At 47.4% G+C, this 140052-nt stretch overlaps 10 protein-coding genes across 12 annotated transcripts; 9 read left to right on the top strand and 1 right to left on the bottom strand.

Annotated features, from left to right (window-relative positions):
- Nucleotides 1-23015: 23015 nt before the first annotated feature.
- APOA2 (apolipoprotein A2) lies at nt 23016-27901 on the top strand. Its single transcript, XM_066605886.1, has 4 exons — nt 23016-23138; nt 24612-24687; nt 27448-27586; nt 27682-27901. The coding sequence occupies exons 1-4, from the start codon at nt 23031-23033 to the stop codon at nt 27782-27784; spliced, it is 426 nt and encodes a 141-aa protein (XP_066461983.1). The 5' UTR covers nt 23016-23030; the 3' UTR covers nt 27785-27901.
- A 3648-nt stretch (nt 27902-31549) lies between these two features.
- On the top strand, nt 31550-37911 carry UFC1 (ubiquitin-fold modifier conjugating enzyme 1). Its single transcript, XM_066608756.1, has 6 exons — nt 31550-31688; nt 32345-32412; nt 32497-32560; nt 32627-32703; nt 37454-37544; nt 37711-37911. Exons 1-6 carry the CDS (start codon nt 31566-31568, stop codon nt 37780-37782), a joined length of 495 nt encoding a protein of 164 aa, XP_066464853.1. The 5' UTR covers nt 31550-31565; the 3' UTR covers nt 37783-37911.
- A 414-nt stretch (nt 37912-38325) lies between these two features.
- Nucleotides 38326-50969, top strand: USP21 (ubiquitin specific peptidase 21). The gene is made up of 14 exons (XM_066608755.1): nt 38326-38442; nt 39193-39243; nt 39336-40011; nt 40586-40639; nt 41969-42092; nt 42191-42302; nt 42630-42767; nt 42844-42908; nt 43572-43675; nt 47928-48014; nt 48092-48170; nt 48343-48450; nt 49925-50039; nt 50116-50969. Exons 2-14 carry the CDS (start codon nt 39239-39241, stop codon nt 50201-50203), a joined length of 1755 nt encoding a protein of 584 aa, XP_066464852.1. The 5' UTR covers nt 38326-38442; nt 39193-39238; the 3' UTR covers nt 50204-50969.
- A 7940-nt stretch (nt 50970-58909) lies between these two features.
- On the top strand, nt 58910-76112 carry B4GALT3 (beta-1,4-galactosyltransferase 3). Its single transcript, XM_066608754.1, has 7 exons — nt 58910-59022; nt 68381-68645; nt 71596-71831; nt 72125-72315; nt 72684-72806; nt 72936-73040; nt 74845-76112. Exons 2-7 carry the CDS (start codon nt 68390-68392, stop codon nt 75374-75376), a joined length of 1443 nt encoding a protein of 480 aa, XP_066464851.1. The 5' UTR covers nt 58910-59022; nt 68381-68389; the 3' UTR covers nt 75377-76112.
- Nucleotides 76113-79916: 3804 nt separating this feature from the next.
- Nucleotides 79917-89858, bottom strand: PPOX (protoporphyrinogen oxidase). 3 transcript variants are annotated; one of them, XM_066608751.1, is made up of 13 exons: nt 89824-89858; nt 88943-89046; nt 88742-88876; nt 88541-88656; nt 88326-88458; nt 82414-82558; nt 82144-82334; nt 82007-82067; nt 81809-81927; nt 80990-81103; nt 80685-80834; nt 80478-80520; nt 79917-80257 (listed from the first exon to the last, which is right to left on the bottom strand). In XM_066608751.1, exons 2-13 carry the CDS (start codon nt 89027-89029, stop codon nt 80127-80129), a joined length of 1425 nt encoding a protein of 474 aa, XP_066464848.1. In that variant the 5' UTR covers nt 89030-89046; nt 89824-89858; the 3' UTR covers nt 79917-80126. The 3 variants fall into 3 exon arrangements, with proteins under 3 accessions (XP_066464848.1, XP_066464847.1, XP_066464849.1); XM_066608750.1 differs by having other exon boundaries at nt 89809-89845; XM_066608752.1 differs by lacking the exon at nt 89824-89858 and adding an exon at nt 89715-89734.
- Nucleotides 89859-100794: 10936 nt separating this feature from the next.
- Nucleotides 100795-102377, top strand: LOC136633204 (C-C chemokine receptor type 3-like). Its single transcript, XM_066608749.1, has one exon. It carries the CDS (start codon nt 100924-100926, stop codon nt 102097-102099), a length of 1176 nt encoding a protein of 391 aa, XP_066464846.1. The 5' UTR covers nt 100795-100923; the 3' UTR covers nt 102100-102377.
- A 16736-nt stretch (nt 102378-119113) lies between these two features.
- On the top strand, nt 119114-120540 carry LOC136631599 (C-C chemokine receptor type 3-like). The gene has a single exon (XM_066605884.1). The coding sequence runs from the start codon at nt 119201-119203 to the stop codon at nt 120260-120262; it is 1062 nt and encodes a 353-aa protein (XP_066461981.1). The 5' UTR covers nt 119114-119200; the 3' UTR covers nt 120263-120540.
- Nucleotides 120541-125309: 4769 nt separating this feature from the next.
- Nucleotides 125310-126777, top strand: LOC136631598 (C-C chemokine receptor type 3-like). The gene has a single exon (XM_066605883.1). It carries the CDS (start codon nt 125438-125440, stop codon nt 126497-126499), a length of 1062 nt encoding a protein of 353 aa, XP_066461980.1. The 5' UTR covers nt 125310-125437; the 3' UTR covers nt 126500-126777.
- Nucleotides 126778-131527: 4750 nt separating this feature from the next.
- LOC136631597 (C-C chemokine receptor type 3-like) lies at nt 131528-133015 on the top strand. Its single transcript, XM_066605882.1, has one exon. It carries the CDS (start codon nt 131676-131678, stop codon nt 132735-132737), a length of 1062 nt encoding a protein of 353 aa, XP_066461979.1. The 5' UTR covers nt 131528-131675; the 3' UTR covers nt 132738-133015.
- A 4811-nt stretch (nt 133016-137826) lies between these two features.
- On the top strand, nt 137827-139253 carry LOC136631596 (C-C chemokine receptor type 3-like). The gene has a single exon (XM_066605881.1). The coding sequence runs from the start codon at nt 137914-137916 to the stop codon at nt 138973-138975; it is 1062 nt and encodes a 353-aa protein (XP_066461978.1). The 5' UTR covers nt 137827-137913; the 3' UTR covers nt 138976-139253.
- The last annotated feature ends 799 nt before the right edge of the window (nt 139254-140052 follow it).

Here is a 140052-nt window from a genome sequence, read left to right as displayed (position 1 = left end):
TAAACTCCCTCCCACCTACAGCCGCTGCTATGGGCTCCCATAGGAGCCCATGCAGCAGCCAACGTATTCCGGCCCAAAAGATAGTTCCAGGACTGTCTTTTGGGCCTGACGTAAAAAAGCCTGGTGCTATATTGGCTGGCTGGGCACTTTTACGTCTCAGGAATACGGTCATGTGATCTGATGCATTGGAATCCAATGCATCAGATCACAGCGTATATCTGCCGGCCAATATATATGCTCATGTGAAAGAGTCCTAACTGAATAAGAGAGGAATTTGATCCCATCAGTACTTGGTGTGATGCCCTTCACCTGCAGGATAATAGTCAGGTGTATGATTAACCCCTTAAGGACCAATTTTGTGCCTTGACCCCTTAGTGACACAAAGCCTGTTTACGCTTCAGTGACGGAGCCAACTTTTGGAAATCTGACGTGTCACTTTAACATTGAATAACACCGTAAAGGTTTTGCATATCCAAGCGATTCTGACATTGTTTTTTTCGCCACATATTGTGCCTCATTTAGGTGGTAAAAATAGACAGATAGGATTTGTGTATATTTAGTAAAAATGACAATATTGGGAAAATTTTGAAAAAAAAATATTTTTCAACTGTAATATCTCAAATATGTGCAAACATTCTGTACAAATTTTTGATTATTTATATATATATATATATATAGCGCTGCGGAATATGTTGGCGCTATACAAATAAAGTTTATTATTATTTCCATCCGTTTATTCTAGTCGCAATCAAAAAACATAACCATTTAGAAGATGTACAAATTTAACATTGCTTAACATTTTGAATGATAGATACCCCCACAAATGACCCCATTTTAAAAACTAAACCCCCTAATATATTCACTGAGGGGTGTCATTAGTATTTTTATCCCACTGTTTTTTTTCAGGAATTAATGCAATTTAGAGGAGAAAAAATAAAATGTCAGATTTTTGCAAATGTCATTTTATAGCTAGGTTTTTTTTTTCTATAGTGCACATGAAAATGAGGATTTACACCCCAAAATGGATACCCCTGTTTGTCCCATGTTCAGAAACATACCCATTGTGGCCCTAATATTATGTTTTCATGCACAACGGGGCCCAAACCAAAAGTAGCAGCCGGTGGCTTTCAGAACAGACATTTTGCTTGAAGGTGATTTAGGCCCCATTGCCTACTTGTGAAGCCCTTGAGTGGCCAAAACAATGGAGAACCCCCATAAATGACCCCTGTTTGAAAACTAGACCCCTTAACGAATTCATCTAGGAATGTACTGCGTATTTTGACCACACAGTTTTTGAATAAATCTAAGCAAAGCAGAAGGAAAAAAATTACAATTTTATTTTTTTTGGCAATTATGTCATTTTTAGAGTTGAGCGAGCATACTCGCTAAGGACAACTAGTTGAGCGATTATTGTCCTTAGCGAGTACCTGCCCGCTCGGAAGAAAAGATTCGGGTGCCGGTGGGGGGCGGGGAGCAGCGGGGGAGAGCAGGGGGGAACGGAGGGGAGATCTCTCTCTCACCCCCGCTCCCCCTGCTACTCACTCCCGCCAACTCACCCGCGCCGGCACCCGAATCTTTTCTTCAGAGCGGGCAGGTACTCGCTAAGGACAATAATCGCTCAACTAATTGTCCTTAGCGAGTATGCTCGCTCATCTCTAGTCATTTTAAAAACCGCTTTTTTGTCCACACAGATATGAATGAAGACTTTCACTCCAAAATGAAGACTTTCACCCCTGTTTGTCCCATGTTCATAAATACACCCATTGTGGCCCTGATCTTATGTCTGTATGCACAACTGCGCACAAATAGAAAGGAGCATAAAACTGTTTTTAACTTTTACGTGATCGCCATTATACATTCGACAACGGAGATCACATGACCGGAGACCGCTCACTGCTGCCCTTGGTCACTGCTCTAGGCTCTCAGTTACCTTTAGTAGCCAGGAGCAAGGAGATTTTAAATTTTCCGGGCCCTCCCCTTCTGCGTTTGCGTCCGCCATTTTGCCAAGGGGCGCATACGCCAAAGTTGAGGAAAGGTTTGCGGATAAAGATTAGATTTGTGACGGGAGGTGAAATTTTAACTTTTATGTGATCGCTGTTATCCATTGGATAGTGATGATCACGTTACCAGGGACTGCATACCGCGGCACCCCGTGAAATCTCCAGGTTCTCGGCTACGTTTGGTAGCAAGGAGCAGGGAGATTTTCAATTACCCAGGCAATCTGCTGCTTTTGCGCATGCGTCGGCCATTATGGAGACGGGTGCGTACAAAGCCGGGGTAAGGTCCATGGATGAATCTGGGTGCCTTAGGTGAATAATTTCATCTTTTTTTTTTTAACTTTACATGATCGCTGTTTTCCATCGGTCCCCAGAGACATCTCTCTACTCCAGGCTGCACATGCTGGCCGGAAACAGAGGGATGTTAAATCTACTGGTGGGTTCCATTAGGTGCGCATGCGCAGAAGGCAACGTAAGGTCCCGAAAGGATCATTTCGCAACGGGACATCTTGGAGGACGGGGGTGAAACTTTAACTTTATTTTACATTTTAAAAAGTTCCGCGACGATCTGGTCTTCTGCACATGCGTCGCCATTTCTCCTTTGGCACGCATGCGCAGAACACGGACAAAAGTCCCCTTCAGACCAGATCATCAAGGAACATTGTGGAGGATGGGCATGAGTATTTTAAGCGCCCCTCACAAATGCAATCCATGAGGGGAGCTGAAACTCTAACTTTTTTCACTTTTTATTTACTTTCTTGTGATCGGCGCTTCCCATGCCCCCCCCCCCCCCCCCCATGACAGCTTTTGGTTGCCGGCTAACTCTGGGAACTGACAGCATTGAGCTGTCATGTCCTCAGCCCACAGGGCTTTAGGGTGGCTTCACTCGAGCTTGTTTTTGTGCGTACATAGGTGCGCACCTATGTACGCACAAAAAAACGTGTGTATGAAGGTCCGTGCATTGCTTCCAATGGAGCCGCAGCTGCTGCCAGCGGCTCCATTGAAGACAATGGTCTGCCAGCATCTCTAAATTGTTTTTCAGGGAAGGGCTTTACATATAAGCCATTCCCTGGGAAACAAAAATTTTAGTGTAAAAAAAAAAACGTACCTGTCCGCCGCTGTCATGTTCCTGCAGGGATGAAGAACACATATGCCACATGCTGCAGATGATTCCTTCATACCCGCGAGGAAAAATTATTCCCTGCTGCACCTGCCACATTTGTGACAGATGCAGCAAAGGAATTCTTCATCCCTGTTGGGAATAAAGAATTCCCTACCACAGCTGTCACAGATGACAGCTGCGGTAGGGGATCCAGCTACCGTCATCCTGTAACTGTTTTTCAGGGAAGGGATTTAAATATAAGCCCTTCCCTGACAAACAAGAAAAAATGGTGATAAAATAAAGAAAATAAAAATACTCACCTTTCTTCAGCTGCCGGGGCTCAGCCGCATCCAGACGGCTCTTCTCCTGCACTGCTCTGAGGAGTATTCAGCAGGTGGGGATTTAAAATCTCCGCCTGCTGAGTGGGCTGCCTCTGATTGGATGAGCACTGTGACCAATCAGAGGCATGTCTCTGCTATTGAATGACAGCTGAGAGCTGCCTCTGATTGGTCCCTGTGCTCAGCCAATCAGAGGCAGCACTCACCTATTCATGAATTCAAGAAATTGAGTTGCCACCCCCATGCTTCACAGTAGGTATAGTGTTCTTTGGATGCAACTCAGCATTCTTTCTCCTCCAAACACGACGAGTTGTGTTTCTGCCAAACAGTTCTACTTTGGTTTCATCTGACCATATGACATTCTCCCAATACTCTTGTGGATCATCCAAATGCTCTCTAGCAAACTTCAATCGGCCCCGGACATGTACTGGCTTAAGCAGGAGGACACGCCTGGCACTGCAGGATCTAAGTCCCTGGCGGCGTAGTGTGTTACTGATGGTAGCCTTTGTTACGTTGGTCCCAGCTCTCTGCAGGTCATTCACTAGGTTCCCCCATGTGGTTCTGGGATTTTTGCTCACCGTTCTTGTGATCATTTTGCGTGGAGCCCAAGATTGAGGCAGATCATCAGTGGTCTTGTATCTCTTCCATTTTCTAATTATTGCTCCCACAGTTGATTTCTTCCCACCAAGCTGCTTGCCTATTGCAGATTCAGTCTTCCCAGTCTGGTGCAAGGCTACAATTTTGTTTCTGGTGTCCTTCGACAGCTCTTTGGTCTTCACCATAGTGGAGTTTGGAGTGTGACTGCTTGAGGTTGTGGACAGGTGTCTTTTATACTGATAACAAGTTCCAACAGATGCCATTACTACAGGTAATGAGTGGAGGACAGAGGAGCCTCTTAAAGAAGAAGTTACAGGTCTGTGAGACCCAGAAATCCTGCTTGTTTGTAGATGACCAAATACTTATTTCCCACCATAATTTGCAAATAAATTCGTTAAAAGTCAGACAATGTGATTTTCTGGATGTGTTTTCTCATGTTGTCTCTGATAGTTGAGGTCTACCTATTATGTCAATTACAGGCCTCTGTCATCTTTTCTAAGTGGGAGAACTTGTACAATTGGTATCTGACTGAATACTTTCCCCCCCCACTGTATTTAAAGACCTTCCCTGAAAAACAATTACTGGGTGCCAACACCTTGATACTCGACTGCAGCTTTCATCTGTGACAGCTGTGGTAGGGAATTCTTTATTCCCTGCAGAGATGAAGAATTCCTTTGCTGTATCTGTCACAGGTGTGGCAGGTGCAGCAGCGAATTCTTTTTCCACACGGGGATGAAGGAAACATCTGCCGCATGCGGCAGATGTGTTCTTCATCCCCAAAGGGGACACAGCAGCGGCGGACAGGTAAGTGTTTTTTTTTAACACTAAAATTGTTGTTTTTCAGGGAAGGGCTTGTATTTAAAGCCCTTCCCTGAAAAACAATTATGGGGTGCTGGTAGACCATCGTCTTCAATGGAGCCGCTGGCAGGAGCCGCGGCTCCATTGAAGACAATGCGTGCATTGCCTATTGTGCACATATGTCCTATCTTTACAGGCACGCACCTGTAAAACACGGACATGTGAACACACCATAGGGAATGCATTGCTTGTAATAGACGCGTGTTTTTGTGCGTGCGTATGCCTGCACAAAAACACGCTCATCTAAATCCACCCTTAATCCTCGGAGGAAGCATGTTTTTGCGTCCTTGAGGATTAAAGCCCACTTAGTTCGGACCTAAAAAAGGCAAGAGGGCCATCACTAAGGGGTTAAGGACCGAACGATTTTCATCAGCACATTACAAGAGCCATAGCTTGTTGACATTTCTGTATGGGGGTTTGTGCTTTTTGGGCCGAGTTGTATATTTTAATGGCCGCACTCCGGGGTCCATATAATGTGTCGAACTTTTACTACATTTTTTGGAGGGGGGATGGAAAAAGATCAGAAATTCCACCATTGTTTTTGGGTTTTGCTTTTATGGCGTTCGCCATTCAGTAAAAATAATATGAAAACTTTCTTATCTGATCGACACCAAGTTTATAGAGATTTATTTTATTTTTTACTGCTTTTACACAATAAATACACTTCCTTAAAGAAAAAGAATTGACTGCATCGTTGGAATTCTAAGACCCAAAACATTGTTATTTTCTGGCAGCGGAGCTCTCTGGGGCTTGTTATTTGCAGGAAGACTTGTAGTTTTTATTGGTACCAGTTTGAGATACAGCTGATTTTTCGGTTGCTTTTTATTATGTTTTTTGGGAGGCAAACAAAAGGAAAAAATCAAATCTGTGGTTAATGACCCTTGCTTGGGTCATTACAAATGCGGTAACACCTACTAGGCGTTGCTTTTGTACAATTTTTTTTTTGTATTTTATCCATTTAACCCCTTCATGACATGGCCTATTTTGAGCTTAAGGACGCAACAATTTTTGGCGGATTTTCTTCTCCGTTTATCAAAAGTCATAACTTTTTTATTCTTCCATCGACGCGGCCGTATGAGGGCTTGTTTTTTGCGTGGCGAACTGTAGTTTTTATCAGTGCCACTTTTGGGTACATAGACTATATTGTAAAACTTTTTTTAATTTTTTTTATGATAGTAGGGAGAGAAAACGCATCAATTCTGCCATAGATTTTTTTAATTTTTTTTTTACAGCGTTAATCATGCAGCATAAATGAGACATTCCATTTTTTCTGCGGACCGGTACGGTTACAACGATACCAAAATTCTTACATTTTTTTTAGGTTTTCCCACTTTTCTGCAATAAAACCCCTTTTTTTTGGAAATCTTTTTTCTATTCTAAATTGCTGCATTCAAAGTCCTGTAACATTTTTATTTTTTGATGTACGGAGCTCTGTGAGGGCTTATTTTTTGCGAAACGAGCTGTAGTTTTTACTGGTACCATTTTGGGGTACATATGGCTTTTTTGATCACTTTTAGTTTCAAAACTTTTTATTCAAGAAGCCAACAGGTTAAGTACAGCATTACTGTTTGTTTCACCAATATTTACCCTCGCAGGGGTTGTTACAGATTGTTCAACATTTTTCTTAAACTGGTATACTTATCACTAAATTGTACTTATTTCTTCTTTAAGTGCACTTAACTTAACTAACTGGTCATTTGTGTCTTCATATGTTTTATCTTTTAAACCAATAAACCTTGACTACATTCAGTTTTGGTCGTCACTCGTTTCTGCTTCAAATCTCGGTTGGTGTTCTTAGGTCGACTGGAGGGTGTATCGGAATCCTGGTATATCTATCATGTTTATCCATGGTTCCCAAATCTCCCCGTATTTTTCTAATGTGTCCGTCCCTATTGCGTGTAGTCTTTCATATAATGCAATCCGGGAGACCCTTTCCATAACCTCTTGGATGGACAGAGTTCTCTGCTTCCATCTGGAGGCGATGTGAATTCTTGCAGCCATACAGATCACCTGGATCAATTTATGTGCCCGGTATCTGACACCTGGTTGTCGGTCGCCTAGGAGGAGTACTGCTGGGGACTTGTGCAGGGGGCCTATAAATAGTCTCTGTATGAGCCTGTGGACCTGAGTCCACAGCCTCTTCACTATTGGGCATGTCCACCACACATGGACTTGGGTGCCCGCCTCCGTGCATCCCCTGAAGCAAAGGGGTGAGACTGTTTGGTAGATTTGATGTAATCTACTCGGTACCAGGTGGGTTCGGTGAAGGATCTTTATGGATGTCTTCATCAGGGACACCTGTTGGCTCCCCCTTGAAATTGTCTCGCAGCACTGTCTCCACCTTTCTGGCGCCATGTCTATATTTAGATCCTTTTCCCATTTTTCCATGTATGGTAATTTTCCCTCCCCCTCTGGTGTGTTCAGTATATTATAGATCAAGGCCAGGGAGCCCTTTCTCATTGGGTCTCTCAGACACATTCTCTCAAATGTAGTCAAATCTGGGAGGGTCTGAGGGAGTTTAAGTGAGTTCAAGAAGTGGTAGACTTGATTAATTCTGAAGTTTTCCGCTGTGGGGGGATTGAATTTAGCTTTAAATTGGCTTATCGTCAGTAGCCTTGAATTTTCTACCAGGTGGTTTACATTCGTAACTTCATTTATTTTCCACCATTGAAAGTGCACTAGATCTTTGCTGGGGGGGAATTTTTCGTTTGTTATTATTGGCGTTAGTCTGGATGGGCTAGTTGACAGTTTATGCTTGTGTCTCGTCTCTCTCCAGATCCGTATAGAATGGTATGAGAGGGGGCTCAACTCCCAGAGATCAGCCCTCATATTGCCTTTGGTCCAGGTCAGCTCTCTAGGGGTGTATGGGTGTAGTTTGGCTTCCTCCATGTTGACCCAGAGAGGAGCTTTTGCTCCCCCGAGGGTTTCTATCCACTGTGCTAGTCTCGCCGCTATATAATATTTCTTTAAGTTGGGGACCGAGAGTCCTCCCCGACTCTTGTGGCGGTGCATGATTTTATTCTTTATTCTGTGTCGCTTGTTGGCCCATATGAATTTGAAGATGCGTTTTTGAAAATTGTTTAGTACCTCATTCGGGATGGGGATAGGGAGGGTTCGGAATAAGTATAGTATCCGTGGCAAAGTATTCATCTTTATCGCGTGTATCCTGCCCACCCATGAGAGCATAGGGTCATCCCATTTATCTAGCTCCGCGGTTAGTTTTTTAATTAGGGGGGGGTAGTTGCGTTTGTATAGTGTGGAAAGCGAAGGGGTCAGGTTTATTCCCAGATATGGGATGTATTGGAGTTGATGTTTAAAGCCAAAGTTTAAGTCTATTAATTTAATTAGTGGCGTCGGTGTGTTTATATGGGATATGTCGCTCTTATCCGCATTCACTTTTAAGCCCGTCAGACTTGCCCATTTATCCAGTAGGTGCATTAAGTTGGGTAGTGATGTTAGGGGTTGAGTGATTGTAAGCAGCATGTCATCTGCAAACATGCTCAGTTTGTATTCCTTGCTTCCGAGGGCCACTCCTCTTATGTTAGGGTTCTTTCTTATGGCGATTGCCAATGGCTCCATGGCGAGTGCAAAAAGAGCCGGGGACAGGGGGCATCCCTGGCGGGTGCCTCGCTTAATTGGGATTGGTGTTTCTTTAGTAGATGATAATTTAAGTAGGGTCGTTGGTAGAGAGTATAGAGATTTTATTGCTTGTAAGAATTCTCCCGTGAAGCCCATCCGTTCTAGCACTTTAAAGAGGTAGTCCCATGATATGGAGTCAAAAGCCTTCTCAATGTCTAGCGCCAGAAGAGAAAGCTGGCTATTGTTCCTCTGGGCTTGGTCTATGATATTTAGGACCTTTCGGATGTTGTCTGGGGCTTGTCTCTGCGGGATGAAACCTACCTGGTCCTTGTGTACTAATTTTGGGAGGAACTGATTTATTCGTTTAGCTAATATACTGGTGAAAATTTTATAATCCAAGTTTAGGAGGGATATTGGCCTATAATTTTTCGGGGACAGTGGGTCTTTATTAGCTTTAGGTATTACTGTGAGGTTTGAGTTCAGGAATTCTTTAGGTGGGGTTTGGCCTTCCATTATAGTTTGGAGCATTTCTCTTAGGGGCCCGCTTAATGCGTCTTTATATTTTTTATAGTATATGGCCGTGAGGCCGTCAGGGCCTGGAGCTTTCCCCGGTTTTAAGTTATCTATGGCTTCCTCTACTTCTTCGCTAGAGATGGCGATGTTTAGTATCTCCCTCTGCTCGTTAGAGATAGTGGGGATTGGGGTTGTCTCCAGGAATTCGCTCCTTTGGCTTTCGCTTCCTCCCTTATGCTCCTGGTAAAGGGAGGTGTAGAATTTGGCAAATATATCGTAAATTTTTTCCGGGTTTGTTGTTGTATTGTTATGTGGGGTGTAAAGTTTAAAAACGGAGTTAAGTCTCTGGGTATCTCGTAGTTTTGCCGCGAGTAATTTGTCTGGTTTATTGGCGAATTTGTAATATTTGTATTTAGTCCATTGTAGTGCTCTCTCTACTCTCTCTGATAGCAGGGTATTTAGTTGTAGTTTGATATCTCTTATTTCTTTTGTGGTAGCTCGCGATGGATTACGTTGGTTGAGGTCTTCCAAGAGGAATAACCTTCTCTCCAGCGCTTGGAAAGCCTTTGATTTTTCTTTCCTTTTCTGGGAGGAAAGTTGCATTAGTTGGCCTCGCATGTATGCCTTATGAGATAGCCATACCCACTGCGGTTTGGCCTCTGGGCCCTTGTTAAGGTCAAAGAATTCCGCGATTTGGCTTGTGATTTTATTTGAGCTTATTGGATCTTTCACTAGTGTCTCATTTAGCCTCCATCTGTAGGTGTTTTTTGTTATTTTCCCCAGATCTATCTCGCACATTACCAGGTCGTGATCCGACCATGGACATGGGAGATGTCTGATGGTCGTGAGTTGGGGTAGAAGCGCTGTTGAGGTTAAGACGTAGTCAAGTCTTGAATATGTCTGTTTGGGCGCAGAGTAATAGGTGTACCCCCTATCCTTGCCTCGTATCTCCCTCCAGGAGTCCGCCAGTCTGTGTTGTTCTAGTTTGTTTTCCCACTCTTTTCTCTGTTTAGTGGAAAATCTATCTGGCTTGTTGCTTGACCTGTCTAGTGTCTCATGAAAAGGGAAGTTAAAGTCCCCCGCCCACAATACCTTATGATGTGGAAATCGTGTTAATAGATTTGCTACTCTTTTCATCGTGGGCCAGGGGTTCTCAGATGGGGCATACATGTTGACTATTAGTAAAGGTTGCTCTTGTAGTAGTCCCCATGTGAGACAGTATCTGCCCTCCTGATCACTCTCCGATTGAATCTCCTGGAGGGGGAACGAGTTGTGTAAAAGTGTCAATACACCTCTGTGTTTTTTACTAGCTGCTGCTGAGAAGCTTCTGGTGTAATTTCGGTCAATATATCTAGGGGCCGAGTTGTGGGAGAAATGCGTCTCTTGTATGCATATTATTTCTGGTCTATGTTTGGCGTATGTAATGAGGGCCTTTCTCCTTTTGGCTGGGGAGTTAAATCCCCTCACATTGTGTGTGATTATGCATACCATTTGTTGGCCTGGTCTAGGCTCGCTATGGTGTTGTCATCGGGGGTTTTCCCTTTGTGTCTCTGTAGTCCTCCAGTCCGAGCTATTTCCTGAGTGACGACCTGTAGTCTGAAATCAATATCGTTAACATTCAAACTCTTAAACAAAGCAACTTTTTCCCCACGACTTTGGTAAGTCAGTGGTGTATAACTCAACTTATGGTTACTTAGGGTCCTCGGACCCTTTCGGTCAGAGAATGGATTTATTTCGCCCTTTGGCGATTCGTCCATCTCTGCGGAACTCAACAACTAATAACCCACCGTTGGGCCTATGCATCATATTACATATCTGGCAATATAACTCAAAACATTACTTTTCGATTTTGTTTCCCCATCCTGTGTGGGCGGTCTCTCTTGTTTACTCTCCCCGAAGCCATCCCCGGTCCCCCCCCCGAGAATCTCTCGGTCCTGGGGTCTTTTATCTTTAAAGTTTGTCTTTAAGCTTTTTCGGGGTTGTGTCCCGCGTTCCCCCCATCGGGAGTCAGGAATGGCAATGGGGAGAGACCCAGATAACTTTTATACTTCGCCCTCCCCCGAGTCAGGGCTGGTGTGGGCCGTTGCTTCTTGGAGCGCGGTCTCGAGGCCCCGGCCTATCCTGTCTCGGGTGTAGAGTCCGCCAAGAGCGTCTGGGATATGGGCGCCCTCTTCCATCCTCCTGCGCTCTCTCGGCTGGAATCTGCGCTCTCTCCAGGGCCTCGTATGCTTCGTCCAAAGTTCTCGCCGTATACGATCTTCCCTGGTTTTGGAAAATGATTGCAAAAGGGAAGGCCCATTTATATCTTATTTTAGCCGAAATTAGGGCTTGGGTAATTGGCCGGAAGGCTCTCCTTTTTGCCAATGTTGAGGGGGCGATGTCTGCATAAAGTTGGACAGAGGATGACATCCCTGGAAGCGGGGTTAGGTCTCTTGCTGCCGTCAGGAGCTGGTCTCTCACCTCGCTATAATGTAGCTTGAGCACCACATCTCTAGGTAGTTCTGGGTTCGGGGGCTTGGCCAGCGCCCTATGAATTCGATCGATTCTAAGAGACGTCTGATCGATCTGGGGCAGAAGCGCCGAGAAGAGGTTTATCGCGGTCTCTTTCAGGGCTGTAATTGACTCTGGCAGGCCTCTTATTCTGATGTTTGATCGTCGGGATCTGTTTTCGAGATCCTCGAATTTGGCCTCCAACTGGTCGTATTTGGACTCCAGGTCGGTTATGTAACTGCGGTCCGTTTCTAGAGCGTCGATAATGTCGTCTGTTTTCTTTTCTAGCTCGTCGGTCCTCTGCCCCAGATCTCGGATCTGCTCGGTGAAGTCTTTCACTGCTGCAGAAAGTTCTGTTCTGAAGATGTTTGTCATTTTTTCTGTCATTTTTTCTAGCAGCTTGGGGAGGTCTGAGATATCTTGCCTGGTCTCCATCGCGTCTTCCTCTACGTCGGCTTCTGAGGGGGGTCTGGATGTGGTAGGGGTAGGTGAGTCCATATGCGGCTGAGATGTGAACATGTTCATTATATTGCCTTTGGATGGGGTTTTCGCCGATTTACCTTTGGGTTTGGTCATGCTTTTTGGCTGGTTGGAAGGTTACACCAAAGGATGCTGCTGTGTCTTGAGCTGAGGATCTTACCGCATGATGCGTGTGGCCCGGTGGAGCAGGGGCTAAGGATTCATCATCCTGTACGACTAGCTCTGCTTAAGCGTTGAGTGGGGGGTTGTAGCTGTGCAAGGGGTTGGCGCCCACACTTTTGCGGCTGTAAATCGGCAGGGGTCCGGTGGTGTATGGGCGCCGACAGTCTGCTGTGGGTTGTTTGCCGTCTCCCTTGGAACTTTGTTTGCCAGGGGGGATAGGGAGTCCCCTGTGTAGGCAGGCACGCGCTGGAGGCCCCCCAGGGTATGTGGGTTGTTGAGGTTGTTGCTGCCTTTCCCTTGGTGGTAGCGGGATCTTTGGGTTTCACCTGCCGGGTTTCACTATGTCCCTTGCAAGCCTCTCTGTGGGTCCTGCTGCAACTTACTCCTGTGGAGTTGCTGTGGTGGTGGGGGAGGGGGGGGTCACCCTCTTACCCCTGGGCGTTGGCAGGGCCCTTGCCGATGTTGTAGCCTCTGCTCTGACCGGGTGGGGGGTGAGGGGGGGGTCCCCTTTAGCCCCCTGTTTATCCCCCCTTACAGTCTCTTGTTTCCCCTACAGGGCCCCACTCGTACCTTCTGTCAGCCAGGCTCTGTTTCCCCCCTCTTCCTGCTGTTCCTCTTTCTCTCCTCAGCAGCAATGTCAGGGCCCCTTGCTCTTCTCCGCTTTCTCTTCACCCCGCAGGCCCCTCTAACCTCCTTCCCAGGTGCCGCTGGACCTCCTCCTGATGTGCTGGGACGGTGGTGTTGTCCGCGGTTCTTCTCCCCCTCACTTCCGGTCGCGCGTCTCCCGCAACTTTAGGCCGCGGCTTCAGGCCCGCCCGTAGGCCGCGATTCGCTCCGGCGCCGATCCGGTCGCGAGTGGGCTCTATGTGTGCCCCTCGATCTGGGGACACGAACCGCTGGGTTCCCGGTCTCCCTACTGCGGCGTAGCACTCGGGAAACCTCCCGTTTGTCGGCCTCTGTGGAGGAGCGCTGGGACCTGCGACCGCTCTCCTCTCCTGCTAGGCCACGCCCCCTTTTTTGATCACTTTTATTGCGTCTTTAGAGAGGCAAAATGCTAAAAATTAGCATTTTGCCTCAGTTTTTTAGCGTTTTTTTCCCGTGCACAGTCAAAAGCATGTGCAACTTATTGTATGCGTCGTTACAGACGCGACAATACCAAATATGTGGGGTTTTATTTATTTTTTTATGCTAATCTGAGAAAAAGCATAAAAAAATGTTTTTTTAAATCTTTTTTTAATTCATTTTTTTTAACCTTTGTTTTTTTTACACTGTTTGTGTCCCCCTGAGGGACTTTAACCACTGCCCTGATGATCGCTGTCATAAGGCATGGCAGAGCACCATGCCTTATCGCTTATACAGCGATCATAGGCATAGGCAATACAGGACGCCAGTGTCTGGCGTCCTGTTGCCATGGTGACAGGCCGGGCTCTCGCGATAACATCGCGAGTGCCGGCCGGAGACACAGAGGGAGTCCGCTCCCTCTGTGAACTCTTTCCCTGCCGCGATCTACTTAGATCGCGGCAGGAAAGGGGTTAACAGCGGGGGGCGTATCTCCGATGCCCCCCCCGCTGTTGCAGCGGGACGCCGGCTGTGACTGACTCCAGGACGTAAGTTTACATCCTGTTGCGGGAAGTACCAGGCTGCCAGGACGTAAACTTATGCTCTGCAGCGGGAACGGGTTAAGGCTCTTGCCCCCGAGCGCATATACGGCGATTTTAAGTTTGCTCCATATAAGCGCCTGATTGGTCGTTTTTCCGCGATCACGGCCAGCGTCTTCTCGTCCATTCGCACAACCGCGAGCGTCGTTTTTAGCAAAAAAATACGCCACACCCCGGAAAACTCTCGCTCTGCCAAAATCCTCAGGATGCCTTCCAGTGTCTATGTAGAAGCACCTGTAAGCTTTTCGGAGCGTTGGACGCTGCAAAAATGCCTCCCTCTCCGTTCTCTTTCCCTGCTCCCATAGGAGTTTATGGGACCCGCCGGCGTATATTGGCCCAAACATAGTTCCAGAAGTATGTTTTGGCTGAGCGTATATGCACTGGCCGCTTATATGTTCTTTTTTCGCGCTGCCAGCGTATTTACGCGCCGTATATTCGCCCGTGTGAACGGCTGCATTGGAAATCAATGCTTCACATAGGCACCGCATATGCGCCCGAGCATGAAAACGCGTCGTATATGCGCTGGTGGGAATAAAGCCTAAGGCCTGTGTCACGTGAACGTATTAACGCAGTATTTTTGCATATTTTGCAGTGATCTATCTTCCTGTGCATTTGAACTTGAGCACATATTGAACTAATTAACTTAATTGCCCTTTTCAATGAGTGAAGCATTTGCGCACGCAAAGTAAAATAAAATGCACAAATACACAATCGATTTTTATGGCGAAAAAATTAGTATTTTGTTAAACTGGACTTTTTTCTTTCAATCATACTTTATTGAACTTTATTTCTTAGCCTCTAAAGGCGATTTGAGGGGTCATTCATGTGATCAGTTGTGCGGTCATAGAGGATGTGATCAGTGACAAGCAATGTGGTCTGACGGATGGGCTGTTTACATGGGGCAATGCCTGGGAAGGAATGCTCCTATGACGGGTCTGCAAGTAAAACGCAGATATCTACGATATACCATACATATATACAGAGGTCACTTCCAGCATGGAACAAACTTATCAGCGTCCCGAATATTGCTGGTTTGCATCAGAGCGATTGTTGACCTGTAAATAGTGACGTGTCCCAGGAAATATGAGGCCCAATCACACTGGGAGATAACGAGCGCCACTGACCATATAGGAAGTCACCCAGCGGGCGCGACACATGTGGCATCATCATCTCATCCCTAAAGGAAACCACAGGCACAGGATAGGATTAGATACATGACTCAGCAGACAGTATCACACAGGATAGGATTAGATACAGCAGACGGTATCACACAGGGTAGGATTAGATACACAGCTCAGCAGACAGTATCACACAGGATAGGATTAGATACACGGCTCAGCAGACAGTATCACACAGGATAGGATTAGATACACAGCTCAGCAGACGGTATCACACAGGATAGGATTAGATACATGGCGCAGCAGACAGTATCACACAGGATAGGATTAGATACACGGCTCAGCAGACAGTATCACACAGGATAGGATTAGATACACAGGTCAGCAGACAGTATCACACAGGATAGGATTAGATACATGGCTCAGCAGACAGTATCACATAGGATAGGATTAGATACACAGCTCAGCAGACAGTATCACACAGGATAGGATTAGATACACGGCTTAGCAGACAGTATCACACAGCAGAGGATTAGATACACAGCTCAGCAGACAGTATCACACAGGATAGGATTAGATACACGGCTCAGCAGACAGTATCACACAGGATAGGATTAGATACACAGCTCAGCAGACGGTATCACACAGGATAGGATTAGATACATGGCGCAGCAGACAGTATCACACAGGATAGGATTAGATACACGGCTCAGCAGACAGTATCACACAGGATAGGATTAGATACACAGCTCAGCAGACAGTATCACACAGGATAGGATTAGATACACAGCTCAGCAGACAGTATCACACAGGGTAGGATTAGATACACGGCTCAGCAGACAGTATCAGACCAGATAGGATTAGATACACGGCTCAGCAGACGGTATCATACAGGATAGGATTAGATACACAGCTCAGCAGACAGTATCACATAGGATAGGATTAGATACACAGCTCAGCAGACAGTATCACACAGGATAGGATTAGATACACGGCTTAGCAGACAGTATCACACAGCAGAGGATTAGATACACAGCTCAGCAGACAGTATCACACAGGATAGGATTAGATACACGGCTCAGCAGACAGTATCACACAGGATAGGATTAGATACATGGCTCAGCAGACAGTATCACACAGGATAGGATTAGATACACAGCTCAGCATACAGTATCACACAGGATAGGATTAGATACACAGCTCAGCAGACAGTATCACACAGGGTCGGATTAGATACAGACGCTTAGCTGACAGTGATGAGGCTTTAGTCAATGTGGTTCCTATAAACAGCTGTCAATCATTTACCTGTGGGCAGCGATCAAGGAGAGGTCGTGGGGGGTGGGAGTAGGGAAGTCAATAACAATCATTACACAACGCGCCTCCTGTGTCACTTGTTTTCTGAGAAATAATATTTTCTTTTTACACAATGTTCTCCGGGGGTGTAGAACCAAGGACAGTTCTAATCCCTGTATCAGTGACTAAATGCTTATGTTATGCCAGCTGTACATATATAATAATATAAAGGGAGTATACCCAGGTTATACCAGCATGGTCCATATCACTATATACAGGAAGATGTATAACATATACTAGCTGTACATATATAATTATATACAGGAGCTACCCAGGTTATACCAGCATGCCCCATATCACTATATACAGGATGTATAATTTATACCAGCTGTACATATATAATTATATACAGGGGATACCCAGGTTATACCAGCATGGTCCATATCACTATATACAGGATGTATAATTTATACCAGCTGTACATATATAATTATATACAGGAGATACCCAGGTTATACCAGCATGCCCCATATCACTATAAACAGGATGTATAATTTATACCAGCTGTACATATATAATTATATACAGGGTATACCCAGGTTATACCAGCATGCACCATATCGCTATATACAGAGAGATGCATAACTTATACCAGCTATACATATATAATTATATACAGCGGATACCCTGCTCATACCAGCATGGCCTAAATCAATATATATAGGAAATGTCTAATATATATATATATGGAATACCCAGATTATACCAGCATGGTCCAAATTAGTATGCATAGGAGATGTATATCTTATACCAGCTTGTTCCATATTCCTATACACAGGAGATGTCTAACTTTATGGGCTCTTTCACACGGGCGTATTTTTCATCAGTATTTTGTGAGCCAAAACCAGGAGCAGAACTTACAGAGAGAAAGTAGAATGGAAAAATGTGCATTTCTTCCAGATTTTAGACCGAGTTCTGGTTTTGGCTCACAAAATACTGCTGAAAAATACTTACAGCAATAACATATAATATATCAGCTATATATTAATATACAGGAGATACCCTACCCAGGTTATACCAGCATGGTCTATGTCTCTGTTCCAAAGTCAAGCTTCAAAGTAATACAACATATCTTGCAGCGCTTTACAAATTGGGTTGAGGGCCCTGCTTGAAACAGCTTGCAGACTATAAACAAATATACACATAGGATGCATGTATATATATATATATATATAATATAGCTGTGCAAGTCAATCTCCAGCCAGGGGTTGTGGGGGAGGGGGGGGGGGGTGCAGTGAGAAGAAGAACTCAGGTTCCCAAGGGAAGGGAACAGTAGAAACAAGGTGGATGGAAAATAGTTTAGATTGGGGGATGTGATCGGCCTTCCTAAAAAGATGTCATTTTAGGGCACACTTAAAGCTACTGGCCCAAGACTAGAGATCCGGCCTTAGGGCTTATTCAGACGTGCGTATATCGGCTGGGTTTTCACTCTCAGTGGGAGTGGGCAGGGCAGAGGCGGAGCCAAGCTCCCTCCCCGCACCTTGTCTATAGCCAGCAATGGGAGTGGGTGGGGACAAAGTGGAGCTTAGCTCCGCCCCCTCCTTTTGCAAATGCAGGAGTGGAGGAGAGAAGCAGAGAGCCGATGAGTGGGAGGGAAGGTGGAACTGCTTAGATGGAAGTGTATATCAGCTGGCCGTGAAAACGCGGGCCGATATACGCTCGTGTTAATAAGCCCTCAAATTGGAAACACAATCATACTCACCTGCTATGGCCAATAGCAGCAGAGATTACTGCCAAAATTGTGAGGCAAGAGACCCCCGCAGGTGGGCATAGTTTGGTAGTATATAGCCAGCCACTGTTTCCACCTGTAACCTGTTTATCTATTTAACATAAATATAGTACCAGAATTAACCTCAATATAGACATTCACACCAAAACCAAGCTCATAACACAAATACAGCACCAGATCCAAGCTCATAACATAGATACGGTACTAGAACCAAGCATTTAACCCCTGACAATCTATCCTCGGGATAAGTAATAAGTAGTTGATCAGTGGGGATCCATCACTCGAGACCCCAGGCGATCAACTGATCTCAGTCCCCTGTACTCACTGCAATGGGACATCCACATTGCGGACAAAGCCGGAAGTGCTACAGAACATATAGCTCCCATTGATTTCACACTGACACGGGGTGAAGGCATCAGTGTAATGACTGGCACAGGGTAGAAGTGTTAGTGTGGTGACTGGCACAGGGTAGAAGTGTTAGTGTGGTGACTGGCATAAGGTGGAAGTGTTAGTGCAGTGCCTCGCGCAGAGTGGAAGCATCAGTGTGGGTGAGTAGCACAGAGTGGAAGTGTTAGTGTGGTGACTGGCACAGGGTGGAGGCATAAATGTGGTGACTTGCACAAGGTCGAGGCATCTTTGTGGTAACTGGCACAGGGTGGAGAAATCAGTGTGGTATCTGGCACAGGGTGGAGGCGTCAGTGTAGTGACTGGCACAGGGTGGAGGCATCGGTGCAGTAACTGGCACGGGGTGGAGGCATCGGGGCAGTAACTGGCACGGGGTGGAGGCATCGGTGCAGTGACTGGCGCAGGGTGGAGACATTAGTGTAGTGACTGGCACAGGGTGGTGGCATCAGTGTGGTGACTGGCACAGCGGAAATGTTAGTGTGGTGACTGGCACAGGGTGGAGGCAGCGGTGCAGTTACTGGCACAGGGCCGGGGGAGCAGTGCAGTGAGTGGCATAGGGTTGGGGCAGCGGTGCAGTGCGAGGCACAGGGTGGGGGCATCAGTGCAGTGACAGGCCCAGGGTCGAGGCACAAGGTTGAGGCAGCGGTGCAGTGACTGGCACTGGGTCAGGGCAGCGGTGCAGTGACTGGCACAGGGTCAGGGCAGCGGTGCAGTGTCTGGCACAAGGTCGGGGCAGTGACCGGCACATGGTGGAGGCATCAGTGAAGTAACCGGCCTAAGGTCCAGGCTGTGGTGCAGTGAATATTTGTATGTATTGTGTATGAATAGTGTATCACACACAGCCCATAGAAAGGCTGCGTATCATACACAGAGGAACAGAGCATGCTGGGACTTATTTCCCTTGTGTATGGATATGCAGCGCCGCACGCCGCTGTGCAGGAAGAATGACAGCCCATTGTCTTTCATCGCCTCCAATCACCGCGTATCACACGTCTCTACAACGCACACGTAATATTATGTGAAGACCCGCTCGTGGACATGAGCCCTAAGAGTTTTGATGTCTCCACCGGGGGGGAGATGTTTATGAGTTGACAAGGGTGAGCGAGGGCCTGAAAACGGGGAGTAAAGGGTCAGTCGGAGTCAAATGTGACCCTAAGACAGTGGTGCGCTGTATCACCGACTGAGATGGTGGTAGCAGGTTTAGGCGGCAGTGTTCCTAAGCAAAGAACACAAAGGGCCGCGAGCATCATGGCGTCCGGCAGCAGTCACCTGCTGACAGACTCCCTTTAAGGCTCGATAACTCCTCATGGCCGCCATCACTGCTTCGCACTGAACTTTGGAGCTGGAGAAGTGACCCGAGAGAAGCCTCCTCACACGTGTAGCTGAGCGGTCACAGAGGACACCAAGGATAAGGGTTCCCTAGATAAGATGAAGCAAAGAGCAGAGTGACGAGAGGGCAGAAGGGTCACATCAGCTGTTCCACTGCCCTTGTGCAAGAGACTCCTCACGGCGCCAGCAGCAGCGTGAGCAGGAGCGCCGGTGTCCACCCCGCGCGGCCTGTCCCCTCACATTACAAGATACTCTGCAGTCTAACAGGCCCTGTTTCCCCTAGCAACCAATCGGAGCTTAGCTTTCATTTCTGAACCTGCTGTGGAAATTGAAAGCTGTTCTGTGATTGGTTGCTAGGGGCAACAGTCCAGAGTCAGTATAATATATATATACTCTGCAGCTGTATGTAGTCTCCCAGGGCGACAGCAGATATCCAGCGCAAACTCCGTATTCACTGAGAATTTATGGGGCATAGAAAAACATGTTATAGATATCTTTTTATTTCCTTTTTTAGTACATTTTAGTTTTGTGTTCTTTGCATCTGAGCGCCATTGTAGATGCAGTTTTATACGTTGCAGCACAGAGAAATGACTCTACGTTAATTACAAACCACCATCCCGAAGTGCGTCGGACCTACTTTATCCTTCAGAACTGCAGTAATTCATTGTGGCGTCCATCTACAGGTATCAGAGGCTCAGGGTGCGCCGAGAAAACCTTCCGCGTACCACTACTGCACCTTCACCAGCTGACAGGAAGGGGTCAGCGATTCATGCTGCTTGCGCCAAATTCTGACCTCCCATCATCAACAGAAATCTGGTTCCATCTGACCAGGAGGTGTTTTTCCGCTGCTCAGTGATACAAGTTTTGCGCTCTTTTGCTTGCTTGAGTCTCGCCATCCTGTTTCCTTAGACACAACGGCGCTGGAACTGGTCGTCTGCTGTTATATCCCATCTGTGCTAAGGAATGGCGAGTTGTGCGTTCGGACACGTTAGTTGGAGCTGCAGCGTTGTATTCACTGACTGTGCAGCGCCTGTTGGTCAGAACGATTCCTGACATCCTCCCCTGACCCCTTTCAGTGATGAGTTGTTTCCATCCACAGGATCGCCTTTTGCAGGATGTTTTCCTTGGTCACGCCATTCTCAATATACTCTCCACACCATTACTCAAGACATTCTCGTGATTGGCAGGAAGGCCCTGGCTAGTCTAGCACCGAAGACCTGACCTTGTTGGAAGTCGCTCCGATCGCTGGATTTTCCCATCTAATGTGGATTCACACTGAAACTGATCCATGGAAAACTTGTAACGTGATTTTATGCTCCGGGGTCACAGGGAGAATTACCATACAGGGAAGCACCAATCGTGAGAGGGCCGGGGGCTCAATAAAAGGGCTAGGAGTGATAATATAGGGAAGTGATAGCGAACCTTTTAGAGACCGAGTGCCCAAACTGCAACCCAAAACCCACTTATTTATCGCAAAGTGCCAACATGTCAGGGGGCGGGGCTTATCACAGCGTATGATTTTACCCCCGCCGTTCTAAAAAAGGACAGGGTCGCTTCAAAATAGACCAGGGTGCGGATTTGGACTGCTTTTTGGATGTGGAAATACTGCAGAAAGTCCTCAGCGGAAATTTCTGTGGAAAATTCTGCAGCATTTCCGTAACCAAAAAGCAGTCAAAATCTTCACCCTGTCTATTTCAAAACAGCCCTGCCCATTTCCGCCATATCTAAACATCCCCCAGTGGTAATAGTGACACCCCACAGCGTCCCCAAGCATAATAGTGACACCCCACAGCGGCCCCCAGCGTAATAGTGACACCCCACAGTGGCTCCACAGTCTGTGCTGTAGCCGCTCCATGCCCTGCTCTCCAGCTGCTGCAGCTGGTCCCTCTAGCCTCCGCTGGCAGTGGCTGTGCACACGCTGCCGGCGCCGCTCCCTTTAGCATCCCTACTGCTGTTGCCAGCGCTCCGCGTCGTGCTGCCGCTGCCGCCAATCTCTTTGCTCCGTCCACCGCCACTGCCTGTCTTCCTGCCGCTCTGCTCCCTCTGCCGACGCTGGTTGTTATTGTGGCACCGCCCGAAGCCAACGTGATGCCGGCGATTCCTCCACCGCTGACGTTTCCCCTCCTAAAGCCACACACGCCCCCAGCCTATCAGAAGCTAGGTGAGTTACAACATGTCAAACTCCTGTATTATGTCACCACCCCTAACTTCCGGTGGTGACATAATAACGGGGAGGCGTGGCCCCTGCCGGTATTCACAAGTGGTGAGCAGCCGATGGCGACGCGTGCCAGCAGGAAGCGCTCTGCGTACCGCCTCTGGCACGCGTGCCATAGGTTCGCCACCACTGATATAGGGGCTGGTGGCTCTAATAAAGAGGTTATTCTGTATATAAAAGGAGAAGTACTGGAACCCCTTTCCCAGTAAAGTTCACTGATATAACTTTTTAATAACCTGTTATAATTAAAGGGCTTTTCTGAGAAATGTAAAAAAAATTATGAGTTAAAATTAAGAGTAATTAAATACCCCGCTCTCCCGGGGCTCCCGTGCAGCGCTGCGGTCACGTGCCGTATATTGCGGGCCGCTCACAGCCCTGAGCAGTGATTCTACTATGGCTCCTGAGGCCTGTGAGCAGCGCACAGTGTACAGCCATGACTGCCCGCCACTTCTTCCAGGTTCCGTGCGGCAGGCAACAGGGCTGAGGTGCTGGACGGGAATCAGCCAGGGTAGTTAAGTATTCAATGTCTTTTCATCTGAACCCTTTATTATTCTTTGGGGATATTCCAGAAAACCCCTTTTTAGGATACGTTTACACGTAGCAGAAATGCTGTAGAGTTTCCACATCGAAAACTGAGTCAAAATCCGCGCCATCGTTGAGCTTCCACTGCCCACTTTAGCAGACACTGCGCTCCCATTCACCTCTGAAGTCTTCGCGCTCTTCACCCGGCGCCCTCTAGTGAGCGCAGCGCCGCTGGTTTTCAATTCGAAATCCGCAATGATGGTGTAGGGTGTGGATTTTGCCACAGAATTTTCCGCTGTGTATAAATGTGCGCTTAATCATGTTTATAATTATGATAAAAAGCATTTAAAAAGTTCTAATGTGATAATATAACAAGAACTTCCTGAATGGCGCCATATTGACCAGGACTCGCCGCACACGACCACCTGATAAAATTCTTGTACTTAGTGTTTTTGATTTGAGCCCTTTGTTTTCCCAGTCCTGACATGAAGGTGAGACAACAAAACCTCAGCAGAATCCCACTGAAGTAAAGTGAGCCAACCCAGCGGGACAGAGACCTTTGGAAGGTGATGACATCGTCAGCCAATGAGAGAAGTGGAGGCGGGGCCAGATAGCGTCAGCTCTGTATATAAGCAAGCAGGTACTGATCGGGGCATCACCCCGACACGGAGGATTACCGACAGATCACTACAGGTACGTCCCCCTCCGCTCTGCAGCTCAAGCTTTCTTCACATCTGCGTTTGGGGTTTCCGCATTTGTGTTCTGTCATGGCGGCAGAAAAACGGAAACAAAGATTTGAGTTCAATTCCCAAATGATTTCAGTAGGTTTACGTGTTTTTACACGGAGCGATTATTGTTCGGATTCCCACTATCTGAGCGATTATCGTTCAATTTAAACGCATGTCTCGACTAAATGACGAACGGGAATTCGTTCACTTCTCATTCGTCGTTTAGTTTATGCATACAGAAAACTGAAGACTGATTGTTCCGTGGAAACAGGCAGACGGTCACTTGTGAACGATCGCCTGCTTACTGTGAATGAAGGCGGGCTGGAACGATCCTCGCCGACTCCGCCTCCACTCATTCAGCGACGCTCATTTCTGTGAAGGACTATCGCTGGGACGACCTGTTGGGCATCTGTTGCCTGACAGATCGTCTCATGTGAAAGCACCCTACGTCTCAGTTTGTCCCTTTTTAAATGTTTTTATTTTTCACGCAAGCAATAGCGTAGTCTGCTGCACTACACGGTGAGACAAAAGTCTGGACACACCCGTTTAGCTGGCGTAATACTGAGAAAATTGGCTTCCAATTTTGAAATCTACCATATTGAATACAGCTCTGGTGTTTGAAATGGGAAGCAGGTCACGTGATATGTCAATCTTGGCTACAATTTTCTCAGACACACACTTAAAGTGTCACTTTTGCCCCATCTTTACTCTTTTAGGAGTTAAGTGAGGGCAGAATTTCACAAAGTGCTTTACATGACGTGTTCTGCTGGATGCATGCGGTGAGATGTTTAATCCAGTCTTCGTGAAAGCGCTAAAGAACTGCCGGTGATACTTCTTCAAAGCGCTGAACCATATTGCATATTTATTCCACGTACACAGGGAACTTTAAATGGCCCAGAGATAAAAGTCCAAAGGTGTTAAATTCGGCAGCCTTGGACCTCTATGTGTATCTCCGTGGCCAGTTAAAGACTGGATGAAATATTTAACCATGTGCTTCTTGCGGAATGGTGGACACATTGATCATGTCATGCACTTGCTTAACCACCAAACAGGTAAAGATAGGGCAAAACTGACAGTTTCGATCAAATCTAGCCAAGACTGATACATCACATGACCCCTTGTCATTTGAAACGCGTGAGCTGAGTTCAAAATGGCCGCCAAAGACATTTCCTTCACCAAAAAAAATGCAGCCTCTTTCCCAATTAATCAATTTCAAATGGCTCTTCTTCTGGGAGATTTTTAGGTTTTGGGATTTTTATTATTTTTTCTTCAGTTTTGCAGTATCTTCTACCCTCAGCAGAGAGCAGGTGAAGCTTACTAATCATGGCTGTACTAGATTAGACTTGACAAGACAGGGGGCAAAATATAAAAAAATCCTGACCCTTAAATATGAATGTTATATCTGGTGGTGACACTAATATTGTATGTGGTGTTCCAGGAAATCCGATTCCTAAGCGCAGACATGAAGGTCCTGGCTCTGACCGTGCTCATCCTCGCCATCGGCAGCCTGGAAGGTAAGATAGTCCGGAACTGACGTAATATTTGAAGAAAAAGTATGGCCTCTACCCAGCATCCTCTGCCCCGCTGTACATACTCATTTTTGACCGATTGTAAACCTCCCAAGATTTGAACCATGAAAAGAGGAACAATTCATTCAATGTGCTACACAATTGTTTTTATGAAGGCTATGCTCGCTATTTGTGTCCCATCACAGTAATAGTGTTCCTAAGCAAAGCCCTTATAGTAATAGTGCCCCGTAGTGGCCCCCTCATAGTATTCAGGCTCCTTAGCACTCCATTTCCACAGTAATAGTACCCCTTAGTGACCCCCTCATAGTAATAGTGCCCCTTTGTGATACCCTCATAGTATTCAGGTTCCTTAGCACCCCAACAGTAATAGTGCCCCTAAGTGACCTCCTTACAGTAAAAGAGCCTCTCAGCAGGGGCATAGCTAGAGGCTCATGGGCCCGGGTGCAAAAGTTTAGCTTGGGGGCCCCCTTCCAGACCCCTCCAACCTCCACTCCTTTTTACGGCTACTCCTTGTACATCACTTTTAGCTACATTACTGTTTTTTTAAATGACCTATCAATGGATCATTAGTAGAGATGAGCGAGCACCCAAATGCTTGGGTCCTCGTCATTCGAGTCGAGCTTTTCGTAATATTCGAAAGCTCTACTCGAGTAACGAACCCCATGCCCTCTCCCTCCCAGCCAGCCAAAAAAATTCCCATTGACGTGCGCAGTGTTGCAGCAGGGAGGGGCCAAAACTGACACGTCACAGGGGAAAAAAACTGGGGCGGGGTCGAACACGGCGTGATGCTTGCTCGAGTAGCGAGCACCATCAAGTATGCTAATACTCGAACGTGCATCAAGCTCGGAAGAGTACGTTCGCTCAACTCTAATCATTAGTAATCTGGTTCTGCACTGAGATCATCAGAGGGGAGGAGTCTGAGCGGAGGTCCCGGCGGAAGCACCGGTGTGCAGAAGAAGCTGCCGGCCTGCGCAGAGACCTTAGTGAAAGTAATGCGGTCAGTGTGTGGAAAGGAAGCCCCCTGGGGCTCAGGGGCCGGGTCACAATCGCGACCCCAGCAACCCCTATATGTACGCCTATGCCTCTCAGTAACCCCTTCACAGTGATAGTGTCCCTTATGCTGCTTTCACACCCGCGTTAGGGCTTAGTTTTGTTTTTTCCTCATTGACTGCAATGGGGTTTAAAAAAAACCGAAAAGCCTTCCGTTTCCTTCTGTTCTGTTAGGTTCCTGGTTTTTTGGATAGAGAAATAATGCTGCAGACTGCGCTATTCTCCCATCCAAAGTAGCGAAAAACCTGACAGAATGGAAGCCAATGGAAGCTTTTTCGTTTCTTAGGCTGATTTTTATTTTCCTCTCTGCCCAGCCGTGCCTGTGAGACATGTCTCCTGCTTAATGGGACAGCACCCAAAACCGCAGGACTGCCCTACCGAATCACCTATGTGGGTGATAATGTCAGATCATATGCTGCCAGCCTGTCTGTCACCTATGTAATATCTGTCATCATGGCTGCCTCCAAACAGAAAAATCCCCCTGAATTCTGAGCAATAACCCCTTCACTCCCAGGAAGTCCGCACCATCCGCAGCGGAAGCCGACTGTGATTGACAGCCATCCTTCTGCTGCAATAGTGAGAATATGATTCCCACTGTTAACACCTTTCATGCCTCAATCAGTGTTGATCACAGCATGTGAGGGATTCACATAGCGAGAGCGCTGCCTCTGCGACATCATCAGCCCGCTGCTATGTAATTGTGGAGGGACAATGGAAAGCCATGGCAACTGGATGCCAGACAATGGCATCAGGGTCTGCCATGGCCTATGATTGCTATTACTAGCGATAAAACAAGGGACTTGAACCTGCGATCATAGGTTCAAGTCCCTATAATTTTTTTTATTGTAAACAAAATATGTAAAAAATAGTAATAAAAAAAACCTTTTTTGCACTTTCTCGTGTTGGTTCAAACAAAAAAAACGTTTGGTATTGTCGCATCCATACCGACCTGCACAATACATTGAACATACTTTAGCCCACACAGCAAACACTATACAAAGCTAAAAAACGGAGGCAAAACAGGTCGTAAAAGTGATCAAAATAGCCATATATACCACAAAATAGTACCGCTAAAAACTGCAACCCGTCACTCAATAAACAGGCCCTCACAGAGCTCCGTCCATGGGAGAATAAAAAATGTATAAGACTTTAAATGCAGCGATGCAAAAAAAAAAAATCTAAATAATAACAGTTTTTTATTGTGCAAAAGTGGAAAATCAAATTTTTGTAATCGTATCAACAGCAGAAAAAAAAAAATATAATATCATTTGTGCTGCATGATTAACGCTGTAAAAAAAAACAAAAAACACATTGGCAGACTTGATGTTTTCGCTCCCGACCCTCCAAGAAAAAATTAATAAACATTCTACAATACAATATAAGTACCAAAAAAAGGAGGCAATGATAACTACAGCTCGCCACGCAAGAATACAAGCCCTCAGCGGAAAAATACAAAAGTTATGGCTTTTGAAATGGGTAGATGAAACGCCCCCCCACCCACCCACCCACCCTATACGAATTGTTCGTATATAGGTTCAATATAGGCCATGTCACTAAGGGGTTAAATATGAAAATCTACTAATATTGGCGCTGTTATTTTGTCCTAGCATTTGTAGTATTAAATTACACGTCGCCATCTACTGGCACAAGTCAGAACTACAGATGCTGTAATGCTTTCGGCTCTGTTCTCCGCAGCTGGCGTAGTGAAGAGAGAAGTGGCAGCAGACATGAAGCAGGTGACAGAACTCTTCACCACCTTCTTTGAGAACCTGAAAACGGGCACACAGGACCTAATCACGAAGATCCAGAACGGAGAACTGCAGTCTCAGGCCGAGTATGGAGAAATACTTCTGTAGCCCCCACTTAGGAGGGGATTCATTGGGGACCATGCTGCGGTGATGATGATGATGTCATGTTCTCTTTCTCCAGGCAATTCTTTGAACAAACCAAAACGCAGACCGAGCCTTTAAAGACGGAAATGGAGAAGTTCTTCGCCAAGTTCGCTGAAGTTGGAAAAAATCTGGCTAAGTGATTGGCTGTGCCCTCGCTGCCCGCATCAGTAGTTGTGCCCTTTATCCCCACATCAGATCTTTTGATACCGTTTGACTGTGTCTATTATGATGTAATAAAGTTCTTGTTTGTTCCCATACTTGATGGAGGTTCTTATGTATAGGAGGAAGTACCACATTTGGGGCACACGCCCAAGCAGAATGGATGTATCTTAAATGGGTTGTCCAGTCGTAAACTATTGATGGCTTATCCTCATGATAGACTATCTCTAGTAGATTGGTCGGGGTTTGTCGTCCAGGATTTGCTTGGTCGTTGCATTCGTGTGCCGAGCTGATTTCTGCAGGAAGCACGGGGCTCTGTTCCCAATGTAGTGGTCGGGCTTGGTACTGCAGGCCAAGTTCTTATTCATTTCTATACCTCCCCCTTTCCTGCTCCAAACACCATTCGGCCAGTCTCTCGTTTTTTTTCTATTTTCAGGAACCATGATCAGGTGCTCTCTGAGGACATGACCGTTGGTACAAACACTGATGCGGCGGATATAGTATATCTTTACTTTAGTAAAGCAAATTACAAAGCATCTCATACCATCCTTATTGAAAAATGACCAAATATGGGATTAACAAGGCAACTCTTAGGGCTAATGCCCACAGACAGATATCTGCCGCGTTTCACACGGCAGAAATCCGCAGCGTTGTCCCACAGCTATTAGGTTCTACTGAATCTAATAGCTCAATGTTCACGCTGCGGAATTCCGCAGTGTGAAAGAAATTGCGGAGTGTTCTAATTGCCACGGAAAAACGGTTGGCCAGCTTCCATTGTAGTCAATGGAAGCCGTCCGTCACGCGATAGTTCAACTGTTAGAACAGAGGAAGTATTGTGTGATGTCATCGCCCACTGACGGCCGCGTCACTCGCTGTACTGCGCATACGCACTGGCTCGCCAGACGGGTCTCGCGCGTCGGATCCGGAAAGGTGAGTATAGGGTCTTTGGGAGGCGCTGTGTCAGACTCCGCTGCGATATTCCACTGGCAGAGTCCGCCACGGCCGTGGGCATGAGGCCTTAGGTGGATTCACAACTGGCTAAGTGATCGTACTCAAAGAGTGGTCATAAATGGCTGTATATCCAAGTGGAAGAAAGTATTAAGTGGGGTACCACAAGGCTCTGCCCTAGGCCCAGTGTTGGTCAACATTTTTATAAATGATCTGGAGGAGGGAGTTGATGGGAAACTGATCAAATTTGGTGATGACACAAAGCTAGGAGGGATAGCTAACACTAGGGAAGAGAGGGAGAGTATTCAAAAAGATCTAGAAAAGCTTGCACAGTGGGCAGCGACTAACAGAATGGTATTTAACAAGGAGAAATGCAAAGTCCTACATCTGGGCAAGAAAAATGAAAAAAGCACATACAGAATGGGAGGAATTGGGCTAAGCAGCAGCACATGTGAAAAAGACTTGGGGTATACTAATAGATCATAGACTGAACTTGAGTCAACAATGTGATGCAGCAGCCAAAAAGCAAACACAATTCTGGAATGTATTAACCCTTTCCAATCCACTGTCTGACCTGTGAAGACATTATGATTTAAGGCTGTACAGCTCCGATGTTGGAAGATGTCCGTCGGGGTTCTCTTACTGTATATTGCCAGCCTCTCTGCTGTCGGGGCCTATCCAACGTGTCACCTCATGCAGTACTGGCTTTAGCCAGCAGATAGCACCGTTGTATAATGGCAGTAAAAAAGCGTAAGCCCCCTAGGAAAACCAGGATACAAATTGGATTACAAAGGGTTAAGAGAAGCATAGAGTCTAGATCACGTGAGGTAATTATCCCCCTCTACTCTTCCTTAGGGCTCTTTCCCACGAGCGTATATCGGCTGGCCGGCTGATATACGCTGTGATCTGATGCATTGGATATCAATGTATCAGATCACATCGCCGTATTCCTGAGACGTAAAAGCGCCCGTCTGGCCAATATAGCGCCAGGTGTTTTTACGTCGGGCCCAAAAGATAGTCCTAGAACTATCTTTTGGGCCGGAATACATCGGCTTGTGCATGGGCTCCTCTGGGAGCCCATGGCAGCGCACGGAGGTGGGGGGGAGTTTAGCAGAGTGGCTGCTAATCTCCCTCCCTCTGGTCTCCTCCCCCCATGCAGGCTCACCTCTGCTCACTCCTCTCCGCTGGCTCTTTGCAATGGGAGGGGGTGGGATGGGGGTGGAACTAAGTGCAGTCCCATCTCGCCTCCTCCCATTGCTGGCTGCGGACAAGGGGCTAAGCTCCTGCCCTCGTCCCACTCCTTGTACATAGCCATCAATGTGAGGTGGTGGAATGGGCCAGCACTAAGCTCCTCCCCTGCCCCACCCCCTCCCATTGCAAAGAACAAGCAGGGAGGAGAGCAGAGGTGAGCCTGCAGTGGGGAGGGAGAGGAAAGGGGCAATGGCATGGTAGTCTCGGCGTATATGCGCCGGGACCCATGCCATCTGAACGGGTGCACAAACGTTTGATTTGTGCGCCCGTTCACCAGTTTTATCTCTCCCAACGTAGCGTATATTGCCTTAGTCAGGCCTTATCTGGAATACAGTGTCCAGTTCTGGGCACCCCAATTTTAAAAAGACCGACAAACTGGAGCAAGTTCAGAGAAGAGTTACCAAGATGGTGAGCGGTCTGCAAATCATGTCCTATGAGGAACGGTTAAAGGATCTGGGAATATTTAGCTTGCAAACAAGAAGGCTGAGAGGAGACTTAATAGCGGTCTACAAATATCTGAAGGGCTGTCACAGTGCAGAGGGATCAGCCATATTCTCATCTACACAAGGAAAGACTAGAAGCAATGAGATGAAACTGAAAGGGAGGAGACACAGATTAGATATTAGACAGTGAGGGTGATCAATGAGTGGAACAGGTTGCCACGGGAGGTGGGGAGTTCTCCTTCAATGGAAGTGTTCAGAGGCTGGACAAATATCTGTCTGGGATGACTTAGTGATCCTGCACTGAGCAGGGGATTAGACCCGATGACCCTGGAGGTCCCTTCCAACTCTACCATTCTAAAATATTCCCCATGTCTTCACATTTATGACATCCAAAGGAATCCCTAATAACATAATCACCCAAAGCTCCAGGCAGGGGCTGTTAAACCGTTTTCTGGATTAGCCCCTCCCCGTGTGTCTTCTCACCCATTCAACAGAGCAGAAAGAGGTCACATGACATAAAAAAGAAGCATCCTGTTTTCTCAGGGGAGGAGCTTACATCTTACAGCCCGACTGCTTCTTTGAAGGCCATATACGAGGTAACGCGCCCCCCCCCCCCCCCCCCTCCCCCTGGACATAGGGTCTCCGGGACATATTGCTCAATGAGCGGCTGTCAATCACATGGCTCCTCCCCTTCATAAACACAAATTAGCATATCTGACCCCTCCCCTGCGGTGCTCCAAGGTCTGTTGCAGCCATTTATACCGAGGCGTCCCGATTACATATGAGCAGGTTATGAAATTTCTAGACGTGATGACGCACTGGAATCCGCAGTAGGGGTCATCATGTATACAAGGAGTGGCCTTCTCTGGGCTGCGCCTGCAGCGGTGCACACATTCCTACAATCCATAAAGCCTTTATTTATGATTTCATGGCAGTTTTTATATAACTACTTTCCCGGTGTCAGTCCATTAATCCATCCACCAGGCTGTAGAGTCACTTACCACCCTCAGGGGGAGGTAAAGAAGCAGAAACTGTTCATGCCAGTAATCAATATGGCTGCCCCGGCTTAATACTGGCATGACAAACACTTCCGCTTCCGGGATTCCCTTCCCTTTTCAACATGGTGGATGAGGCGACTCGCCGGGTGGTGTCAGAGATTCCTCTGCTGAAAACCAATGCCAGTCCTAGGGATAAGGAACTGTGGGTGCAGCGGCTGAAGGAAGAATACCAGGCGCTCATTAAGGTGGGGGGTGTCACGTGGTAACGCGCCCCCGGGAACATGCAGAACGGGAGAAAGGTTCCGGCTGTCAAATCAGCTGATGACATGTACTGGAGTTTCCTCCTGATTCCTGCTCCCCCTACTGGTGATAAAGCTTATTGTACCCCCAGTATTAGCTTGTAAGTCCCCCTTCACTGTTTGCTGCCCCCTCTGTGTTGGCCTATGGATGCCCGCTTAGACTCCAGCTCCCTACTGCGCCGCCTGTCCTGTAAGGTTTTGCCATCAGAGGGTGACCTCCTTGTCCCCGGGGGCCACAGCAGTGTTCAGGGCCGTGTATAAGGGCTCCTTCGCACAGGTGTATCTGCACGCCGATTGTTTACACGCATGTTACGGACGGATATTTCCCACTGACTTTACACACAGCGGGTCTTATATTCATCTGTACCAAAATGTACCATTAAATTCACTGGCGTCCAGTAAATACGCAGCAAATGCGCAGGATATGTACGAATTTATGCAGGAGAAAGCTACGGGTCGTCTTTTGTGTGCAGTTTGTCGGGGGCGTCCCCTCACTTATAGCCCCAGACCTGCTGCCCCCTGGTGGATTGGGTATTCTTCCCGGTCGCAGGTCTCTAATGTCGCCATGACCTCCTTTCTAATCTCCCCCTTTGTTCCCCCAGTATGTAGAGAATAACAAGAAGGCCGACAACGACTGGTTCCGCCTGGAGTCCAACAAGGAGGGCACCCGGTAAGATCTGGGGTTGATCCCCCTGCAGCGCCCCCGGCTACCAGCACGTGTACTGCACTCGGTAATGGTTGCTGTCTGTTGCAGGTGGTTCGGGAAGTGCTGGTACATCCACGAGCTCCTCAAGTACGAGTTTGACGTCGAGTTTGATGTGAGTTTTTTTAGAAGTTTTTTATTACAAGATACGAGGCGTGTCCTAAATTATGTGTCATTACAGATTCCGGTCACTTATCCCTCCACGGCGCCTGAAATCGCCATTCCGGAATTGGACGGGAAGACGGCAAAAATGTACAGGTACGAGAGCTGTAAAGTACAAGTCAAGAACGTACAACTACCAACGGGGCGTTCTTAAAGGGGTCTGTCACTAGGGAGGGGTGAGCCCCGGACTCCCTGGGAACAGGACTCTTCGAGTTGGATGGAAATGTGGCTACAGGGGATGTCATGTGACCTCTCTCCGGTCTGTTCAATTTACATAAGCCTTAATGCCATCTAGTTAGTACTTAGCAGAAGCAACTGCGCCCCCTAGTTTAATAACACTGCACATGACTCTACAGGGGTTTTTCCAATGGGACGGAATAATCCGCTGTCAAAATCCGTATATCTTTGTCTCATTTCCATGGGCGTATATGCGGAGCGCTGAGTCCCTATTGATCTGCATTGGGGTAGTCAGACCTGCATTTTTAACCCCTTAACGACACAGGATGTACGGTTACGTCCTGCAGTTTTCGGGGTATGTATGAAGGGGATTGCAGAATGATCTTGCTCCATACACCATGGGTGCCGGCTGTTTCTTACAGGTAACACCAGCCTACAACAGCTCCCATAAGCCTCGCTGCTTATCGAGCTTTTAACCCTTTAACCCCTTTAGTGGCACGCCTGGAAATTTTCCAGGATGAGTTCTACTGCCCATAGTGATATAGCTCGGGAAATTTCCAGGCTATATTTCACTATGGAACCTGCAGAGCACAATGCCATAAGCTGTGGCATTGTGCTCTGCCTGCACAGTCTACACAGAACAGTGCAGGACTTTAACAAAAGAAGCAGCAAGATATAACCGATCTGCCGGCAACTTCCCGCTTCTTTTTTAAATTCCTGCACTGTTTACAGGTTGCCATGGAGACCATCGGCTTGTCAGAAGCCGGCCTATGGTCCCCGTGGCAGGGAGAGCTGGTGATCAGCTGCACCAGCTCATCAGCTGGTCATCGGGCACCAGCTCTTACAGCAAAGAACAGAGAACCTCTGATGCCCGCTATGTTAACCCTTTACATGCCACGGTCTGTGCGACCGCAGCATGTAAAGGACTGTCACCATCGGACCCCCTGCAATATAATCATTGTCTCTGTGGCACCCGGAGGCTTGATTATAGCCTCCGGGTCTGCCAGCTAACTTAGGCTGTGACGCTTAGTCTGTCTGAGAGTATTAGAAGAATAAAGAAAAAAGTATTATGCAAAAATTTTTAAAGAGTTGAAGTGAAAAAAAAAAATAGTAAGAATTTTCAAGAAATGAAAACTCCAAAACCCCACCTTTCTCCCTGTAGTTTGTAAAAAATTAAAAACAAAATTACACACATGGTAATGACTGCGTTCGTAATGACGGAGAGAAGGAAGTTACTACATTATTCAACCCCTTAATGACACTGCCCCCCTCACCCCCCCCCCCTTTTAAAAAATCATAGCTCCTTTATTTATCCATCCTTGTCGCTGTATGAGGGCTTGTTTTTTGCAGGACGAGTTGTATTTTTCAATGGTGCTATTTAAAGTACCAAATAATGTACTGAAAAACTTTTTTTTAACAGTGGAGTAAAATGAAAAAAAACCCACATTCCACCATCTTTCAGTGCGTCTTGTTTCTACGGCGCACAAACTGCAACAAAAATGACATAACTTTATTCTATGGGTCAGTACGATTACTACAATACCAAACTTGTGTGTGTATATATACATAATTTATTTTTTTTTTGTGCTGTAGTACCGTACTTGTATTATTTTTCAAAGACATTTAATTTTTTAATCATTTTCTGCGGGCAGTAACTTTTATTTTTCCGTTGATGTAGTTGTGCGAGGGCTCATTTTTTACGGGATGTCCTCTAGTTTACGTCATTACTAGAGATGAGCGAGTATACTCGGTAAAGGCAATTGCTTGAGCGAGCATTGCCTTTAGCGAGTACCTGCCCGCTCGAGACTGAAGGTTCGGGTGCCGGCGCAGGGGAGCGGTGAGTAGCGGCAGTCAGCAGGGGGGAGAGAGATCTCCCCGCTCTCCCCCGCAGCCCTCTGCCCGCCGCCGGCACCCGAACATTCTGTCTCGAGCGGGCAGGTACTTGATAAAGGCAATGCTCGCTCAAGCAATTGCCTTTAGCGAGTATACTCGCTCATCTCTAGTCATTACCAATTTGGAATACATAAGACTTTTTAATTGCTTTTTATTGCATTTTTTTTCTGGGAAACGGTGACTGAAAAAGTGCATTTCTGGCGTACTTTATTTTATTTTTTTCTGATGACGTTCACTGTGCGGGGTAAATAATGTTCTACCTTGATAGATCACACTTTTACGGACGCGGAGATACCAAATATGTATTGGGTTTTTTTTTGTCCCCCTCCCCCTGAGGGACCACAACTAGCAAAGCTTTAATTGCTTCTGCAGTATAACTTCATGCTGTACGATTGCAGCTATTGCCCACGGGTGTCAGTTGTAATAAATTGCTGATGCCCGCGCTGTATGAAGAGAGGTCGCACCGCAATCTCTCTTCATACATACCCCGACACTGCAGGACGTAGATGTATGTCCTGGAACGGGAAGGGGTTAATCTGCAGGGTGCACAGCATGGGGGGAAAAAAAATCAAATTGTGACACGGCAAAAATCGCAATTTACCACAATCGCGGTTTTTTGGGGTTTTTTTGCTGCGTTGCGATTTTAACATTAACAAGTCCCATAGACATCTGGAGAAAAAAAAACGCTGCAAACTTCGCAGTGAAAACGTAACGATGGTGGGTAGGCACCCTTAGCTGAATGCAGTTAATAGCCCCAGGGCTATTATCTGCACTAAGATCCTTTGCTCTCCACGGGGAAACAATGCTATCAGCTGATAAGGCTGAACGCCGATTTTTAGGTTGGACTGAATTTAACGATCAACTAGCAGTGCCCGAAAAGCGCACGATGTGTGTACATTTTGACGCAACGTTTATCGCTAAAACAATCGCCAATTAGCGGGGTTTTTTTTTTTTTTTTAAAGCAATCATCGGCTGGTGTAAATGGGCCTTTACACAGCTCCACAGCTCCATCGATGAAAAAATTTAAATGCTAGGGGTCTTTGAATGCAGCCATTAAAAAAACTCTTTTAAAGTGTGAATAAGTAGTGAAAAATAAAACACATGCCAGAATTACAGATTTTGATAATCTTGCACCTATGAAAAATGGAATAAAAAGCGATCAAAATTTTACAAGTTCCCAAAAATTTTTACAAACGTTATACAATACATTCTATATACCCAAAAATGATGGCATTAAAAAATAATCCCGCAAAAAAACAAGCCCTACTATGGCTGTCAATGGAAAAATGAAAAAGCTATGGCTCTTGGAATGCGACTAAGATTGCGGGTTTCCATGAGGGTGTCATGACAATTGGGGTCCTTTTGAAAGGCCCCAGGGTTGTCATTGTAGAGTGCCTATCATGCCTGTGGGGTGGCTTAATAGGCTGCCTGTCAGATCGCAGTATGATGTATGCTATGGCAGAAGCACTCGAGGCAGCGAAAGTCTTTGTTCCCTCTGGGGACTTAAATTACATTTTTTTTTTTTTTTTTTATCAATAATTTTACTAATTAATTAAAAAAAAAAAAAAGATTTTTCTTTGTTTTAATTCGCTTTTATTGGTCACTCTTTCTCCAAGAAAAAATGTAATGAAAAGCGATCAAAAAGCCGTACGCTCTCCAGAATGGAGAATCTTCAGAAGGTCCCGCAAAAAATGAGCCATCGCAAAACTATACAAGTTTGGTATTGCAGTAATCGTACCGACCCATAGAATGAAGTGATGAGGTTATTTCTGTTGCAGTTTGTGCGCCGTGGAAACAAGACGTACACATAAATGGTGGAATTTCGTTTTTTTTGTTTTCAGTTCACTCCACTTAGAATCTTTTAAAAGTTTCTCAGTACATTCTATGGAGAATGAAATGCTTTTCCGTTCCAGCCGACTCTCCCGTAGAGAGGAGCGAGGCCGCAATGGAAAAAGAAATGACGTGCTGCATCCCGGGAAACCGCACCGACTTTGCCGCGAGGGATTTGTCAAAAATCTCGTCCACAGGGCTGGTCAGTCCCAGGATTAGCGACTGTAGGCGGATGTGCCGCAGGGAAATTCTGCGCCAAATCTGCCCTGTGTGCACCTGGCCTTAATGTAGGTTTGGGTGTGGAGGCGCCAGCAGCATCCTGTTACTCTCAGTATCTGCGCATCAGACATGGCGATGTTTACGCATGGCTGACTATTCCGTCCCGTCAGTGCGTCCGAACGGGGTGGATTCGCTCCAGATTTTCTGCAGCGCAAAATCCACCTTAAAAACTGCACCATTTGGTTCCGAATTTTGACATCTTTCACCGCGGAAATCTCTCAGTTTTGCCGCAGCGAAAAACCACGTGATTAGCGTAGCTTTAAAACCCGCTGCACTTAGCCACATGCTTTTCCAATGCGGCCGGCTCTCCAATAGAGAGGAGCAAGGCCGCAATGGGAAAAAAAAAATGACATGCTGCGTATCGTTGTATGTGTCGGATCTTTATCAGATCACCGCGGATCCGATGCGTAGTCTGAGGCTGCGCGTCCGAGTCCTACGTGCGGAATTCCCGCTGCGGTCGGCTGGCGCGGTTTCCTTGTTAAGAAAATATGTCTGTTGTTTTTTCCATGGCACGGACTGCAAAATGTGTGCAGGAAAATTTCAATAGGACGCTACAATGGCGTGGATTTCATGGAGGCGCTATACGCACGTAGCGGGCTGCGTCTACGCTACACGGGCACACGGCAGTTTGTGTCGGGACCCTATTAATGATGGTTTCTTTCTTCAGAGGCGGTAAGATTTGTCTGACGGAGCATTTCAAGCCGCTGTGGGCACGGAACGTCCCTAAATTTGGATTGGCGCATCTCATCGCCCTGGGGGTGAGTACGATAATGGTGGTGGCTGAGCGCTCCTCAATCATTACATTGCTGGCGGTATGTATCGCTGCGGCCATTACGCCTACTGAGCTCAGAAAGGCCCAAGTAATGCATAGTTTCTTTTCTATCCGCTGTTTCGCGGTTCTCACGCTCTTCCGCTTTCTCGTAGCTCGGGCCGTGGATGGCGGTGGAGATTCCCGATCTCATCAGTAAAGGACAGATCAAACACAAAGACAACTGATTCCGAGCATGAAGAAGAGGGACGGTGGCAGAATCCTCCGCGGAGCGCCTGCCGCGCCATTATTTACATGAACTGTTCGTTTCCATCGGTTTACGCTATTGTTATTATAATAAACCTCGTTCGCCACAATTTTCCACCTCCAGGTTTATTTTATAGAGATTTTAGACCAGAGCAGACTGGCAGCAGGTTGTATGATGGGGTTTGAGGGACGGGGGTCATGGTGCTACTCTGCATGTACATAATGGGCGCAGCTCCCATGAAATATAATGTGTGGATGATGTAACATTTCTATAGCTGAGGAAAACTAAATGCCCCAGAAAATGTGATGTAAGCAGACAGGCCAGAGCGGCAGACTGCACTGTAGGGGGCGCTGCGTGCTATGTGGAAAGCACAGCATTCTCGTTGAGCTCAATCATTGCCAGTATTAAAGATGGCCATGATGTAACTTCCGGTTTCCATAGTTACCGGAAGTCTGTAGAAAGTGCCTACCTGTGGCAATCTCCCGCCGCCGGTCTCCATAACAACGTTTGTAAATAATGGGTGTGGCCACATGGAGAGCTGCGCATGCGGAGGAGGGGATACGGGGAAGATGGAGGAGGCTGCGGTTGCTATGAAGCCGTGGAACGGAAGGCCGTAAGACTTGCTGCACCGCGCCTGCAGGTAACGTATTCAGCGGCCGTGTAGGTATAGCGCCCCCTCCTGTCTATCACCTGCAGCCTCTGACGCCCCCTGTAGATAATGTGGTCTCTCCTCATATCTGACACCCCTGCAAATAACATGGACCCTCCCAGTATGTGTGACACTACTCCCCCCTCCTGTGTATAACTTGGACCTTCCAGTATATGACAACTGCTCCCCCCTACCCTGTATATAACGGGAACCTTCCAGTATATGACCCCCCCCTCCTGTATATAACGTGGATCCTCTCAGTACATGACCCCACCACCACCACCTCCAACTGTATATGATGTGGACCTTCCAGTATATGAATCCCCACCCCTTTCTGTATATAACATGGACCCTCCCAGTGTATACCCCCCCCTTTATATAAAGAAAGTGGACCCTCTCAGTATATGCCCCCCTTTCTGTATATAACGTGGAGCCTCTCAGTATATGCCCCCCCCCTTTTGTATATAACGTGGACCCTCTCAGTATATGACCCTCCTCGTATGTAATATGGACTCTCTCAGTATGTAACACCCCTTGTATATAGTGCGGACCCCCGGTATATACCACAGACCCTCCTATGTAGACTACATCTCTTGTATATTACACATCACCCTTCCTAGTAACTCAGGGGTTAAGCGCACAGCACTACTCTTAAAGGGCCAGCGTTCCCTGTAGAATTCTATTCTTACCCCATAAAATCCCCGGAGACCCCCGATATATAACCGGCTTCTTGTCTCGCAGGCCGCAGAGATGTGAGGCGAGAGCGAGGCCGGGACTGCTGCGGGAAATGAGGTAGGACCCCCCGCCGTATTGTCACATGTGACGCCCCCCCCTTCCCAGTCCTGTGAGTTCCTTGTTGTGCCTCAATATTCTCTTCCCCACAGGGCCCCCCTTTCCACCCGATGTGCAATGCCTCAAGTCTGTGAGCCCAGATTTGCGCGGAGTCGTGATACCCCCGCCATCACTTCGCAGTGCGCTGCGGCCGGCCGGGTGGTCACCTCACTGAGGACGGTCAGCCAAGAACGCTCCGCTTACTCCAGCACGCTTTTCAGCAATGGCAGCTTCAATCAGAAATTGCGCCCTTTGCCCCCTCCCCCTGTGGTGGTGGAGCGGTGTAAGCCGGAGCGCGGGCGCAGCACTCAGCGGGGGGACTCCGTCAGCAAGAAGGGGCCCATGAAAGCCAATCACATGATCAAAGTCAGCAGCCCGGCGGTGACCACCATTAAATCCATCACCCCGGCCCCTCGGACGGTGGTTGGGAGTCTGTCCCGCGCTAAATCTGTCAGTCACATGGACCTGAGCAGCGGAGGCCCGCCCCGGGTGGCAGTCAGAGAGCGGAGCGCATCCTCCAGCCGGAAACCGCCACTGGACACGGCGGGGCTGAAGCGGAGCAGCTCGCTACGGAGAGTTGGTGCGCTGCCCAGCCTGGACCTGTCCCAGAAGCTCTGCAGCGCCCCTCGAAGTGAAGCAAGGAAACCCCTTCCGGGGAGCCCGCCGCCCGCCAGTGAACCCTCCAATACGAAGGGAACCGAGACCCAGGGAAAGCTGCCGTTCTCTCCTGTGAGTATCACACATCCCATCATGCTCTGCTGGCGGCCATATTGGTTGTCACCCAGCTTTCCTACTATGTTTGCAGTCAGCGTTCCTTGGCATGCTGCGTCCTGCGGTTACCCAAGGTCGTCTAGTCGTCCCCGTGTGCCAGCAGCGTGCGCCGCCCTCCCCTCCCCCTCTGGCTAATTAATCCTCAGGAGATGAGCCGGCTGAGGCACCTTGAATAGTCGCAGTGACAATCCGCTGAGAGGATGAGGGCAGCGCCGCGTCCCTGTAATCCCCCTCATTCTCCTGAGAGCTAGCGGGCACAAGAGGCTGGCACCACTGCAGAGCCGCACCATGCCCGGGCTGGTGGAGCTCCCGCAGAAGCTGCAGCGCACCCTGACTGACAAGAAGGGCGTCCAGGGTCGGGGGGTGGACATCTCCGAGTCTGTGGTCCATACCGCCATGATGGGGCTCCTACTCATGTCTAGCGAGGTAAAGCCGGGGGAGGGGACGGCGCCCACCTACCTGTCCTGGCTGGGTGATCGAGGCACACACTACGGCTGCAGGTGCTGAACTCCTTGTCTCTTCCTCCTTGCAGCCCCCTCCTGTCCTCGGATCAGGCCACGTCGGACTGCGCAATTTAGGCAACACGGTGAGTGTACGGTCTGCTTTTTTTTTAACTGGTAGAACTACAGATGGCAGCATGTCTGATGACTGAGTGGTAGAGTCTGTATATCAGTGGTTATAGTACTAGGGAACTGCCCTTTTAAAATGTTAATTACCTGTCCCTGCGCCTTAGATGTGTAATATCTATCCCTGCCCCCGCCTCTTAGATGTGCAATATCTGTCCCCGCCTTGTATATATCCCCGCCCCTTACCTGTCCCCACCTTCTAGATGTGCAATATCTGTCCCTGCCTCACATATATCCCCACCCCTTACCTTTGCAATATCTGTCCCCGCCTTGTATATATCCCCGCCCCTTACCTGTCCCAGCCTCTTAGATGTGCAGTATCTGTCCCTGCCTCATATATATCCCTGCCCCTTACCTGTCCCCGCCTCTTAGATGTGCAGTATCTGTCCCTGCCTCATATATATCCCTGCCCCTTACCTGTCCCCGCCTCTTAGATGTGCAGTATCTGTCCCTGCCTCATATATATCCCTGCCCCTTACCTGTCCCCACCTCTTAGATGTGCAATATCTGTCCCTGCCTCACATATATCCCCACCCCTTACCTGTCCCCACCCCTTACCTTTGCAATATCTGTCCCCGCCTTGTATATATCCCCGCCCCTTACCTGTCCCCGCCTCTTAGATGTGCAGTATCTGTCCCTGCCTCATATATATCCCTGTCCCTTACTTGTCCCCACCACTTAAATGTGCACTATTTATTCACGCCCTTTACCTCTCCCCGTCCCTTAGATGTACAATATTTAACCCTGCCCCATATACGTACCCACCCCTTACCTGTCCCCGCCTCATATATGTCCCCGCCCCTTAAATGTGCAATATCTGTCCCCGCCCTTTAGATATGCAATATTAAGTGCAATATGCTACTTTTTGTGGGCGGGACTTATCATTAGGGGGCGCGGCAGTCCTGGACCCACAGATTTATGTATACTTCACACCAGGAATGTAGGCGGCATTTCTCTGAAGGCGCACAGAGCTGCCAGGAATGCGCCAAATACCTGGAGACCTGCAGCTCTTCTAATCAGCCCACCGTGCGCCTGCGGAGATCGTACGAAGCCCAGCGAGATTCCTATCAGAGCTGTTGATTGGCTGAGAGCTGACAGTGTGCGCAGTCGGGCAATGCCCCTTAGTACCCCCTGAGGACGTTCAGTGGCTGCAGCTGCCCACTCTAGTCTATAGTGACCACTGCCTGCACAAATCTCATTCAGCTTCACTTATGGATGTGGTGTTGTCAGACCTTTAGATACACCCCAGCAGTGTTAGTATCTAAGCAGCTGCTGTTGTCTGCCTGCAGTGCTTCCTGAATGCCGTCCTCCAGTGTCTCAGCAGCACACGACCGCTACGAGACTACGTCCTGCGCCAGGAGTACCGCCAAGAGCAGCCGGTGAGCTGCAGGACACCTCAGGAACTCACGGAGGGTAGGTCTCTGCATACAGCCCCTCATATGATCATTACCGTGTCACCTAGGGGGCGCTCTTATCACCATTTTAATATTATTCATTTTTGATTCTTTAAGCCTTCGCTGATGTTATTGCTTCATTATGGAGCCCTGAGGCTCCTGACGCCGCAAACCCAGCACGACTACGAGCCGTCTTCCAAAAATACGTCCCATCTTTTACAGGGTATAGGTAAGTGGATGTGGGAGTGATGGGAGGCGTTCTCAGTGATGCCGCCGCTGCTGTCTAGGGACTGATAGGCTGCATTGTCAGTGATGTCACCGCTGCTTTCTAGTGGATGGCTAGGCTGCGTTCTTAGTGATGTCACAGCTGCTCTCTAGTCAATGGATAGGCTGAATTGTCAGTGATGTCACCGCTGCTCTCTAGTGATGGATAGGCGGCATTCTCAGTGATGTCACCGTTGCTGTCTAGTGAATGGATAGATTGCTTTCTCAGTGATGTCACCGCTGCTCTCTAGTGACCTTCTCAGTGATATCATCAGTCTGCGTCTTCTCTCAGCCAGCAGGATGCTCAGGAATTTCTCAAGTTCTTCATGGACCGAATTCACGCAGAAATCAACAGGAAGTGCAGGAAAACTCCCAGCATCCTCTCTGATACCAAGCGCCCGGTGTGTGTAGAGCCCCCTGACTCTCTTAGGTAAGGGTCTCTATCTGTAGTGGTATATCCGGGGCAGGAGCGGGGCAATCACTGACTTGTGGCCACTTTTCCATAGTGATGATGAACGAGCCAATCAGATGTGGAAGAGGTACCTGGAGCGGGAGGACAGTAAGGTGGTCGGTAAGTAGTTGTGTCATCAGGCCGGACTGCGTACTCTTACATCCTGGATTTTATACTCCAGTCACATCCAGAGCTGCATTCACAATTCAATTCTTTGTGCTAATACTGAGGCTACAGTAGTTCTTCTCTACCTGCTGTTTCTCTCTCTGCTGTGATGCATTATGGGTTAGGGAAGGGAATCTGTGATGTAACTAAGAGTTTAAGAATTTTTAATGCAGCTCTGGAGGTCAGTGAAGTTTAAAAAGTATGAGTGCAGCTCTGGGGGTGAATAGAGTGCAGCGATTTTGAATGCAGTTCTGGAAGTGTATTGAGTATAAGAATGGTAATGGAATATAGTTGTTTTAAACGCAGCTCTGGAGTTCGAGTATAAAAATGGTGAATGCTGCTCTGGATTTGAATGGCGTATGCAGCGATTTTGAACGCAGCTCTGGAGGTGATTGGAGTATAAAAATAGAGGATGCAGCTCTGGAGATGACTGAGAATGAGCTGAACAGGAGAAGCCAAGTGTTTGGATTGAAGGAGCGGACGGCGTGTGTTGTATCTGATGTACGCAGCACTCCTCTGTAACGCTGCAGCAGTTCCTGGACTACAAGTACCAGCAGCTCTTGTGAGGTGATTGACTGTGGCAGACACTGACTCTAGATGCTTATTCTGCTCCCGTAGATCTCTTCGTGGGCCAGTTGAAGAGTTGCCTTAAGTGCCAGTCCTGCGGCCACCGATCGCCCACATTTGAGGTCTTCTGTGACCTGTCCCTCCCCATCCCGAAGGTGAGAAAGGAAGTAGAAGCTGATGGAATGTCTAAAGGGAAGCCCACACACAGATTTCAGCTCCTGAGGTCGTAACGGACAGCTGCCCTTCACCTAGAAGTGTGGGGACAGAGTTGTCAGGCCTTACTAATGTTCTGTGAGGTCTGGTTATCTCTGCCGGTGTCTGCGGAGGTATGCCTGGTTCATGTGGGCAGTGGTCTGACACCCTGCTCCTCTCATAGCTCATATGGGCAATAACAGGCGGCAGGCAGTGGTCTGACACCCTGCTCCTCTCATAGCTCATATGGGCAATAACAGGCGGCAGGCAGTGGTCTGACAACCTGCCCCTCTTATGACTCAAATGGACAATAACAGGCGACAGTCTATCACTATGTTATTGGTGGGGTTACATAGGACTGCAGGTCAGATATACTACATTATCTGTCCTCAGAGAGTTATCACTGTGTTATCTGGAGTGTTAGGGAAATGACAGTAATATCAATTTTGTCTTAAGCCACTTTATTATTATTCTAGAATGGTAGAGTTGGAAGAGACCTTCAGGGTCATCGGGTCCAACCCCCTGCTCAGTGCAGGATTCACTAAATCATCCCAGACAGATGTCTGTCCAGCCTTTGTTTGAATACTTCCATTGAAGGAGAACTCACCACCTCCCGTGGCAATCTGTTCCACTCATTGATCACCCTCACTGCCTAATATCTAATCTTTGTCTCCTCCCTTTCAGTTTCATCCCATTGCTTCTAGTCTTTCCTTGTGCAGATGAGAATAGGGCTGATCCCTCTGCACTGTGACAGCCCTTCAGATATTTGTACACATCTATTAGGTCTCCTCTCAGCTTTCTCTTCTGCAAGCTAAACATTCCCAGATCCTTTTCCCGTTCCTCATAGGACATGATTTGCAGACCGCTCACCATCTTGGTAACTCTTCTCTGAACTTGCTCCAGTTTGTTGATGTCTTTTTTTAAGTGGGGTGCCCTGGACACGTATTCCAGATGAGGTCTGACTAAGGAAGAGTAGAGGGAGATAATGACCTCACGTGATCTAGACTCTGTGCTTCTCTTAATACATCCCAAAATTGTGTTTGCCTTTTTGGCTGCTGCATCATAATGTTGACTCATGTTCAGTCTGTGATCTATTAGTATACCCAAGTCTTTTTCACATGTGCTGCTGCTTAGCCCAATTCCTCCTATTCTGTATGTGTTTTTTTTGTTTTTCATTTTTCTTGCCCTGATGTAGGACTTTGCATTTCTCCTTGTTAAGGCCTCGTTCACACGGGCGACATGGCATCGCTGTGAGAAAATCACATCGCTGGTTCGTGCCATATCGCTGCAGTTTCTCGTGTGGATTTTCAGGTGGAGGGGCTTGAAATATAAGCCCTACGCTGAAAATAAGCCATAGCTGAAGAAGAAAAAAAGTATACATCACCTAGAAGCGCTGTAAATGGCTCTGCTGCAGCTTCACCGGCACTGGTCATTGTCTTCTTTTCTGGCTGGGAATTGAAAAATTCCCGCCTCCTGGAAGCGCTGGCTGTGATTGGCTGACACTGTGATTGGCTGCCAATCGCAGCCAGCGCTTGATGAACCAATCACAGGTATTCATCGATCATGGCTAAGCATCAGCCAATCGCAGCCAGCGCTTCTAGGAGGCGGGGATTATTCCATTCCCGACCAGAAGATGTTGAAGAGAATCAGTGCCGGGAGCCGGAAAGAAGATGCGGCCGGGCTGACAGCGCTTCTAAGGTGATGTATACTATTTATTTTTTTTCCCTGCAGCAGGATTTCCTACTGTCAAAGTTGCATCGCATTGCATGCAAACTGCGTTTTCATGCGACGCAACAGAGGAAGGCTCCATAGTGAAACATGGGCTGAAAAACCTCATGAGTCACGTGCATATCGCCAAATCCGCGAGGTTTTTGTGTCTGGTTGTTGCAGGCTACAAAACATCGCATGTGTGAAGGAACCCATAGGAAAGCATGGGCTTCATATACATGCGATTTGTAGCAACGCAACAAAATCGTGCGACTTTGTTGCCCATGGGAACGAGGCCTAAATACCATTTAGTTAGTCGCCGCCCACTGTGCAAGCTTTTCTAGATCTTTTTGAATACTCTCTTCCCTAGTGTTAGCTATCCCTCCTAGCTTTGTGTCATCAGCAAATTTTGATCAGTTTCCCATCAATTCCCTCCTCCAGATCATTTATAAAAAGGTTGACCAACACTGGGCCTCGGACAGAGCCTTGTGGTACCCCACTTGATACATTCTTCCACTTGGATGTGCAGCTATTTATGACCACTCTTTGAGTACAATCACTCAGCCAGTTGTGAATCCACCTAACAGTTGCCTTGTCAATCCGCTGCTTCCTTTAGTATCCTAGGATGTAATTCATCTGGACCTTAAAGGGGTTGTCCCGCGGCAGCAAGTGGGGGTATACACTTCTGTATGGCCATATTAATGCACTTTGTAATGTACATTGTGCATTAATTATGAGCCATACAGAAGTTATTCACTTACCTTTCCTGCGCTGGCGTCCCCGTCTCCATGGCTCCGTCTAACTTCAGCGTTTAATCGCCCGATTAGACGCGCTTGCGCAGAAGGGTCTTCTGCCTTCGGGTCTTTCCGGCAGCAGCGGCGTTTTGGCTCCGCCCCTACTACGCGTCATCACGTAGCTCCGCCCCGTCACGTGTGCCGATTCCAGCCTCCTGATTGGCTGGAATCGGCACACGTGACGGGGTGGAGCTACGCGATGACGCGTAGAAGGGGGCGGAGGCAGAACACCGCTCGTGCCAGACCGAGCCGAAGGCAGAAGACCCTTCTGCGCAAGCGCGTCTAATTGGGCGATTAGACGCTGAAGTTAGACGGAGCCATGGAGACGGGAACGCCAGCGCAGGGAAGGTAAGTGAATAACTTCTGTATGGCTCATAATTAATGCACGATGTATATTACAAAGTGCATTAATATGGCCATACAGAAGTGTATACCCCCACTTGCTTTCGCGGGACAACCCCTTTAAGACTTGAATTCATTTAAGTTAGCTATGTGTTCCCTCACCATCTCTCTGCTTATAGATAGCCTGCGTTTCTTTATTTCCCCAATTTATACCTTAGGCCGCCTGCAGACGAGCGGGTCGGATCCGGCAGCGAGAATTCTCGCCGCGCGATCCGACCCAAGCGCCTGCAGGGACGAGCGCGTACTCACCCGCGCCTGGCGGCCCTGGCTCTTTCATGTGCCGGCTGCCGCGCAGCCGGCGCATGCGCAGACCGGAGCCGGCGGCCAGGTGAGTGCGTGCCCCGCAGAAAATTAGAACATGCCGCGGTTTGTTTGCCGCGCGAGATTTCACGTGGCCAAACCGCGGCCGTCTGCATAGGAGTGCGTATTGTAATGCACTCCTATGCAAACTTTCAGAGGCGGAAATCCCGCGGGAAATCCCGGGGCGGGATTTCCGCTCGTGTGCAGGCGGCCTTAAAGAAGTTTAGTTCAGATACATAGAAACTCATAAGAAGCAGTTGAAATGCTCTGCAGAAAACAACTAGATACAAGACCTCTTACTAAGAATGCAGATTTGTTCCTTATCTAATGAGCGCAGAAAGAAGTTTTTAACATAAAACAAGAAATGCCAGATCTTGGACAATAGGTTTTACCCTTAGAGAATGACTCTTCAGATGTAATCCTTCTACAGAAGAAGACTTTATTCCAACCAGCTTCCACAGTGATTATGTAGGACCTGCAACGCATGACAGATGCCAGAGACACAGGAGGGCTTGGAGATGAAGTATTTGCTGAGAACAACCAAGCAGGATGTGTAAAGGCCCATTTAGACACAACGATTCTCGCTCCAAAGACCTCTTGAGCGATAATCGTTATGTGCAATAACACGGCAAGATGATCGCTCAAACGGTAGTTTGAGTGATATTTTTGAGCGTTCACTTGGCATAAGTGTGTAAATGAAGGCTCATGCTGTATGCACAATAAAGCGCTCCAGCTGTCTTCTGCATACAGCTGTTGTCTACTCGGTGCGCTCAGCTCTCCGAGCAGAGTATGCAGAACACAGCTGCAGCGCTGTCTTCTGCATACTTCTGCTGTGTTCTCCGAGCGGGATACTAGCTGAAATAATAGTGATGATTTTTTCTTCTCACCGACTACACCTAATATGGCACCCAGTTGCGCTAACAGGTGTTCCATAGGATCGCAGGTCCCGTGTGTATAGTCAGCGACCAGCGGCAGTGCGTTGTGTAACCACCCTCTACTCTTCTCTCTGCAGAAAGGCTTCAGTGGTGGGAAAGTCTCCCTTCTCGACTGCTTCAGCCTATTCACAAAGGAGGAGGAGCTGAATTCAGAGAACGCGCCGGTAATCGCCCAGAAGTCATGTCCTCGTGACCAGAACGCAATGATGTCCTTATAATAACCCAATCCTCTCTCTAACAGATCTGTGACCGCTGCCGGCAGAAGACGAAAAGTACGAAAAAACTCACCATCCAGCGCTTTCCCCGCATTCTCGTCCTACGTATCCAACTCACATTCACTTCTGCAGCAGCGACAATAGGTGGCGCTGTTAGCGTGTGTATCTAAGAGCGCCACCTAGTGACCTGATTTATACCGGCATAGTAACTGGACATCATTCTGTCTGGTATAGATCTGTTGCCATGTTTTATCTTCCTTAACCCCTTGCCTCCCAGACCTGAACAGATTTTCCACCACTCGTTTCTCCATCAAGAAGTGTTCGGTGGTTGTAGATTTCCCTCTTCACAAACTCAACCTCAAGGAGTTCGCCAGTGAGAAAGCCGGTAGGTGGGAGGTGTAATATATAATATATATTATATCAGTGCCTGCAGAGGACTTTCACTTGTGGGATATCACAGTAATCCGCCTCACCTCACAAGGCTCCTCAGGTATTAGTGTCAAGGTCTCATATGACCAGATTAAGATTAACGAGTGAAGCCTTTGCAGGGCGGACAATCAAGATTACAGGACCCAGTCACCCGCATCCTGGGGAATTTCCAGAAAGCACTGAATTAAGGAAGAAATGGCTTTTTGGCATAATGCCAGCTTTCCTGATGGTCCAAGGCAGCGGGGAGGAGGGAGGGTTAAAGGTGTTTCTCAGACTCAGATATTGATGACTTGTCATCAGGATAGGTCATCCATATCAGACTGGTAGGGGTCTGCCTTTTGGGACCACCCACTAGTCAGCTCACATGAGCGCCACGGCCTCTTCTCAGGCATGTGACGTCACATTCCTGAGTCACATGGCCTGAGAGCAGCTCGGTTCCACTCGAATGATTGGGATTGAGCTTCTATATCAGGCTAAACCACTGTATAATGTATGGCGCTGTGCCTGCTACACACTGAAGCGGCTGTAGCACTCATCCAAGCATCGCGGCCACAGGGCTCACGAATGGCAGAGCCCACCGATATGATATTGATGACCTATCCTGAGAACAAGTGATCAAGATCTGAGTCTTTAAAAAAACCCTTTAATGTTTGCATGTCTGTTGGTGTAGGGCAATAAAGGGTTAATGTCTGCATAGCTGTTAATCTAGGGCGGTGGAGAGTTAATATCTTGCATGCCTGGTGGTTTGGGGTAATAAAGTGATTAAAATATACATATCTGACAGTCCAGGGTGGTGGGGAATGTCTTTTGTACGTGGTAATATGTAGTATTTGAGTATCAATGCTTGCTTCACTGGTGGACAATGGTAGTGGAGGGGTTTATGTCTGCATTTCTAGTGGTTGATTAATGCTTTGTGGTCTGTGGTAGTGAAGGACTTAATATCTGCATACCTGATGGTACTTGTTAGTGAAGGTGTCTGCTTCCCTGGCAGTTCATAGTGCAGGGTTAATATCTGCATACCTGGCATGCTAAGGTAGTGGAGGGGTTAATGTCTGCAGTCCTGGTGGTCTAGGGTAGTGGAAGGGTTAATGTTGGCAGTCCTGGTGGTCTAGGGTAGTGGAGGGGTTAATGTCGGCAGTCCTGGTGGTCTAGGGTAGTGGAGGGGTTAATGTCTGCAGCCCTGGTGGTCTAGGGTAGTGGAGGGGTTAATGTCTGCAGTCCTGGTGGTCTAGGGTAGTGGAGAGGTTAATGGCTACTATTTTGATTGTCTGTGGTAGAGCAGGGACTACACCCTATTCAGTGAGTCCTGTGTACTGGATGATACCGGCACAGATCACACTGGTCCTAGGAGCTCACAATTCACTGCCTGTGCCAAAGTTGCTTACACTCTAATGCTGTTGCTGCAGTGCTGACTCCTTGTTGTTTTGCAGGGAGTCCTGTGTACAACCTGTATGCTCTGTGCAATCACTCGGGCAGCGTGCATTATGGACACTACACGGCTTACTGTAAGGACCAATCCGGATGGTTCTCCTACAATGACTCGCGGTCAGTCCCGCCCCTTTTTCCTCTGTAGTTAGCTGCTCCTATGACCCCCATGATAACGTCTCCTTCTCTTCTGCAGGGTCAGCCCCATCAGTGAGAGTCAGCTGCAGTCCAGCGAGGCGTACGTCCTCTTCTACGAGCTGGAGGAATCCTCTCTGAAGAAGTGATTCTACTTGGGTGCTCCGCAGGGGCGGGGCTCCTGTGACTGCTACTGTAAGCCAATGGGATTGGCTGCTGCTTGACTGGAGGAGCGGGAGATAGAAGCAATAAAGACTAATGATCTCAGATTGAACTCAAGACTGTTACATAAAACGATTGCTCGGTCAGTGGTATCAGGACTGATTATCCAGCATACCTTCCTGTGGAACCACAAGTCCCAACCGCCTCGGTGATAGCTTTACTGTTTACTAGGACTGGACCCAATCTAGAGATTACTGCACCTTTAAATCCAATATGTCTGACATTTCTATCCTCTTAGGGCTTTCTTAAATGGCAAATCGATGTTTCATTACTGTCATCATCATGTCTCCGGGAAAGCTGGTTCACATAATGTGGCTGCTGTTACTGCTCCCATAGCAGTTGTCACCCAGCTTTCCCAGACCCCAGAATGTCACTTAGTCATCAGAAATCCGCACTGCTGTGATCTGGCCGCTATCATATATACTGCGATAGCTTTGCCTTGCAGGAGCCTGGAAAGGCTGGATGAGCACCAGAATGTCTGCGCTGACATCACCCAGCTTTTCCAGATACGGATATAACTATGAAATGGATTCAATGAATGAATCAAGGACTGATATTTACAGGGAGCCTCATACGTGTCCAGCAATAAGAAGTCGTGTGTGACTGCCACCCCATCATTGTGCCCCATCTACATGCAGTGGCCTTGTCTGTCACCTTCTCTACAGGCTATTCCCCCCCCCCCCCCCCTTACAGGCTGCCGCCCTGTGTCTATCTCCCCCCCCCCCCCCCCTTACAGGCTGCCGCCCTGTGTCTATCTCCCCCCCCCCCCCCTTACAGGCCGCCGCCCTGTGTCTATCCCCCCCCCTTACAGGCCGCCGCCCTGTGTCTATCCCCCTCCCCCTTACAGGCCGCCTCCCTGTGTCTGTCACCCCCACTCCTACCTACAGGCCCCCACCCTATGTCTGTCACCACCTTCACAAGTTTTTAATGAGTATTTTTGGTACAGAAATATTTCTATATGAGATGCCTGGCAGAGACTATTCCTCTCCTGCAACCGGGGACAAAGGCAACAAGAGTAAACTTCTTATAAAACCCAAAGAAACGCCTTCTGTGTATTTACTGCTGATGTGAGCACCATTCTGTCATGTATCCACCGGGGGCAGCATTCACCAGGAATAGTGTATAGTGCAGGTATATGGCTTGAGTGTCCTGTCCCCCAAGTATCAGTGTGTCATTATCCTGTCCCCCAAGTATCAGCGTGTCGTTATCCTGCCCCCCCCCAGTGCTGGCGTGTCGTCATCTCGCCCCCCCCCCCACACAAGTGCCAGCGTGTCGTCATCCCGCCCCCTCCTGAGTGCCAGCGTGTCGTTATCCCGCCCCCTCCTGAGTGCCGGCGTGTCGTTATCCCCCCCCCCCCCGACGTGTCGTTATCCCCCCCCCCGACGTGTCGTTATCCCCCCCCCGACGTGTCGTTATCCCCCCCCCCCCCCGACGTGTCGTTATCCCCCCCCCCGACGTGTCGTTATCCCCCCCCCGACGTGTCGTTATCCCCCCCCCCGACGTGTCGTTATCCCCCCCCCCCGACGTGTCGTTATCCCCCCCGACGTGTCGTTATCCCCCCCCGACGTGTCGTTATCCCCCCCCCCGACGTGTCGTTATCCCCCCCCCCGACGTGTCGTTATCCCCCCCCCGACGTGTCGTTATCCCCCCCCGACGTGTCGTTATCCCCCCCCGACGTGTCGTTATCCCCCCCCCTCCGACGGGTCGTTATCCCCCCCCTCCGACGTGTCGTTATCCCCCCCCGCCCCGACGGGTCGTTATCCCCCCCCGCCCCGACGGGTCGTTATCCCCCCCCGCCCCGACGGGTCGTTATCCCCCCCCCCGCCCCGACGGGTCGTTATCCCCCCCCCGCCCCGACGGGTCGTTATCCCCCCCCCGCCCCGACGGGTCGTTATCCCCCCCCCGCCCCGACGGGTCGTTATCCCCCCCCGCCCCGACGGGTCGTTATCCCCCCCCCCCCCCCGCCCCGACGTGTCGTTATCCCCCCCCCCCCCCGCCCCGACGTGTCGTTATCCTCCCCCCCCCCGCCCCGACGTGTCGTTATCCTCCCCCCCCCCCCCCGCCCCGACGTGTCGTTATCCTCCCCCCCCCCCGCCCCGACGTGTCGTTATCCTCCCCCCCCCCCCCGCCCCGACGTGTCGTTATCCTCCCCCCCCCCCGCCCCGACGTGTCGTTATCCTCCCCCCCCCCCCCGCCCCGACGTGTCGTTATCCTCCCCCCCCCCCGCCCCGACGTGTCGTTATCCTCCCCCCCCCCCCCGCCCCGACGTGTCGTTATCCTCCCCCCCCCCCCCCGCCCCGACGTGTCGTTATCCTCCCCCCCCCCCGCCCCGACGTGTCGTTATCCTCCCCCCCCCCGCCCCGACGTGTCGTTATCCTCCCCCCCCCGCCCCGACGTGTCGTTATCCTCCCCCCCCCCCGCCCCGACGTGTCGTTATCCTCCCCCCCCCCGCCCCGACGTGTCGTTATCCTCCCCCCCCCCCGACGGGTCGTTATCCCCCCCCCCCCCCCGCCCCGACGGGTCGTTATCCCCCCCCCGCCCCGACGGGTCGTTATCCCCCCCCGCCCCGACGGGTCGTTATCCCCCCCCGCCCCGACGGGTCGTTATCCCCCCCCGCCCCGACGGGTCGTTATCCCCCCCCCGCCCCGACGGGTCGTTATCCCCCCCCCGCCCCGACGGGTCGTTATCCCCCCCCCGCCCCGACGGGTCGTTATCCCCCCCCCCCCCCGCCCCGACGGGTCGTTATCCCCCCCCCCCGCCCCGACGGGTCGTTATCCTCCCCCCCCCCGCCCCGACGGGTCGTTATCCTCCCCCCCCCCGCCCCGACGGGTCGTTATCCTCCCCCCCCCCCGCCCCGACGGGTCGTTATCCTCCCCCCCCCCCCGCCCCGGCGTGTCGTTATCCTCCCCCCCCCCCCGCCCCGGCGTGTCGTTATCCTCCCTCCCCCCCCCCCCGCCCCGACGTGTCGTTATCCTCCCCCCCCCCCCCGCCCCGACGTGTCGTTATCCTCCCCCCCCCCCGCCCCGACGTGTCGTTATCCTCCCCCCCCCGCCCCGACGTGTCGTTATCCTCCATCCCCCCCCCGACGTGTCGTTATCCTCCATCCCCCCCCCCCGACGTGTCGTCATCCCCCCCGACTGCCGGCGTGTCGTTATTTCCCCCCCGACTGCTGGCGTGTCGTTATTCCCCCCCCCCCCCGACTGTCGGCGTGTCGTTATCCCCCCCCCCCCGACTGCCGGCGTGTCGTTATCTCCCCCCTCCCTCCTGCCGCCGGCGTGTCGTTATCTTCCCTCCCCCCTCCTGCGTGTCGTTATCTCCCCCCCCCCCTCCTGCCGCCGGCGTGTCGTTATCCCCCCCCCCCCCGACTGCTGGCGTGTCGTTATCTCCCCCCCCCCCCCCGACTGCTGGCGTGTCGTTATCTTTCCCCCCCCCCCCCCGACTGCCGGCGTGTCGTTATCTCCCCCCCCCCCCCGACTGCCGGCGTGTCGTTATCTCCCCCCCCCCCCCGACTGCCGGCGTGTCGTTATCCCCCCCCCCGACTGCCGGCGTGTCGTTATCCCGCCCCCACTGCCGGCGTGGCGTTATTCTGCCCCCCCCCTCCCGAGTGTCGGCGTGGCGTTATCCCCCCCCCCCGAGTGTCGGCGTGGCGTTATCCCCCCCCGACTGCCGGCGTGTCGTTATCTCCCCCCCCCCCCGACTGCCGGCGTGTCGTTATCTCCCCCCCCCCCCCGACTGCCGGCGTGTCGTTATCTCCCCCCCCCCGACTGCCGGCGTGTCGTTATCTCCCCCCCCCCCCCGACTGCCGGCGTGTCGTTATCTCCCCCCCCCCCCCGACTGCCGGCGTGTCGTTATCTCCCCCCCCCCCCGACTGCCGGCGTGTCGTTATCTCCCCCCCCCCCGACTGCCGGCGTGTCGTTATCTCCCCCCCCCCCCCGACTGCCGGCGTGTCGTTATCTCCCCCCCCCTCCCGAGTGTCGGCGTGGCGTTATCCCCCCCCCCTCCCGAGTGTCGGCGTGTCGTCCCTACCCCCCCCCCGAGTGTGGGCGTGTCATTATACCTCCCCCCCCCCCGTGTCGGCGTGTCGTTATCCCCTCCCCCCCACCCCTTCCGAGTGTCGGCATTTCCCCCCGCCCCCAACCCGAGTGTTGGCGTGTCATTGTCCTGTATCCCAACAGAAGATATTGATGTAGATGTAAATGGTGAGAGATGTGGGGTGACTCCTAGTTTTGGGTTCCTCTATCGTCTTTATTCCTGACGCATCTGGATGCTGCCATTGTCCTTCACATGGATGATTTGCACCTGTTGAGGCTTTGCCCCGCACACAGGTAAGTCTCCTGTAGTCGTAGCTGTGTGCAGCAGAGGGCGCTCCTGTCACACTATAGAGTCCAGTTAGTTTACATGCATGCCCTGCCTGGCACGGTGGTTAGCACTTTCCTGGGTGCTGAGTGACCTCCAGTGTTACAAGGTCAGATCTGCTTGCAGGTGAAACCTATTTATTGTTAACCAGTAGAAGTTATAAGGTGATCAGCGGCGCTGGCACCGTTATGTGGCACAGCGGATTTTATATTACAACCTCATAAATGTGTGTAATTATCATTCCAGCAGATTTGACGGAGAAGACGAAATTTACAGCGCGGCTGCGGAGACCTGTGGCGGCGCAAAGCAGTAAGTTTAACGAGTGCTTCCCCTTAAAAGAATACTCTCTGCCCCTGGCTGTCATTACAGCTGCCACACGGATACTTCTGGGGCCATGCAGGAGAATGGGAAAGCTGGGTGATCGCCCCAGAAAAGGAGGACCCAGCTAATCACGTCACACCCGCATAACAGGGCAGACTTTGCTATTGGGAAAGCCTGATTGCTCTTATTTGTTGTCACCCAGCTTTCCCAGAGGTCCTTTCAGGGGCAGAGGACAGCTGGGTGATGCCGTCTGTGTGCCACTGACTGCAGCTCTCATTGCAGGGACCCATTACTGACAAAATAGACAAAGTAACAACCGACTGAGGATCTTCAGGATGTGAAAAACGGTCATACAGCAAACACAGCTCCCTGCATGCAACCGCGGCCTGGACACCACGCAGTGCCGGGAAACCACACTGACAGCAGTATAATGATGTCATCGCTGCTCTCTAGTGATGGTTGGCGGCATTCTCAGTGATGTCACTGCTGCTCGCTAGTGATGAATAGGCTGCATTCTCAGTGATGTCACCGCTAATCTCTAGTGATGGATAGGCTCCATTCTCAGTGATGTCAACGCTGCTTTATAGTGAATGGCAGTATTTTCAGTGATGTCACCGCTGCTCTCTAGTTAGTGCATAGGCTACAATATCAGTCATATCACCTCTGCTCTCTATTGAATGGATAGGCAGCATTCTCAGTGATGTTACTGCTAATCTCTAGTGGATAGGCGGCATTGTGAATGATGTCACCACTGCTCTGTAGTGACTGGATACGCGGCATTGATGGATAGGCTGCATTCTCAGTGATGTCACTGCTGCTCTCTAGTGATGGATAGCCTACATTTTCAGTGATGTCACCGCTGCTCTTTAGTTAATGATAGGCTACATTGTTGGTGATGTCACTACTGCTCTCTAGTGATGGCTAGGCGGCATTCTCATTGATGTCACCGCTGCTCTTTAGTGAAATGATAGGCTACATTGTTGGTGATGTCACCGCTGCTCTCTAGTGATGGATAGTCTACATTGTCAGTGATGTCACCGCTGCTCTCTAGTTAATGATAGGCTACATTGTTGGTGATGTCACCACTGCTCTCTAGTGATGGATAGGCGGCATTCTCATTGATGTCACCGCTGCTCTTTAGTGAAATGATAGGCTACATTGTTGGTGATGTCACCGCTGCTCTCTAGTGATGGATAGGCAACATTGTCAGTGATGTCACCGCTGCTCTCTAGTTAATGATAGGCTACATTGTTGGTGATGTCACCACTGCTCTCTAGTGATGGATAGGCGGCATTCTCATTGATGTCACCGCTGCTCTTTAGTGAAATGATAGGCTACATTGTTGGTGATGTCACCGCTGCTCTCTAGTGATGGATAGGCAACATTGTCAGTGATGTCATCGCTGCTCTCTGTTTCCGTGGTTCCTCCCAGTACAGATTATGTGCTCCGTGTACTGGCATCTGCAGGTAATCAGCACGTAATGAAGAACATCTGACAATTCCTTCACAAGGGGGCAAAGGTTAGAGTTCAGGACGGCGCTATGTTGTCCCATTATGACTGAGGCTTGCTTTATCCCGCGTGTCCGGTTATCCCCATTCCAGCTGATAAGTTTGTGTCATGTGACCACACTTTAGGGGGTCCTGGACCTACAGGTTGCGGATGATGTAGCTGGAGGATATAGATGGCCTCCGCCTCTGTACAGCTGCGCTGAGGCGGTCGCTCACGCAGTTAGCCGGTAACAAGGTTTGGACATTCTAATCAACTAGTAGTGGTGTGTGATCAGCGGTGCCCGCCGGGCCGCCATGTGAATACCCACCGATTATACACTGGGTTTTGCCTGCGTTGTTTTTGTAAACGGCAGCTGAAAGGGTTAACAGTATATTATAGTTACAAGAACTAACAGTTACCATGGAAACGTAGGAGCCGTTTCACGCGCTTCCCAACTCTTGACGCCTCATTTGCACGCAGGGCTTATTCTCACCGCATATTTCCAATTATGAGCACAGAGAGCTTTGAGGCGCCATTTCTGCAACTCTCATTCACTGCAATAGAACGGCGCCATCTGCAGTCTCTTTATCACGAAGTGTCCAGATTACGACTTAATCACCCTCCGTTCCTTCCTCTGTTTGTGAAAAAGTGGTGATTTGCATTTTATGATCTACTTGCAGTGCGACCCATGCGAGAATTGTACGCCGTTCAAGCTCCTCCCTTCTGCGTGCCTTCCTGGCCATTCAGAAGAGCAGAGGAGATCACATGACATGTCCCTGCAGGGCCCCTTTAAGGCTGGAGGCAAGACGGGAGAGCGCGATATCAGTCCGATAAACTCCGACCAGTATCGCAGTTGTAATCCTGCACTTTATGCTGCGAGCACATGCAGAACGCACAGTACGCAATTTTCACACATATATTAAAAAATTGCATCAACGTGCGAATCGATGACGTTTTTTTTGTACAATTTATGTAGAGAATGCCGGGCGATTTATTTTAGCAAAATTGGTCAAAAACTGGACATGTAGCGACTTTTTCATCTGGGGTTTTCAGTCCGTGAAAAGCGGCGTTCATGTTACATGATCTCAAGCGCGATATCTCACTGTATTACACAGGGGTGATATCGGTGTAATGTAGTTTATAAGCCGCCCTTCGCAAACAACAGGCGGGTTTTCAGTGATCTCGTTGAAATATGCAGCACGCTGAAGTTCTTCCGTCTCGCCGGCTCGCTGCACAAGTAGAACCGCCCGTTTGGTTAACCCTTTGGAAACAATTGATTAAAACATTGCAACAGTTCTGTGTGTCATGCAAGTCAGAATCTCGCGATTTTAGGACCGATGTAATAAAGCCCTCAGTCAGATCTCACGTGTGACACTTGGCCTCCTGAATGCTCCCTAATTCAGCAATGATCAGGATGCCGGATTATGAAATGTTCTGGATTATCAAAGCGTCATTAAATATGTAACGTTTTACATTTTTCTCATTGCAGGCGGCGCTCGTTCAGACGGAAGACGCAGACGCGCGGCAGAACTGCGGGGATCAGGCGGGGCTCAGGCGGGGCTCAGGCGGCAGATCTGCTCTGCAATTTTTTGTTTTTAAGGACTCATTCGCACATGTGTATATATATTGGGCCCTAGAACTGAGCCAATGGCAGTCTGAGGGTGCGTCAGCGCCGAGTGCGTTTCGGTCTCGTTTTGTGCGGAAAATCTGTTTTTGCAACCCAGATTTAGTATGGATTACGCCGGATTTTTGCATTGAAGCCTATTGGCCTATGAATTTGCGGATTTTTTTCCCGCAGCGTGCGGGACGAGCTCTTAAACATCTCATTCGCTACTGCGGAAGATCCGCCCCATGTGACCGTGGTCCACGCATTGCGATATCTGGTTGAGAAACGCAGATAACATCGCACTCTATAACATGCGATTTTTCGTTATTCGATTGTTTGCATTTTCTGATGACACGTATCACATCGCGGCACGGCTATTTTTCACGCACGTAAAAATTACATTATTGTAATAGCAAACATTTAAGATGGCGGATTTCCACGGCTGCGTAGGGACGACATTTCCCGAAGCCTCATCCACGTCGCCCGTACTGTAAAATGCCGCCGATTTTTCGCCACCATTCCCGCTACAGTGTCGTTACGCCGCTGTCAGACGCCAGGATTACAGATGGAGCGCCGCAGGCTGCTATGATGGTCTATCAGCAGCATTTGAGGGTTTGGCACGTAATACGCTATTATTGGCGTCCGGCTGCGAGCTGATTTGTCGCACGCTTTTCTCCGTTCTCTTATTCCATTGTTAACTGCATGGAATTTGTAAACCGATCCGAAGACCTAAGCGTACAGGTGCGCAGTGGCAGGTAACAGCCCAGGTGTGCAGCGGAGGGCAGCCTGCGGCTGGGGGCGATGTGCTGCTGCGCTGCGGTTGGGGAAGCAGGGGGAGGTGGAGGGAGGATAGTGGAGGAGGAGCCATCAGGAATCAGAGAGGAAGGGAGGGGAGACGCTGGGGCCATGACAGAGGCATTCTGCTGCTTCCAGCCTGATCCCACAATCCACAGCTGAATCCCTGCAGCCGCTCAGGTGAGTGATCCCCCTGGGCCCAAGAGCTGACACTCAGGTGTGCCCCCTCCATCCTGCTGTCTGCCAGGCTCACGGCTCTCCTGCACGGATTGCAAGCTCTTGAGGCAGCGCCGGCGCTCTACATCACTGTGCTTTATAAATTGTATAGGTTTATTATCAGGGATGACCTGAATGGTGCTTCTGGTGGCGCAAGGGGATGATAGGTGGAGTAGTCGCATCGGTCATGCTGTTACTGGTGGGAATCCAGCCGAACGTGTTGGTTGTTAGCTTTCTACGTTTTATAGGTTTACTTTTGTGTTGCTTAGAGTCATAAACAATAATTGCATGCGTTTGATGTGAATTAATGGTGGAAAAGCCATGTTTTTCACGCACTTCAGGCTTCATGCGAACACGTTTGTGCGGCGGATTTCACGTGTAATGCGCAGTGCGTAGAACCTGTAGGTATCAATGGGCTCAGTCACCTGAGAGCATTTTTCCACGTGACTGCATGAAAAAATGCGCTCAAGATTAGAACATGTTGTATATTTGCACGGCCCAAGAGTCCGTTCAGATCAGCAGTCTTTTGCGCCGCTTGTGTAATGTGCGGCATACGCAGAAAAACTGCACATTGGTTTTGTACATATTTGCACCACACATACGATTACATGCGTATTTATTTTTGCGAGCAAACACATAGACCATTTGCGCGCACAAATATGCTTCCACCAGTGTGACCGCGGCCTCCGTGCGGTCTATTATTTTATCAATATTTGATCTTTAGTTGTTTGTTGTTTTTGCGGCTGTTTTTATTTTGTACCTAATTTTTTTTAGTTTTTTTTTTTTTCCTTTTTTTTAGAGTTTGCAGATTTTTCTGTTTCATTTTTTCCTTTTTTTCGCCACTTCTGTACGCTCCCGCCGGCCGCGGGGCTCCTCACATCCAGGTCCCATCGGGTTTTAACGGATCTGTTATCCAATGAAAGCCGACCGATGAGCATCAGGAAGTGTCTGTCTTGAACTGAAAATTTTGATGGATCCGCCATAAAAAAAAAAGGACTCTTTGATCTCCGTTTACGGTTTCCATCGGCCCGCCTTCACACGGACCGTAAACGCTGCAGAATTCACACCAGCAGAAGTCCGGCAGTGTTGACAGTATGAGGCAGGTGACCGTGATCTGATACATCTACTTTAGGCTGCCTTGACAATGGCAAGAAAATCGCACGATTTTGGAGCGATGCGCGAATACTAGAAAACGCAGAATTATCATTTTCAATGGTTTCATTCCCACCTGTGACGTAGCAAGAGTTTTTTTTAAATCGCGGCCGGACCTTTCTTACGGAGTTTTTTGCTTTTTTTTTTTCTCGCCCTCGTTTCCGTATGGAGACTCCGATTTAGCGCATTGCGACGCACGAACTTGCGATGTTTGTGCAATGCATATTTAACATTGGTAACATCTGTTGCTGTCAATCTCAAGCGTCAGCGATGGGATGCGAGATTATTTTTCCGAAAAAAGCATCTCTCACACTCCGACATTGTATGAGCACGTGTGAGAAATTACCGCAAATGTCGCGCGGCGAAATCGCGTTCAGCAGTGTAGAGGAGCCCTCGCTGTTCTGCTGCAGAAAATCCTGAAATTTGAATAACGCCGCGTTTTTTTAAAGCCGCAACGTCTATTTATCTGCTGCGGCTTTTCTCCACCGCGATCAATGAATAACAAGAAACCCACAAGTACAGGAATGTCGCGGACGTTGAAGCGTTTCTGCTGCTCGAAAATCTGCGTTTGCTAATGTGTGAAAACAAAGTTTGCCGTGTGAAATTACCGCGACCGTAAGACAAAACGCAGCACAGTCCGCAGCAGAAATTCTGCAGATAGATGGATTCGCCAAAAAAAAAAAAGTACACTTTGATCTTAATTTTGTAGAATATACAAAATCTGCAGCAAATTCCACCACGCTTGTTAACTCCACCCATCTGCAGAAACGCAACACATAGTCGCAGCTCAGACGCCACATATGGAGGTTCCGCTGCTCATCAGTTGGTGACGGATCCAGCAATTATACGCCGTCTGCACCCATGCAGTAGAGAAAAACATCACATGCAACAGATAGAAGCGGAGACCTTCAATTCGCGTCCGCTTCAGTCGGCTACTCAGCATGGATCCCAACCAGCAGACACCACCAATCTGATAACCCCTTAGTGACGCCTATTTTGGAACTAAGAACGTGATGAGTTTTGGGGGATTTCCATCTCTACTTTTCAAAAGCCATAACCTTTTTATTTTACCATGGGCGGAGCTTGTGTGGATGTGACGAGACTAAATGTGGGATTTTTCATTTCTTTTAAACAAATATGGGAAAGTGCAAAAAGGTTGTTTTTTCACTATTCCTATATATTTATTTTTTTATGTCTTTGTAGGGGACTTGAACCTGCGATGCTATGACTGCTCTAATGATACACTGCAGTACTTCAGTACTGCAATGCATTATTGCTAATCATAGCGATCATAGGCCATAGCAGACCCAGATGCCTCTATCTTGTTACCATGGCACTATTACATAGTGGTGGGCTGATGGTGTCACAGAGGGAGCGCCCTCCCTCTGTAAACACTTTATATATACCATGATCAACATTGATCAGGGCATATAAGGGATTAACATCAGGGATCGGTGTTCTCACTGATCCCCGCTGTTGCAGTGGGCGGTCAGTCACAGCCGGCTCTGGATGGTATGGACTGACCACATATAGGACATACATTTACATCCATTTCTGATAATCGCGATGTTTTTGTAGTTTACCCATTATTTCTAGGCTCCTCCCACACGCATGAATATATCCGTGACCTTGGAGCCAAACAACAACAAAAATATTAGAAATAGCAAATCCAGCGAATGCCAGACGTAATCTGAGCCGGACAGACTCCCCTGACCACAATGCGAACCGTCCAACATCTCGGCCTGCATTCACCAGGAAGAAATAGCATATTTAGAGGCCATAAAGTTCCATCTTGGTGTCATCACAGTAGAGCATCTTGTTTCTCGCGGTCTTTTTGGTAACTCCGGGGGGCTTCCATGTGTCTTACTGAGGAAGCGTCTTTCTGGCCCCTCCACCATAAAGCCCAGATTGGTGAAGGCTATAGTAATGGTCGATCTTCTGGAAATTTCTCCCATCGAGATCTTTGGAGCTCAGCCAGAGTGACCATTGGGTTCTTGGCCATCTTTCTTACAAGACCCTTCTCCCCGTTAGTCTGGGGGGGTCGGTGGCTCTATAAAGAGTCCTGGTTGTTCTTCAATGTAAGTATTATGGAGGCCGCTGGGCTCTTGGGAACTTTCAGGGCAGCAGAGATGTGTTTGCAGCTTCTCCAGATCTGTGCCTCCACACAATCCTGTCTCTGAGCTCTACAGGCAGTTCTCTCCTCCTCCTTGGTTTTAGCTCTGATCTGCATTGTGAGCGGCGAGACCTTATATAGACTGCAGGGTCTTTTATGTCCTATTATATAAATTTACCGTAGGTGACTCCAATCAGAAACATCTCAGAGATGACCAAGAGAAATGTGAGACCCCAGAGCTAAATGTCACACGGCGGACCAAAGAGTGTGAATACTTATGTCAGGGCAAAATGGTAATTCTTCATTTTTAAAGATTACAAAGATTTCTCCCGTTTTGTTGTCACTTTGTCATTATGGGGTACCGAGCGCAGAATGATGGGGATGGGGGGGGCACAAGGCCATAACATGTGAGAGGGGTGAGGGCTATTTAGACCCCCACTACAAGTGGCAACGATTGGGTCCTGATGCCATCAGTAGCAGGACTCTGTCTCCGTTCTCAGCCCTGTCATGGAGCCGGGGGGACGTGATGTAAAGACGCCTGTCCTGATGACTGTTTCCAATGGCGGGTTTAGGATTTCACCTCTGCAAATCTAAAATAATCCTGAAAACAGGAGCTGCGGCGGAGGCTCGAGGGCCAGAGCAAACTACTCATTGTGAGGTCCTCCAGTATTGCACTAGTGAGGGGCGCACGGCGTCCTCCATCTCCACCCAGGGAGAGTTGTTTACGGAGCGCTCTGATCTCCTCCGGCCACCTCTGTTCGCAGTAAACAGGCAGTCGCTCATAAATGGAACAATTCCCGTTTACACAGAAGAAGTCGTGCATCAGCCGCTTTGCTTCACTGGGCTGCAGCGTAGCGAAAGTGATCTGTCGCTCACCGCGCAGTTGGTGGCCAGGTGTACTTGGGACTACTGCCAACAATCACTGTGCCAGGCAATAATTCATAAAGGCGCCTTAAGTATCCAGCCCATCTTGTTATGCAGTTGAATGGAATTTATTGCTCTCTGTTATCAGTCAGCTGGGGACCGGCTGCCTGTGTGTCCAATAGGGTAAGTGGGAGGACGTGCCATAGGTTCTGTGGTTGTGTAATAAAAGGTATATATAATAGTGCGGGGATGGCGGACTTCCTAATCTATAACATCACAGGATGGCAGGACAATCTGATAGCGGGAATACCCGTGAAGGGCTGGCGCAACGAACTACAGCTCCCAGCATAGCCTGACTCGTGGGAAGTAGACGCTGAGAGGTGTGACTAGTGGTGCGTCATGCTGATTAGTGTCCCCTCACCGGCGCTCTGTGACTACAGTTTCTGGCTTACTGTAGTATCCAGGGTGGTTCATAGTCATTAATGTCCCCTCGTCTTCCTCAGTGTGTCGCAGTAATCTGCGTCCCCTCGTCTTCCTCAGTGTGTCGCAGTAATCTGCGTCCCCTCGTCTTCCTCAGTGTGTCGCAGTAATCCGCGTCCCCTCGTCTTCCTCAGTGTGTCGCAGTAATCCGCGTCCCCTCGTCTTCCGCAGTGTGTCGCAGTAATCCGCGGCCCCTCGTCTTCCTCAGTGTGTCGCAGTAATCCGCGGCCCCTCGTCTTCCTCAGTGTGTCGCAGTAATCCGCGTCCCCTCGTCTTCCTCAGTGTGTCGCAGTAATCCGCGTCCCCTCGTCTTCCTCAGTGTGTCGCAGTAATCCGCGTCCCCTCGTCTTCCGCAGTGTGTCGCAGTAATCCGCGTCCCCTCGTCTTCCGCAGTGTGTCGCAGTAATCCGCGTCCCCTCGTCTTCCGCAGTGTGTCGCAGTAATCCGCGTCCCCTCGTCTTCCGCAGTGTGTCGCAGTAATCCGCGTCCCCTCGTCTTCCGCAGTGTGTCGCAGTAATCCGCGTCCCCTCGTCTTCCGCAGTGTGTCGCAGTAATCCGCGTCCCCTCGTCTTCCGCAGTGTGTCGCAGTAATCCGCGTCCCCTCGTCTTCCTCAGTGTGTCGCAGTAATCCGCGTCCCCTCGTCTTCCTCAGTGTGTCGCAGTAATCTGCGTCCCCTCGTCTTCCTCAGTGTGTCGCAGTAATCTGCGTCCCCTCGTCTTCCTCAGTGTGTCGCAGTAATCCTCGTCTTCCTCAGTGTGTCGCAGTAATCCTCGTCTTCCTCAGTGTGTCGCAGTAATCCTCGTCTTCCTCAGTGTGTCGCAGTAATCTGCGTCCCATCGTCTTCCTCAGTGTGTCGCAGTAATCTGCGTCCCCTCGTCTTCCTCAGTGTCGCAGTAATCTGCGTCCCCTCGTCTTCCTCAGTGTCGCAGTAATCCTCGTCTTCCTCAGTGTGTCGCAGTAATCCTCGTCTTCCTCAGTGTGTCGCAGTAATCCTCGTCTTCCTCAGTGTGTCGCAGTAATCTGCGTCCCATCGTCTTCCTCAGTGTGTCGCAGTAATCTGCGTCCCCTCGTCTTCCTCAGTGTGTCGCAGTAATCTGCGTCCCCTCGTCTTCCTCAGTGTGTCGCAGTAATCCTCGTCTTCCTCAGTGTGTCGCAGTAATCTGCGTCCCCTCGTCTTCCTCAGTGTGTCGTAGTAATCCGCGTCCCCTCGTCTTTGTGTCGCAGTCCTTAGCGCTGCCCATGGTCTCCCATAGGAGAGCTGTAATGACGGCCATAGTGGTTGTCACCCTGCTTCCCATTAAAGATGGCTGCTCTCGCGCTCAGGCTTGCTGTGAATCTGTAAATTCCCAAACAGCCCACAGGATTAAAGGCCCTTGTCCTGGAGATTCCATCATGTCGGATGTGATGGGTTACTATGTAAGCCTTACTATGCTACAGCTCGCTGTGAGGCCGGCAATTAGCTCATATGGGTATCCGCACCGCACGCTGATGCATCTTATCCTCTTTAACACAGATTGGGGGGGTTTAAATCAATTCAATTTTTAAAAATGTCGTCTGTTTGTGATTTTTGATGAAGTTGTCGTGATAAAAGAAGAAAACCAGTGGGCACGGCGAGCGCTGAGACGTCTGCACAGTCCTGCGCCATTTTTATTCCTGTAGTGTTAGTGAGGACACAACTGTCCTGCATATAGCGCCCTACTGCAACCCCCCGCCCCTCCCCCAACCAAAGGGTGCCGCCACACAAGTGAGCAACATCACTCACTACTCTGCGCCCGTAGGTATGGAGGCAGCAGTCCGTATCCTCAACCAATAATCCCGGAGAATACTGGACATTATACAAGAAGGCAAAACCAGAACCCGACCGCAGCGATCCGGAGGAGAGCGGAGCAACTCAGCAGACAGTATCACACATCAGGGGATTAGATACACGGCTCAGCAGCCAGTATCACACAGGATAGGATTAGATACACGGCTCAGCAGCCAGTATCACACAGGATAGGATTAGATACACGGCTCAGCAGACAGTATCACACAGGGTAGGATTAGATACACGGCTCAGCAGACAGTATCACACAGGATAGGATTAGATACACGGCTCAGCAGACAGTATCACACAGGATAGGATTAGATACACGGCTCACCAGACAGTATCACACAGGATAGGATTGGATACACGGCTCAGCAGACAGTATCACACAGGATAGGATTAGATACACGGCTCAGCAGCCAGTATCACACAGGATAGGATTAGATACACGGCTCAGCAGACAGTATCACACAGGATAGGATTAGATACACAGCGCAGCAGACAGTATCACACAGGATAGGATTAGATACACAGCGCAGCAGACAGTATCACACAGGATAGGATTAGATACATGTTTCAGCAGACAGTATCACACATCAGGGGATTAGATACACAGCTCAGCAGATAGTATCACACATCATGGGATTAGATACAGTTTAGCAGATAGTATCACACAGGATAGGATTAGATACACAGCTCAGCAAACAGTATCACATAGGATAGGATTAGATACACAGCTCAGCAGACAGTATCACACAGGATTAGATACATGGCTCGCAAGAGAATATCACACGATAGGATTAGATACAGCAGATAGCATCACACAGGATAGGATTAGATACACGGCTCAGCAGACGGTATCACACAGGATAGGATTAGATACATAGCTCAGCAGACAGTATCACACAGGATAGGATTAGATACACGGCTCAGCAGACGGTATCACACAGGATAGGATTAGATACACGGCTCAGCAGACAAGCCCTCAGTGATCCTCCTGTATTGTTATACCTGCCAGTTACACATTCACATCTACCCGATGCCAGGGCATCACTCCGCGCAGCGCCCTCTGTCTTCCGTAGTGCCACACTACTTCCCAGTCTGCAGCAGTGGCGGGTCTGACCTCGGGCTGCCAGCGATGGGCTTCCTGACAACTGCATACACAGGTGCAGCCCGACAACTGGCGCTACTACAGAAGCATTACCGTTCATGTCAGTGCCGCCCGCCGCTGTCTGATTGGGGGATCCCCCATTATATCTCAGACCTAAAGGGTCAACTCCAAGGATATGAGCCCCTTTATCAGCGTCCTGGCGGTCACCCAGCATGCCCAGTAACTAAGAGGGAGCGATGACTCACGTAGTGAAGGATGCAGAGCGCTCTGCTTGTTGCTATGCAATTCCATTATATGCAATCCGAAGGCAGACTAATGCTGGGTGTCTAAGCAATAGTCTGCAGCGCTCCTACTGCTCAGCCCAACTGCTGCAGAGCCTCATCATACCCATCTCAGCTGCTGTAGAACCTCATCATACCCAACTCAGCTGCTGCAGAACCTCATCATACCCAACTCAGCTGCTGCAGAGCCTCAACATACTCACCCCAACTTCTGCAGGGGCTCATCATACACACCCCAACAGCTGCAGAGCCTCATCATACCCAACTCAATTGTGCAGAGTCTGATCCTACCCACCTCAGCTGCTGCAGAGCCTCATCATACTCACCCAGACTGCTGCAGAGCATCATCATACCCACCTCAGCTGCTGCAGAACCGAATCATACCCAACTCAGTTGCTGCAGAGCCTAATCATACCCACCTCAGCTGCTGCAGAACCTCATCATACTAGCCCTGACTGCTGCAGAGCTTCCTCATACTCGCCCCGACTGCTGCAGAACATCATACCCATCTCAGCTGTTGCAGAACCTTATAATATTCACCCTGATTGCTGCAGGCATCATAATACACTTCTCAACCGCTGCAGAACCTCCTATTCACTTTGACTGCTACAGAACATAATTCACATCTCATCTGCTGCAGAACCTCATTCATCCTGACTGCTGCAAGACAGCATAATAAACTTCTCAGTCGCAGAGTCATAATGCTCACCCTGACTGCTGCAGAACCTCAATATATACACCTCAATTAATACAGAACAGAGCAATACAGGCCTCAACTGATGCAGAAGCTCATAATACACACTTTACATACCAGACATAAAGGGGCGTATTTACGTAGATTGGCATCTCATGGCAGGAGTTGTAACATCATAGCAGGAACTTATGGCATCAGCTTCTCGTAGGTTTCTTTGCACAACCACGCCCATTGATGGGCTGCTCCTTTCTTTTTTGGGTGGGGTAGTGTAAAAATCTTAATTTTGGTGTATGGACTAAAATTGTGCTTGTAGTTTAGTAAAAAAAACTGGCAACCAAAGCTCAGGCTTGTAGCCCCAAGTTTCCCATCCCCCATGTACTAGGGTGTGGTAATATTCTCCCTAAGATTAACCCTTTCCAATCCACTGTCTGACATGTAAAGACATTCTGATTGAAGGATATACAGCTCCAATGTTGGAAGACTTCCAGCAGGGTATTCTTACTGTAGATTACTGGCCATTCTGTCGTCGGGGGCCTCTCCGGCATGTCACATACCGCAGTACTGTCTCTAGCCAGCAGATGGCGCCATTGTATAATGGCAGAAAGAGAAAGCCGCCTAGGAAACCCTGAATCCAAAATTGGATTGCAAAGGGTTAAGCATCAGTTGAAAACCTGATCCTTCTCCTTGAGGTGGTTACACATTTCTATATATTCGGAGAATAGACCTGTTTACAGTCCAGAAAGGTGTCAAAGTCTCTGAAGCAGCTCTGTTACATTGTGACACTCCTGCAGCAGTAATGTTGTTGTCCCTGTTTTGCAGAGCTGGAAGATGATCCGCCGTGTCCTGGAGCGACCATGCACACTGGCCATGCTGATTGGCTTTCAGTTCGCATTTATGGTGTATTTTTCATTTGGTGGTCTACGTAGCCTTGCCTCCATCTTTGGACGATCTTCAGAGCCAAGCTTTGACTATACCCGTACCCATGATGTGTACACCAACCTCACCTGCCTACAAGCCACGCTTCATCCGAGGATGCAAATAGGAGAATTACTACCATGGTGCCCGGAAAAATCACCATACCTGTGTTAGTAACATAATCTTGCCCCTTATATACAAGACTATAACTACTATAATACTGCCCCCTATGTACAAGAATATAACTACTATAATACTGCCTCCCTATATACAAGACTATTATAATACTGCCCCCTATGTACAAGACTATTACTACTATAATACTGCCCCCTATATACAAGACTATTACTACTATAATACTACCTCGCTATGTACAAGACTACTATAATACTGCCCCCTATGTACAAGACTATTACTACTATAATACTGCCCCCTATGTACAAGACTATTACTACTATAATACTGCCCCCTATGTACAAGACTATAACTACTATAATACTGCCCCCATGTACAAGAATATAACTACTATAATACTGCCCCTATGTACAAGAATATAACTACTATAAAACTGCTCCCTATGTACAAGAATATAACTACTATAATACTGCCCCCTAGGTACAGGAATATAAAACTACTATAATACTGCCTCCTATATACAAGAATATAACTACTATAATACTGCCTCCTATGTACAAGAATATAACTACTATACGTCTGCCCCTATGTACAAGAGTATAACTACTATAATACTGCTCTATGTATAAGAATATAACTACTATAATACTGCCCCCTATGTACAAGAATATAACTACTATAATACTGCCCCTATGTACAAGAATAGAACTACTATAATACTGCCCCTATGTACAAGAATATAACTACTATAATACTGCCCCCTATGTACAAGAATATAACTACTATAATACTGCCCCCTATGTACAAGAATATAACTACTATAATACTGCCTCCTATGTACAAGAATATAACTACTATAATACTGCCTCCTATGTACAAGAATATAACTACTATAATACTGCTCCCTATGTACAAGAATATAACTACTATAATACTGCACCCTATGTACAAGAATATAACTACTATAATACTCTCCCCTATGTACAAGGCTATATCTACTTTAATACTGCCCCCTATGTACAAGAATATAACTACTATAATACTGCCTCCTGCGTACAAGAATATAACTACTATAATACTGCCTCCTGCATACAAGAATATAAGTACTATAATACTGCCCCCTATGTACAGGAATATAACTACTATAATACTGCTCCCTATGTACAAGAATATAACTACTATAATACTGCCTCCTATGTACAAGAATATAGCTACTATAATACTGCCTCCTATGTACAGGAATATAACTACTATAAAACTGCTCCCTATGTACAAGACTATAACTACTATAATACTGCCCCCTATATACAAGAATATAACTACTATAATACTGCCCCCTATGTACAAGAATATAACTACTATAATACTGCCTCATATATACAAGAATATAACTACTATAATACTGCCCCCTATGTACAAGACTATAACTACTATAATACTGCCTCCTATGTACAAGAATATAACTACTATAAGTCTGCCCCTATGTACAAGAGTATAACTACTATAATACTGCTCTATGTATAAGAATATAACTACTATAATACTGCCCCCTATGTACAAGAATATAACTACTATAATACTGCCCCTATGTACAAGAATATAACTACTATAATACTGCCCCTATGTACAAGAATATAACTACTATAATACTGCCCCTATGTACAAGAATATAACTACTATAATACTGCCTCCTATGTATAAGAATATAACTACTATAATACTGCCTCCTATGTACAAGAATATAACTACTATAATACTGCCTCCTATGTACAAGAATATAACTACTATAATACTGCCCTATGTACAAGAATATAACTACTATAATACTGCCCTATATGTACAAGAATATAACTACTATAATACTGCCTCCTATGTACAAGAATAGAACTACTATAATACTGCCTCCTATGTACAAGAATATAACTACTATAATACTGCCTCCTATGTACAAGAATATAACTACTATAAGTCTGCCCCCTATGTACAAGAATATAACTACTATAATACCGCTCCTATGTACAAGAGTATAACTTCTATAATACTGCTCCTCTATGTATAAGAATATAACTACTATAATACTGCCTCCTATGTACAAGAATATAACTACTATAAGTCTGCCTCCTATGTACAAGAATATAACTATTATAATACTGCTCCTATGTACAAGACTATAACTACTATAATACTGCCCCCTATGTACAAGAATATAACTACTATAATACTGCCCTCTATGTACAGGAATATAACTACTATAATGCTGCCTCCTATGTACAAGAATATAACTACTATAAGTCTGCCCCTATGTACAAGAGTATAACTACTATAATACTGCTCCTCTATGTATAAGAATACAACTACTATAACACTGCCCACTATATACAAGAATATAACTACTATAATACTGCCCCCTATGTACAAGAATATAACTACTATAAGTCTGCCTCCTATGTACAAGAATATAACTATTATAATACTGCTCCTATGTACAAGACTATAACTACTATAATACTGCCCCCTATGTACAAGAATATAACTATTATAATACTGCTCCTATGTACAAGACTATAACTACTATAATACTGCCCCCTATGTACAAGAATATAACTACTATAATACTGCCCTCTATGTACAGGAATATAACTACTATAATACTGCCTCCTATGTACAAGAATATAACTACTATAATACTGCCCCCTATGTACAAGAATATAACTACTATAATACTGCCCCTTATGTACAAGAATATAACTACTATAATACTGCCCCTTATGTACAAGAATATAACTACTATAATACTGCCTCCTATGTACAAGAATAGGAGTACTATAATAGAGTCTTGTGTGGATGAGCTTGTGGTACAGTAGGCGAGTGTACTATTCAAGAGATCTCCTGACCTTGTGTTACTGGGTGACTGTGATCATTTTTTTCCCTCTGCGTGTTATTTCTTACCTCCCCTTCTCTCTTCTTCCTCGTTTTCCCCCCAGTGGGTCCTATATCCGTCACCTTTAGCCGGGTGCCCACTCTCCGCCGGATACAGGAGAAGAACCCCATGGTGCGAGCAGGCGGTAGATACAGACCACCCAACTGTGAGTCACGACACAAAACAGCTGTGATCATCCCACACCGCAACCGGGAGACGCACCTGAGGCACCTGCTCTACTACCTGCACCCGTTCCTGCAGCGCCAGCAGCTCCAGTATGGCATCTATATCCTACACCAGGTGAGCAACCCCGACATCATGTACCCTACTCCACACTGGTGCCCCCACGCTGCCTCGTACCTCTCTGGCCAACACTATGTGCCCTCTTCCACACTGGTGCCCCCGTGCTGCCTCATACCTCTCTGGCCAACACTATGTACCCTCCTCAACACTGGTGCCCCCGTGCTGCCTCATACCTCTCTGGCCGACACCATGTACCCTTCTCCACACTGGTGCCCCCGCGCTGCCTCGTACCTCTCTCTACACTGCAGCGCCTCACATTTTGGGGGTTTTATATCCTCCTTGTTTCACAGACAGGGAACGCGACATTCAATCGGGCGAAGCTCCTGAATGTTGGGGTGAAGGAGGCCATGAAGGACGAGGACTGGGACTGCCTTTTCCTCCACGATGTGGATCTCATCCCCGAGAACGATCACAACCTGTATATATGTGACCCTTGGAGCCCCAAACACGCCTCGGTCGCCATGAACAAGTTCAGCTACAGGTGAGGGTTATAGGAGAATCTCGTCATTGGGGGGAGCCAGCTGCATCTTTCCTCCCATAGACATGTCTGTATGCAGTGAGCTCCCCCTAGTGGTGGCTCTGGGTGACACCATATGGTTGTGTATATTATACTATGGCTCGTGGAGCCTCTGCTTGTCGTTATGGGTGTGGCCTGCACTGGAGTTGTGGGCGGGGTTTACATAAAATAATTTTAATGAATCAAGTGTTTTCTTGAAAAAAAAAAAAAAAAGTCTAGTAAGAGTTAATCAGGCTCACTTTCTCCATCTGTTTCTTCCCGTTGTCTTCCGGCTCCTTCGCACCATCTGCTCCATCCTCCTGGATGTCTTCCCATCACGTCTCTCTCCACAGCCTCCCGTATCCGCAGTACTTTGGGGGAGTATCTGCCGTCACCCCCGAACAATACATGAAGATGAACGGCTTCCCCAACGAGTACTGGGGGTGGGGAGGGGAGGACGACGACATCGCGACCAGGTAAGGAGCGCCACCCGGGGATCTAATCTCATCCTGTGTGATACTGTGCCCTAATCCTCTCGGGTGGAGTAAATGCAGTACCTCCCCCGTCCTGCGGGGTCGCTCTCATGCTGTGTCCTCTGTTTGCAGGGTCCGTCTGGCTGGGATGAAGATCACACGTCCTCCTGTGTCTGTGGGCCATTACAAGATGGTGAAGCACAAAGGTGACAGGGGGAACGAGGAGAACCCGCACCGGTGAGAGTGCCTATACCCATCGGTAACAAAAGCAGGACTCGGGGAGGGGGGGGGGGGGGGCTGGTAGTTTGGGGACCCTCAGTCCTTGTGTTGACGAGACCACTCCATTGTGATAGCCTGCAGCTGTATGAGACAAGCCTAGTTGCCCACAGCAACCAATCAGGCCTCAGCATCTACTCAATCTATGGTGGGAAAATGAATGCTGCGCTGCGATTGGTTGCTATGGGTAACGAGGCACGTTGTGCTGTTCTGTCCCTTTTCTATCAGAGCGGCGGCTCACCCCGGGGTGACGAGGAGGATCAGCAGCGGCTGAGCGGGGAAGAATAATGAGATTAGAGAGTGAAATGTAAGAAGGCAAGAGCTGAGCTGATTATAGCTAACAGGACTCCCGCAGACATGGCCGCCAGAGGCAGGGGGGCCGCACTGTTCTGGCCGTAGACCATCCTGGATGGACCGAAGAGATGAGATTTATTTTCACTTCTATCCATCTCTCTATATAAAAGCTTCCATGTAAATCCCGCCCCCCCCTCCTCCCATAAGCCACTGCACTCTGACGGCAAACACTACTACTCCCACAATGCACTACAGCAGAGTACAGACATCAAAGCAGCCCGAGAGCTAACAGGAAAACTGCTGAATTGCGGAGTCTGAGTGAGGCTGTTGGGGCAGCACATGGGAACTAGTAGCAGTGCGGCCTGGCGGCGAGCGCTGCGCAAGTGTCACGAGTGTGGCCTTCGCTGCAAACACGCTGCACAAGTGTCACGAGCGCGGCCCTGGAGGCGAGCGCTGCACAAGTGTCACGAGCGCGGCCCTGGAGGCGAGCGCTGCACAAGTGTCACGAGCGCGGCCCTGGAGGCGAGCGCTGCACAAGTGTCACGAGCGCGGCCCTGGAGGCGAGCGCTGCACAAGTGTCACGAGCGCGGCCCTGGAGGCGAGCGCTGCACAAGTGTCACGAGCGCTGCACAAGTGTCACGAGCGCGGCCCTGGAGGCGAGCGCTGCACAAGTGTCACGAGCGCGGCCCTGGAGGCGAGCGCTGCACAAGTGTCACGAGCGCGGCCCTGGAGGCGAGCGCTGCACAAGTGTCACGAGCGCGGCCCTGGAGGCGAGCGCTGCACAAGTGTCACGAGCGCGGCCCTGGAGGCGAGCGCTGCACAAGTGTCACGAGCGCTGCACAAGTGTCACGAGCGCGGCCCTGGAGGCGAGCGCTGCACAAGTGTCACGAGCGCGGCCCTGGAGGCGAGCGCTGCACAAGTGTCACGAGCGCGGCCCTGGAGGCGAGCGCTGCACAAGTGTCACGAGCGCGGCCCTGGAGGCGAGCGCTGCACAAGTGTCACGAGCGCGGCCCTGGAGGCGAGCGCTGCACAAGTGTCACGAGCGCGGCCCTGGAGGCGAGCGCTGCACAAGTGTCACGAGCGCGGCCCTGGAGGCGAGCGCTGCACAAGTGTCACGAGCGCGGCCCTGGAGGCGAGCGCTGCACAAGTGTCACGAGCGCGGCCCTGGAGGCGAGCGCTGCACAAGTGTCACGAGCGCGGCCCTGGAGGCGAGCGCTGCACAAGTGTCACGAGTGCGGCCCTGGAGGCGAGCGCTGCACAAGTGTCACGAGTGCGGCCCTGGAGGCGAGCGCTGCACAAGTGTCACGAGCGCGGCCCTGGAGGCGAGCGCTGCACAAGTGTCACGAGAACAGCCCTGGCTGCAGCTGGAAGGTCTAAGTGAGGCGATTTAGTTGCTCGCAGCATGTGTTTCACATTTAAAGGGCCAGTATCACCTACTCTGTTTGACCAGCATCTCCTCTGTTTGGCGCAGGTTTGATCTGCTGATTCGCACCCAGAGGATGTGGACGCAGGACGGGATGAACTCCCTGACTTACACCCTCCTGTCCAAGGAGCTGGAAGCCCTATACACAAACATCACTGTGGACATCGGTGTGGACCCCAGATCTCAGAAGCCCCTGAGAACGCGGGGCCCCACCCCCCCACCAATGAAACTCCCCAGCAACAGCAGCAGCAAGGGCGCCTCCACCAGGGGAAAATTAACAGTGTCCGTCCATTCAGCCATCAACAACTCTGCAGCGGCGCCTCCCACTGAAGCTACAGTCTCCTCCAAGAGGGTTCGGTGGGAGGACAGGGAGAGTAAAGCTACTGCTGCCCCCTGGAGGCCTGACGCCCCGACTACAGACTTCCCCAAGAAGAGGCGGCCGAGGAGCCACAAAAACACAGCAAAGACTATGCTGAGCAAGCAGGATGAGACACAGAGGAGGCCGCACAACCAGACGGCCCGCAGCAAACCCCCGGCGACCATGACAGAGCAGAGTGGCCCCGGGGCCACAAATCTCTGAGCTCTGTGAACAAGGATGGTTCATTCCAGAGATGGCCTATAGGGTGTCTATAGAAGGACATATGGCCTCCACGTCCGTCTTGGCGAACAGGATACGATAACGTCCAGAGACTTCAGGTCGTCAGGACCGGACCGGTGCGGAAATGCATTGTGACCAACTCCAATGTGTAAAGCTCCACACTGTCTATTCCCCTCCCTCGGCTGATACAAGAATGTTAGCTTCTACCCCAGCCGGGGGTCGCAGCCTCACAACTCCCCTCACCCACCCCACCCATTGAGTGCCTCATTGCACAAGGAAAATCAGGATTCACTGTGACTACGGCCATGGAGGTGGCTGCTCTGCCTTGTAGACCCGGCCCGCGGGGACTACCGCACATCCTCGTGTAGGGAGATATATATTTATAAAGGATACTTACCGCTCCGTGCTGTGCGCTGGGTCGTCCTACGAGGAACCTTCAGGCTGCTGACAAAAACCTTCTCGCATTGGTGCGAGTGAGACAGTATTTCTTCCAAGTGTTTATGGCGTCGGCGCTGCGGCGGCCGCTGCTGCTTCGGTAGGACTTCTCCGGTTTTGTTGCCTCGTGTGATTGTTCACTACAAATATTTTATTATTCTATTTATGAACTTGGAGATGCTGGATGAGTCCCGGGGGCCGTGAGACGCCCCCTCCCCTCCCCCTCAGGGTAGCCAGACACTGGTTCTGTTGTGTGTGCAGTTTCATTAAATTATTAAAGTGATTTACTGGGTTTTTTAATCACTAGTGAGTTATGATCCCCCGATAATGTTCTATTGCAGTATTCTCCAACCACCCGTATATCAGCTTTTGCAAACCTACAACAGATGTATACAGCCACTACTAGAGAAAGCTCCCTACATACACGTGTCTACAGCCACCACTACTAGGGGGAACTGCCTACATACACGTGTCTACAACCACCACTACTAGGGGGAGCTCCCTACATACACGTGTCTACAGCAACCACTACTAGGGGGAGCTCCCTACATACACGTGTCTACAGCCACCACTACTAGAGGGAGCTCCCTACATACACGTGTCTACAGCCACCACTACTTGGGGGAACTGCCTACATACACGTGTCTACAACCACCACTACTAGGGAGAGCTCCCTACATACACGTGTCTACAGCCACCACTACTAGGGAGAGCTCCCTACATACACGTGTCTACAGCCACCACTACTAGGGAGAGCTCCCTACATACACGTGTCTACAGCCACCACTACTTGGGGGAACTGCCTACATACACGTGTCTACAACCACCACTACTAGGGAGAGCTCCCTACATACACGTGTCTACAGCCACCACTACTAGGGAGAGCTCCCTACATACACGTGTCTACAGCCACCACTACTAGGGAGAGCTCCCTACATACACGTGTCTACAACCACCACTACTAGGGAGAGCTCCCTACGTACACGTGTCTACAACCACCACTACTAGGGAGAGCTCCCTACATACACGTGTCTACAGCCACCACTACTAGGGGGAGCTCCCTACATACACGTATCTACAGCCACCACTACTAGGGGGGGCTCCCTACATACACGTGTCTACAGCCACCACTACTAGGGAGAGCTCCCTACGTACACGTGTCTACAACCACCACTACTAGGGAAAGCTCCCTACATACACGTATCTACAGCCACCACTACTAGGGGGGGCTCCCTACATACGCGTGTATACAGCCACCACTACCAGGGAGAGCTCCCTACATACACGTGTCTACAGCCACCACTACTAGGGAGAGCTCCCTACGTACACGTGTCTACAACCACCACTACTAGGGAGAGCTCCCTACATACACGTATCTACAGCCACCACTACTAGGGGGGGCTCCCTACATACACGTGTATACAGCCACCACTACCAGGGAGAGCTCCCTACATACACGTGTCTACAGCCACCACTACCAGGGAGAGCTCCCTACATACACGTGTCTACAGCCACCACTACTAGGGGGAGCTCCCTACGTACACGTGTCTACAACCACCACTACTAGGGAGAGCTCCCTACATACACGTATCTACAGCCACCACCACTAGGGAGAGCTCCCTACATACACGTGTCTACAGCCACCACTACTAGGGAGAGCTCCCTACATACACGTGTAAACAGCCACCACTACGAGGGAGAGCTCCCTACGTACACGTGTCTACAACCACCACTACTAGGGAGACCTCCCTACATACACGTATCTACAGCCACCACTACTAGGGAGAGCTCCCTACATACACGTGTCTACAGCCACCACTACTAGGGAGAGCTCCCTACATACACGTGTCTACAGCCACCACTACTAGGGAGAGCTCCCTACATACACGTGTAAACAGCCACCACTACTAGGGGGAGCTCCCTACGTACACGTGTCTACAACCACCACTACTAGGGAGAGCTCCCTACATACACGTATCTACAGCCACCACTACTAGGGGGGGCTCCCTACATACACGTGTCTACAGCCACCACTACTAGGGAGAGCTCCCTACATACACGTGTCTACAGCCACCACTACTAGGGGGAGCTCCCTACGTACACGTGTCTACAACCACCACTACTAGGGAGAGCTCCCTACATACACGTATCTACAGCCACCACTACTGGGGGGGGGAAGCTCCCTACATACACGTGTCTACAGCCACTACTACTAGAGGGAACTGCCTACATACACGTGTCTACAGCCACCACTACTAGAGGGAACTGCCTACATACACGTTTCTACAGCCACCACTACTAGGGGGAACTCCCTACATACACGTGTCTACAGCCACCACTACTAGGGGGAACTCCCTACATACATATGTATAAAGCCACCACTAGGGGGAGTCTTGAAATATAAGCCCTAGCTAGATTACATGGAAAAAAAAGTAATACATAACCTAGCAGGCTCGGCCCAGGTCCTTCCCACTGCTCTCCAGCTCCCCGACGCGGTTTCTGGAGTCCCCGGCTGGCCACATAAGATCACTTGCTGGTTATGTGATTCATAAATCCTGCCTCCATGAAGCAATGGCTGTGATTGGTTCTTCAAGCGCTGCTCAGCCAATCACAGTCATCACTACAAAGATGCGGGATTTCTGAATTGGCTGAGCCGCAACTCAGCCAATTAATAAATCCCGCCTCCACAACATGATGGCTGTGATTAGTTCTTCGAGCGCCACTGCTCAGCCAATCAATGCAGTGCTCTAAAACCAATCACAGCCATCGGTTCGTGGAGGCGGGATTTATGAATCACGTAACCAGGAAGTGATCCTGAGTGGCCGACCGAGGAGTACGGTAACTGCGCCGGAGCTCTGGAGAGCAGCAAGAGGGACCTGGGCCGAGCCTAAGTAAAAATAAACCCATCGAAAAAAAGACCCACCACCTCTTTTGGGGCAAAAATTAATATACGACAGTCAGGGAAAACACACAAACAAACACACACACACGGTACTGGAGGGAGCTTGCTGCATATATATTTATAAAGCCACCACTAGGGTAAACTCTCTACATACAGATATAAAGAGACACCACTAGGGGAAGCTTAATGTATACAAGCACAGGTAGTCCCCGACTTGCGAACAGGTTCCGTTCCAGGAGCCTGTTCGCAAGTCGAACAAATGGTAGTATGGAGCGGGATCGCGGGTGGATCCCGCTCCATACAACGTCTGGTGCCGGCTGTTCTTACAGCGGGCACCCGGCGGCAGCAGTTCCGACGAGCCGCGTTGCTTGTCAGAACTGTTAACACTTTAAATACTGCTCTGACAGCGGTATTTAAAGTGTTAACAGTTCTGACAAGCGGCGCGGCTCGTCGGAACTGCTGCCGCTGGGTGCCCGCTGTAAGAAACAGCCTGCACCCGACGTTCAGGGGGCCGGTACAGCGTCCCACGATGAGATCGCGGGACGCTGTGTGGTTGCTAGGCAGCCGGGGACCTCCTGAAAGACCCCAGGGCTGCCTATGCAGAGTGCCCATCAAGCGCACGGCTTGATAGGCGCTCTGCATAGACAGCCCTAGGGCCTTTCAGAAGGCCCCCGGCTGCCTAGCAACCGCAGTGTCCCGCGATCTGACCAGACAGGCTTCTATCAGGCTTGATAGAAGCCTGCCCGGTCCCTGCACAGTATGATGTCATGCCATAGCATTACATCATACTGTGCAGGACAGATAGTTCGTATCTAGCGAAATTCGTAAGTCGAATGTTCGCAAGTCGGGGACTATCTGTATATAGAAACATCACTAGGGAGAGCTCATTACATACAGCCACCACTAGGGGGAGCTTACTGTGTACATATTCATACAACCACCATGAAACATCCCTGCATACAGATGATACAACCACCACGAGGGGGAGCGCCCTACATACAAATATATTATACAGCCACCACTACAAGACCCTCATTATACACAGATTATACAACCACTGCTATGGGGAGTGCCCTACATACAGATGTAAACACAGCCACCACCAGGGGGAGCTCCCCGTACACTACATTATAGCAGGTCTCTTCTCTGCATGTTACAATTTGATATTCAAGGGCAGGAACAATATTTAAAAAAAAACATTTAATGAAATAGAGATTTGCACCATTTCGCTCAAGTACAGGTCATGCGCCTCCTGTAGAACAGTGGTCTGAGATGTAAAACTGTCAAGGCCATGGTGGGAGGTGTAGTTGCACCACTGTCAGAGATGGTAGGTCGCTGCTGTAGAGCAATAGTCATTACTTAGTTATGCCCTTACAGCAGGGAAAGGGCCGGGTGCTAGCCTCCCATTAAGCGCTGGACTGATTTTTTGGCATTATAGATGCAGTCGTTGACGGATACACCCTCATAGGAGGCGCCAATGAGGCTGAGGGGCAGAGAGTTCTGGCGGATGTAGGAGAAGAGGTGATCTGGGGAGGAGAGAGAACAAAACTCAACAGAAGGAAGCTTCTCCCAAACACAACCACTCAATTATTTTACTGCTATGGGGCCCTTACCACAAAGCGCAAATTGTAGCCTATGTCCCCGCCCACATCCTACTTCAACAGCAAATTATATGAGGAGCTTAATACTCTAGCTCTGCTATCTCATTTGCATAATGAATGTACTGAGCGCATACAGGATTCTTACCGATCCGCTTCCAGTGTCCCAGCGTGTACTGCGGTATGCAGCGCTGTGAAGAAACCAGAGACAATGCCTTTTGAATGACACAAGCCACAGACTTCAGTCAAAGTGGCCCCCTACTAGTCTCCTCCTAGCAGAACTTGGCCCAGGAAACTCTGCTGCATACAGTAGGGGGCAGTATTGGATATACATTTGATTTAATAGGCCCGTTACCTTATTCAGGTTCACAATGGCGCGGCATGGCTTCTCCTTCACTCCCAGCTGGGTGGCTACAGACTCGGATGCCAAGCTCAGCAGTTTCTCCTTTGATACGGAGTCCGGATCACCCAGGCTGCTCTCAAACCAGGCGCCTCCGATCATCACCTGCAAGGAAGAGACAGCGTGACGGCGACTACAATGAATACGGAGGTCGGGTCCAGAAAAGACATTATAATGAAATTCCCTGCTGGTTATGATGCAGAGATGTGATTAGATTGTCAGCCTTGTGGTCCAGCCCACCATAACTCAAATGTTATTACCGTCAGTCGGGTGGAGCTGGCGCCTTGTCTGTTGTGTTCTGGGAAGGCGAGAGAGTCATATACAATGCCCAGCGTGACGTTGTCCTCAAAGGATGGGATGAGATGTCCGAAACCCTAGAGGGGTGAGAAAGTAATTGCCACCCGACAGTCAGGATGAAAGGAGTATGATTTGTCGGGGAAGGATTAAGACATGACACTACTGCAACGTGGTAACGTCTGGGGCGAGAAGACAACATGCTGACACTAAGAGGGTCTGACTACGACGCACAAAGCGCGGTGCCACATAAGCTGGACGTGCCAACGTCTGGGGTGACAGGACTGCAACACTAAGAGGGCACGACTACAATGCACGGAGGGCTGTGGCGAAACCTGCTTGGACAGGACTTCAATACGCCGACCGTTGGGAGGGAAGAAAACTACTAAACGCACGGGGCACGACCTCGATGCATGGACAGCTGGGGGAAGCTACTACGACACGCCAAACCCTGCTGGGGACAGGAATTCAATATGCTGACACTAAGAGGGCATGACTACGAAGCACGGAGGGCTGGGGCGACAGTACCTGGCGTGCCAACGCCTGCAGGGACAGAACTTCAATACGTCGAATGTGGGGAGGGAAGGAATTACAAGATGCACAGGGCAAGACCTTGACACACGGACAGCTAGGGGAGAGCTATGACATGCCAAAGCCTGGAGGGGACGGGACTACAACGCTGACACATTGCCACAATACACTGACACTTGAAAAGGGAGGGGGTCATCACCACGACACGACAACCCGTCCCTTAGGGGGGAAACAGATCATCTGGGCTCACTCACTGATACAGGCAGGACTTCTCCGTCATACTCCAGGTTCACCACAGCCACATTGGCGGCACTCAGCTCACGCAGGGTTTTCGCCATCGGCTCAGCGAAGGTGGACAGCAACTTGCTCATCACTGAAGACATAATGGCAGATTTTTAGTCATGTGACCTGGTATAAGAGGGCAGCTGTCTGTATCTGACAACGTGTGGTACCTGCTGCCGGGACGGCACCGATCAAGTGATCTGCTGACATACTGCCACCAGGAAGCTTGACCTACCAGAAAGAAACATCACAGATGATGGAGGCAGAAAAGGAGACAGAACAGTGAATGTGTGTGAAGTGTATGTACCTGCCAGCGACCGTCTGCTCTCCTCTCCAACGCCTCCACCGGGGCGTCCTTGTGTATCTCCACCCCTCTCTCTATGAGATAGTCCTCCAGGGCGTCAGAGAGGGTCTGCATCCCCCTGCGGAGGGACCACTGGCTCCACTTCTCCTCCTTAGACCTCTGGATCAGTGGCGAGTCCAACGGAGGAGTCTTATCTGTTCCAACAATAGAGATGCCATCATGAGCAGGCAGAGGGGTCCAGCCGGACTTGTGCTAGGCTGTGTGAGCGCCCACCTCCTCCAAAAGCCAGTCCGAGGAGCACCGATCTCTTATTACGTTCAGCTTCATACAAGAAAGGGAAGCATGAACGCAGGCTGAGCTGGCGGCAGTCGCCGGCGAAAACCCCGCGGCACAGGCTGTCAATGACAATGTTGGCCAACTGCGAAGAATAAGACAATATGTTATTGCTGAATCCTGAGAGCAGCGTCACAACCCGCCTAGCCGCTTATCCCAAGCCAAAAGTGCATCTATGTAAAAATGCAGCCACTCAATGCCGCCTGGTGGCCAGATCAGGTACTGCTACATCGTGATGTGAGGAGCAGAGAAGAGGGAGGAAACACAATAGGATACAAAGTGTAAGGAGCAAAGTCCACAGCAGCACAGAGGATTTTATGAGAGTGGTGTGCTGATCTTAGAAGCAGCAGAAACATCTGAGGATAGGGCGACTTGCGACAGTATGGACAGCGGTTGGAGATCACCCACTGAGAGGGTCCTTCAGCAGAAGATTTCAGGAGATAAGCACAAAAAAATGCATTATTAAGGCTTGTTCTGAGATTGAACTGCCGATTTACCTGTCCTCAGGACAGGTCCTCAATAGCTGATCAGCAGGAATCCAGTGATCTGACCTGCTGTCACTCTGACAGCTCCGTACACATGGAAGTGGCACAGGTTGGTATTGCAGGCACAGCTCCCATTGAATTCGATGCAGTACCAACCCCTGCCACTGATAGGTCATCAATAGTTCAGTCCCACAAAATTTTTATTGACCGGTTATCTCATTCTAGACAGTGCTTTGACCTAGAGGGTCTTCTTAAGGTAAGAGGTGCAGTGGGTCCTGTAGATTGCCCGCCTGTGGCTAGCAGCTCTCCCTGCAGGACCTGCCAGGTGACTACTTAACTCATTTCACAGACAACAGCCATAAAGAAGTTACTAATAAACCAGAAACATTCAGAAACTAATGCAAATTAAAAAGCGCCAGCTGACTCCACCATCTATGTACGACGTCTGCTGGGAATACGCTGCAAAGGTCAGCTGATTTCAGTATCAGGGTGGTCAGTGGACATCCTCACACCCTGCACAGAGATATCGATGAGCACCAGTAAGCGCTGCAAACCAGTAGATAACAGCCTGCAGCACATCGCACTCATCTGTAAACCAACAACAGGGGGGCCAACGGTAAATATACCCCCATTATCACTTTCTATGTACAAGAACATAACTTCTATAACACTGCCCCCCCATGTACAAGAATACAACTAGTATAACACTGCCCCCCCATGTACAAGAATACAACTAGTATAACACTGCCCCCCCATGTACAAGAATACAACTAGTATAACACTGCCCCCCCTTGTACAAGAATACAACTAGTATAACACTGCCCCCCCCATGTACAAGAATACAACTAGTATAACACTGCCCCCCCCCCATGTACAAGAATACAACTAGTATAACACTGCCCCCCCCCCCCATGTACAAGAATACAACTAGTATAACACTGCCCCCCCCATGTACAAGAATACAACTAGTATAACACTGCCCCCTCATGTACAAGAATACAACTAGTATAACACTGCCCCCCCATGTACAAGAATACAACTAGTATAACACTGCCCCCCCATATGTACAAGAATACAACTAGTATAACACTGCCCCCCCATGTACAAGAATACAACTAGTATAACACTGCCCCCCCATGTACAAGAATACAACTAGTATAACACTGCCCCCCCATGTACAAGAATACAACTAGTATAACACTGCCCCCCCATGTACAAGAATACAACTAGTATAACACTGCCCCCCCATGTACAAGAATACAACTAGTATAACACTGCCCCCCCATGTACAAGAATACAACTAGTATAACACTGCCCCCCCATATGTACAAGAATACAACTAGTATAACACTGCCCCCCCATGTACAAGAATACAACTAGTATAACACTGCCCCCCCATGTACAAGAATACAACTAGTATAACACTGCCCCCCCATATGTACAAGAATACAACTAGTATAACACTGCCCCCCCATGTACAAGAATACAACTAGTATAACACTGCCCCCCCATATGTACAAGAATACAACTAGTATAACACTGCCCCCCCTTGTACAAGAATACAACTAGTATAACACTGCCCCCCCCCCATGTACAAGAATACAACTAGTATAACACTGCGTCCCCCATGTACAAGGATACAACTAGTATAACACTGCCCCCCCATGTACAAGAATACAACTAGTATAACACTGCCCCCCCATGTACAAGAATACAACTAGTATAACACTGCCCCCCCATGTACAAGAATACAACTAGTATAACACTGCCCCCCCATGTACAAGAATACAACTAGTATAACACTGCCCCCCCATGTACAAGAATACAACTAGTATAACACTGCCCCCCCATATGTACAAGAATACAACTAGTATAACACTGCCCCCCCATGTACAAGAATACAACTAGTATAACACTGCCCCCCCATGTACAAGAATACAACTAGTATAACACTGCCCCCCCATATGTACAAGAATACAACTAGTATAACACTGCCCCCCCATGTACAAGAATACAACTAGTATAACACTGCCCCCCCATATGTACAAGAATACAACTAGTATAACACTGCCCCCCCCATGTACAAGAATACAACTAGTATAACACTGCCCCCCCCCATGTACAAGAATACAACTAGTATAACACTGCGTCCCCCATGTACAAGGATACAACTAGTATAACACTGCCCCCCCATGTACAAGAATACAACTAGTATAACACTGCCCCCCCATGTACAAGAATACAACTAGTATAACACTGCCCCCCCATGTACAAGAATACAACTAGTATAACACTGCCCCCCATGTACAAGAATACAACTAGTATAACACTGCCCCCCCATGTACAAGAATACAACTAGTATAACACTGCCCCCCCATGTACAAGAATACAACTAGTATAACACTGCCCCCCCATGTACAAGAATACAACTAGTATAACACTGCCCCCCCATGTACAAGAATACAACTAGTATAACACTGCCCCCCCATGTACAAGAATACAACTAGTATAACACTGCCCCCCCATGTACAAGAATACAACTAGTATAACACTGCCCCCCCATGTACAAGAATACAACTAGTATAACACTGCCCCCCCATGTACAAGAATACAACTAGTATAACACTGCCCCCCCATGTACAAGAATACAACTAGTATAACACTGCCCCCCCATGTACAAGAATACAACTAGTATAACACTGCCCCCCCATGTACAAGAATACAACTAGTATAACACTGCCCCCCCCATGTACAAGAATACAACTAGTATAACACTGCCCCCCCCATGTACAAGAATACAACTAGTATAACACTGCCCCCCCCATGTACAAGTATACAACTAGTATAACACTGCCCCCCCCATGTACAAGAATACAACTAGTATAACACTGCCCCCCCCATATGTACAGGAATACAACTAGTATAACACTGCCCCCCCCATATGTACAAGAATACAACTAGTATAACACTGCCCCCCCATGTACAAGAATACAACTAGTATAACACTGCCCCCCCATGTACAAGAATACAACTAGTATAACACTGCCCCCCCATGTACAAGAATACAACTAGTATAACACTGCCCCCCCCATGTACAAGAATACTAGTATAACACTGCCCCCCCATGTACAAGAATACAACTAGTATAACACTGCCCCTCCATGTACAAGAATACAACTAGTATAACACTGCCCCCCCATGTACAAGAATACAACTAGTATAACACTGCCCCCCCATGTACAAGAATACTAGTATAACACTGCCCCCCCATGTACAAGAATACAACTAGTATAACACTGCCCCCCCATGTACAAGAATACAACTAGTATAACACTGCTCCTATGTACAAGAATATAACTACTATAATACTGCCCCCTATGTACAAGAATATAACTACTATAATACTGCCTCCTATGTACAAGAATATAACTACTATAATACTGTCTCCTATGTACAAGAATATAACTACTATAATACTGCCCCTATGTACAAGAATATAACTACTATAATACTGCCCCCTATGTACAAGAATATAACTACTATAATACTGCCCCCTATGTACAAGAATATAACTACTATAATACTGCCTCCCTATGTACAAGTATATAACTACTATAATACTGCCTCCTATGTACAAGAATATAACTACTATAATACTGCCCCCTATGTACAAGAATATAACTACTATAATACTGCCCCCTATGTACAAGAATATAACTACTATAATACTGCCCCTATATACAAGAATATAACTACTATAATACTGCCCCCTATGTACAAGAATATAACTACTATAATACTGTCCCCTATGTACAAGAATATAACTACTATAATACTGTCCCCTATGTACAAGAATATAACTACTATAATACTGCCCCTATGTACAAGAATATAACTACTATAATACTGCCCCCTATGTACAAGAATATAACTACTATAATACTGCCCCTATATACAAGAATATAACTACTATAATACTGCCCCCTATGTACAAGAATATAACTACTATAATACTGCCCTCTATGTACAAGAATATAACTACTATAATACTTCCTCCTATGTACAGGAATATAACTACTATAATACTGCCCCCTATGTACAAGAATATAACTACTATAATACTGCCCCTATATACAAGAATATAACTACTATAATACTGCCCCTATGTACAAGAATATAACTACTATAATACTGCCCCCTATGTACAAGAATATAACTACTATAATACTGCCCCTATATACAAGAATATAACTACTATAATACTGCCCCCTATGTACAAGACTATAACCACTATAATACTGCCCCTATGTACAAGAATATAACCACTATAATACTGCTCTCTATGTACAAGAATATAATTACTATAATACTGCTCCCTATGTACAAGAATATAACTACTATAATACTGCTCTCTATGTACAAGAATATAATTACTATAATACTGCTCCCTATGTACAAGAATATAACTACTATAATACTGCCCCTATGTACAAGAATATAACTACTATAATACTGCTCCTATGTACACGAATATAACTACTATAATACTGCCCCCTATGTACAAGAATATAACTACTATAATACTGCCCCCTATGTACAAGAATATAACTACTATAATACTGCTCCCTATGTACAAGAATATAACTACTATAATACTGCCCCCTATGTACAAGAATATAACTACTATAATACTGCTCCTATGTACAAGAATATAACTACTATAATACTGCTCTCTATGTACAAGAATATAACTACTATAATACTGCCCCCTATGTACAAGAATATAACTACTATAATACTGCTCTCTATGTACAAGAATATAATTACTATAATACTGCCCCCTATGTACAAGAATATAACTACTATAATACTGCCCTCTATGTACAAGAATATAACTACTATAATACTGCCCTCAATGTACAATAATATAACTACTATAATACTGCCTCCTATGTACAAGAATATAACTACTATAATACTGCCCCCTATGTACAAGAATATAACTACTATAATACTGCCCCCTATGTACAAGAATATAACTACTATAATACTGCCCCCTATGTACAAGAATATAACTACTATAATACTGCCCCCTATGTACAAGAATATAACTACTATAATACTGCCCCCTATGTACAATAATATAACTACTATAATACTGCCCCCTATGTACAAGAATATAACTACTATAATACTGCCCCCTATGTACAATAATATAACTACTATAATACTGCCCCCTATGTACAAGAATATAACTACTATAATACTGCCCCTATGTACAAGAATATAACTACTATAATACTGCCCCCTATGTACAAGAATATAACTACTATAATACTGCCTCCTATGTACACCTGTGTTTGTTACCTCTTTTCCAAAGCGGCGTGACACAAAGTCATGGACAGTCTCATCTTCGTTAGATCCTCGTTGGGCTGTCAGGTCCTGAAGGCCACAAAGGAAGAGAGGTCTTGAGAATGGGGGGACGGTGCGGAGGACTCCCCTAAAGTATAGACAGGAAGGTGATTATAGTATTTCCTGTGATGAGATGCAGTAATAGTGTAGCCTCAGTAGGAGGCGCTCACCCTATACTAGTAGGCAGCTTGTGTAGCGATTTGTTGACGTAGAGGTAGCGGTTCTTGGCGGTTGGGTGACTCCTCGGGACAGGAAGAAGATCTCCCTCTAATCCCAGCTCTGAGATCTGCGGAGTACAGACCGTCTGGCTGGGTGATAACGTCCGGCGGCCATATTGGATGCATTCCCAGCAAAGTGCTTACACAACTCACCATACAAAGCGTGTTCTTCCCCACGACTCCCGCCGGCCGCATTCCACGGGGACCATGCTCAAATATAGCGCCATCTTCAGTCCGCGTGGTGTGCATCCATCCGCCCAGCCGGCCGCTGCCCTCCAGTAATATCACCTGCAGCGCCAAACAGAGTCATCAGAAAAGGCAGCGCAGCCGCAGCTGGCAACTAGCCGATCTTACCTTAGATACTGCGCCAACTCTGGCCAAGTGATAGCAGGCGGTCAGCCCACTGATCCCGCCCCCCGCGACCACCACAGTGCGCTGCATTCACAAATCTGCCGTTCCTACAGGGAGAAGAGGTCAAATAGTGTAATAATCTGCAGGATATATCACTATCAGGAGGTAGAGAGGACAGAGCGATGTTCTGCAGATCTCTAGAGGTCAGTGGTGTAATAATCTGCAGGCTATATCACTATGTATCAGGAGGTAGAGGGGACAGAGTGATGTTCTGCAGATCTCTAGAGAGGTCAGTGGTGTAATAATCTGCAGGATATAGCGCTATGTATCAGGAGGTAGAGAGGACAGAGCGATGTTCTGCAGATCTCTAGAGCAGTAGTGGTGTAATAATCTGCAGCATATATTACTATGTATCAGGAGGTAGAGAGGACAGAGCGATGTTCTGCAGATCTCTAGAGGTCAGTGGTGTAATATTCTGCAGGATATATCACTATGTATCAGGAGGTATAGAGGACAGAGTGATGTTCTGCAGATCTCTAGAGGTCAGTGGTGTAATAATCTGCAGGATATATCACTATGTATCAGGAGGTAGAGAGGACAGAGCGATGTTCTGCAGATCTCTAGAGGTCAGTGGTGTAATAATCTGCAGGATATATCACTGTATCAGGTGGTAGAGAGGACAGAGCGATGTTCTGCAGATCTCTAGAGGTCAGTAGTGTAATAATCTGCAGGGTATATCACTATCAGGAGGTAGACAAGACACACACACAGGTACACGGCAATATACTTAGGCAGCGGTATATATACTGGTAAACAGCGGTATACACATAGGCAGCGGTATATATACAAGTAGGCAGCACTACACACACCGGCAGCTCTCTCACCTCCCGGCTCCGCCAACACATGTGAGGGGTGGAGCTACGCGGGGCGGGCTCATGAGCTGTCAGCCAATCACAGACATTGCTCTGTGTGACTGACAGGAGAAAGCAGGAAGTGGCTAACGGCATTCCCACGTCATGTGATCTGTTTTCTGTGACGCTGTCACTGGAGAGTCTTCCCTGTTGAGCAGGTAGAACTACAAGTACCAGCAGGCCTTGCTGTTACCAAATTAAAGGGCCAGTGCGGTCTTCTACCACTTAACGCTTCATCATTGTGAGAATAGCAGTTTTGCAGCTCTCATACATGCAGGGATTGCAGATGCAACATTGACGTGAAAAATGTGCGTACACCACAAATACGCATCAAAACTGCTGCTGCACGGCGGGCTCATGTCCACGGGCGGGTCTGCACCGCGTATTACGTGTGCGTTGCAGAGACGTGTAATTGGAGGCGATGAAAGACAATGGACTGTCATTCTCCCTGCACAGCGGCGTGCAGCACTGTATACACAAGGGAAAGGCCCAGCATGCGGGACTTATGTATGACACGCTGTTCATACGCAATACATTACATACGGGCGGCGTCTCCATACACGTCTCTGCCGCCAATCCCATCTACATGTCAGAGAGGACAGGGGGCCGCAGGCTGCCGTACAGTCCCAGATGTGGGCACCATCCCATAACCCGGGCGGCAGGAGGCATGTTCACCACCCCAACAAGCATCTAATTCACTTGTAGTCCCTGACCTTTACCCCCATTGGGTGAGAGGTCAGAGGTCGCACTACTTACAGCACTCCAGCCTCCAGATAAGGACTACAAGGGAGTTACATGCTTGTTGGGTGGCTGGAGATCCATTAATAGGGGTCACTATTACTATTAGGGCCACTAAGGCCAGACTATTACTATTGGGGCCACTAAAGGAGTCACTATTAATACTGGGGACACTATGGGGACAATATTACTACTTAGTGCACTAGGCTACTAAAGGAGTCACTATTACTACTGGGGTCACAATGGGGAACACTATGTGGGGGTCATTATTACTACAAATACTATTAGTATTAGTCCACTAAAAGAGTCACTATTGATAGGGGTCAATCAATATTTTTAATAACCTAACATAAGAAAGATAAGGAAACAGTGTAATAAATGTGACATTAGTTATTTGGTTATATAATGTTATGTATTATGGAAATGAAAAATATGTAAAACATTCCGGAAGTTGCTAGTAGAATTTGGATATAGAATCATATGTAAAAAGGTATATTCAAGAGTCTATTTTAATATTGATTTTAGAATACTAAATGTATGATTAATTAGATTTTATTCAGCTATCTTACTGAATCCCAACTTTGTGCTGACTCCCGAGTAGGTGGCTGAACCAGTTTTGTCTATGTGTAAACTAGAAACAATGCCCCCTCTTTTGATGTGCAAATTGTTGATGAACTTTGAAGATTACACTTCTAGTCAAACAAGAAATGTAATTAACAAAAGTACTCAGCCAGGAGTCAACCTGTATTATCACACTGTAACTGTTTTTATGTCTACTTCAAACAGTTTTGTTGATACCTTTTGTTTAGAAAAGCTTTTTGATTTACAGTCACCAAAAGTACTTTGTAACCAGGCATCAGGTAACATTTGGAAACGCCTTCTTTACAACTTGCATATAAACTAGTAATGTACAACAATAAACAGAACTCATACTGATATCACTAGACAGTCTGTGTAGTGGCTTATTATGGTTCTCTATGAGTACTCTATATAATATTTCCTCTTAATTTGGATACAGGCAACATTCGCATTTCGGTCTGCGTTCCAGACCCCCCACAGTTTATTTGGCGCCCATTGTGGGGCAGAAGCTAACTCCTTACCTGCAGCCGATACCTGACTACACTACCTGCCGACCAGCCGGACCAGAGGCCACGGGACCCCAGATCTACAAAACACCGGTATACGGTAAGCTCTTGACTTGCCACTCAAGCTCTGGGCTCTCCTGACTTCAGTCTCATGTCGACAGGGGGTGAGTTGCTGCATGTTATATAGGACGCTTCTGCCTGTTATTTACGGTGTTCTTAGTAACCGTGATAGACGGAAGAACCCTTGTGTGTATATTGCCATGTTGCCTGTAGTAATTGTTGAAATCTGTACGTTGATAGTCTGTGTCGTGTTAGCCATAATTTGCTTTTACTGAGTCTGTTATAATATCACCAGAAGTTCCCTTAGAAGGGAGGTCTGGTCTCCCCCAACCCCCCCCCCCCCTTAAGGAGTCCGTAAAACTATTCCAGGACCAGGGACCAGGGGTCCTTAGTGTACTGTGTGAAATAAGGTCCTGTTTACTTAGTGATGAATAGTGGGAAATAGAGGTCTGTGTGAGAAATAATTGTCCTGCCAGCTACGGGCTTGGTAAGAAGGGACCGCCAGATTTATCTGAGGAAAGCCGTATGCATCCTCAATGCTGTGTAACAGTGGTAAATCAAGAGGTAAGTCCATAAGAGAAAGGGAAGGGGGAGACGTACGCAGACAAACGTATAAAATATATATACAGATAGGACTTAGAAAAGCGGGAATCTTTAACTATGAGTTCTGGTAACAGTATGGGAAAAAGAATACTGGGGCCACTATGGGGGAAGTATTACTATTGGGAGCACTATGGCGGCCATTTTTACTATTGGGGCCACTATGGAGGATACTATTACTACTGGGGCCACTGTTGTGGTCAATATTACTACATTGACATCTATGGGCGACAGTATTACTACTGGAACCACTATGGGGGCCACTATTACTACATGGATCACTATGGGGGCACTATTACTAATGTGGCCACTATGGGTGGCACAATTTCTACTGTGGCCACTAAGGGGGACAGTATTACTACTTGAACCACTACGGGGAAACTACCACTACAGGAATCACAATGGGGGGCATTATTACTAATGTGGCCACTATTGCCATCAATATTACTACTTGAACTACTATGGTAGACACTATTACTATTGGGGCCACTAAAAGGATCACTATTAATACTGGGCCACAATGGGGGAAATATTACTAGTGGGTCCACTATGGGGGACACTATTACTACTTGGGCCACTGTGGGGGTCACTATTAATACTGGGGCCACTATAGAGGCAATATTACTACTGGGTCCACTATGTGGGGTCACTATTACTATTGGGGCCACTATTGGAGCTATATTACTACTGAGATCACTATGGGGGACACTAATACTTTTGGAGCCACTGAAGGAGTCACTAATAATACTGTGGATAGGAGAAAATATGTGGAAAGCGCCTCTAAGTACAATGGACAGTGCTCACCTGGTGTGGACACCTGGACCCTATGAGTCTCCAGGTGCTTCGCCTGTAGTCCTTGATGTTTAATCAGCTTTTCATTTCCCCTTCTGTGATGCATTTATATTAGTGTAGGGACCCACTACAACGCAAGGAACCGTGAAGTGGTTAGTGGGCTCATGTATCTTGGCCAACATCCAACCAATGCCTTGCATTTATTATCTATCATTCACATGCAGTGTGGCATTAAGACTCCAGGGGGAGCCCAGGGTGGCAGTACCAATGTGGTTCACTGTTGGATATGCAGGGCAACCCGCCGAATTATCATGGCGTCATTAATAGGTTGCTGCTCTGCATGGTGAACTACATATATCAGAATGGTCTGGCACCCTGTATCCACTATGTGTAGGAGTGTACGCCAAGCATCCACCCCCCTCATTATCAGGAGGCAGTGTGAGTGGCTGTCTTATTGGTGTCCTGCACAGGTGTTATTGGCTCCTCCATTTGGTAGTCAGCTACCTGCATGGTGAGAGGAGGATGCATCTATATGCTCTCCTCACCCAGTAAGTAACGGCCATTTTCTAGGATTGTTTTTAATTTTTTATTTCCCCTTCTGTGATGCATTTGTAGAAGAAATCCCCATAGCATTATCCAAAATAATCAGGAAATACTAGCCATAGATCCATTAGTTCAGCTAAATCAGGAATCAGTGGATACCAAAATATCCACCTGCAGCGTACCATAGGGAGACCCCGGACACCTGGGACATGCTGGGAAGCTGAGAGGGTAGAATGCTGACTTGCCACGGTGGCACTTACCATGCTCCATCCCAGAGGGACACACACAGCCAAGGCCAGGGTAGCGCTCGGCCTTTCTCGGACACCCCTATAATAGGGAATGCCAAATAAACTGAACAACAGGAAACACTTGTCACGCGTGACGCCACTGTTCCTGCATATGCTGGCAAATCTGTTTGAGTTGTTTGCAGACCTCAATCATTTTATTAAAAATCTTACGCTAACAGGATACTTTGAGATAAAAAAAGCTATCAGAACCGCCAAAAGATGGACACTCAACTAACACCGATAGGGACTTGATAGAACCAATTACCACCATCCTAAAACCAATCAGCATGTTCTACCCTGTAGAAAGTAAAGGCAATTTTATAGAGATCTGCTATCAAAAGGTTCTAAGTGACTTAACAGAGATATGCGATTCTGGAAGAAAAATGTATTCCACCAATTTTAATAAAAAACAGGAGTTTTTTTTTAGACCTGGCTAATAACGAAGAGTTAGTAATTAAAAAAAGGGGTGAGCACTGTGATTACGAGTAACAAATTCTACGAAGAAGAATCGTTAAGAATTCTGAGCCATAAAGAATATTATACCAAACTAGACCGTAACCCCACAAACAAGTATGTGGCGGCACTACAATCCCTGATCGACAACGCTCTTGAACAGAATTGCCTCACAAAAAAGAAAGGAACTATTCATTAATTAGATACCTGGAGACACCCTATTGTTATTTCTTGCCCCAAATCCACAAGGGGAAAAAAACACCACCGGGACGGCCCATTATAGCTGGTGTAGGCTCAGCAACGAGTGTGTTATCAGAATATATAGATCATCAACTACAAAGATTTGCGACAAACTTACTGGAATATATTAAAGATACAGGGGATTTTTTAGACGCACTGAAAACTATTCAATGGCAAAATGACTAACTTCTGTGCACTTTGGATGTAAAGACCTTATACTCAAACATCTAGCACAAGAAAGGAATTGAGGCTGTAAAATATTTTCTATCTGGAGACTCCTTGATGCCCGCCCCCCCAAAAAAGATTTTATTTTAGATGCTATAGGATTTATTTTAAATAATAACTATTTTTTATATAAGAACCAATTTTATTTACAGAAAAAGGGTACCGCGATGGGCACGAAATTCGCTCCAGCATACACTAATTTATTTATAGGGGCATTTGAAAGAAATATTATGGAGTCGAATATAATATTGTGTTGCCGTTTTATAGATGACACCTTTTTAATATAGAAAGGAGACATAGGAGGGTTTATTCATTTTATTTTGGACCTAAACAAGAATGATTGGGGGTTGGAGCTTACGGGTGATTTTAGCCAATCAATAGCCGTATTTTTAGATCAAGGAATTTTTTTAAAGGAAGGGAATATTAAGACAAGCACGCATTTTAAAAACAGATACGAACAGTTATCTAAATTTCTCTACTTGCCACTCAAAAGCTTGGAAAAACAATATCCGTTACGGGCAATTTTTAAGAATACGGAGGAACTGTTTACAAGTGAGTGACTATATCACCCAATCTACAACATTGAAGAACAGGTTCAAAGAAAAGAATTAACCCACAAAATTGGGGGAATCCCCTTACAACAAAGCATTGGAAAATAAACCACAAGGAACCTCAAAGAAAAGAGAAAATTACGCACCTAAACGGGACCCTATGTTCATTACAAAATTCAATGTCCAACATGGGCTTGTCAAGAAAATCCTTCATCAACACTGGAATATTCTAAAGGAAGATCCATTCCTGCAGAAGATCTTACCAGAAAAACCATTAGTGACATTTAGGAGAAATAAAACTTTAAAAAATATTATAGCAACCTCTCGCCCACATATGAATAATAATAAAAGTAAAACCCTAAAAAATAGCGAAAATAAGAAAAACTTTTTACAATCCAGGCCCGTACAAGAAGTTTTCAGATGTAGTCTACCTAGGTGCAAATGCTGCAAAAACATAACCCATGGAATAAAAGAAGTCCCAACAAGAACAGGGAAAGTAAGGTACCACAGAAAAAAAAAACGCTACTCAATTGTGGGGCTTGTTATATCATTTATTTACTAGAGTGTCCCTGTGGGGATATTTGGTATTTCAGCCGCACTTCAGTAGCGATGAGCGATTCCAGCGACCTCATTGGTTGTTGGGTATACACATCCCTTTGGAGATGTGCACGAGTGGCCGGCCCGTTAAATAAGCAGCAGCAGGGCTGTAGGAGGGTCGGCAACTAAGCCCAACCCTAAACCGTAACCCCAAACCCTAAACCTAACCCTAAACCCTAAACCTAACCCTAAACCCTAAACCTCCGCTGGTCTCGTGAAGTAGCACTCGTGCACATCTCCAAAGGGGGGTGTGTACCTAACAACCAATCAGGTCGCTGGAATTGCTCACCGCTACTGAAGTGCGGCTGAAATACCAAATATGCTCCCTGTGGCCTCCGATATATAGGTTGTACGACTAATACGCTGCGAACTACACTGAATTAGCTTTGCACCAACATAACAAAGGGCTTCTTAAACCAGAGTTTTTCTAGTCACTTTAAAGTGCCACAATAAAGATCCCTCCGGCCTTAGAGTAACACCACCGGAAAGCATTAACCCTTTCCAATCCACTGCCTGACGTCTAAAGACATTCTATTTGAAGGCTGTACAGCTCCGATGTCGGAAGACGACCGGCAGGGTATTCTTACTGTATATTACTGGCCGCTCTGTTGTCGGGGGCCTCTCCAGCATGTCCCATACCACAGTACTGGCTCTAGCCAGCAGATGGCGCCATTGTATAATGGCAGAAAGAGAAAGCCCCCTAGGAAACCCTGAATCCAAAATTGGATTGCAAAGGGTTAAACCTGGGTTATTCTCTCTACTTAGGAGTAGAGAAATGTACCTGATTTTTAAACAAAAAAACATTATCCCCTCAGGGCCTAAATGATGTTTTAGAGAAAATTTTACATTTTTTTTAATCTGCACAAAATCCTTTTAATATGTATTATGAATATTGGCCTTTTTTATTACCGTAGTTTATATGAATTTTGTATATGAATTTTATGTATTTAATATGAACGTTTATGGATTCTATATGGATTTTATGATATATCTAAATGCATTATACGGATCCGTTTTTTTATATAAAAAGTTTGTATGGACTATATATAAATTTTATCATAAACATAGGGGCATCCTGGTATGTCTATTCTAATATGGGATTTTAAATATAACTTATAATGATTTTATACACTGCGGTAATGGATTAATGAGTTAATCCTCATAAAGTAAAATATGAATGTTCTTGTGAGAATAGAACATACTGTAGGATAATGTTTATTAAGCAGTACTGCAATGGGAGATGAAGTAAGCAGCCTGCTGTTTAAGCGATTATACTCTGGAGGATATGCAGACGGACTCCCGATTTTGAATAGAGCGCTGTTTGTATCTGACCTGCAGTGAACTAAGGGGTAGGCGTGACTCTGACTATTACTACTGAGGTCACTATGGGGGACACTATTATTACTGGGGCCACTATTGCGGTCAGTATTATTACTGGAGCCACTATGGGGGGCACTATTACTACATGGATCACTATGGGGGCACTATTACTAATGTGGCCACTATGGGTGGCACAATTACTACTGTGGCCACTAAGGGGGTCAGTATGACTACTGGAACCACTATGGAGGAAACTGCTACTACAGGTATCACTAGGGGGGGCCTTACTAATGTGGCCACTATTGTTGTCAATATTACTACTGAAACCACTATGGGAGACACTATTACTATTGGGGCCACTAAAAGGATCACTATTAATACTGGGGCCACAATCGGGGCAATATTACTGCTGGGTCCACTATGGAGGACACTATTACTACTTCGACCACTGTGGGGGTTACTATTAATACTGGGGCCACTATGGAGGCAATATTACCACTGGGTACACTATGGAGGACACTCTTACTACTTGGACCACTATAGGGGGGGGGGGGGTCACTATTACTACTAGGGGCCACTATAGGGGTCAATATTAATACTGGGACCACTATAAGGAACACTATTACTATTAGGGCCACTATCGGGGTCAGTATTAATACTCGGATCATTATGGCGGCAATATTATTACTAGTTTCACAATGGGGTAATTATTATTAATGGAAACACTATTACTATTGGGGCCACTATGCGGGTCACTACTACTATTAAAGCCATTATGGGGTTCACTATTAATACTGAGGCCAATATGGGGGCAATAGTACTAGTGGGTTCACTTGGACCACTACCGGGGACACTATTACTATATGAATCAATATGGCACCACAATTACTACTGCGGTCCCCCATAGTGGTCTCAGTAGTAATGTTAACTACAATTACTACTGTGGCCACTATGGGGGTTAATATTACTACTGAAACCACTATGGCGGACACTATTACTACTTGGTACAACCAAATGGGGCAATATTACTACTGGGTCCACTATGGGGTCATAAATACTACTGGAACCACTATGATGGACAATATTACTACCCGGGTCACTATTAATGCTGGGGCCACTATGGGGGCAATATTTCTGCTTGGCACATTATGAGGTAATTATTACTACTGGGTGCACTATGGGGGATACTATTACTGCTGTGACAACTAAGGGGGGCACTATTACTACTGGAACCCCTATGAGGGACCCTATTACTATTGAAGCCACTATGGGGATCACTAGTACTGCTTGGGTCACTATGGGGGATACTATTACTACTGGGGCCACTAAGGGGGTCACTATTAATACTAGGGCCACTATGAGGGGCACTGTTACTACTGGTGCTGCTAATGGGGGGGGCAGTATTACTTCTGGGGCCACTATGGGGTATGCTTTTTATACTAGAGCCACTAGGGGGGTAACTATTACTATGAAAGCCACTATGTTGGTCACCATTACTCTTGTGAACAATATGAGGGACACTATTAATACTGGGGCCACTGTGGTGGTCATTTTTACTTCTGGGGCCACTATAGGAGCCACCATTACTACTGAGGCCACTATTACTGCTGGAGCCCTAATGGACGTACTGTTACTACCAGGGACACTAGTACTACTGGGTCTCTTAAGGGGGTCACTATTACTGTGAGGGAGTCACTGAATAGTGCCCTTGTGGGATATAGAGGGGCTTTTCATAAAGTGTCGTGGCCTGCTAGTATAGTTGTCCTTCTTTTCATTGATCAGAAGTTGGGAAGTATGGATGAGGTATGATGCCCTCTCACTGATTTCTGGCTTCATCGGCCGCCCTCACCCCAAGTTGTCCGCTTGATGTCCACTCTTTTGTCTCCGCTCCCCACTTGCCCAGGCACTTCTCTCTCTCCTTCATCTTCCCACCACCACGCCACACAGGATCTGCCCCTCTCCTTATGTCCTGTGCTCTCCTCCTGCCTACAAACGTCTCACTCCGTTGGTCTCCTGCCTTATTGAAACTGAATGCACCAGAACTCTCACCACCCTAATAACAGCACCTCTTGTGGACGATGTAGGTTCCTTTGCCCCTTTCACTCAGGGCCACTTTAACCATATGGAAGATGGTGCACACACATCAGGCCTCTGACAGCGGGGCTATTTTGTCCTCTGACGTCCACTAGATGGGAAAACATGGAGAAAGGACAAAAGGGAGTCTGACTGCCCTGCTCATTTGTCTTTATTGAGCTCCTTCCCTGCAGTTATGACTGGTTTAATCACCAGGTCTCTGCCACGCGGTGTTCAACCGGCACTGAGGGCATCTTCCATCCTGCTCCCTTCTCCAGTGCTTCACAGTCACAGGAAGCAGAGAGTAAAAGATGGGCCGCCAGCAGACGGGCAGAAATTCTGTGGCGGGATGTCCCACGGAATTTCCGCCCCTGGAAGCTGCCATAGGATTGCGTTAACAAAGAAATCCTATGCAGACGGCCGCGATTTGGCCGCACGAGATTTAGCGCGGCAAACAACTCGCGGCTTGCTCTATTTCTGTGAAACATCACTCACCGGCCGCCGGGTCCGCTCTGTGCATGCGCCGGCTGCCCGGCAGCCACCACATGAAAGAGCCGGGGCCGCGGGAGCAGGTGAGTGTTACGCTGCTCTCTGCAGACACTTGGGTCGTGTCCCGCTGCGAGAATTCTCGCAGCCGGATCCGACCTGGCCGTCTGCAGGCGGCCATGGTCAGAGAAGCTCATTACTGTGGGGACACATAGCAGGTTATTACTGTGTGGTCAAAGAGGGGCATTATTATTTTATGATAGGCAAGGAGTGCGAAGGAGGCACTTAGAGGAGCATTGAGGGTAGCTGTAGGATGGGGAGAGAGTGCAGAGATGAGTCGTCGCTAGAAGAAGTCTTCATGGCGGTCAGGGCCACGGAGAGAGCAGGGCCTGTTTGGAGCATTGGTAGCTCACCGGCTCAGCAAGTAATTAAGTCCAAAGGCCGATGCTGGTATTTATTTATTTTTACCAGTCAGCAGCCCTAATCCTGAGGTTGAACACCGGCCGTTTATGTCCCATATTATTATAGTTCCAGCAATAAACTAAGGTGGTCCTCATAGTCACATTGCGCTGATTGGCACTGGGGGTCCTGAGCTGATTGATGTCTCTTTGCGCCCCTCTATGTCTAAAGCTTGAATGCTCTCCTCACTGCTGAAACCTCCTGTGTTCAACTATCATCACAATGCGTGCGCCATATGCTCCAGAACCGGGTTCCTCTATGCGGTCCATGTACTGACATCGCCTTCCCTCGTGCTCCATTGTGGTTTTCCGTCTGCTCCATCTGCGGCTGCTGGTTTGAGACGTTTCACCGCGCTCCTGTCAAGATTACAAAATCTCTGTTAATCTGGAGCTATTTATGTGATTTTTTTTCTGCAGCTTTGTGAAGTTGCACAAACTGTGGCCTCTGTACAATGTGTTTCCTGCAGATCTAGAAGAATCAGCGCTCTACACCTTACACTGTACATTGCGAAATGCCCATTGCTCATCATCATCATCATCACCATTGCCCTCCGCCGTGGACTGGATGATTGTATTTCCTGAACTGAGCCCTGCGGAGAGGCAGAAGACAATTTCTACTTCTCCAGGAGTCTTGAGAGGTTCTTCGTGTTATCGGCAGTGTCTGGCAGTGGTGGCTACGATGTCAGACCAGGGGCAGATGGACAACTCTTCTGCACTGTCCACCACCTTCATGACCCCCGACTATGATGAAGAAATCGTCACCATTTGCAATAAAATGAACAGCAACAATTTTGGGGCTTCAGTGGTGCCTGTCTTCTTCTACCTGGTCTTCATGCTCAGTGTTTTGGGTAACGGCCTCATCTTATACCTTCTTCTGAAGTTTGAGAACATTAAGACGGTGACCAACTTCTTCATCCTTAACCTGGTGCTCTCAGACTTGTTGTTCACCCTCCCGCTGCCCTTCTGGGGTTACTACCACAGCGACCAGTGGATATTCGGGATGACATCTTGCAGGATGTTGGCCTCCATGTTCTACATTGGCTTCTACAGCTCTATCTTGTTCTTGACCATGATGACGGTGGATCGCTACATGGCGGTGGTTCATGCCATCTATGCTGCCAGGACCAGGAACACTTTCTACGTCTACACGGTCAGCGGCACGGTTTGGGCCATCAGCTTCTTATCCACTATCCCCAAGTTCAAGCTGTATAGGACAAGAGAGGACACATTTTATGAGATGACTCTATGCGAGGAGATGGGGTACACTTTGGATGAGATGAATACCTGGAAGCTGGTGGGCTACTATCAGCAGCTGGTTATGTTCTACGTGTTGCCGCTTATCATCATCTTGTACTGTTACACAATGATCGTCATCAAGCTACACTTTTCGAAGATGCACGACAAACACAAAGCGATCAAGCTGATCTTCTTGATTGTGGTGGCATTCTTCCTCTGCTGGACGCCATATAGCGTCATCATTTTCATCAAGGCCTTGCAGATCTCCAGGGATTCCTTCGATAACGACTGTGATGAAACCATTGACTATGCGTTTTTCATTTGCCGCAACATCGCCTACTTCCACTGCTGCATCAACCCGTTCTTCTACACATTTGTAGGAACCAAGTTCCGGCGACACCTGTCCCTGATGCTGGGGAGATGGGCCATGTGCGGCTCCAGGTACCGGATGTCCAGCCTAAGCAGCAAGATGAGCGAGTACTCCCCACAGACCATCTATGAGTGAGGCGGACCTCTCTGCTCTCCGATGACTGCAACGCTATGCTTTATATACATGGGGGGCATGATGGACGGGGATGTATAAAGGGCCCGCTCAGTATTGTGGCTCTTCATCAGATGCGTCCTCCTCTGTTCGTCCGCGGAAACATCTCCAGCGCCAGCTAGTAAGGACGTACCAGTCGGGGACGCATCCGGGGAGAGATCAATAGAGATTATATTGTATGTATCACATATCCCGCAGCACTGCTTACTAGTAATGATCAGCCAATAAATTCACAAAACTAAGACGACTCCTTACTACTTATTGTGATCAGGGTATCTAAGCCTAGCAGGTGTGATACTATTTACTGATTTGTGAATCTAATTCTAGTAGGTAATACAGTGCCTGCTGAGATGTGTATCTAATCCTATTCGGTGTGATACTGCTTGCTGAGATGTGTATCTATTCCTATCCCGTGTGATACTGTCTGCTGAGCTGTGTATCTAATCCTATCCTGTGTGATTCTGTCTGCTGAGCCGTGTATCTAATCCTATCCTGTGAGATACTGTTTGCTGAGCCGTGTATCTAATCCTATCCTGTGAGATACTGTTTGCTGAGCCGTGTATCTAATCCTTCTCTGTGTGATACTCTCTGCTGAGCCCTGTATCTAATCCTATCCTGCATGATACTGTCTGCTGAGCCGTGTATCTAATCCTATCCTGCGTGATACTGTCTGCTGAGCCGTGTATCTAATCCTATCCTGCGTGATACTGTCTGCTGAGCCGTGTATCTAATCCTATCCTGTGTGATACTGTCTGCTGAGCTGTGTATCTAATCCTATCCTGTGTGATACTGTCCACAGAACCACGTATCTAATCCTATCCTGTGTGATACTGTCTGCTGAGCTGTGTATCTAATCCTATCCTGTGTGATACTGTCTGCTGAGCCATGTATCTAATCCTATACTGTGTTATAATGTCTGCTAAGCCATGTATCTAATCCTATCCTGTGAGATACCATCTTCTGAGCTGTGTATCTAATCCTATTCTGTGTGATACTGTCTGCTGGGCCGTGTATCTAATCCTATCCTGTGTGATACTGTCTGCTGAGCTGTGTATCTAATCCTATCCTGTGTGTTACTGTCTTCTGAGCCATGTATCTAATCCTATCCTGTGTGATACTAACTGCTTTGCCGTGTATCTAATCCTATCATGTGTGATATTGTCTGCTGAGCCGTGTATCTAATCCTATCCTATGTGATACTTTCTGCTGAGCTGTGTATCTAATCCTATCCTGTGTGATACTGTCTGCTGAGCTGTGTATCTAACCTTATCCTGTGTGATACTGTCTCCTGAGCTGTGTATCTAATCCTATCCGGTGTGATACTGTCTGCTGAGCTGTGTATCTAATCCTATCCTGTGTGATACTGTCTGCTGAGCCATGTATCTAATCCTATCCTGTGTGATACTGTCTGCTGAGCCGTGTATCTAATCCTATTCTGTGTGATACTGTCTGCTGAGCTGTGTATCCAATCCTATTCTGTGTGATAGTGTCTGCTGAGCCAAGTATCTAATCATATCCTGTGTGATACTGTCCGTTGAGCTGTGTATCTAATCCTATCCTGTGTGATACTGTCTGCTGAGCCGTGTATCTAATCCTATTCTGTGTGATACTGTCTGCTGAGCTGTGTATCCAATCCTATTCTGTGTGATAGTGTCTGCTGAGCCAAGTATCTAATCATATCCTGTGTGATACTGTCTGCTGAGCCGTGTATCTAATCCTATTCTGTGTGATAGTGTCTGCTGAGCCAAGTATCTAATCATATCCTGTGTGATACTGTCTGCTGAGCCGTGTATCTAATCCTATTCTGTGTGATACTGTTTGCTGAGCCGTGTATCTAATCCTATCTGTGTGATACTGCCAGGTGAGCCGTGTATCTAATCCTATCCTGTGTGATACTGTCTGCTGAGCCATGTATCTAATCCTATCCTGTGTGATAGCGACTGCTGTATCTAATCCTATCATGTGTGACACGGACTGCTGAGTTGTGTATCTAATCCTATCCTGTGTGATACTGTCTGCTGAGCCGTGTATCTAATGCTATCGTGTGTGATACTGTCTGCTGAGCAGTGTATCTAATCCTATCCTGTGTGATACGGTCTGCTGAGCTGTGTATCTAATCCTATCCTGTGTGATACTGTCTGCTGACCGATGTATCTAATCCTATGCTGTGTGATACTGTCCACAGAGCCTTGTATCTAATCCTACTTTGTGTGATACTGTCTGGTGAGCCGTGTATTTAATCCTATCCTGTGTGATACTGTCTGCTGAGCCGTGTATCCAAGCCTACCCTGTGTGATACTGTCTGATGAGCCGTGTATCTAATCCTATCATGTGTGATACTGTCTGCTGAGCTGCGTAACTAATCCTCTCCTGTGTCATACTGTCTGCTGAGCCATGTATCTAATCCTATCCTTTGTGATACCGTCCACAGAACCATGTATCTAATCCTATCCTGTATGATACTGTCTGCTGAGCCATCCATCTAAACCTATCCTGTGTGATACTGTCTGCTGAGCTGTGTATCTAATCCTATACTGTGTGATACTGTCTGCTAAGCCGTTGTATCTAATCCTATCCTGTGTGATACTCTCTGCTGAGCTGTGTATCTAACCTTAACTTGTGTGATACTGTCTGCTGAGCCGTGTATCTAATCCTATCCTGTGTGATACTGTCTGCTGAGCTGTGTATCTAATCATCTCCTTTGTTATACTGTCTGGTGAGCTGTGTATCCAATCCTATCCTGTGTGATACTGACTGCTGTGCTGTGAATCTAATCCCATCATGTCGGATACTCTCTGCGGAGCTGTGTATCTAATCCTATCCTGTGTGATACTGTCTGCTGAGCCGTGTATCTAATCCTATCCTGTGTGATACTATCTGCTGAGCTGTGTATCTAATCCTATCCTGTGTGATACCTGAGCTTGAGGAAGGTCTGTTGACCGAAACGGTGCTTGTTTGTTATGGGGTAAATAAACGCTTTTGTATTTTTCCATACCTTGGATTGCTGCCAGTCATTCTAATTACGTATCCTGTGTGATAATGTCTGCTGAGCCGTGTATCTCATCCTACGCTGTGTGATACTGACTGCTGTGCTATGTATCTAATCCCTTCATGTCAGATACTCTTTGCTGAGCTGCTGCATCAAACCTAAAGGCCCTTTTACACGGAATGATTATCATTCAGTGTAAACGCAGCTGACGATGAACGACACTTTTCACTCATCGTTCTTCTCATGCAGCACAACAATCACCGTTGGCTCGTTAATTTCTCGTTCAGTTTTCCCGACGCTCGTTCAGCCGCTCTCGCTTATACGGTAAATGTAACCGAGTGAACGATTTCTCGTTGAATGAGCCGACAATGTGCCTGCCGGTATAAACAGGCTGCCCGTGCGAATGAGCCAACGATGACGCCACTCATTCAGTCATACGATAATCTTATTATTCCCTTTATATCTATTCTGATACACAGCGGTTGTATCTAAGCCTGAGATGTGTGACACTGTCTGCTGAGCCACTGTATGTATCTAAGCCTATCATGTAACATAGTATGTTGGGCTGAAAGAACCCCCCGTCCATCCAGTTCAGCCTGTTACTCCTCAGTGTTGATCCAGAGGAAGGCAAAACCCCTAATGAGGTAGAAGCCAATTTTCCTCATTAAGGCTACATTCACACGGGTGAGCGTGATATCGGGCCAAGAAACTCGACCTGATATGGTGCTTGCCAACGTGCATTTTTCACGCCGATGTGAGGTGCTTTTCATTGAAAAATACCTCACATGACTTTAGTGAAATTGCGCTCCTCAGGCAAGTGTTTCACGGTCATTATAGGATCAGTGATTTAAGTGGGTATCATCACATCCCATGGCATAGTGGGTGCCATGCCATGTCTTTTAGGGTTCCATTGACAATGGGCAAGGCGTTCCGAGGGAACACCCAAAGATACATACGACATGCTGTGGCTTTAAGCCTCATTCTCCATGGAGAATCCGTAGCGGGCCCTCCTGCCCCGCGGACATGAGCGCTGAAAATAAGAATTAACTGACCTCTCGCCCGCTCCGGATCTTCCCTTCGTCACGGCTTCATCTTCTCTCCGTCGCGGCCGGATCTTCTTTCTTCGGCCCGGGGGAAGTGCACGGCCCGAAGAAAAAAGATCCGGCCGCGACGGAGAGAAGATGAAGCCGCGAAGAAGGGAAGATCCGGAGCAGGTGAGTATATGCTGATTTTGGTCTCCCGCGGATCCGGACGGCTTTCATAGGCTTCAATAGAAGCCTGTGGGAGCCGTCCCCGCGGGAGATCCGCACGAAAATAGAGCATGGTCCAGATTTTTTCATGCTCCATTTAAAAAAAAAAATCACTTTTATGGACCATTCGCGGGTATTTATCTACCCGCTGGTGGTCAATGCATCCCTATGGGATGCGGATCCGCATGCGGGTGATCCGCTTTGAATCTTAAATCATATTTAGCCCGTGGACATGAGGCCTTAATCCTTGCAACATCGCTGAGAGGTAAAAAATCGTTCATGTGAATAAATTCATTTAGTACCCCAAATTTCCCAACAAATTCTATTCCTGAAACCGTAACCACTAATGAAAGATCACCGACAATGACTATAATCACGCAACCATTCTATGTGAAACCATCGGGTCGAGTAGCAACCACCATTAAGACGACAAAAATATACAATACGAACAAAGAGTCCAATTCTAATAAAGGAAAAGCTCTTGATTGTAATGAAGAATTATTCCTTAATATGTTCCCTTGTGGCAACTATAGCACCCCCTCCTTCTAGTAATATGCAGACTATAGCGATGAATGAACTTAGTGACAAATCCACATACAAATCTAGTCATTTTTTAGGATCTAGCCCAAAAATTGCTACCAAAATGGATCAATTGAAAGGAAAAACCACAGTAAAAAAGAAAATAGATACCATACCATCCCCCATAACACCCCCTGTAACCAGATCCAAGATTCACCATTTCTTTTCAAAAACAATACCCCAAACCCCTTTAACATCAATACAAACAAAACAGGACTCAATACAACTAAGGCCCCCTGTCCACGGGAGTTGCGGTATACTGCGGCAGATCTCTGCCGTGTGAGCCACCACCCAGGAGAAGGAGCCGCAGACGAATGTCCGACGGTCAGCCTATCTGACAGATAGGCTGACTGTGGAGAATCGCGGCAATTCGCAGCATGCGGCGAATTGCCGGCCGCGAGCGGAGAATCGCAATGATTCTCCGCTTGTGAACAGGGGGTCGGCGCTTTCCATAGCAATGCTATAGAAAGCTTCAGAATGCATAATTCGCCAGCGATTTACTGCTGGTGAAATCCCGTCCGTGGACAGGGGGCCTAACACATTCCAAGACCCCGCCGTCACAAAAGAACCAAACATCAGTCTAGAAAGAGACATCAAAACAACAACAGGACGAAAAACAAAAAGAGGCGAGAGGGAGAAGAACCACCATGAAAATGAGGAAGTAAGCCCTGAAGAAGCCATGAAACTAGGAATCTTCAATATCTCAAGCTATCCACTCCGAAAAAAAGAAGTTGAGCTCCTTTGTAAAGGACTGTCATTCAGTCCGTCTACAAACTCTAAATTATTCGATATATGTATAGATCTCAATGAACTTATCCGTAAAATTATATTAAACCGCCATTTCATTAATAATAAAGACGATGAAACAGAGAAAGTCACAATAGATTTTAATATAGATGATCCTATAGATACCGGGCTCAAACCCAAAGTAGAGTTTATCCAGTAGAACATAAAGGACCTTTTATTGAAACATTTTATGAAAAAACATTAAATGATTTGAAGAATCTGTGTGATGATAAAATAGTACAAAGCATAATTTAACTAAATCTCAATACCCTACCCTGAAGGAACTCACAGAAAAGGAGCAACTGGTAATGAAAAGAGCCGACAAAGGGGGAGGTATTGTCATCATGGACCTCCCCTGATACCACAATGAATGTCAAAAAAGTAACAAAAACCACTACTCCTCTTTAAAAAAGGACCCCATAATAGAAATTACGAGTAAATTAAATCAAATGATAGACACGACTATGGCTAATAAAGGAATATGTTGCAGCCGTTCTGAGACCTTCACCTTTCTTGCAGACCAGACCAGGTTTTGGGTGTGCCCTTGCTTCTCCTGGAGCTTAGGGGTGTGGTAGTTGCAGGAGTGATGGCAGTCAGCACCTGGTGCTGAGTAGCTCGGCTCCTACTTAAACAGTGCTAGCATTGACCCCTGTGCTGGTCAATGCTTCAGTTGCCGCTGGACAGCGACGTAGGAACACATCCTGGCTGGAGCTCCTCTATTCTAGCTAAGTCCTTTTCTGCTTTATTTGGTTATTTGTTTTCCCTTATTTTGGTGCTAGGGCTACCGGGTAGGGACTTGTTAGTGGCCCAGGCACGAGTGCGGGCTCGCACCTATCGGAGCAATCGGCCCGCCGAGTAGGCAGGGCCCCCTCCCGGGTTAGGGGTTTATAGGGAGAGATCTCCCCTTAGTTTTATGTTCCTTTGCGCGGTTGTGCCTTTTTCTTTGTTTTCGAGGTTGCACTCCCAGTGGGACGCAACAGAATATCAATAGATGAAGGTAAATATATAAAACAGATAGAGCCTGAGACGCCATATTTTTACCAATTACCTAAGTTCCATAAAAATCTAACAAATCCACCAGGGAGACCGATAGTGGCCGGAGTAGATTCCATCAGTAGTAGATTAATAATTATAATAAAGGAGTTTCAGCAGTAGAGTCATTTTTAGCGAGCGACCCCCTAATCTTTTGCCAATTTATACGTAGGTGCCTTTGAAGAAAATCGATTTGTAGACCCAAGAATAAAATTCCACAATGCGACCTTTAATGAGGGTCTTCTTCACTCTTTACAGGGGTTGCAAAATTCAGGATCAAGCATAACTGCAGTTCACATTTGCAATACCATAGGTGGTACCTGAATGGGCCCACCTCCAGGGGGCCTTTGTCTTAATCTAGTTGGGGAATTTTGTACCACTGTTTGGGTTGCAGGTTGTCATTTTCTTTGCATTACCTAACAGTGATGTAACTTGTCGGGTTGGAAAAATGGAAAATTCATAAATAAAGAATAAAAAAAAAAATTCCACAAACGCTTCACAGACGACATATTAATTATTTGGGATGGAACAAAAGAAGAATTAACCATTTTAATCTTCGTTTTACGGACAACATAGACCCTCAAATAATTAATTTCATAGATTTAGAGCTATTTATAGCTCACGAAAAAAATCGCCACAAAAACCTTTTTTTAAAAAAGTAGATAAAAATAGCTACCTGGATTTGAACAGTTGTCATGCAAAACCATGGAAAATGAATATTCCTATGGCCAGATGAAGCAGATCAAAAGGAACAGTACAAACAATGAAGATTTTAAAGAGCAGGCATCCATTAAAAAAACGTTTTAGAGATAAAAAATATCCTGAAAAAATGAATAGACAACAGCTCCTAAGAATAATAGAAAAAAGGATAATTCCCAAAAAAGTACAATAACATATAAAGACGAAAGACAAGACAACAGTATATACAAAAAACAGCTTTCATTACCAAATACAGTAATCAGCACAATAAAATCACGAATAGTCTAAGAAAAAAATTGGTTTATTTTACAACAGGACCCCTATGTAATAAATCTACCACAAAGAATCTATAGAAAGAATAAAACATTCCAAAATATCCTAGCTCCATCCTATCCAGGAAAAAGAAGGAAGAAAAACTCTTCTAAAAAAATCCAACTAGCCACGAATACAGGGGCCTTATATGCGGTAAAACTGGGTGCCACTGCTGTAAATATATAACACACAAGAGAACCAATACCCCCTGGTATGTATAACAAACCAATGACTTGCGGAACAAGATATGTTATATATCTGATCGAGTGCCCATGCGGTATCAAATATGTGGGTCGCACCAGAAATGCATTGAGAACGCAGATAGCGAAGCACAATGTCAATATAAAAAATTATTTTAAAAAACATAGCGTCTCACGGCCCCCATGGACTAAATGTAATTTAGAGAAAGTTTAGTCATTGCCCGGTATCTAAGGTACTATTTTACTTTACTAGTAAGATGTAGAAAGTGCACCAGAGAGTAGGTGTATTAGAGAAAAATGGGTAAAAAAGTTGGATAAAACTCACCCGACGTTATCGGGCCGTCATAAGGGGCATCAGTATGTCACAATCCAGGGTAGCATATAACTCCATTTGGTCACAGGATCACTCAGGATAATCCAGGTATCCGATATAATTAGAACTGAGATTACAAGTCCTATGCATCGGTCAATTATGGCATCCTCAGGAGATGCCATCCTATAGCGCCCCCGAATCCCAGATACAGGTAAATGTAAAAATGGTAATTTATTCAATCCATATACTGTGACGCGTTTCGGTTTGATAACAAGCCTTTCTCAAGCTTATTAGAGCGCCCCCTTGTTACAGTCCTGGGTATAAAGAGATGATGAGAGAGATCTCTGTACTGACCCCTGATATATCTATACATAGCTATTAGAGCGCCCCCTTCTTACAGTCCTGGGTATAAAGAGCTGATGGAAGAGAACTCTGTACCGACTTCTGATATTTTACACATAGTTATTAGAGCGCCCCCTGCTTACAGTCCTGGGTATAATAGATGATGGGAGAGATCTCTGTACTGACCCCTGATATGATATGAAGGCTGAGAGGAGACGTAATAGCTGTCTAGCTATCCATAGTCGCACTGCTCTTACAGTAAAGAACCCCCTTGTGTACTGTGTAGAAACCTTCTTTGATCTAGATGTAGAGGACTCTCTCTTGTTACAGTCACAGTCCTGGTTATAATAGATGATGGGAGAGATCTCTGTACTGACCCCTGATATATTATACATAGTTATTATAGCATCCCCTTGTTACTGTCCTGGGTATAATAGATGATGGGAGAGATCTCTGTATTATCCCCTGATATATCTATAAATAGTTATTAGAGCGGCCCCTTGTTACAGTCCTGGGTATAATAGATGATGGGAGAGATCTGTACTGACTCCTGATATATCTATACATAGCTATTAGAGCACCCTCTTCTTACAGTCCTGGGTATAAAGAGATGATGGGAGAGATCTCTGTACCGACTCCTGACATTTTACACATAGTTTTTAGAATGCCCCCTTGTTACAGTCCTGGGTATAAAAGATGATGGGAGAGATCTCTGTACTGACTCCTGATATATGTATACATAGCTATTAGAGCACCCCCTTCTTACAGTCCTGGGTATAAAGAGATGATGGAAGAGATCTCTGTACCAACTCCTGATATTTTACACATAGTTATTAGAGCACCCCCTTGTTATAGTCCTGGGTATAAAAGATGATGGGAGAGAACTCTGTACTGACTCCTGATATTTTACACATAGTTATTAGAGCGCCCCCTTGTTACAGTCCTGGGTATAAAAGATGATGGAAGAGATCTCTGTATTGTCCCCTGATATATAATACATATTTCTTAGAGCGCCCCCCTTGTTACAGTCCTGGGTATAAGTAGATGATGGGAGAGATTTCTATTGCCCTCTTATAGACCTATACATAGTTATTAGGGTGCCCCCTTGTTACAGTTTTTGGTATAAATAAATGATGGGAGGAATCTCTGTATTGTCCCTTGATATATCTATACATAGTTATTAGAGCGCCCCCTGGTTACAGTCCTGGGTATAATAGATGATGGGAGAGATCTCTGTTCTGACCCCTGATATGATATGAAGACTGACAGGAGACTTAATAACTGTCTACAAATATCTGAAGGGCTGTCACAGTGCAGAGGGATCAGCCCTATTCTCATTTGCACAAGGAAAGACTAGAAGCAATGTGATGAAACTGAAAGGGAGGACACACAAATTAGATATTTGACAGGTAGGGTGATCAAAGAGTGTAACAGGTTACCACGGATGGTGGTGACGGTACTGTTGTACCTTGATGCCACCGGAAGCTAGGTGTTTGACAGGACTTGCATGGAAGAATACCCCTGTCACGCCCCTGGCTCCCGATTGGCTGAATTCTTGAAGACCCTAGCAGCGTCTGTATTGATTTTGGCTGGCCTGGAGGGTTAGTTTTCCTGTTAGACTTACATTATAAGCTCTAAATGCTTCCATGTTAAAACTATATATGTCCGCGCTGAAGTGCCATGCAGACACAGATCGGTGCCACACTGCCGGCAACACTGTTGTCCTGCACAATGGCCACACTGCTGCCGGCAACACTGCCCTTCCCCCGTGCTGTAACACTGCTCACCGCACTCAATGAGGCCATTCCAACGCTCCCTAAACTTTCACGGGATGTGGCCGCTAGTGGCCACTCTGCCCCCCTGCCTCCGCTCCCTTCAGCTTCTGTCACCGGAGCCGCTGGTGCTGAGAGGCGGATGGGGAGCTCAGTAGCCCTCAGTGGCCGCATCTCGCTGCTACAGTAGGGGTGAGGACAGTGTAGCCGGCACATGACAACCGAAAGCCCCGTGGGGACAGCCAATCACTAACTGGGGGGCGTCAACCCACCTAAATTATGTCACCACCCTAACTTCCGGTGGTGACATACTACAACAGTACCAATGGTGAGTTCTCCTTCAATGAAAATCTTCAAATAGTGGCTGGACAAATATCTGTCTGGGGTGATTTAATGATCCTGCACTGAGCAGGGGGTTGGACCCGATGCCCCACAAGGTCCCTTACAACTCTCCCCTTCTATTATATAGTTATAGATAGTTATTGAAGCCCACCCTTGTTAAGTCCTGGGTATAAATAGATGATGGGAGAAATCTCTGTGTTGTACCCTGATCTATTTATACATAGTTTTTAAAGCACCCCCTTGTTACAGTCCTGGGTATAAATAGATGATGGGAGAGATCTCTGTACTGACCCCTGATATATCTATACATAGTTATTAGAATGCCCCCTGGTTACAGTCCTGGGTATAATAGATGATGGGAGAGATCTCTGTACTGACCGCTGATATGATATGAAGGCTGAGAGGAGACTTAATAGCTGTCTACAAATACAGTATCTGAAGGGCTGTCACAGTGCAGAGGTCATCAACCTTATTCTCATTTGCACAAGGAAAGACTAGAAGCAATCGGATGAAACTGAAATGGAGGAGACACAAATTAGATATTAGACAGTGAGGGTGATCAATGAGTGGAACAGGTTACCACGGGAGATGGTAAGGGTACTGTTGTACCTTGACACCACCGGAAGCTAGGGGTTTGACAGGACTTGCATGGAGGAATGCCCCTGTCACACCCCTAGCTCCCGATTGGCTGAATTCTTGAAGGTCCTAGCAGCGTCTGTATTGATTTTGGCTGGCTTGGAGGGTTAGGGTTAGTTTTCCTGTTAGGCTTACATTATAAGCTCTAAATGCTTCCATGTTACAACTATAACATGGAAGCATGTAGAGCTAATAATCTAAGCCTAACAGAAAAACTAATCTTAGCCCTCCAGGCCAGCTAAAAATTAATACAGTACGATTGCCTTGCCTGTCCCCGCTGCCCTTTTGACTCTGAAGTGGCGTGCAGACAGATCGGTGCCCCACCGCCAGCAACACTGTCATCTTCCCCCATGGCCACACCGCTGCCAGCAACACTGCCCTGCCCCCGTGCTGTAGCACCGCTCACCGCTCTCAATGAGGCCGTTCCAACGCTGCCCAAACTTTCACGGGATGTGGCCGCTAGTGGCCACTCTGCCCCCCTGCCTCCACTCCCTTCAGCTGCTGTCACCGGAGCTGCTGTTGCTGAGAGGCGGATGGGGAGCGCAGTAGCCCTCAGTGGCCGTATCTCGCTGCTACAGCAGGGGGGAGGACAGTGTGGACGGCACATGACAGCAGAAAGCCCCGTGGGGACAGCCAATCACTAACTGGGGGCATCAACCCAGCTGAATTATGTCACGACCCCTAACTTCCGGTGGTGACATAATACAACAGTACCAGTGGTGAGTTCTCCTTCAATGGAAATCTTCAAATAGTGGCTGGACAAATATCTGTCTGGGGTGATTTAGTGATCCTGCACTGAGCAGAGGGTTGGACCCGATGCCCCGCAAGGTCTCTTACAATTCTCCCTTTCTATTATATAGTTATAGATAGTTATTAAAGCGCACACTTGTTAAGTCCTGGGTATAAATAGATGATGGGAGAAATCTCTGTGTTGTACCCTGATCTATTTATACATAGTTTTTAAAGCACCCCCTTGTTACAGTCCTGGGTATAAATAGATGATGGGAGAGATCTCTGTACTGACCCCTGATATATCTATACATAGTTATTAGAATGCCCCCTGGTTACAGTCCTGGGTATAATAGATGATGGGAGAGATCTCTGTACTGACCGCTGATATGATATGAAGGCTGAGAGGAGACTTAATAGCTGTCTACAAATACAGTATCTGAAGGGCTGTCACAGTGCAGAGGTCATCAACCCTATTCTCATTTGCACAAGGAAAGACTAGAAGCAATTGGATGAAACTGAAATGGAGGAGGCACAAATTAGATATTAGACAGTGAGGGTGATCAATGAGTGGAACAGGTTACCACGGAAGATGGTGAGGGTACTGTTGTACCTTGACACCACCGGAAGCTAGGGGTTTCACAGGACTTGCATGAAGGAATGCCCCTGTCACGCCCCTAGCTCCCGATAGGCTGAATTCTTGAAGGTCCTAGCAGCGTCTGTATTGATTTTGGCTGGCTTGGAGGGTTAGGGTTAGTTTTCCTGTTAGGCTTACATCATAAGCTCTAAATGCTTCCATGTTACAACTATAACATGGAAGCATGTAGAGCTAATAATCTAAGCCTAACAGGAAAACTAACCGTAGCCCTCCAGGCCAGCTAAAAATCAATACAGTCCGATTGCCTTGCCTGTCCCTGATGCCCTTTTGGCTCTGAAGTGCCGTGCAGACAGATCGGTGCCCCACCGCCAGCAACACTGTCATCTTCCCCCATGGCCACATCGCTGCCAGCAACACTGCCCTGCCCCCTGAGAGGTGCTGTAGCACCTCTCACCGCACTTGATGGGGCCGTTCCAACGCTCCCTGCACTTTCACGGGATGCAGCCGCTGACGGCTACTCTGTTCCCCTGCCTCCGCTCCCTTCAGTTGCTGTCACTGGAGCCTCCGCTGCCGAGAGGCGGATGGGAAGCGCAGTAGCCCTCAGTGGCCGCATCTCGCTGCGACAGCAGGGGGGAGGACAGTGTGACCGGCACATCACAGCCGAAAACCCCGCGGGGACAGCCAATCACTAACTGGGGGCGTCAACCCAGCTGAATTATTAAATCAAAAGTAATATGGCAGCATACATAGGTGCATTAAAACACAAAACTATTTATTCTCCCATAGTAAAATTGAGCGACGTTTCGGTCAACAATTAGACCTTTGTCAAGCAAAGGTCTAATTGTTGACCGGAAGGTCGCTCAATTTTACTATGAGAGAATCAACAGTTTTGTGTTTTAATGCACCTATGGATGCTGCCATATTACTTTTAATTTGAAGATATACTACAGAGATGGTCTGGCTCTGGATGGCTGTTGCATTCTTATATGATTGATGCATCCACAGGAGTGGTACAAGTGACATGCTGTCGGCATACTTCCTAGCCCAGCTGAATTATGGCACCACCCCTAACTTCCGGTGGCGACATAATACAACAGTACCAGTGGTGAGTCCTCCTCCAATGGAATTCTTCAAATAGTGGCTGGACAAATATCTGTCTGGGATGATTTAGTGATCCTGCACTGAACAGGGGGTTGGACCCGATGGCCCGCGAGGTCCCTTACAACTCTACTTTCTATGATCTATTTATACATAGTTTTTAAAGCACCCCCTTGTTACAGTCCTGGGTATAAATAGATGATGGTTGAGATCTCTGTGCTGACCCCTGATATATCTATACATAGTTATTAGAGTGCACCCTTGTTACAGTCCTGGGTATAAGAAGATGAGGGGAGAGATCTCTGTACTGACCCCTGATATATCTTTACATAGTTATTAGAGCGCCCCTTTGTTAAGTCCTGGGTATAAATAGATGATGGTTGAGATCTTTGTGCTGACCCCTGATATATCTATACATAGTTATTAGAGTGCACCCTTGTTACAGTCCTGGGTATAAATAGATGATGGGAGAGATCTCTGTGTTGTACCCTGATCTATTTATACGTAGTTATTAAAGCACCCCCTTGTTATAGTCCTGGGTATAAATAGATAATGAGAGAGATCTCTGTGCTGACCCCTGATATATCTATACATAGTTATTACAGCGCTCCCATGTTACAGTCCTGGGTACAACTAGATGATGGGAGACATCTCTGTACTGACCCCTGATATATCTATACATAGTTATTAGAGTGCACCCTTGTTACAGTCCTGGGTATAAATAGATGATGGTTGAGATCTTTGTGCTGACCCCTGATATATCTATACATAGTTATTAGAGTGCACCCTTGTTACAGTCCTGGGTATAAATAGATGATGGGAGAGATCTCTGTGGTGTACCCTGATCTATTTATACGTAGTTATTAAAGCACCCCCTTGTTACAGTCCTGGGTATAAATAGATAATGAGAGAGATCTCTGTGCTGACCCCTGATATATCTATACATAGATATTACAGCGCTCCCATGTTACAGTCCTGGGTACAACTAGATGATGGGAGACATCTCTGTACTGACCCCTGATATATCTATACATAGTTATTAGAGTGCACCCTTGTTACAGTCCTGGGTATAAATAGATGATGGTTGAGATCTTTGTGCTGACCCCTGATATATCTATACATAGTTTTTAGAGTGCCCCCTTGTTACAGTCCTGGGTATAAATAGATAATGAGAGAGATCTCTGTGCTGACCCCTGATATATCTATACATAGTTATTACAGCGCTCCCATGTTACAGTCCTGGGTACAACTAGATGATGGGAGACATCTCTGTGTTGTCCCCTGATATATCTATACATAGTTATTAGAGCGCTCCCTTTTTAAGTCCTGGGTATAAATAGATGATGGGAGAGATCTGTGTACTAACTCCTGATCTATTTATACATAGTTATTAGAGCGCCCCCTTGTTACTATCCTGGGTATAAATAGATGATGGGAGAGATCTCTGTACTGACCCCTGATATATCTATACATAGTTTTTAGAGTGCCCCCTTGTTACAGTCCTGGGTATAAATAGATGATGAGAGAGATCTCTGTGTTGTCCCCTGATATATCTATACGTAGTTATTAAAGCACCCCCTTGTTACAGTCCTGGGTATAAATAGATGATGAGAGAGATCTCTGTGTTGTCCCCTGATATATTTATACATAGTTATTAGAGCAACAACTTGTTACAATCCTGGGTATGATAGACGATTGGAGAGATCTCTGTAGTGATGCCTCCTATAGTATACATAGTTAGAGCCTTCCCATATTACAGTATAAATACATGCGTGATACTGTCTGCTGAGTATCTAATCCCATCAGGTGTGGCACCATGATGTTATCTCTATGTGTATAGCCCATTTAGACCCAACGATTCTCGCTCAAAAATTGCTCAAAACTGTCTTTTGAGTAAGAATCATTGGGTCTAACTGCACAGACATCTTGCAGTTTGCGTGCACGAGTCCTTGATCGTTCTCTTTAAGCATGCTGTGTTCTGCATACCCCGCTCGGTGCGCACAGTGATTTTCAGGCAGCGGCTTTAAATATAAGCCCTTCCCTGAAAATCATCCCCATCAAGTGTAAAAAATTATATTTACTCACCTGTCCGCCGCTGCCGGGGCTCAGCCACGTGTAGCCATCTTCTCCCTGGACTGCTCTGAAGGTCATTCATCAGGCGGGGATTTAAAATCCCCGCCTGCTGAAAGAGCTGTATCTGATTGGCCAGTCACAAGCAGCACTCAGCCATTCATTGAATTATTTTGTTCTCCGACGTCCATTGGACAGGAACACAATTGAACCATGGAGAAAGGAGTAAGGACAAAAGGGAATCTGACTGACCTGACTTCCCCTGCAGTTATGACTGGTTTAATCACCAGGTCTCTACCACACGGTGCCCAACCTGTACAGAGGGCATCTTCCATCCTACTACGTTCTCCAGTACTGAGTCAGAGGAATCAGAGAGCAGAAGATGGGACCCGGACGGAAGATGAACAGAGAAGCTTATTACTGGTGGTGAACATAGGGGGTTATTACTGTTGGGTCAGAGTGGGGCATTATTATTTTGTGATGGGCAAGAAGTGTGAAGGAGGAGCATTAAGGTAAGCTCTAGGATGGGGAGAGTTTCAAGAGATGAGTCACTGCTAGAAGAAGTCTTCATGGTGTTCAGGCCCACGGAGAGAGCAGATCCTGTTTGGAGCCTTGGGGCTCCCAAACGGCTGGTAACTCACCGGCTCAGCAAGTAACTAAGTCTAAAGGCTGGTGCTGGTATTTATTTTTTACCGGCCAGCAACCCTAATCCTGAGGTTGAACACCGGCCATTTATGTCCCATATTATTATAGTTCCGGCAATAAACTAAGGTGGTCCTCATAGTCACATTGCGCCGATTGGCACTGGGAATCCTGAGCTGATTGATGTCTCTTTGCGACCCTCTATGTCTAAAGCTTGAATGCTCTCTTCACTGCTGAAACCTTCTGTGTTCAACTATCATCACAATGTGTGTGCCAAATGCTCCAGAACCGGGTTCCTCTATGCGGTCCATGTACTGACATCGTCTGCTCCATCTGCGGCCGCTGGTTTGAGACGTTTCACCGCGCTCCTGTCAAGATTACAAAATCTCTGTTTATCTGGAGCTATTTATGTGATTTTTATTTTCTATTAGAAGTTGCACAAACTGTGGCCTCTGTACAACATGTTTCCTGCAGGTCTAGAGGAATCAGCGCTCTACACCTTACACTGCACATTGCGAAATGCCCATTGCTCATCATCATCACCATTGCCCTCCGCCGTGGGCTGGATGATTGTATTTCCTGAACTGAGCCCTGCGGAGAGGCAGAAGACAATTTCTACTTCTCCAGGAGTCTTGAGAGGTTCTTCGTGTTATCGGCAGTGTCTTTGGTGGCTACGATGTCAGACCAGGGGCAGATGGACAACTCTTCTGCACTGTCCACCACCTTCATGACCCCCGACTATGACCAAGGACCCGCCATCTTTTGCAATAAAATGGACAGCAAGAATTTTGGGGCTTCGGTGGTGCCTGTCTTCTTCTACCTGGTCTTCATGCTGAGTGTTTTGGGTAACGGCCTCATCTTATACCTTCTTCTGAAGTTTGAGAACATTAAGACGGTGACTAACTTCTTCATCCTCAACCTGGTACTCTCAGACTTGTTGTTCACCCTCCCGCTACCCTTCTGGGGTTACTACCACAGCGATCAGTGGATATTCGGGATGACATCTTGCAGGATGTTGGCCTCTATGTTTTACATTGGCTTCTACAGCTCTATCTTGTTCTTGACCATGATGACGGTGGACCGCTACATGGCGATCGTCCATGCCATTTATGCTACCAGGACCAGGAACACTTTCTACGTCTACACGGTCAGCGGCACGGTTTGGGCCATCAGCTTCTTATCCACTATCCCCAAGTTCAAGCTGTATAGGACAAGATGGGACACATTTTATGAGATGACTCTATGCGAGGAGATGGGGTACGCTTTGGATGAGATGAATACTTGGAAGCTCGTGGGCTACTATCAGCAGCTGGTTATGTTCTACGTGTTGCCGCTTATCATCATCCTGTACTGTTACACGATGATCATCATCAAGCTGCACTTTTCGAAGATGCACGACAAACACAAAGCAACCAAGCTGATCTTCTTCATTGTGGTGGCATTCTTCCTCTGCTGGACGCCATATAGCGTCATCATTTTCATCAAGGCCTTGCAGATCTCCAGGGATTTCATCGATGAAGACTGCGATGAAACCATTGACTATGCGTTTTTTATTTGCCGCAACATCGCCTACTTCCACTGCTGCATCAACCCGTTCTTCTACACATTTGTAGGAACCAAGTTCCGGGAACACCTGTCCCTGATGCTGGGGAGATGGGCCATGTGCGGCTCCAGGTACCGGCCGTCCAGCCTAAGCAGCAAGATGAGCGAGTACTCCCCACAGACCATCTATGAGTGAGGCGGACCTCGCTGCTCTCCGATGACTGCAACGCTATGCTTTATATACATGGGGGGCATGATGGACAGGGGCGTATAAAGGACCCGCTCAGTATTGTGGTTTTTCTTCAGATGCGTCCTCCTCTGTTGATCCGCGGAAACATCTCCAGCGCCAGCTAGTAAGGACGTACCGACCGAGGACGCATCCGGGGAGAGAACAATAGAGATTATATTGTATGTATCACATATCCCGCAGCACTGCTTACTAGTAATGATCAGCCAATAAATTCACAAAACTAAGACCACTCCTCTGCTTATTGTGATCAGGGTATCTAAGCCTAGCAGGTGTGATACTGTTTGCTAATTTGTGAATCTAATTCTAGTAGGTAATACAGTGCTTGCTGAGATGTGTATCTAATCCTATACGGTGTGATACTGTCCACAGAGCCGTGTATCTAATCCTATCCTGTGTGATACTGTCTGCTGAGCTGTGTATCTAATCCTATCCTGTGTGATACTGTCTGTTGAGCTGTGTATCTAATCCCATCCTGTGTAATGCTGTCTCCTAAACTGTATAACTCATCCTATCCTATGTGATACTGTTTGCTGAGCGGTGTATCTAATCCTATCCTGTGTGATACTGTCTGCTTAGATGTGTATCTAATTCTATTTTGTGTGATATTGTCTGCTGAGTCGTGTATCTAATCCTCTCCTGTCTGGTACTGTCTGCTGAGCCGTGTGTCTAATCCTTTCCTGTCTGGTACTGTGTGCTGAGTTGTGTATCTAATCCAATTGTGTGATACTGTCTGCTGAGCCGTGTATCTAATCCTAACTGTTTATATAATCTCATACTATTTAAGAGATATGCTGTATCTAAGCCAATGGTGTGTGACACTATTTGCTGTGCCACTATATTAATTCTATCATGTATGATTCTGCATGCTCAGCTGTGTATCTAATCTTCTCATGTGTGATACTGTCTGCTGAGCTCTGTATCTAATCTCATCATGTCGGATACTCTCTGATGAGCCACTGCATCAAACCTAAAGGCCCTTTTAGACAGAACGATTATAATTCAATGTAAACGCAGCCGATTATAATTCAATGTAAACGCAGCCGACCATGAAGGACACTTTTCACTGATGATAGGAGAGATCTCTGTACCGACTCCTGATATATTACACATACTTATTATAGCACCCCCTTGTTACAGTCCTAGGTATAATTGATGATGAGATAGATCTCTGTATTGTCCCCTGATATATCTATACATAGTTATTAGAGCGCCCCCTTGTTACAGTCCTGCGTATAATTGATGATGGGAGGGATCTCTGTACTGACCCCTGATATGATATGAAGGCTTAGAGGAGACTTAATAGCTGTCTACAAATATCTGAAGGGCTGTCACAGTGCAGAGGGATCAGCCCTATTCTCATTTGCGCAATGAAAGACTAAAAGCAATGGGATGAAACTGAAAGGGAGGACACACAAATTAGATACTAGACAGGTAGGGTGATCAAAAGTGGAACAGGTTACCACGGATGGTGGTGAGGGTACTGTTGTACCTTGATGCCACCGGAAGCTAGGGGTTTGACAGAGCTTGCACGGAGGAACACCCCTGTGCACACTCCTAGCTCCCGATTGACTGAATTCTTGAAGGTCCTAGCAGCATCTGTATTAATTTTTGGCTGGCCTGGAGGGTTAGAAGCATGTAGAGCTAATAATCTAAGCCTACAGGAAAGCTAACCCTAACCCTCACAGCCAGCCAAAAATCAATACAGTCTGATTCCGTTGCCTATCCCTGCTGCCCTCTCGGCTCTGAAGTGCCGTGCAGACACAGATCGGTGCTCCACCGCCGGCAACACTGTCATCCTCCTCTCTGGCCACACCGCTGCCTGCAACACTGTCTTGCCCCCGTGCTGTAGCGCCACTCAGTGTACTCGATGAGGCAGTTCTAACGCTCTCCGCACTTTCATAGGATTCGGCTGCTGACGGCAACTCTGCTCCCTTGCCTCCGCTCCCTTCAGCAGCTGTCACTGGCACTGGGGAGCGGCCGCACCTCAGCAGCCGCATCTTGCCGCTACAGCAGGGGGGAGGACAATGTGGCCGGCGTCGGGGTGATCTTGCTGCTACAGCAGGGGGGAAAACAGTGTTGCCGGCTGCGGGGTTGCTAGGGGGGAGGACAGTCTGCACAGCACATCACAGCCGAGAGCCCCGTGGGGACAGCCAATCACTAACTTGGGGCGTCAACTCAGGTGAATTATGTTACCATCCCTAACTTCGGGTGGCGACATAATACAACAGTACCGGTGGTGACTTCTCCTTCAATGGAGGTCTTCAAATAGAGCCTGGACAAATATCTGTCTGGGATGATTTAGTGATTCTGCACTGAGCACACAGAGGTCCCTTCGAATCTACCATTCTATAATATATTTATACATAGTTATTAAAGCACCCCTTGTTAAGTCCTGGGTATAAATAGATGATGGGAGAGATTTCTGTACTGACCCCTGATATATCTATACGTAGTTATTAGAGTGCCCCCTTGTTAAGTCCTGGATATAAATAGATGATGGGAGAGATCTCTGTTTTGACCCCTAATATACTTATACATTGTTATTAGGGCCCCCCTTGTTACAGTCCTGTGTATAAATAGATGATGGGAGACATCTCTGTGTTGTCCCCTGATCTATTTATACATAGTTATTAGAGCGCCCCCTTGTTACAGTCCTAGGTATAATAGATGATGGGAGAGATCTCTGTACTGACCCCTGATATATCTATACATAGTTATTAGAGCGCCCCCTTGTTAAGTCCTGGGTATAAATAGATGATGGGAGAGATCTCTGTACTGACCCCTGATATATCTATACATAGTTATTAGAACGCCCCCTTGTTACAGTCCTGGGTATAAATAGATGATGGGAGAGATCTCTGTACTGACCCCTGATATATCTATACATAGTTATTAGAGCGCCCAATTGTTACAATTCTGGGTATAATAGATGGTGGGAGAGATCTCTGTATTGACCCCTATTATATTATACATAGTTATTAGAGCGCCACCTTGTTACCTTGTCCTAGGTATAAATAGATGATGGGAGAGATCTATGTATTGACAGCTGATATAGTATATATAGTTAGAGCGTTCTCATATTACAGTGTAAATAGATGTGTGATAGTGTCTGCTGAATAACCATGATGTTATCTCTATGTGTTAGCGACATGTATTTGGTGCTGCATTTGCTCCTATTTCTGGATACAGGATACAGATATCATCATTAGTTGGTTACTGCTAATTACAGATCAGGTATCTGTAGGTTTCCGATTTCATATCTCTATTCTCCTCACTTGGCTTTCGTTCGCACGTGGCAGATTCGTTGCAGTAATGCGATTCTCATTTGCTCAAGTGAACGATCCGATGACATCATCACCAGCTCATCCGCGCTCGGGCAGCATTTGTAGACTGCAGGATTCTTGTTGAAATCGCTCACTTATTGTTCAGTGTTTAAACAGCACGAAGCGGCACTGTTTTTTTTTTTAAAGTTGGCTGAAACTGAACGACGACCGTAAAGCGCACGATTCTTGTTCATAGTTCAGTCGTTGGCCGCATTTAAACTGAACATTTATCATTCAGTTTCGCTCATTTGAACGATTTTCTGAACAATAATCGTTTCTTCTATATGGAGCATTAGGAGGTTGTCTCTGCATCAGGTGAAGGTGACAGCCACCTGATTTTTGAGTAGGTGGTCACAGCCCCGCCCCCTGTTTATGCTGTCCTGTTGTGTACAATTAAAGGAGAACTCCACCCTCAGTCCTCTCTGATCCATCTGCGGAGAGGAAATGAGTAATCTTCACTTCTGTTATCTATAAAGACACAGACACATAATAACAGTGGGGGAGGGGACAATAGGCTCAGCCACGTGTAGCCATCTTCTCCCTGCACTGCTCTGAAGGTCATTCATCAGGCGGGGATTTAAAATCCCCGCCTGCTGAAAGAGCTGTATCTGATTGGCCAGTCACAAGCAGAACTCAGCCATTCATTGAATTATTTTGTTCTCCGACGTCCATTGGACAGGAACACAGTTGAACCATGGAGAAAGGAGTAAGGACAAAAGGGAATCTGACTGACCTGACTTCCCCTGCAGTTATGACTGGTTTAATCACCAGGTCTCTACCACACGGTGCCCAACCTGTACAGAGGGCATCTTCCATCCTACTACGTTCTCAGTACTGAGTCAGAGGAATCAGAGAGCAGAAGATGGGACCTGGACGGAAGATGAACAGAGAAGCTTATTACTGGTGGTGAACATAGGGGGTTATTACTGTTGGGTCAGAGTGGGGCATTATTATTTTGTGATGGGCAAGAAGTGTGAAGGAGGAGCATTAAGGTAAGCTCTAGGATGGGGAGAGTTTCAAGAGATGAGTCACTGCTAGAAGAAGTCTTCATGGTGTTCAGGCCCACGGAGAGAGCAGAGCCTGTTTGGAGCCTTGGGGCTCCCAAACGGCTGGTAACTCACCGGCTCAGCAAGTAACTAAGTCTAAAGGCTGGTGCTGGTATTTATTTTTTACCGGCCAGCAACCCTAATCCTGAGGTTGAACACCGGCCATTTATGTCCCATATTATTATAGTTCCGGCAATAAACTAAGGTGGTCCTCATAGTCACATTGCGCCGATTGGCACTGGGAATCCTGAGCTGATTGATGTCTCTTTGCGACCCTCTATGTCTAAAGCTTGAATGCTCTCTTCACTGCTGAAACCTTCTGTGTTCAACTATCATCACAATGTGTGTGCCAAATGCTCCAGAACCGGGTTCCTCTATGCGGTCCATGTACTGACATCGTCTGCTCCATCTGCGGCCGCTGGTTTGAGACGTTTCACCGCGCTCCTGTCAAGATTACAAAATCTCTGTTTATCTGGAGCTATTTATGTGATTTTTATTTTCTATTAGAAGTTGCACAAACTGTGGCCTCTGTACAACATGTTTCCTGCAGGTCTAGAGGAATCAGCGCTCTACACCTTACACTGCACATTGCGAAATGCCCATTGCTCATCATCATCACCATTGCCCTCCGCCGTGGACTGGATGATTGTATTTCCTGAACTGAGCCCTGCGGAGAGGCAGAAGACAATTTCTACTTCTCCAGGAGTCTTGAGAGGTTCTTCGTGTTATCGGCAGTGTCTTTGGTGGCTACGATGTCAGACCAGGGGCAGATGGACAACTCTTCTGCACTGTCCACCACCTTCATGACCCCCGACTATGACCAAGGACCCGCCATCTTTTGCAATAAAATGGACAGCAAGAATTTTGGGGCTTCGGTGGTGCCTGTCTTCTTCTACCTGGTCTTCATGCTGAGTGTTTTGGGTAACGGCCTCATCTTATACCTTCTTCTGAAGTTTGAGAACATTAAGACGGTGACTAACTTCTTCATCCTCAACCTGGTACTCTCAGACTTGTTGTTCACCCTCCCGCTACCCTTCTGGGGTTACTACCACAGCGATCAGTGGATATTCGGGATGACATCTTGCAGGATGTTGGCCTCTATGTTTTACATTGGCTTCTACAGCTCTATCTTGTTCTTGACCATGATGACGGTGGACCGCTACATGGCGATCGTCCATGCCATTTATGCTACCAGGACCAGGAACACTTTCTACGTCTACACGGTCAGCGGCACGGTTTGGGCCATCAGCTTCTTATCCACTATCCCCAAGTTCAAGCTGTATAGGACAAGATGGGACACATTTTATGAGATGACTCTATGCGAGGAGATGGGGTACGCTTTGGATGAGATGAATACCTGGAAGCTCGTGGGCTACTATCAGCAGCTGGTTATGTTCTACGTGTTGCCGCTTATCATCATCCTGTACTGTTACACGATGATCATCATCAAGCTGCACTTTTCGAAGATGCACGACAAACACAAAGCAACCAAGCTGATCTTCTTCATTGTGGTGGCATTCTTCCTCTGCTGGACGCCATATAGCGTCATCATTTTCATCAAGGCCTTGCAGATCTCCAGGGATTTCATCGATGAAGACTGCGATGAAACCATTGACTATGCGTTTTTTATTTGCCGCAACATCGCCTACTTCCACTGCTGCATCAACCCGTTCTTCTACACATTTGTAGGAACCAAGTTCCGGGAACACCTGTCCCTGATGCTGGGGAGATGGGCCATGTGCGGCTCCAGGTACCGGCCGTCCAGCCTAAGCAGCAAGATGAGCGAGTACTCCCCACAGACCATCTATGAGTGAGGCGGACCTCGCTGCTCTCCGATGACTGCAACGCTATGCTTTATATACATGGGGGGCATGATGGACAGGGGCGTATAAAGGACCCGCTCAGTATTGTGGTTTTTCTTCAGATGCGTCCTCCTCTGTTGATCCGCGGAAACATCTCCAGCGCCAGCTAGTAAGGACGTACCGACCGAGGACGCATCCGGGGAGAGAACAATAGAGATTATATTGTATGTATCACATATCCCGCAGCAATGCTTACTAGTAGTGATCAGCCAATAAATTCACAAAACTAAGACCACTCCTCTGCTTATTGTGATCAGGGTATCTAAGCCTAGCAGGTGTGATACTGTTTGCTAATTTGTGAATCTAATTCTAGTAGGTAATACAGTGCTTGCTGAGATGTGTATCTAATCCTATACGGTGTGATACTGTCCACAGAGCCGTGTATCTAATCCTATCCTGTGTGATACTGTCTGCTGAGCTGTGTATCTAATCCTATCCTGTGTGATACTGTCTGTTGAGCTGTGTATCTAATCCCATCCTGTGTAATGCTGTCTCCTAAACTGTATAACTCATCCTATCCTATGTGATACTGTTTGCTGAGCGGTGTATCTAATCCTATCCTGTGTGATACTGTCTGCTTAGATGTGTATCTAATTCTATTTTGTGTGATATTGTCTGCTGAGTCGTGTATCTAATCCTCTCCTGTCTGGTACTGTCTGCTGAGCCGTGTGTCTAATCCTTTCCTGTCTGGTACTGTGTGCTGAGTTGTGTATCTAATCCAATTGTGTGATACTGTCTGCTGAGCCGTGTATCTAATCCTAACTGTTTATATAATCTCATACTATTTAAGAGATATGCTGTATCTAAGCCAATGGTGTGTGACACTATTTGCTGTGCCACTATATTAATTCTATCATGTATGATTCTGCATGCTCAGCTGTGTATCTAATCTTCTCATGTGTGATACTGTCTGCTGAGCTCTGTATCTAATCTCATCATGTCGGATACTCTCTGATGAGCCACTGCATCAAACCTAAAGGCCCTTTTAGACAGAACGATTATAATTCAATGTAAACGCAGCCGATTATAATTCAATGTAAACGCAGCCGACCATGAAGGACACTTTTCACTGATGATAGGAGAGATCTCTGTACCGACTCCTGATATATTACACATACTTATTATAGCACCCCCTTGTTACAGTCCTAGGTATAATTGATGATGAGATAGATCTCTGTATTGTCCCCTGATATATCTATACATAGTTATTAGAGCGCCCCCTTGTTACAGTCCTGCGTATAATTGATGATGGGAGGGATCTCTGTACTGACCCCTGATATGATATGAAGGCTTAGAGGAGACTTAATAGCTGTCTACAAATATCTGAAGGGCTGTCACAGTGCAGAGGGATCAGCCCTATTCTCATTTGCGCAATGAAAGACTAAAAGCAATGGGATGAAACTGAAAGGGAGGACACACAAATTAGATACTAGACAGGTAGGGTGATCAAAAGTGGAACAGGTTACCACGGATGGTGGTGAGGGTACTGTTGTACCTTGATGCCACCGGAAGCTAGGGGTTTGACAGAGCTTGCACGGAGGAACACCCCTGTGCACACTCCTAGCTCCCGATTGACTGAATTCTTGAAGGTCCTAGCAGCATCTGTATTAATTTTTGGCTGGCCTGGAGGGTTAGAAGCATGTAGAGCTAATAATCTAAGCCTACAGGAAAGCTAACCCTAACCCTCACAGCCAGCCAAAAATCAATACAGTCTGATTCCGTTGCCTATCCCTGCTGCCCTCTCGGCTCTGAAGTGCCGTGCAGACACAGATCGGTGCTCCACCGCCGGCAACACTGTCATCCTCCTCTCTGGCCACACCGCTGCCTGCAACACTGTCTTGCCCCCGTGCTGTAGCGCCACTCAGTGTACTCGATGAGGCAGTTCTAACGCTCTCCGCACTTTCATAGGATTCGGCTGCTGACGGCAACTCTGCTCCCTTGCCTCCGCTCCCTTCAGCAGCTGTCACTGGCACTGGGGAGCGGCCGCACCTCAGCAGCCGCATCTTGCCGCTACAGCAGGGGGGAGGACAATGTGGCCGGCGTCGGGGTGATCTTGCTGCTACAGCAGGGGGGAAAACAGTGTTGCCGGCTGCGGGGTTGCTAGGGGGGAGGACAGTCTGCACAGCACATCACAGCCGAGAGCCCCGTGGGGACAGCCAATCACTAACTTGGGGCGTCAACTCAGGTGAATTATGTTACCATCCCTAACTTCGGGTGGCGACATAATACAACAGTACCGGTGGTGACTTCTCCTTCAATGGAGGTCTTCAAATAGAGCCTGGACAAATATCTGTCTGGGATGATTTAGTGATTCTGCACTGAGCACACAGAGGTCCCTTCGAATCTACCATTCTATAATATATTTATACATAGTTATTAAAGCACCCCTTGTTAAGTCCTGGGTATAAATAGATGATGGGAGAGATTTCTGTACTGACCCCTGATATATCTATACGTAGTTATTAGAGTGCCCCCTTGTTAAGTCCTGGATATAAATAGATGATGGGAGAGATCTCTGTTTTGACCCCTAATATACTTATACATTGTTATTAGGGCCCCCCTTGTTACAGTCCTGTGTATAAATAGATGATGGGAGACATCTCTGTGTTGTCCCCTGATCTATTTATACATAGTTATTAGAGCGCCCCCTTGTTACAGTCCTAGGTATAATAGATGATGGGAGAGATCTCTGTACTGACCCCTGATATATCTATACATAGTTATTAGAGCGCCCCCTTGTTAAGTCCTGGGTATAAATAGATGATGGGAGAGATCTCTGTACTGACCCCTGATATATCTATACATAGTTATTAGAACGCCCCCTTGTTACAGTCCTGGGTATAAATAGATGATGGGAGAGATCTCTGTACTGACCCCTGATATATCTATACATAGTTATTAGAGCGCCCAATTGTTACAATTCTGGGTATAATAGATGGTGGGAGAGATCTCTGTATTGACCCCTATTATATTATACATAGTTATTAGAGCGCCACCTTGTTACCTTGTCCTAGGTATAAATAGATGATGGGAGAGATCTATGTATTGACAGCTGATATAGTATATATAGTTAGAGCGTTCTCATATTACAGTGTAAATAGATGTGTGATAGTGTCTGCTGAATAACCATGATGTTATCTCTATGTGTTAGCGACATGTATTTGGTGCTGCATTTGCTCCTATTTCTGGATACAGGATACAGATATCATCATTAGTTGGTTACTGCTAATTACAGATCAGGTATCTGTAGGTTTCCGATTTCATATCTCTATTCTCCTCACTTGGCTTTCGTTCGCACGTGGCAGATTCGTTGCAGTAATGCGATTCTCATTTGCTCAAGTGAACGATCCGATGACATCATCACCAGCTCATCCGCGCTCGGGCAGCATTTGTAGACTGCAGGATTCTTGTTGAAATCGCTCACTTATTGTTCAGTGTTTAAACAGCACGAAGCGGCACTGTTTTTTTTTTTAAAGTTGGCTGAAACTGAACGACGACCGTAAAGCGCACGATTCTTGTTCATAGTTCAGTCGTTGGCCGCATTTAAACTGAACATTTATCATTCAGTTTCGCTCATTTGAACGATTTTCTGAACAATAATCGTTTCTTCTATATGGAGCATTAGGAGGTTGTCTCTGCATCAGGTGAAGGTGACAGCCACCTGATTTTTGAGTAGGTGGTCACAGCCCCGCCCCCTGTTTATGCTGTCCTGTTGTGTACAATTAAAGGAGAACTCCACCCTCAGTCCTCTCTGATCCATCTGCGGAGAGGAAATGAGTAATCTTCACTTCTGTTATCTATAAAGACACAGACACATAATAACAGTGGGGGAGGGGACAATAGGCTCAGCCACGTGTAGCCATCTTCTCCCTGCACTGCTCTGAAGGTCATTCATCAGGCGGGGATTTAAAATCCCCGCCTGCTGAAAGAGCTGTATCTGATTGGCCAGTCACAAGCAGAACTCAGCCATTCATTGAATTATTTTGTTCTCCGACGTCCATTGGACAGGAACACAGTTGAACCATGGAGAAAGGAGTAAGGACAAAAGGGAATCTGACTGACCTGACTTCCCCTGCAGTTATGACTGGTTTAATCACCAGGTCTCTACCACACGGTGCCCAACCTGTACAGAGGGCATCTTCCATCCTACTACGTTCTCCATTACTGAGTCAGAGGAATCAGAGAGCAGAAGATGGGACCTGGACGGAAGATGAACAGAGAAGCTTATTACTGGTGGTGAACATAGGGGGTTATTACTGTTGGGTCAGAGTGGGGCATTATTATTTTGTGATGGGCAAGAAGTGTGAAGGAGGAGCATTAAGGTAAGCTCTAGGATGGGGAGAGTTTCAAGAGATGAGTCACTGCTAGAAGAAGTCTTCATGGTGTTCAGGCCCACGGAGAGAGCAGAGCCTGTTTGGAGCCTTGGGGCTCCCAAACGGCTGGTAACTCACCGGCTCAGCAAGTAACTAAGTCTAAAGGCTGGTGCTGGTATTTATTTTTTACCGGCCAGCAACCCTAATCCTGAGGTTGAACACCGGCCATTTATGTCCCATATTATTATAGTTCCGGCAATAAACTAAGGTGGTCCTCATAGTCACATTGCGCCGATTGGCACTGGGAATCCTGAGCTGATTGATGTCTCTTTGCGACCCTCTATGTCTAAAGCTTGAATGCTCTCTTCACTGCTGAAACCTTCTGTGTTCAACTATCATCACAATGTGTGTGCCAAATGCTCCAGAACCGGGTTCCTCTATGCGGTCCATGTACTGACATCGTCTGCTCCATCTGCGGCCGCTGGTTTGAGACGTTTCACCGCGCTCCTGCCAAGATTACAAAATCTCTGTTTATCTGGAGCTATTTATGTGATTTTTATTTTCTATTAGAAGTTGCACAAACTGTGGCCTCTGTACAACATGTTTCCTGCAGGTCTAGAGGAATCAGCGCTCTACACCTTACACTGCACATTGCGAAATGCCCATTGCTCATCATCATCACCATTGCCCTCCGCCGTGGACTGGATGATTGTATTTCCTGAACTGAGCCCTGCGGAGAGGCAGAAGACAATTTCTACTTCTCCAGGAGTCTTGAGAGGTTCTTCGTGTTATCGGCAGTGTCTTTGGTGGCTACGATGTCAGACCAGGGGCAGATGGACAACTCTTCTGCACTGTCCACCACCTTCATGACCCCCGACTATGACCAAGGACCCGCCATCTTTTGCAATAAAATGGACAGCAAGAATTTTGGGGCTTCGGTGGTGCCTGTCTTCTTCTACCTGGTCTTCATGCTGAGTGTTTTGGGTAACGGCCTCATCTTATACCTTCTTCTGAAGTTTGAGAACATTAAGACGGTGACTAACTTCTTCATCCTCAACCTGGTACTCTCAGACTTGTTGTTCACCCTCCCGCTACCCTTCTGGGGTTACTACCACAGCGATCAGTGGATATTCGGGATGACATCTTGCAGGATGTTGGCCTCTATGTTTTACATTGGCTTCTACAGCTCTATCTTGTTCTTGACCATGATGACGGTGGACCGCTACATGGCGATCGTCCATGCCATTTATGCTACCAGGACCAGGAACACTTTCTACGTCTACACGGTCAGCGGCACGGTTTGGGCCATCAGCTTCTTATCCACTATCCCCAAGTTCAAGCTGTATAGGACAAGATGGGACACATTTTATGAGATGACTCTATGCGAGGAGATGGGGTACGCTTTGGATGAGATGAATACCTGGAAGCTCGTGGGCTACTATCAGCAGCTGGTTATGTTCTACGTGTTGCCGCTTATCATCATCCTGTACTGTTACACGATGATCATCATCAAGCTGCACTTTTCGAAGATGCACGACAAACACAAAGCAACCAAGCTGATCTTCTTCATTGTGGTGGCATTCTTCCTCTGCTGGACGCCATATAGCGTCATCATTTTCATCAAGGCCTTGCAGATCTCCAGGGATTTCATCGATGAAGACTGCGATGAAACCATTGACTATGCGTTTTTTATTTGCCGCAACATCGCCTACTTCCACTGCTGCATCAACCCGTTCTTCTACACATTTGTAGGAACCAAGTTCCGGGAACACCTGTCCCTGATGCTGGGGAGATGGGCCATGTGCGGCTCCAGGTACCGGCCGTCCAGCCTAAGCAGCAAGATGAGCGAGTACTCCCCACAGACCATCTATGAGTGAGGCGGACCTCGCTGCTCTCCGATGACTGCAACGCTATGCTTTATATACATGGGGGGCATGATGGACAGGGGCGTATAAAGGACCCGCTCAGTATTGTGGTTTTTCTTCAGATGCGTCCTCCTCTGTTGATCCGCGGAAACATCTCCAGCGCCAGCTAGTAAGGACGTACCGACCGAGGACGCATCCGGGGAGAGAACAATAGAGATTATATTGTATGTATCACATATCCCGCAGCAATGCTTACTAGTAGTGATCAGCCAATAAATTCACAAAACTAAGACCACTCCTCTGCTTATTGTGATCAGGGTATCTAAGCCTAGCAGGTGTGATACTGTTTGCTAATTTGTGAATCTAATTCTAGTAGGTAATACAGTGCTTGCTGAGATGTGTATCTAATCCTATACGGTGTGATACTGTCCACAGAGCCGTGTATCTAATCCTATCCTGTGTGATACTGTCTGCTGAGCTGTGTATCTAATCCTATCCTGTGTGATACTGTCTGTTGAGCTGTGTATCTAATCCCATCCTGTGTAATGCTGTCTCCTAAACTGTATAACTCATCCTATCCTATGTGATACTGTTTGCTGAGCGGTGTATCTAATCCTATCCTGTGTGATACTGTCTGCTTAGATGTGTATCTAATTCTATTTTGTGTGATATTGTCTGCTGAGTCGTGTATCTAATCCTCTCCTGTCTGGTACTGTCTGCTGAGCCGTGTGTCTAATCCTTTCCTGTCTGGTACTGTGTGCTGAGTTGTGTATCTAATCCAATTGTGTGATACTGTCTGCTGAGCCGTGTATCTAATCCTAACTGTTTATATAATCTCATACTATTTAAGAGATATGCTGTATCTAAGCCAATGGTGTGTGACACTATTTGCTGTGCCACTATATTAATTCTATCATGTATGATTCTGCATGCTCAGCTGTGTATCTAATCTTCTCATGTGTGATACTGTCTGCTGAGCTCTGTATCTAATCTCATCATGTCGGATACTCTCTGATGAGCCACTGCATCAAACCTAAAGGCCCTTTTAGACAGAACGATTATAATTCAATGTAAACGCAGCCGATTATAATTCAATGTAAACGCAGCCGACCATGAAGGACACTTTTCACTGATGATAGGAGAGATCTCTGTACCGACTCCTGATATATTACACATACTTATTATAGCACCCCCTTGTTACAGTCCTAGGTATAATTGATGATGAGATAGATCTCTGTATTGTCCCCTGATATATCTATACATAGTTATTAGAGCGCCCCCTTGTTACAGTCCTGCGTATAATTGATGATGGGAGGGATCTCTGTACTGACCCCTGATATGATATGAAGGCTTAGAGGAGACTTAATAGCTGTCTACAAATATCTGAAGGGCTGTCACAGTGCAGAGGGATCAGCCCTATTCTCATTTGCGCAATGAAAGACTAAAAGCAATGGGATGAAACTGAAAGGGAGGACACACAAATTAGATACTAGACAGGTAGGGTGATCAAAAGTGGAACAGGTTACCACGGATGGTGGTGAGGGTACTGTTGTACCTTGATGCCACCGGAAGCTAGGGGTTTGACAGAGCTTGCACGGAGGAACACCCCTGTGCACACTCCTAGCTCCCGATTGACTGAATTCTTGAAGGTCCTAGCAGCATCTGTATTAATTTTTGGCTGGCCTGGAGGGTTAGAAGCATGTAGAGCTAATAATCTAAGCCTACAGGAAAGCTAACCCTAACCCTCACAGCCAGCCAAAAATCAATACAGTCTGATTCCGTTGCCTATCCCTGCTGCCCTCTCGGCTCTGAAGTGCCGTGCAGACACAGATCGGTGCTCCACCGCCGGCAACACTGTCATCCTCCTCTCTGGCCACACCGCTGCCTGCAACACTGTCTTGCCCCCGTGCTGTAGCGCCACTCAGTGTACTCGATGAGGCAGTTCTAACGCTCTCCGCACTTTCATAGGATTCGGCTGCTGACGGCAACTCTGCTCCCTTGCCTCCGCTCCCTTCAGCAGCTGTCACTGGCACTGGGGAGCGGCCGCACCTCAGCAGCCGCATCTTGCCGCTACAGCAGGGGGGAGGACAATGTGGCCGGCGTCGGGGTGATCTTGCTGCTACAGCAGGGGGGAAAACAGTGTTGCCGGCTGCGGGGTTGCTAGGGGGGAGGACAGTCTGCACAGCACATCACAGCCGAGAGCCCCGTGGGGACAGCCAATCACTAACTTGGGGCGTCAACTCAGGTGAATTATGTTACCATCCCTAACTTCGGGTGGCGACATGATACAACAGTACCGGTGGTGACTTCTCCTTCAATGGAGGTCTTCAAATAGAGCCTGGACAAATATCTGTCTGGGATGATTTAGTGATTCTGCACTGAGCACACAGAGGTCCCTTCGAATCTACCATTCTATAATATATTTATACATAGTTATTAAAGCACCCCTTGTTAAGTCCTGGGTATAAATAGATGATGGGAGAGATTTCTGTACTGACCCCTGATATATCTATACGTAGTTATTAGAGTGCCCCCTTGTTAAGTCCTGGATATAAATAGATGATGGGAGAGATCTCTGTTTTGACCCCTAATATACTTATACATTGTTATTAGGGCCCCCCTTGTTACAGTCCTGTGTATAAATAGATGATGGGAGACATCTCTGTGTTGTCCCCTGATCTATTTATACATAGTTATTAGAGCGCCCCCTTGTTACAGTCCTAGGTATAATAGATGATGGGAGAGATCTCTGTACTGACCCCTGATATATCTATACATAGTTATTAGAGCGCCCCCTTGTTAAGTCCTGGGTATAAATAGATGATGGGAGAGATCTCTGTACTGACCCCTGATATATCTATACATAGTTATTAGAACGCCCCCTTGTTACAGTCCTGGGTATAAATAGATGATGGGAGAGATCTCTGTACTGACCCCTGATATATCTATACATAGTTATTAGAGCGCCCAATTGTTACAATTCTGGGTATAATAGATGGTGGGAGAGATCTCTGTATTGACCCCTATTATATTATACATAGTTATTAGAGCGCCACCTTGTTACCTTGTCCTAGGTATAAATAGATGATGGGAGAGATCTATGTATTGACAGCTGATATAGTATATATAGTTAGAGCGTTCTCATATTACAGTGTAAATAGATGTGTGATAGTGTCTGCTGAATAACCATGATGTTATCTCTATGTGTTAGCGACATGTATTTGGTGCTGCATTTGCTCCTATTTCTGGATACAGGATACAGATATCATCATTAGTTGGTTACTGCTAATTACAGATCAGGTATCTGTAGGTTTCCGATTTCATATCTCTATTCTCCTCACTTGGCTTTCGTTCGCACGTGGCAGATTCGTTGCAGTAATGCGATTCTCATTTGCTCAAGTGAACGATCCGATGACATCATCACCAGCTCATCCGCGCTCGGGCAGCATTTGTAGACTGCAGGATTCTTGTTGAAATCGCTCACTTATTGTTCAGTGTTTAAACAGCACGAAGCGGCACTGTTTTTTTTTTTAAAGTTGGCTGAAACTGAACGACGACCGTAAAGCGCACGATTCTTGTTCATAGTTCAGTCGTTGGCCGCATTTAAACTGAACATTTATCATTCAGTTTCGCTCATTTGAACGATTTTCTGAACAATAATCGTTTCTTCTATATGGAGCATTAGGAGGTTGTCTCTGCATCAGGTGAAGGTGACAGCCACCTGATTTTTGAGTAGGTGGTCACAGCCCCGCCCCCTGTTTATGCTGTCCTGTTGTGTACAATTAAAGGAGAACTCCACCCTCAGTCCTCTCTGATCCATCTGCGGAGAGGAAATGAGTAATCTTCACTTCTGTTATCTATAAAGACACAGACACATAATAACAGTGGGGGAGGGGACAATAGGCTCAGCCACGTGTAGCCATCTTCTCCCTGCACTGCTCTGAAGGTCATTCATCAGGCGGGGATTTAAAATCCCCGCCTGCTGAAAGAGCTGTATCTGATTGGCCAGTCACAAGCAGAACTCAGCCATTCATTGAATTATTTTGTTCTCCGACGTCCATTGGACAGGAACACAGTTGAACCATGGAGAAAGGAGTAAGGACAAAAGGGAATCTGACTGACCTGACTTCCCCTGCAGTTATGACTGGTTTAATCACCAGGTCTCTACCACACGGTGCCCAACCTGTACAGAGGGCATCTTCCATCCTACTACGTTCTCCATTACTGAGTCAGAGGAATCAGAGAGCAGAAGATGGGACCTGGACGGAAGATGAACAGAGAAGCTTATTACTGGTGGTGAACATAGGGGGTTATTACTGTTGGGTCAGAGTGGGGCATTATTATTTTGTGATGGGCAAGAAGTGTGAAGGAGGAGCATTAAGGTAAGCTCTAGGATGGGGAGAGTTTCAAGAGATGAGTCACTGCTAGAAGAAGTCTTCATGGTGTTCAGGCCCACGGAGAGAGCAGAGCCTGTTTGGAGCCTTGGGGCTCCCAAACGGCTGGTAACTCACCGGCTCAGCAAGTAACTAAGTCTAAAGGCTGGTGCTGGTATTTATTTTTTACCGGCCAGCAACCCTAATCCTGAGGTTGAACACCGGCCATTTATGTCCCATATTATTATAGTTCCGGCAATAAACTAAGGTGGTCCTCATAGTCACATTGCGCCGATTGGCACTGGGAATCCTGAGCTGATTGATGTCTCTTTGCGACCCTCTATGTCTAAAGCTTGAATGCTCTCTTCACTGCTGAAACCTTCTGTGTTCAACTATCATCACAATGTGTGTGCCAAATGCTCCAGAACCGGGTTCCTCTATGCGGTCCATGTACTGACATCGTCTGCTCCATCTGCGGCCGCTGGTTTGAGACGTTTCACCGCGCTCCTGTCAAGATTACAAAATCTCTGTTTATCTGGAGCTATTTATGTGATTTTTATTTTCTATTAGAAGTTGCACAAACTGTGGCCTCTGTACAACATGTTTCCTGCAGGTCTAGAGGAATCAGCGCTCTACACCTTACACTGCACATTGCAAAATGCCCATTGCTCATCATCATCACCATTGCCCTCCGCCGTGGACTGGATGATTGTATTTCCTGAACTGAGCCCTGCGGAGAGGCAGAAGACAATTTCTACTTCTCCAGGAGTCTTGAGAGGTTCTTCGTGTTATCGGCAGTGTCTTTGGTGGCTACGATGTCAGACCAGGGGCAGATGGACAACTCTTCTGCACTGTCCACCACCTTCATGACCCCCGACTATGACCAAGGACCCGCCATCTTTTGCAATAAAATGGACAGCAAGAATTTTGGGGCTTCGGTGGTGCCTGTCTTCTTCTACCTGGTCTTCATGCTGAGTGTTTTGGGTAACGGCCTCATCTTATACCTTCTTCTGAAGTTTGAGAACATTAAGACGGTGACTAACTTCTTCATCCTCAACCTGGTACTCTCAGACTTGTTGTTCACCCTCCCGCTACCCTTCTGGGGTTACTACCACAGCGATCAGTGGATATTCGGGATGACATCTTGCAGGATGTTGGCCTCTATGTTTTACATTGGCTTCTACAGCTCTATCTTGTTCTTGACCATGATGACGGTGGACCGCTACATGGCGATCGTCCATGCCATTTATGCTACCAGGACCAGGAACACTTTCTACGTCTACACGGTCAGCGGCACGGTTTGGGCCATCAGCTTCTTATCCACTATCCCCAAGTTCAAGCTGTATAGGACAAGATGGGACACATTTTATGAGATGACTCTATGCGAGGAGATGGGGTACGCTTTGGATGAGATGAATACCTGGAAGCTCGTGGGCTACTATCAGCAGCTGGTTATGTTCTACGTGTTGCCGCTTATCATCATCCTGTACTGTTACACGATGATCATCATCAAGCTGCACTTTTCGAAGATGCACGACAAACACAAAGCAACCAAGCTGATCTTCTTCATTGTGGTGGCATTCTTCCTCTGCTGGACGCCATATAGCGTCATCATTTTCATCAAGGCCTTGCAGATCTCCAGGGATTTCATCGATGAAGACTGCGATGAAACCATTGACTATGCGTTTTTTATTTGCCGCAACATCGCCTACTTCCACTGCTGCATCAACCCGTTCTTCTACACATTTGTAGGAACCAAGTTCCGGGAACACCTGTCCCTGATGCTGGGGAGATGGGCCATGTGCGGCTCCAGGTACCGGCCGTCCAGCCTAAGCAGCAAGATGAGCGAGTACTCCCCACAGACCATCTATGAGTGAGGCGGACCTCGCTGCTCTCCGATGACTGCAACGCTATGCTTTATATACATGGGGGGCATGATGGACAGGGGCGTATAAAGGACCCGCTCAGTATTGTGGTTTTTCTTCAGATGCGTCCTCCTCTGTTGATCCGCGGAAACATCTCCAGCGCCAGCTAGTAAGGACGTACCGACCGAGGACGCATCCGGGGAGAGAACAATAGAGATTATATTGTATGTATCACATATCCCGCAGCAATGCTTACTAGTAGTGATCAGCCAATAAATTCACAAAACTAAGACCACTCCTCTGCTTATTGTGATCAGGGTATCTAAGCCTAGCAGGTGTGATACTGTTTGCTAATTTGTGAATCTAATTCTAGTAGGTAATACAGTGCTTGCTGAGATGTGTATCTAATCCTATACGGTGTGATACTGTCCACAGAGCCGTGTATCTAATCCTATCCTGTGTGATACTGTCTGCTGAGCTGTGTATCTAATCCTATCCTGTGTGATACTGTCTGTTGAGCTGTGTATCTAATCCCATCCTGTGTAATGCTGTCTCCTAAACTGTATAACTCATCCTATCCTATGTGATACTGTTTGCTGAGCGGTGTATCTAATCCTATCCTGTGTGATACTGTCTGCTTAGATGTGTATCTAATTCTATTTTGTGTGATATTGTCTGCTGAGTCGTGTATCTAATCCTCTCCTGTCTGGTACTGTCTGCTGAGCCGTGTGTCTAATCCTTTCCTGTCTGGTACTGTGTGCTGAGTTGTGTATCTAATCCAATTGTGTGATACTGTCTGCTGAGCCGTGTATCTAATCCTAACTGTTTATATAATCTCATACTATTTAAGAGATATGCTGTATCTAAGCCAATGGTGTGTGACACTATTTGCTGTGCCACTATATTAATTCTATCATGTATGATTCTGCATGCTCAGCTGTGTATCTAATCTTCTCATGTGTGATACTGTCTGCTGAGCTCTGTATCTAATCTCATCATGTCGGATACTCTCTGATGAGCCACTGCATCAAACCTAAAGGCCCTTTTAGACAGAACGATTATAATTCAATGTAAACGCAGCCGATTATA

This window comes from Eleutherodactylus coqui, chromosome 6 (assembly GCF_035609145.1).
Source record: "Eleutherodactylus coqui strain aEleCoq1 chromosome 6, aEleCoq1.hap1, whole genome shotgun sequence".
Taxonomy (NCBI): Eukaryota; Metazoa; Chordata; class Amphibia; order Anura; family Eleutherodactylidae; genus Eleutherodactylus; species Eleutherodactylus coqui.
Note: the sequence above shows the minus strand (reverse complement) of the source record. Positions and strands in the feature narration are given on the sequence as shown.

Coding starts and splice junctions, on each gene's coding strand:
- APOA2 (XM_066605886.1), top strand. CDS start 23,031: ATGAGAGAAGTGGAGGCGGGGCCAGATAGCGTCAGCTCTGTATATAAG. Junction 24,688..27,447: donor CGCCATCGGCAGCCTGGAAG/GTAAGATAGTCC, acceptor TGTTCTCCGCAG/CTGGCGTAGTGAAGAGAGAA. Junction 27,587..27,681: donor GAACTGCAGTCTCAGGCCGA/GTATGGAGAAAT, acceptor CTCTTTCTCCAG/GCAATTCTTTGAACAAACCA.
- UFC1 (XM_066608756.1), top strand. CDS start 31,566: ATGGTGGATGAGGCGACTCGCCGGGTGGTGTCAGAGATTCCTCTGCTG. Junction 32,704..37,453: donor AAGACGGCAAAAATGTACAG/GTACGAGAGCTG, acceptor TTCTTTCTTCAG/AGGCGGTAAGATTTGTCTGA. Junction 37,545..37,710: donor CGCATCTCATCGCCCTGGGG/GTGAGTACGATA, acceptor GCTTTCTCGTAG/CTCGGGCCGTGGATGGCGGT.
- USP21 (XM_066608755.1), top strand. Junction 40,012..40,585: donor GAAAGCTGCCGTTCTCTCCT/GTGAGTATCACA, acceptor TCCTCCTTGCAG/CCCCCTCCTGTCCTCGGATC. Junction 42,303..42,629: donor CCATCTTTTACAGGGTATAG/GTAAGTGGATGT, acceptor GTCTTCTCTCAG/CCAGCAGGATGCTCAGGAAT.
- B4GALT3 (XM_066608754.1), top strand. CDS start 68,390: ATGATCCGCCGTGTCCTGGAGCGACCATGCACACTGGCCATGCTGATT. Junction 68,646..71,595: donor GGAAAAATCACCATACCTGT/GTTAGTAACATA, acceptor TTTTCCCCCCAG/TGGGTCCTATATCCGTCACC. Junction 71,832..72,124: donor GCATCTATATCCTACACCAG/GTGAGCAACCCC, acceptor CTTGTTTCACAG/ACAGGGAACGCGACATTCAA.
- PPOX (XM_066608751.1), bottom strand. CDS start 89,029: ATGCAGCGCACTGTGGTGGTCGCGGGGGGCGGGATCAGTGGGCTGACC. Junction 88,877..88,942: donor GAGTTGGCGCAGTATCTAAG/GTAAGATCGGCT, acceptor TTGGCGCTGCAG/GTGATATTACTGGAGGGCAG. Junction 82,335..82,413: donor CGGACTGGCTTTTGGAGGAG/GTGGGCGCTCAC, acceptor TTGTTGGAACAG/ATAAGACTCCTCCGTTGGAC.
- LOC136633204 (XM_066608749.1), top strand. CDS start 100,924: ATGATTGTATTTCCTGAACTGAGCCCTGCGGAGAGGCAGAAGACAATT.
- LOC136631599 (XM_066605884.1), top strand. CDS start 119,201: ATGTCAGACCAGGGGCAGATGGACAACTCTTCTGCACTGTCCACCACC.
- LOC136631598 (XM_066605883.1), top strand. CDS start 125,438: ATGTCAGACCAGGGGCAGATGGACAACTCTTCTGCACTGTCCACCACC.
- LOC136631597 (XM_066605882.1), top strand. CDS start 131,676: ATGTCAGACCAGGGGCAGATGGACAACTCTTCTGCACTGTCCACCACC.
- LOC136631596 (XM_066605881.1), top strand. CDS start 137,914: ATGTCAGACCAGGGGCAGATGGACAACTCTTCTGCACTGTCCACCACC.